We start from the raw sequence: 125,919 nt of genomic DNA on the forward strand, positions 1-125,919 counted from the left end.
ACGTCCAAAAGAGATTTCCAAGTAGAAACATAGCTAGACCACGTCTTTTCTTTAATCAAAATAGTCAGTTTCGCCATCCCGACCAATATCATTAACTTCACCATCCATTCTTTCATTGGAGGTATCTGTAAGTCCTTCCACCTCTGTGCATATAATAGTCTTGCTGCTGTTATCATATATAAGAACAAAGTCCCATGTTTTCTTTCATTCTATTTATCCCTCAAACCTAAAAGGAAAACTTCTGGTTTCAATTGTACATTTATTTTGAGAATTCTCTCCCACATGGTCTTTCCCTGATCGTTGATTGAGGGATTCTTCTTGGGTTGCCTGGGAGCTTCTGAAGATCGAACTACGAAAATGACACCTAGAACAACAGGATGTAATAGGCTGTGAGAATGACCTTGAGGAACAGGAGGAAGAGCCACAACAAGACAATGGTCAGATAAAAGAAATCTGAATCCAAAGCAGAAATGTAATTAGAGAAAATGTCTCAGACTTGACCCTCCCTAGTTCTCTTGCAGATAAAGGCAGGGAGAGGGGAGGCATTTTCAGATTTGCAAGATTCTGTTACTGTAACCCTATAATAAAGGTAGCATTAGTATTCATAACTTTGGATTCCTAGTCTGGTCTACATTGAAGGGCTGACACGGCAGTGAATGACAATGGGTGAATAGGCCTATATCATGGTTAAGGTGGCAAAGTGTTATACTTTTCTGCCCTTATCATGTCTGCATGATGTTGTTTAAGGTTACATGTGTCCTATTTGGGATGCATGGGTTAAAAAAACAAACTTTAGGCCACTGTGATCTTTTTGCTAGGTACAGGTAGTCCTCAGGTTATGACAGCAGTTGGGACCAGGATTGCTGTTGTTAAGCAATGCGGTCATAAAGTGCGATGTCACATGACTATATTGCTTAGCAATGACAATCCTGGCAGTCCTAGTTGTCATTGTAACCCCAAGACTTGTGGGTTGCTAAACAGGAAGTGACGGGAGTCCTAGGTAAGGAGAGCAATGGTGCCTTGGGGGGATGGGGGGCCCCTGGGAGGGCCAGCGTAGGCTGTGAGTGAGTTGGAGGAGGCTGGGGGAGGGCTTGGGAGGGCTGGCACAGGCACATTCACAGGCGCAGCCTAAGTGCAAGTGCAAGCACAAGCACAAGCACAGGAAGGCTAGGGCAACTTGCCAGAGTGACTTGCGACCTTCCCTGCTGGCTTCCCCATTGACTTAGCTTGTGGAAAGCCAGCAGGGAAAGTTGCAAATGGTGATCCTATTTAGGACAGTGATTGCTATTGCAAGCTAGCTCTCTGTGGACTGTTCTGATGGTAGTGGTCACCATGAAAAACTGTGATAGGACTCCATGAAGGATGGGGACAGAATAGGCCCCAATATCTGCTTGCAGTTAAAATGTTCTTTATGCCTGTCCTGTGACGAAAGCTCTAGCGCCAATATAGATATTTTTTTATGTGATTGGCCAGTATGCCAGTTGCTCTATATGGATTTTCAATCATATCAAAAGAGTTTTAGATAATAAACCAATTCATGTCACTTATGAAACAGACCCAGCCTTAGCGCTGTTACATATATAGTTTTTCAACTGCATAGAACAAAGTGTGTGTGTGTGTGTTGGGAGGGTAATACAATAATGTATTCTTATAATTTAATATTATATGGCTTCTTTATTACTCCTAATGATACTATGCTAGAGTAATTCAAGCAGGCATTGTATTGTTCAATTTTCCACTTGGCTAATTCATGTTCTAATTTAAATCCGCATTCTTTACTGTCTAAAAAGTTCAGTCTCCTCCTTCAGGATAGGAGTTGATTTAATTCTTCTGCAGTTTAAGTTTCTCAGTTGATGGGAAGGCACACAGCCCTTTCTTGAAAGATTATTACAGTTTGTAGTTCAAATTATTAAGGCTCATCTTTGATATAAATATATTTATTGAATTTGTACATGAGTATTCCTTTTTTAGTATATCAGTTGCAGATTTTAGAAATATACTTTTTATGAACAGTTTAATGGAACATTTATATTTTAAATAACTTAATCAAACATATTTTAAACCTATTATGGAGAAATGCACAATTCCATGATTCTGGAACACAGAGGAATTGTGGGGAAAATAGGAGGAGGAAGGAGTATTAGGTATGTTCGCCACCTTGAGTTATTTATAAAAATAATAAAGGCGGGATAAAAATTAAATGAAATAAATAAATGAAATAAAATTATATGAGTGCATTCTGTAAAATTTCACAAAGGACAATCAACCAAGAAAATAATACTTAAGCCATTTGTACTTTCAATAGATGAATCACTTTTTCTGTTAGGCTAAATGATAGAAAAATAAAGATAGACAATTTGACTAATAGAAGATACCAGTGATGGGAGAGCACTGGATTACTGTATGATTTTGAAATTCACATGTTATTAAATTTTCTTCCTCAAAAGAGTGTAACTTAAATAATCCAGTCTGTAACTACCCAAATGAGAAGTCAACTTAGTTGGAAGTCAACATTAACAGCTGGAATTTGTCTTTCCAAAATGAAAGATTTACAAATATTTGTCTGTTTCTTCTCCAGCAAACTTTAAAAGAGCCTTACAACAACTGAATACATCTCTGTGCCTGTTAATAACAAGTGTATATGTCTGAAAGCTCCCAATACCTCCATGTAGCAAAGTACTTGGTACAGGCAGAGCTCTAACATCGGCTGCTTTTTTTCCCCTTCCCCTTCCAATATTTTTTAATCCCATGTGCTTAGTGAAGAGTTCTTGAAACTTGCAATGATTTTGTACAACTTTATTTAGCCTAATAAGGACATTGGTTCTGTTTATTTGGATGATTCAAGCTGCATGCTGGCTGGGAAATTCTGGGAGCTGAAGTCCACACATCTTAAAGTTGCCAAGTTTGAAAAACACCAATCTAGATAATTAACCAGATCCAATTTTTTACATTTGCTTCATCAAATATCAAGCAGTGGTTTTATCACTTCTTTGACTAATAATTATGAGCTAATCTTGCTCCTTGTGAGGTATTTGAAAATAAAAATTTCTAGGGAACTTCTGTGGGCTTCCAGTCTGTTGGGAAATGTGCACTTTCCTTTTCTTACTATAATCTCTTGCCACAATCCTGTTTCCAGCTGATGAAGAAGCACCGGATTATGGCTCAGGAGTACGGCAGTCAGGAACAGCCAAAATTTCCTTTGATGATCAGCACTTTGAGAAGGTATGCTATGAAAACCAGGACTATCAGAGAATCATTTCAGTGGGGTTGATTGCATGAAGATAACTGCCTCATGCCTAATCAATTATTAACAAGTTTCTTATATAGATTCTGAATAATTCAAGTGCACAGGACTTCTGAAAAATGGGATGTGTCACAGCCTAATGCTGTTGCCATATGTTCAGCATATGTACTATTAAAACTTCATCACCAGCAGCTAACTGTCTACATTTCTTTACACGTACTGAGATGAAAAACTAAGCAGAGATGCTTCCTTTCTCTGAGTGAACTGAAAACAAAACAAACATTAGCAACATCCAAGTTCTAGATTTCAGTGGTCTGGTGTTTGAGTGGCTGAGTTTATATTTCATTTTATGGATGCTATTCAAAAGCATATGACATTTTTATTGATTCATGTTGACCTCTGTGAACTCCTTTAAAAAGAAGATGGGATATCAATGAAATTAATAATAAATGTAAATGCAAAGGTCTTTGCATATCCTTCTTTTCTTTATTTGCATGTGTCCATTTTCATTTTGAGCTTTGCCATGTATCTTTGTGATGCAATTGTTTAAAAAGGAGAGACAAACTGTTTTACTGTCGGAGAAAATAATATTCATGCTGTTCTTTGTAGTTCCAGTCTGAGTCCTGTCCTACAGTGGGAATGTCTCGCTCTGGAACTTCACAGGAGGAGTTGCGCATAGTAGAAGGACAGGGACAAATTACTGATATAGGGCCATCAGCAGATGAAGTCAACAACAACACTTGTGCAGGTAAAAGCCTTCCTGTTTTGGGGGGGCAGGGGGCAAAACTTGTGAACAGCAATAAAATGACATGAGACCTTGCTGGACCTTTTTATAAGGAAAATAGAAAATGCTACCTTATCAGATATATTTGTATGATGTTGATGCAGTCAAAGGAGTAAGCTGAGAAATGAAACAGGTTTACATACTGTAGAAAAATTCACATATTAAAACGTGTTGGATGGAATACTGCTAAATTAAGACCTAAACATAATGTCCTATGTTTAGATTACTGCAAAGTGCTTTACATGAGACTGCCCATGTAGAATGATCAGAAACTTCAGCCACAACCAGTTGCTTTCTGTTGTGTAGTTTATAGACCATACTATCAGTTATACTGTGCCCTCACCAGGATTTCTGGTATAAAATGGCAAATTGATTGCTAGAACCTCCTTCGCTGAAGCTTTTCTTCAAATATGGATGACTGACTTTCTTGTACTTGTCAGACAAGATATGAAAAGTGGTCAGATAAAATAATGAAACTTTTATACCTGAGAAGAAAGTGTTTACAACTGCTATTATTGTTTTCTCAGCAACTCCAGAAGATCTTCTCCTGGATAGTTCAGAGAAATCCACAGTCGATGGACCTTTTGAGACAGCTCTGGAGCATTTGAAATTGGGCAGCATTTTCACGTTCAGAGTGACTGTTTTGCAGGCCTCCAGCATCTCAGCAGAATATGCGGACATCTTCTGCCAGTTTAAGTGAGATACAACCTCCATTCCGCCATTTGCTATTTATGCAGTTTAGATAAATTTAGAAGACTATGATCACTATTTGTCATTGATTCACTTTTTTCACATGGGAGATCCTAGCTTGATGGAACCAATCAAAATGATTTTAACGTTAAAAAGTATGACGGATGGAGGCTAGAATATAATTGCATTTAAAAGGTCCTTAGAATATGTAGAAGAAGGAAGCTTAATAGCTTGAAGATGTCGATTACTCTTATGAGAGAATGTGGAAACACAGAAGGACCCTGCAAGATGAGAAGAGAAAACCAGAAAGTATTATCTTTCTAATATTTCCATGTATTATCATACTTCTGGTTTTCCAGTTTTTGAAAAACAAAAGAACAGCGCACACCATATACAGTAGGAAGCCTAGTGATAACCAACAGACTGCAACTGAACTTGTGTTTACATTTTGAATTAATGAATGCACCCATGTGCATACATACAAACCATGTATGTGCATGCTTTTGAAATAAATGTATTCAAGCATTGTAATAAAAGCTCTTTTTTCACAGCTTTATCCACCGCCATGATGAAGCCTTCTCTACAGAGCCCTTGAAGAACACTGGACGAGGCCCACCTCTTGGCTTTTATCATGTTCAAAACGTTAGTGTAATTTTCTGCTTCATGTTGTTAATTTTGCACATTATTAATTATTTAAATTTGTATGTTGCTTAAACTTCTAGACTCACCGTGGGTTACAGAAGCCTCAGTTATAATAAAAAGAACATAGTAAGAATAAATCACAGCTACAAATAGCATCCAAACCCAACTCAATTTTGTAAAAATGAAAAATAATAATAAAAATAAACTCAACCTACAGTAAGTAGGGTCTGCACCCAAGACAAATATCCCATGATAAAAAGGCCATAGAGATATGGCAGCGCTTACAGTATTATGAAAGGAAAGTGTTTAGAACTGTCCAGTGAATAACAAGATTAGGAAAAAAAAGCACATGTATTTTGTCTACTGTGGATTAGCCACATTCTCATGTCACAGACAGTTAGTTACTTCCTTTTGTGGGACAGCTCCTCAAGTTGAAAGCACTAGGATAGGGCCTGTGGTGCATGTTATAATTATCTATGTTAACCATCTATGATACCACTTGGATAATGAAAACATAGCAGTGTGGGAAACACACAATCATCTTGGAAATGGCAATCCCAGAAATGGGGCATCCCCCCTAAAGAGCACCTTTTCTGTTCAGCATTGAACTCAGGTGGTGAAAGGACATGGAGAAACTCTCTGAGGAGGCAGATTAATGTAAGAACTCACCTAAACCATATACAAGGACAGCTACACTGTATCTTCCATTTCCTACAATCTACCATTGAATTTCTTGTGGAAAACCCAGCATGAAGACTTTCCCCAAGGTCCCTCCAGCAATTAGTATTTAATGCTGTCATGTTCCACTTAAAGTATTACAGTGAATATGTAGACAAAGGCCTACCTCCTAATGCATAAGAGCAACTGAGGCACTTAATCAGAAGCCTGTCTAGTCCATCATTCTGTTTTTCATTATGTCTTACCCAGAGTTACATAATTAGAACATGGGTGCAGTAAAACCCTCCAGTCATGTTCCCAAATAATTCATATTAGTAGGTGTATTGCCTCCAGTGACTGACTGACTGTGTGCCATTAAGTGTTAGTGACCACATAGTAGTAGTAGTGTATAGGAACTGTAATTAGATGTCACTGAGGGTGTTGCCCTCAATGAATTTATCTAATCTTGCTTAAAAGCTGTTCAAACTGAGAAGAAAACCTGTTTACCTAAGCACTTACCTTCCATTATGCGTTAATTCTCCTTTAAAATTGTCTAAGTCTTTAAAGACTGGCAGAAACGTAAGTCCAGCTATCTGCTTACTAGTAAACACTGGTTTTAATAATTTCTATGTATGTTATAATACTAGAGGTTTAAATTGCTAGTTTTAAGACTACAGTATTTTGTTTCCAATGAAAGAGGTACAGGTGACAATCACCATAAAAGGGGAGAATTAAATTTATTTTGTAGAATTATGTCCTTGACATAATTAGTGATACTTTATGCCTTGTTCTGTTGATTTCATTTCCTGGAAATACCACTGATCAAGGAATAAAGGCCCAGGATGCCAGAAAGTTAATGAAGATAATGACATATATTCCAATTGAAGTTTTAAGTTTTGCTGTTTTTTTAGCTTCAGTGAATGGAAGTTTTAGATCTTCCAGCAAGTTTTATCCATCTTAATAATTTGGTCATTTCAAGTTATATATCTTGTTCTGTAAGGTGAGTATTTTTATCCTTTTCTACCTTGTCTTACAGATTGCAGTTGAGGTCACCAAATCCTTTATTGAATACATTAAGAGCCAGCCAATTGTCTTTGAGGTGTTTGGCCACTATCAGCAGTATCCTTTCCCCCCTCTTTGCAAAGATGTACTCAGGTAACATAATCCATGATCTTTCACTACCTTTGGTTTATCTGTTTCTTTATAAGAAGTGGAACTTACCCTGCAGAGCACTGAGATGTTTGCCTGATTTTGAGCAGGTTCTTGTATGCAGTGGTAACAGTTTAACTTTTGCAAAGCTGCCACAATACAGTTTGTGCCATTATAAAACAACTAAAACATGTCCAATTATGTTATCTAAATTGGGGAATCATGCGAAGAGACACAACACCATTTCATTTATGTAAACCAACTTGGCTAGTCAACTGGGCAAGAGGAGTCCACTACCAGATATAAACACTGAATCTTTATTATTTCAAATTCTTAGACAGATAAAAAGTTGTGATACTTGTTACACTGCACGCACCCATGTTCAAGTCCGAGTATTTGGCCAAGCACAAACTCTTCTTCAAAAGTTTGTAAGACCTGCCCAGTAGGTCTGCCCTGATTGATTACAGTTTATTTTTATAGCATTCACTTTAATTAGTTATGCTTTTCTTTATAGTCCCCTGAGACCATCCCGCCGCCATTTTCCTCGGGTCATGCCATTATCAAAACCAGGTAAGAGAGAAAGTATTCTTTGTCTAACATGAGCATTAATGAAAATTTCAGACTTTTAGAACAGAGAGATGAGCTTTTATAAAACCTATTGTTTAGAAATTATGGGAATTATAAACCAGCATCTCTGGAGATCTCAAAGTTGAAACTGCCTTGACTGGCAGAAAGGCAGTTTGCCTCCCAATATGACAGATGACAATTATCTCACATTTACATGTAGTGAAACAGTAGAAGCAATGTTTGCTTTAGTCTGTCTTGACTATACCAAAGACTTAGCTACGCCAAATCCAGTTGCCCTCTAAATATGATAAACCTTACGATTAAGATTCCTTCCTGTGAAACCAGGATACTGCAAATCCCTCTGACCCTGCCAAGACAATAGTCTGATGATTTCCATTAAGCTCTGTGTATGTGCTCAACTCCAGTTCCATCTGTTAAAGCACCTCTGTATCAAAATCAAATTCCACACTGAATGGTAGCATATTTCTGTATACAGGGGCCACTGTAAAATGCTGTTGTTGCCATGATCTGAATATAAGCTTCCCAGAGACATTTAACTGTCTACACTTGAAAAACCTGAGATGGGTTAGAAAATGACTGGGCAAACTGCATTCCACAAGCCACATATACTGTAGCTCATGGAAGTCTATATTGTGACCCAGTATTGATGACTAACTTCTATAAACCTGCAGCTGTCTCTTAAAACTATTACTCAACTCTTTAGTTAGGAGGAGTGAATAGTGGGGTGGGGGGGGAGAGGATGGGAGGAGGAAGAATATATTCTCTTTACTGTATGTGAATTCCATCATGCTCTTCTCTGATAGATAGATAGATTAACGTAGGTAAAAGATGATAGAGAGACAGACAGACAGACAGATTAACATAAGTAAAAGATAAAGATGAAAAGATAAGGAAAAATTGAGAAATAGAAAAAAGATAAAAGAAAAAGTACAGGAAACAGTACAGATGGAAAAAGAGAAAGATATATAAAGAAGCGGCTTCCAATCTTCTTTACAGCTGCTACAAACTTATTATCCGTCCTCCCTCTTTAAGATTACATTTCATGGTCCCCTTCTTCCCATATTCTGCCCTTTTTAATCAGCAAATCCATAAATCACCAATTCATTTTTTTTCTGTTTTCAGCAAAAAGTCCAGAAGAGGTTTCCAATCTTTTATAAAAGTATTTACTGCTTTATTCCTGTTCAAACTGGTCAATTTTGCCATTTCTGCAAATTCTGCAATCTCCACAATCCACTCCTCCATTACTGGTGTTTCGGTGTTTTTCCATCTTTGTGCATATAGCTTCAGTTACCATATACAAAACCAGTCTTCCTTAAGTATTTTCTAATTGGCTATCCATAAGTCCCAATTAAGAAAAAGTTCTGGTTTCATCTGAATATTAATCTTTAGAATTCTTTGCATCATCATGTCTATTTGTATCCAATAATTTCTTGCTTTTTTGCAAGTCCACCATGCATGGTAAGATGTCCCTTCATGTTTTTCACATTCCATTAGAACTATTTTTATACATCTTAGATAATTCCTCTGGTGTCATATACTAACAGTACATCATTTTATAAAAGTTATCTCTTAAATTATAACACAGTGTGAATGGCAGTCCTTTTAGCCACATTCTCTCCCATTGTTCCATCTGCATGTTATAACCAAAATTCTTAACCCATTTTATCATGCACTCTGTAACTTGTTCTTCTTCCTTTTCAAATCTCAAAAGAAGCTTATACAATTTAGCAATCACACGTTCATCATTTTGTGCATAATTCAGTTTCAAATTCTGTCTTACGTTGTTCAATTCAGGTTGCTTTTTTATCTATATTAAACCTCTCTCTTAACTGTGCATATGAAAACCACTGAAAACTACAGTATATCCTTCTGCAGTCAATAGGTCTCTTGACTTCATCTTAAATTCTCCATGTTACCATACTAACAAATCTTGATATATTAACCATTTCTCTTTGCCTGCTGTTTCTTTTCTGTAAAATGCTTCTTGTGCTGAAACCAATAAAGATATTTTCAGGCACAGCCTGGGTTTATATCTATATCATATTCTTAATATGGCACTTCTAACATAATGGTCCAATCAGCAGTCTCCAGAAGTGTCAGCCAGCCAGCCAGCCTCTAATACTTTATTTCTTGCTGATTCCTTTTCCTTATAGTTTACAAACAGTTAACATGGCTATGTATAGGAAGGCCAGACACAAAAAACGGTTTGTGACTAATAAGTGTTATGGATTTATTTGGAAAAGCTGTCCCAAATATTTGTGAATGTTCGACAGCATTGTGTTGACAAATTTTAATTGGTGATGAATTGAGATATTAGACATCTTGCCCAGATTTTCATACGGAGTTGGTGTAGCAGAGCATTAACTATGTGTCATCTCTGGTTGCCCCTGCCCCAGACCTATGTCTGAATGGTAAAATATCCATTTAAATCAACCTTCAATTTTTAACCAACTTTTCCTCCCTTGAATTGAGCACTTGCTTAGGTAGAAAGGTAGGGTATCAACTGAATAAATAAAAGCATGTCATCGGTGAGGGACATGGAACAATCAGGGTTGTCCTACTTTAACAGTTTTGATTTCTAGAGTATAGATGATCTCCTTGGGATACCTCAATGTTTCCAGAATAATTGGAATAATTTTTAGATGCCCATTACAGAAAAGTTGCTCCAAGTGCTCAATAACTGCTTATTTAGTCATGTCAAGGAAGAACCACAATGCATGATCCTTGTTTGAAACTCTTAATGGCATTGGATTTAAAATGTTTTCCCATCCTTTATATCTGGTTCTTGTGAGGCATTGTGCATGGGCTCACAGCCTCATCTATCTTGCATCTGTGGATTTATGTCCAAAGGCCTTCTAGTCCCAGTCACTTATTTTTGGACTTGGCTTTCATAGCTCTTTATGTGTGATGCAGAAACCCAGCTCCAGTATGAGATAACAGGATTTCTCAACCTTTATATTTGGCCTATTATTCCATTTTATTTTATTTTTTTAACTTTTGCAGTGCCTGCAACAAAACTGAGTGCCATGTCAAGGCCCAGCATTGGCCCATGTCAATGCAAGTATGATCTGATGGTCTTCTTTGAGATCTGTGAGCTGGAAGCCAATGGCGAGTAAGTTGCTTTATTTGCTTATGAACAACTGCATTTTGCTAACTAATTTAGAAGCCACAATTACGAAGTTCACACAGCTGAAATATTTTCATCCTGGTTTAGTGCATTTGCTGGAAAAATATTTGCCAAAGTTTAAGGTGAAATGCAATACGATAAGCATTTTTAGGGCAGATTCAGCCCTTCTGAAACCTGAACTGGATCCGTTCAGTGCATCTGCTAACCACTTTATACTGAGTCAGACCACTGACTCTGTCCATCTCAATATTGTATATAGTGACTCTTTGGCATAGTTTCAGACAGGAGTGAGTAAACACTCCCTACTGAACAGATCCTGGAGATTGAACCTGGGAGACTCTGAATGGAAAACATGTTCTCATCTTGATTCTAATTGTCCACAAAACAAGTTCACAAAGATGGAAAAGTCTAATGAGGCTGAAAAGCTGACGATACATTGTATGTTCCTCAGAGGTAGTGAACTGACTTACACCTGATGGAGGGCAGGGCTCCTGGACTATTAACAGTCATGCAAGTAGATACGTTACTGCAGATGTATAGTCTCCAATTATAGTACTGTAGAAATCTTAGAAGTTGGAGCTCCAAAACTTCCCTTTTCTACATGACTGTTAATCACCTGATGACATTTTCTACCATTGCATTTTGCTAAATTTCTCTAAAAGATTATCAGGGGATAAGAGATCTACATCTATCTCATCTATGAGATAGATGTAGATCTCTTATCTAATTATGAGAATTTGTAATTGCAAATGGAAACAAGTCATATATGTGCAAATTAATGTACAAAGAGTTTGAAATAAGGAACATATATATGAAAACCATGCTGAGGAATTGCTGAGAAAAGATCATACAAATGTTCTTTAATTATGAATAATTCAACCTGGTCTCCTTGTGTCACTTCATGTAATATTTATTTTCTCTGGGATTGGTTTCTATAGAAACAAAATCCCTTTTCTTTTATAGATTTTGGAGGCTGTGAAGAAATTACTGTTTCTCCGTTTAATTAGATTGAATTTTCACCCTGTGTACCTCTCTGCTTCTTAAGCAAATCTGAGCAGTTTCTTGTGTCCCATACCAGAATATAGAACTATGAAATATCTTATGTCTTGATAGCAAAGGGTGGAGCAGTGCAAAGAAGCCTATTTTTGAAGTCATACAGGAAGTATTGTAGTATATGGAGTTATAAACAAATTTGTCTGCAAGATGAGCCCTTTCATGGTGCTATGGCTCAGTGGCAGAGATAACACAGACATTGCTTGTTGGTGCAAAAATAAAGTCCAGTCAATGTGAGCAAATTAATATTGGTATATACTTGGTTAATCTGTGCAACACAGATGGAGTGGATTTCACTTGCATTATTTTTTAAGTTTTACTGTAGTACAATTCATATCACTCTAACCAGTGTGGATACGGATATCTGGCTGGGGTTAGTGTTAGGGAAATCCAAGTCCAAAGCTATCTGGAAGGCACAAGGTTGGAGAAGGCTGCTTTCTATTCTGTCTCAATTAACTTATCTTTTCTAGCTATATCCCAGCCGTTGTGGATCATCGTGGAGGAATGCCTTGCCATGGGACATTCCTATTACATCAGGTATTTCCTGCATTCTTCTTACCAATTCCTGTTGATCCTTAGTGATGTGACATTGCATACCAAACATTTTAATGCAAGAGTTGGGCAGTAAAACTCTCAGAAAATTTCATGTGATTTCTGTTTTTCTTTCTAAAGATAAGGTAACAATACTGTAGTTTACTTCCAGAAAATGTGTTATTAGATGCTGTATAAAAATTGGCCAACTGACATTCTTGAAGAATGTGTGATTCAGAGTATTCAAAAATATTTTAGATGCATTCCCTGCCTCATTGAGTAATCCTTTGTCTGTCTCACCTGAATGGGGAAACATAACTATAGTCTCCAGCAATTACCTATAATCTTTTTGGCTTCTATAATCTATTTCTTATTTTTAAAAATACTTCTTAAGTTTTTATTAGGATCATAAAATGGATTAGCAATCTACTAGAAGATTAGCAATCTACTAGAAGTATAGATGGTAAATTCTTATTAAGGGTTTGATTTTCTTTTTTCTACATTTCTTTTTCACTGGTAATCATTTAGAAATATGTAAAATTATTTCATTATTTCTAATAATTATGTTGCTTTTTTCAATGGTCTGCCCATTACCCATTCATTTCCTATAAAGTTGCAAATTGAATGAAAAAGAATTGGTTTTTTGTATCTTTTTTCCCTTCCTCTAAATACATAATTACATTTTCAAAACTTTTAAAAAAGTAACTCCTAAATCTGTTGAGAATTCTTTTTTTTAATTACATACTGGTTGTGAGCTGCCCAGAATTAGGTACAAGATGGACATCTATATAAATGTTTTAAATAAATAAATAAATAATTTTGGGCAGATTACCTGCCCACTATATAATAAAATTAAAATTTACAAATGCATGTTGAGAAAATTTCCTTCTAATAGCATATCCTGAACTAATTCTAAATGTTGTTTTAGTTCAAACACCACTATTATATTTCAGTCCATAAAATCTTTGAAATTTGCTTTGTGAGACCCTATAGTCATAGGCGTGCCACAGGTGGTCTTTCAGATATTCTGAACTTTAACTCCCAGCAGCTCCAATATCCACATATGCTGGGAGATGCAATTTAGTAACATTTAGAAGACCACTTTTTGCTCTTCTCAATTTCGAATTGCATGTACTGCAGTCTGCATATGAAGTTTTCGATAAGACATTCTTTTTTTTAATCTACCATACTATTTTTAAACTCTATATTTTTCAACCACAGTTATTTTCAATATACATTTATTTCCTCTGGCCCCACTGTTTACCTTTGCCCTGCCCCAGCCAATAGGGGTAGATGTACTTCCGCTTAGGATAATACTTTGTGTGCACTGTAGAGTTGGGCAGATTTTTTTGGATCTGGAGGTTGGCCTTGGGATTACTTTTTCCACATCTGCTCCATCTGGAAATCACAGTTGGCATGGGTGACATCTTGACATCAGTGGAGTGGGCAGACCCACAATTTTCAGGATGCAGTTTTTTATCTTGTTGGGCAGGTTTGCATTTTGTGGTGTTTGAGGGGGATTTAAAGAATAAAAGGGGTACCTTAGGTCAAACAACACAGAAGAGGCCAAACATTTCATCCACACCAAGTGTACAGAAACAGGATCCTGGAGGACCACATGCAGCCTGCAAGCTGTGAGTTCCCATGACCAATATATTGGATGAAATGGACTGTAATCCATAAAAGCTTCTACCACAATAAACATATTCATTCTGAAGGTATCATACGACTCTTTGTGCTGCAACAGTCCAATAGGGCAATCACTTTTTATATCACTTCATGTGCCATGTGAAATCCATCCTGTTCTCTTTTATCTTTAATTTAATTTGTTTTCTTTATTTAGTGGTTTGTAATGGTATTAGAAAATCTCTTAGGAACAGGACTCCAGTAGGGGGGAAAAAAAGAATGATTGATGAAAGCAAGGAGATGAAAGTCTTCTTATATAAGGTTGGAATAGTCAATTATCAGTTTAAAGTGTAAAGATATAATTCTCAGCCATTAAAAAAAAAAGACATCTGAACACTCAGGCTTAGGGTCACCACAACACCCAAGGTTCTGGTAAATCTAAAATTGGCGGTCTAGGTCTTTCTAAGAGAGCCGGTTTGGTGTAGTAGTTAAGGCACTGGGCTAGAAACCAAGAGACTGTAAATTCTAGTCCCGCCTTAGACACAAAGCCAGCTGGGTGACCTTGGGCCGGTCACTCTCTCTCAGCCCTAGGAAGCAGGCAATGGCAAACCACTTCTAAAAAAAACCTTTCCAAGAAAACTGCAGGGACTTGTCCAGGCAGTTGCCAGGAGTCAGCGCTGACTGGAAGGCTGCCCTCACCCAAAGTCTTTCTAAACCAGCTCTCAGTATGCCCAATTAGTAGCCACTAGCCAGAAGAAGGATGCTGAAACACTGTCTTGGCACATCCACATCACATGAGAAGTCCTTTCTTCTCCTGCATTTGGCTTCTCTGGGCCTTCTAAAATTCACAGTGCCAGCCTGTGGTTGAAAAGGGGGAAAACAAGAACTATAATGTCTTTCACACATGTGCCTTGGCATTAGTATTTTTTAATAAAGGAAAAGTTCTTTGCTACTTTGCTTTGTTCAGCTGACCAGCTCTCTTGGGATTTTGAACTGCTAGTTCTGCAATTGAGCAAGGACTAGCAGTTGCAAAGTCGCAGTCTGAGCATAGCAACTGTTAATCTCTTAGCTCCACAATTACCCAACTTTAATTTTAGTTGGAATTGTTTATTTTGTTTCTGTGGTTTGTTCTGTGGTTTATTGTATACTGCCTAGAGTTGCAGTGTTCAAGTTTATATGGCAGCCATATAAATGCCATAAATTCATAAACAAACTTTATCACTAATGGTCTTTTACTGGTTGCTTACTGAGGGCAGAATATTTTCTTAGCATTTTTAACACAGTTCTTATAACCACTAACTGCATTATCTTTCGTACGGTGGATGTCAGGGTATCCAGAGGAGGATTACAGTCACCTTGGTGCATGAGACAGGGAGCCAGATCCGCTGGAAGGAAGTGAGAGAGCTGGTTGTGGGTAAGCAAAATATATCTTGTATATCCCAATCAATGTTGAGGCTATACCTGAACTGAGCAGCCTCCCACTCCAGAACAGTATTGTTGATTTTCAGAAAAGCTTATAGATACAGATGCTATGTAACAAGAGTCAAAACAGAGCTTTCGATGATGTAGCATCTGAGCATTTTTCTTGGTTTGCAGTGACAATTTGCTAGTTGTTCATCTTGGTAAACAAAGCCTATTTTTGGATGTTTTACACTGAACTGTATCTCTTCTGTAGCCCCCAAGAGTCTTTTGGACTGCAATGAGATAGCAGTATGTTTAATAAATAAACAAATCTCCTTTGATACAGTTTGAAGGGCAAGATGGAACTTTGGAAGATTGGATGGTGCATTTGTTTATCTTGGCAAAATTTGAGAGATGGTCAAATTACAGTGATGTGATAGACTCACAGCCTCTTTCTTCTAAGAGGAGCATGGCTCAGTATGTGTGGAAATGTCTCATCACTGTGATTCCTTTTCAGTCCTGTCATGATAAGCGGTGATGAATTTAAGACCTGGAGAATAATCTTTACTTTGTAGACATCCTGTATATGGGCAGCCTGCAAGCTACAGGCCTCATATGACTCTTCAAAATCTTGCATATGGCCAGGACAGATGGCAAGCTGGAGGCTTTTAAAGCATGACTACAATGGAAGTATGGCACATATGGATGAATCTTCCAACATTCTGCCTTCTGCCTTCCATCATGTTGGGATGGAGAGCAGAGAGAGAGTTGTGTATGCATCACTCCTTATCTTCCATTCATATCCTATTTGCAGGTCGGATCCGGAACACTCCAGAAGGAGATGAGTCCCTCATTGACCCCAACATCCTCTCTTTGAACATCCTCTCATCAGGATACATCCGGCCCTCTCAGGATGATCGGTAGGTCTCTCAGAATACTCAGCTAATCGGCATCAATCAAGATATCCCTATACAGTATGTCTGGTACTGTATGTGCCCAATCATGTGGAAAAGCATTTTTCCTGAAAGTCCCAACTCCTTATTCTGGTGCAGCCAGTAGATCAAAAGTTTGACAAGGCTAGCAAAAAAGAATACAGTGACAAAAGTTGCACACAAGAAGCTAGTGGCTTTCCTCAAGTATTTTTCTCATGGATAACAGTTTAAGAGACTACAGCTGTTACTGCAACATAGGAAGCTGCATTGAATCAGTTGGATCTTTTATCTATCTAGTTTAGTATTATTCCTTCTGGCAGAAAGTTTCTTATATCTGTAGCTGAGGTCCATCTTCCCCAGCATCTGTCCATGTGCCCTTTTATTAACTTAAAAATATTGTTTTAGGAATTATTATTTAACAATAATTGGAAATACTAGGAACAACCTAGGACCTCCCAAATAGTTAGCAGTGACTTGCCCTTGGAGGACTGGCATCTCTCCATGTGCAGAATGTTTAAATTTGCTCCTGGATTGTGGTTCACCTGCTTTAGCAACAGTCTGCAAACATTTCTTTGCCATGCATTGTAAGGAACACTTTATCTCACAGCCTAGCAGAAGGAAGCTGATCATATTTTCATGTACTATGAAAAGGAAGTGCTGACTCATGTATCTTTCTGCAAGGGCTCAGTCATTCTCCAGTGCAGCAATGTGTGGCAAAACCATTTGGTGATGTAGAAGTTCTTTCATCTAGAATAGTGACAAACAGTATAGCTTTCAGATTTAGCACTGCAGTTTGAATGGAAGGACCCTTCTCCAATATTTCAACAGTGGTTATAGGGATATATTAGATGTTCTTCTTATTTTGCAAAATAAATTTTTATATATATATATATATATATATAGAGAGAGAGAGAGAGAGAGAGAGAGAGAATTAGAGGTTGGAGCTTGGAGCCCTTTCTTGGTTCCTTCGGTTTGGGTATTACATTATTATGAGAGGTTATCAGAAAAGGGTAACACAGTATGATGACTTATTATTCCTAAGGTGAAAGACTGTGGATGAGTGAGTAATGCTATTCTATTAGGAAAACAGCAGACAGGAGACAATGTGAGATGTGATTCATTCATCTCTTTTTGAAGAGTAGTTTCTCTTTCAGTGCCTCCTGTAGTTGAGACCAAGTTATTGTGACCAAATCATCCTGAGCATGTTCCTCAACACTGATCTCAATTCAGATGCTTAAACATATATGATTTTTACAACCCTCTGAAAGAATATATGGATAAGTTGGGAAATGGTGGTGAGTCAAGAGCAGTGCAAATACTGTAAGTCTCAACAAAACAAGGTGTAAGTATAGCATGGAAAAAGGCAAAGCTGATGAAGGAATGCAGAAAGGAAAAAGAGGTTGATTAAAGTTATTCCAGTGCAGCTTTCTCCAACCTGATGTCCTCCAGATGTCTTAGAACTATAATTTCCAGTCAGCATGGGCATGGTTTGGAGGAAGACCGTCTAGGACAGAGAATAGGCAATATTTGGAGGCCAATAGACACAACTGAAATTGTTGAGGCATATCAAGGGTTGCTATAAGGGAGGATGGCTGCCCCATGGAGTATGCAGCCAGTTGCAAAGTATCTCTCCCCGAGACTGCTCAACTTTCTTTCTTCTCCTTCCTTTTTGGTTGTCCAAGATCCTCTCTATCACCCCAGCTTACTTTGTTCCTTTTTTTCTTGGCAGATGATCACATTCCAATAAAACACTGTGCTGCACCCACCCTCTATGACTGTTTCCCCCAAATGTCAATAAAACATATGTGAAGGGGGCCCACTGATGTAAATAAAGATGACATTAGAGCTGGTTGAACACAGCACACCACTCTCCCATTTAGTTGTTTTTTTAATAAAAAGAATATTTAAACAATTATTTCTGGTGGGGCAGGTTGTCTGGCAGATATTGCATATCCTTGAGTATCAATTCCACATGTTTGGTGGTAGTATAAAAATATACTATTTTGTTCAAAAGGGATATTCCCTTCCAAGCAAGCTAGCAATAAATTAACAGAACAAAAGAAAAACAAAACAAAATAAGAAAATAAAGCCAAACAAAGTACAGCAGTATTGCTTCTTTTGCTGATATCAGTCCTGTATTCTTGATAAGGTGAAGCAGAGGCAATTTATATAAAGATGTTTCCAGATGTCAACTTCTTCAGTGACAATAATAGCAAACCTATAAGCAAAAATAAAAGAAAAAACTTACAGGAAATTTACCTATTATCAAGAATAATGGTAATTATTGGAAGGTGTTGCTCCTAGGTTTGTTCGGTAGTTTTTATTACTCCTACACTAATCTTGCTAGCACACTTGCCAAGCAAACATCTGTTTTGCAGGACCCTGGCTTGTCAACATGCAGTCATCTGTAAGATCCTTGATTAAAACTAGTATCAGGAAGTGCTCCTATTGTAAGCTGGACTTTGCACTTAGAATGAAAGCAGTCTACCCTGGTCATGCAATGATTCTTTAATCTCTGGTTACTGAGCTTTCTAGTTCAGCCTTCCCTGACCTGGTACCCTCCAAAAGTATTGGAGTATAAATCCAGGATTCCTACTCAGCATGCTGGGAACTCCAATTCTACGACTTGTGGAGGATATCAGGTTGAAAAAGGCATCTCTGCTATATATTCTAGAAGTGGAATTTCTTCCTTCTTTTTGTCCAAACTCTGCAGCTCTTGGCAGGAAACCTGAGTATGATTGTTTTCAGTAGACTGTTTCAGGATTGATTTAATGCATGCTGATTTATTTACCATTTGATTTAATTATTTGTAGCATTTATTAGCCACAATACTCTGTGAGATATGGCACCCAAAGCAGCAGCCTTCATTAAATCCAAAATTTTAAATACTAAATTCTTACGAAGAATAGAAAGTCTATCTTTGAGGCTTCTGGGCATTGCCAGAGAAGTAGGAAAGACTAGGAATCATGTGCCTGTAGGTTTGTGCCTGCTTCTTCCTCTTCCTATCTCTTTCTCCTATATGAGCATTATTCTTAGCTGCCTACATGGATGAAAACAGAATTGATGGCTGGCATCTCAAAGCTGTCAGCAAGGATGGTTGGATTTGGCTGAAAGATCAGAATAACAAAGGGTCTATCTACAAGAACAGCCTTTCCCAACCTGATGCATTCCCAATCTGAGACTATAATTGTCATCAGCCCAAGGTAGCATTTTTATCTTGGGATAGTGGGAGTTGTAATCCCAACCCATCTAGATTGTATCTAGTTGCAGAAGGTGGCACTAGAGCAACCATTTTCCAGATTTCCCATCTTTCTTGATTTGCATGAGCTTTAGGAACTTTCTTCAAATCTTGATGGTACTAAACTAAGAAGAACTTGTTGGTCAGAACCCAGCTCACCCACCCACCATGGATACATGTTTCAGCTCCCAGCTTTGCTGTCATGTGTCACCAAGCAACTTTCCCAGAGGGCAGGCAACCATCTCTTTAGGATTCATTCACTATCTCAATATCACTGAATAGTGTGATGCAAGAGCATCTCAAATTGGTTTCATGTGTATAGATGTGAAGAAGCACTGTAAAAGTCCTCCTTGTGGTGCTGGCAAGAAGCTCATGTGGACCCATATGGCAGTATTTACAGTAATTATTACAAAAAGGTGAGGATGTATCAGATTGAACCAAATGACATGAATGACCAAATTCTGTGCCTGAATTAGGCTTTCTAAATACTAAATGATCCGTTTTTTCCTTGGGGCACACAGACATTGACATTCCCAATCCTTCCATTGTCAGATGCAGCTCTTTAATCAGAGATTTAGGTGTACCTTGTCTTCCAGACCTGCTACCATTTTGGATTTGCAGAAAGCAGTCTTTGTTACTAAGACCTGTCATAACTTGAGATTCCAGTTTCCCTAAATGGCGAGTATTTCTGATCTAGATGGTATAGTAAACTCAAATTCCTGGTTAAGAACCACATGCACTGGTGGCAGCAAACACACACTTGTCAACCTGACTTTGTGGCTTCTCATGTTCTGCAAACATAGCCAACGCTCAGCATATTTCACCTTCACAATGCTAAGAGAGCTTACGTTTGTTTCAGGTAGTGATGCGCTGACAGTGAACTTCATGACTGAATTCAGGGCTCTGCAATGCAGGCCCTAAAGCCCATGCAAGGCATTTCAGTGTATCTCATTATTACACCATTCACTGATTCACAATGTGTTTATCAGAGTGCCTTAATGGCTTCGCCTTCTACTTGGGACAGAGAGGTTCTGTTCATAGTGCTTAGGCTTTGGAAGACCTGCATGATAAAACTGCTGCTGCTGCTGCTGCCACCACCACCACCACCACCACTGCCTTTTTAAACTAACCATGTGATTGTTTGTGTTTTTGCAGGCAGTTTCTTGATTCGGATATGCCTAGGTATTATTTGTGAGCCTCCCCGTATATTTTATTTCCTCCCGTGCACCTCCTTCAAATCAGCATTGGGGTAGCAATGCTGTAGACTGAATTTACTTCCACCTACCCAAACACACCAGCTTCTTTCTCTTTTTCTCTTCTGCACCATTGGGCTTTGTTTTGTTCCATTTTGTTCCTTGGTTGTTGCTTTTTGTTAGTTTCCTTTCCTTTCATTTTAAAGGCCAGTGTTTCTCTTATTTCTGTCTCACTCCTATATGCCCTCTTTGGGGGCTGGGGGCTGGGAGCTGGCTTTTTTTTCCCATTTGATTTCCCTGTTGTAACTTTTTTTGTTCTCTGTCTGCCAAAAAGATGCTGGCCTGGCCTGCCCATACTGAAACTCCATCCCCTGCTTCTGGCTTTGGCAGTGACACAGCAGTTGGGCTGATGCAGGTTTCATGAGACGCTGTGCTCTGTGTGACTGGGGGTGGGAGAGGAGATTAGGGGAACCCCAGGATGGTGTGAAAGAGCCAAAGAGAGGGGCTTTTTTAACAGGCCTCCTAGGGAGTTTTCAGTCAGATTTGGGTGGCAAAAGCTGTTCAAAATCCAGTCTGGGGCAGCTGCACAAACTCAAGTATCAAATGGATTGCATGACTTGGATTGTGACAATGATTAGATATTAGAACAGCATCCCAAGGAGACAATAAAATTGCCAACTCTGCATTGCATGCTAGGAATATTGGAATTACTGAATACAATTCTTTAAATATTTAAGAGATCCTGGTGGTCTCACTGGCTGCAGATGATGGTATTCGTCCCACACATTGGGGAGACATCATGTTGAGGAGGAAGACTATGCTAGGTCAGAAGATTTAAGGAAATCTTACATTTTAACAGCAGCAAAGGAGCTAGTTTGTTATATAAAACATAAACAATTCTTCAAACATCTCTCTGTTTCCTCTCCCCAGTATAGTGATCTACTGTACCTCTCTTGTTGAAGAATTTAAAATCAAAGAAGGAAATCTAAAGTGGAAAACGGAAAGAAAAATTATCTGATTGATTAGTTTTCTAATATTTGAATTAGTCCCATTGAGCCCCCTGGAATCTAGGCTTAAAACTTCATTGTGTTTGTTTTAGAGATGTCAGTGATACAAAACACACCAAATGAGAATACAATACTTTATCCACTTTAGTTGCAAGAGAGTGTGCAGTTAACTGTGTTCTTAATTTATGAGGTCACTGTAAGAATTATGGTTTTATTGCAGTGCCTGCTAATTAATCATCCTGATCTAAAAGTTTGGTACAAAAAGTGCCATTAAAGGTAATTTGTCCTGATTACCAGGAAACACACTGAGACAATGACTTGGTCTCTAATATTTATTAGTAGTACTTAACAAGAATCCTAACAAACTGAGGAAGCGTGGGAAAACCCTGCCATATAAACCCCAAAGGTTAAGGCGGTCCCGATCTGTGTCTCTTTGAATGGCTGAACAGTTCCTCAGTGCTACGCATGCTCTTGACAGTCTGGGCGGGAGCCCCCTGCTCGCCATCCTTACTCATGACATAATTGGCTGGAAAATACCATGAATGAATCAGACAAGACAGGTATGGCCACTGTGATTTATGGCTCAATCCATCTAAAGTTAGAAGCATTTCCAGCCTTGGTGTCAGCATTTTAAGAGTTTTGTTCCTTCATCAGCTGTTTTCTGCCAATTTTTAACTGAGTTTCTGTTGCTTATTCTAGTCACCTTGATGGAACTGGTTTCCATTAATGGTTTACTGTATGATGTGGGTTTATACAATAAAGTTTACATCAAACTTTATATGATGGTCATCTGGAAGATGAAGTTGGTATGAGTTTTACATTTGGGGATCAGAAAGGATTATTTCATAATTATTAGAATGAATATTTCTATATAATTTGGGTCACCTTCTTTTTCAGAGCCATTTGGATTTATTTATTGCTGTACTTCTTCTCATCTTGCTGTAGCACTTTTGCATGGAACACCTTGCTTGTTCCTTCTTATTGATTAGGACATACCGTAATTGGTGAAATACACTTTTAAAATTGTTCAGTACTGCTCAATACAGTATCATTGCTTGGTACTGTTCAGAGAAGCTGCATTTTTTTTAGGGAAGTAGACTGAAAGTTTATTTTTCCTGTAAATCTCACCTTGCTGAAATCATTGTAGCACAGCCTCCCCAAATTTCATGCATTCCAGATGTGCTAAGACTACAACTCCAGGCTGCCAAGGAATTCAGGGACTGTAATCCCTACATGTCTTCAAAGCGACAGGTTGGGGGAGACTGAAACCCAGTTCTCACACTGGAAATCACAATCTGTTCAATCATGTCTGATTCTTAGAGACTACCTGGATAAGTCCCTGCAGTTTTCTTGGCAAGATTTTCAGAAGTGGTTTGCCATTGCCTCCTTCCTGGGTGAAAGAGAGCGGCTGGCCCAAGGTTACCCAGCTGGCAGATAATATAGGTGAAAGAAATCTAATTGAATTGACATGACTATTAGTCTTTCACCTAGAAAACAAGAGGGAAGTATTCAACACATGAAGCAACATGCTGGGTTTCCTATTGTGTACCATGTCCTTCTACTAAGAGAGTGAAGAGAGAACAGTATTGTAATTAACTATGGCTGGTCTCTTCAAATCTCCATGCATCCCTGTGTAGCTGCCTCTCTGGGTAGCTTTTCTCAGACACCTATAAACAATGCTTTCTGACATTTTAATTTCTTTGTGTATCTGTACGTGTGTTTGTCTTGGGTTGCCTTCCACTTATAGCATTTCACTTGGAAATGACACTAGGTATTTCTGTCTCACTTTTCTCTCACACCCTTGCTTGACCTCTTACCAGTTTCCCTCCTTTCCTGTTCACCTTTACACTCTTCCTGTCCTAAACTTGTTTCCTTCATTTTGAAATTTGTCTTCCACTTGCTTGTGTCTCAGTGAACTTAGTCTTAGCACTTTCGGTTTTTGCAAGATGCTTCAGATCTCTTAATGTAAAAGTGTGTGATGTTTAGAATTGGATAGTAACTGCGCATCAACCAATACTCAGATCCTCTTTACCAAGAGTCAGCTGTTGTTCTTAGAAATGAATCTATTGTTAATAAATTATCTTCCAACAGGTGGATTGGTGTCTCTTATTATTAAAGAGGCTTCTGACTATGTTGATGCTGAATGTTGGTGAGCTGTGATAGTGGAATGCCAGAAAATGTTTAAAACTTGAGGATGCTCATACAGAAATGAGAGAGAGTCCCAGTTTTTTTATCATGTTTGGAAAATAATTTCTGAAATGGTCTCTGATATATCAAACAATTTAAATTGAGCCAAATATGTTTCACAAGAAAAGAACCTTACATCTGAAAATGCTATTGAAAGTGAATAGATGGAAAATTGGGCATATGTTGCAATTATTGAAGCCCCTATCTCCTTTGAGTGTTCCAGCATGACAACAGCAGCTAGTATGCCATGCACTGTATTCTTTATGGAAATCCTGATTTCTGAAGTGGCATAATATTCCATAGCACTGCAGGGAGCTTATGGACTTTGCCCAAACAAGCTAGCTGTTGGCTTGTCCAAGCAATACAGGCAGGAAAGCCTGGAGTATATTCTGATTGGGCTCCGACTTTCATATACAAATGTGATGGCTTGTACGTATAAGGCTGCTATGAAGAGCAGATATTATTCAAATGTGGAATGAGAAATGAGAGTGACTGTCTCAATCATAATACCCAGAGTTCAGGAATTATGCAAAAATAAGCAAGCTCATCCTTCTTATTAAAAATTAGGGCTTTAAGTTTGATTGTTTTATTTCCAGTGAAAACATTTTTATAACATTGCAAGATTCTATCACTATTTTATGAAATCATTAATTTTATTCATAGGTGGGTCGCACAACTTCATTTATCATTTTAGGGTCATGGCACAGCAAAGTTTGAGAACCTCTGGACTAATATCTATAGAATGTATTTTGTACATTAAGGATTAAAGGAATAATAGTCCACAATTTTGGTAATTGTGGTTATGTGCAAAAAACAAACAGAAAACCATGGTAAATTAGCTGAAAACACTTTTATGAAATAACAAACTTCTGGCCAAGCTAATATTGAAAATGTTTCTAGAGATGTGGAATTGAATGCAACACTGAGCATCCTCACTTTTTCTTTTTTCTGATTATGTGTGCCAAAAATTAGTATCTCCTTCCAATGGAAGAAAGATTATTTATTTTAATATGTTTGACTGAAGAGATGTGGCCTTGGAGTGCTTTAGGCAATATTTTAAGGTGACCAATTATTTCTAGTTCAAGGAAGGATCTTTTTCGATTGCTATCCAAGTGTCTTCTTCTTGCCCACTTTCTCTTTTAGAGGGCATCTTAAATTGCATTTTTGGATTATCGCTGGCAGGAGTGGGGTGGGGGTAGTGTATCCATCCTGGCTTTTCTTGACATCTTGGCAGCTTTTGATACCATCAAAAATCAGCTCAAGGGGTTGGGAGTGGGCAGCACTGTACTGTGTTGGTTCTCTTCCTTCCTTCGGGTCCAATACCAGTCAGTGTTGATTGGGAGTGAGAAGTCCCACCCTCTGCTCCTACTATGTGGGGTGCCTCAGGGTTTGGTGCTTTATCCACTTCTGTTTAACATCTACATGAAACCACTGGGGAAGATCATCCGTTGCCATGGGGTGAGGTATCATCAGTACCTCTCCACCCCGGCATACTAAGCGATGCTGCCATCCTGGTGCCTGGAGGCTGTGGGGGTCTGAATGGGGAACAACAGGCTTCAATTGAACCCTGGCAAGACTGAGTGGTTTCAGGTTTTAGAGACTTCCAAATCTGGGACTTTACCATCTTTGGTACTGGATGGGGTGGCACTGCCCCAAACAGACCTAGTGTGCAACTTGGGGGTTCTTCTGGACTCACAACTCCTGCTTGAGGAGCAAGTGGGAGTCGTGGCCAGGAGGACCTTGCACAACTAGGTGTTCTGTGCCAGTTGTGCCTGTCCCTGGATTGTGAGGCTTTGCTCACAGTTACTCCTGCCTGGTCATCTCCCGAATGGACTAACCCGGTATGTGGAGCTGCCCGTGAAGAGTACCTGTAAGCTTCAGCTGGTGCAAAATGCAGCAGCATGGGCAGTTAAATATACCCCTAGGACACATGTTACACCTCTGCTCCGTGAGCTGCATTGGTTACCAGTTTGCTTCCAGGTCCAATTAAAGGTACTGGTTTTGACCTTTAAAGCCCTACATGGCATGGGGCCGGGTTATTTGAGGGATCACCTCTCCCCTACTACATCTACTCGTCCCATCAGGTCTGGCAGGAGAGGCATATTGCGGGTCTCATCTGCTAAGGAATTCCATCTGATGGGACCTACAAGACAAGTCTTTTCTGCTGCAGCACCCACTTGGAACATCATCCCCCCCGAGGTGAAGTTAGCCCCACCCATTATGGCTTTCCAGAAAGTCCTCAAAACCCGTTTTTTTCATCAGGCCTGGAGATCCCTGACAGCAGGGAGCCTGCACGGTGGCTACATCATGCATAATATTCTGATTTCAACCCCCTTGCAATTTTGGTTTTAATCATTAATTTAATTTTTTAACTGGTTTTATAATATGTGTAAATCTTTGGTTTTATTGTACACTACCCAGAGCCACCTTGTGTGAAATGGGCAGCCAAATAAATTTGATAAATAAAAAAAAATTAAAAATTCCAAGGTAAGAATGAGGCAATAGATCTCACAACCGCTTAGGACTATTTATTCAGAAGTATGGAGCAATGGGTGCTATTTCTATCAATAGAAATCTGATACACCCTCAGCTCCAATCCTCTGTTTATAGTTTAATGCCCCATGTCTATGTAACTCCCTTTTCAAGTGCTGTCTTCCTCTTTCCGTTTTTTTGTCACCCTCTCCTTTTTCATATTTTCTGTGTAGCTGAAATCATCTCTATCCATATGCGACCAAATTTTTTAAAAAAGGATCACAGAATTCATAGCCCTAAGGCCTTCCTTGAGAATTCCCAGTGATGCTTTCACTTTTGCCTTTCAAAACAAGGTACTATTTTTGAGCCAGAGTACTCCAGGATGGCTACATCATTCAGACAGATCTCTGTGTGTGTGTGTGTGTGTGTGTGTCTTTGTGCATGTTTGTGTTTTGTTGCTGTTAACAATGTTTTGGTAATAGTTTGTAGCCTTTTTTTAACCAGGCATCTTGCTTTTTCTCTGCAGAACATTTTACCAGTTTGAAGCAGCGTGGGATAGCTCCATGCATAACTCTTTGCTCCTGAATCGTGTCACCCCTTACAGAGAAAAAATCTACATGACTCTCTCTGCTTATATTGAGGCAAGACCTATCAGTACCTTCATAATACCCTCTGTTCAAATGTCAGATGAACATTGGCATCTGTGGGGCAGTGTGTCAAAATTTGTAAGATGCCAAGCACAGCCTCATGACCCAAGCCCACCCTTTTCCACATGCATGCAACCAGGAATATACGGTAGATCAACTTGAGATAGTGTTCAATACTTTGTTACCAATGATAGCCACCCTTGGCTGATGTTGAGAAAGCTACCTGAGGCTAGATCTGATTAGGAGCTAGATGAGTTTGAAGGATGTGGGCTGGACTCAAAATCCCCCAAAACATCTCAGAGGAAGACAGCAACAGACTTATGTAGGGTTGCAAGAAAATTACACAGACATAGACATGTAATCACCAGTTTAAGCTTGGTTTGAGCAAATTTTTAAAATATTCACTGTATATTAAGAATATGCTCTCATTTCAGATGGAGAACTGCACGCAACCAGCTGTGGTCACCAAAGATTTTTGCATGGTCTTTTACTCCAGAGATGCCAAACTCCCTGCTTCTCGATCAATCCGCAATCTTTTTGGAAGTGGAAGCCTTCGAGCCTCAGAAAGGTAAGAAAGGCCAAAAGTCAAGCATATCTTATTAGGGAAAGAATACACTCCTGATCAACTGACATGGAGACTGTATATATACATCTTAGTAGAAGTTAACTATATTACCTTCACAGTTTTAACTCAGGGCTGTTAGGCTCCATATGAAACTTTAAGCTTAGTATTAAAATACATAAAAATAGAGTTCATTCCCCTCCATCTTGAAAGATGAGGTGGAGTAAAATGATTCCTTGAATGTACCATATGCATAAGAATGGTGTATCTTCTATTAGCTTGATCTGTTTTTCACTCTTTTTGCTACAGTAACCGTGTGACTGGAGTCTATGAGCTCAGCCTTTGCCGAGTTGCTGATGCTGGTAGTCCAGGTAAGGTCTGACATTATGATAGGTCTCCATGAGATGTTGAGCTTATATTTAAAAGGGATAAAGCATTAGAAGGCAAGACTTAATTGTTCTCATAACATATACAGTATAATATTAATGTGTTGCATGTGCTTTATAGATCACAGGTTGTGATGAATGCCTATTCTAAAACACTCTCAGACTCATGAGCAGGAATTCAAAGATATCTGATTTATTAAAGAATAGTATGCAGGATCACAAAGAAAGCTGAGAATGATTAAAGCGCGCCAAATGCAAACTAAAAACCCTCTGTGCAAATGAGATCCCTCCCCCCGTAGAATCTTCCCAAGTTCACAATCCCAGGTGCTCCTAACGGCTTCTGATGGTCTGCGGGAAAAGTCCTTGAACAGAGCCCATAACCCAAACACATTCCGTTGTAATGAACATAGATACAGAGCTTGGTACAAGGTTTCACAGCAGCTCCCTCCTAAACAGAAACACGCGTCAGCGCCATGGCATGTGAAACATTACGATGTACAGTGCACATTGAAACAGTGAACATGACACAGGTATGCTGAATAAAGATTTCTTCTGTAGGTATGCAAAGGAGACGAAGGCGTGTGCTGGACACCTCTGTGGCCTATGTACGAGGAGAAGAGAATTTGGCTGGGTGGCGACCCCGTAGTGACAGTCTCATCTTGGATCATCAGTGGGAACTGGAAAAACTAAGTCTTCTACAGGAAGTAAGACTCTAGCCTGAGGCCCAATAACTCTCAATTTCACATCAATTTAGCCTTGCCCAACTAATGGGGCAGGTGGTGAGGGTGGGTGAATGTAGGGTAAAATACTTAAAACATCTTACCCATTCTGGATGCCCTCTAGATGTATGAATTCTAACTTGCTGAATTCCCCACCCAGCATGGTCATTCCTTATAATGGAAGATGTCTACAGCAAACTAGCCTTCTTTGTTTGTTTCTTCAGCTTATATGTTGCTCCATTTCCAGAGACTCTGAGCAGCTAAACTACTCTTTACATGATTTATAAAAATGAGAAGTGGTCTGTGACACATACAGCCTTTTGTCATGAAGCATAAACAATAGTGTTTGTTACAGATAATGCTAACTATTCAGTGCTATAAAAGCAGACCAAGGAAGGGTTATCCAACCCCCCTTTTTCACATATATCTATTTCAGACTAGGCAGGTTCATTAGCTTCACTGGAGAATGGTTTAGGAGTAATTCCTTTAACACAACAGAAACCACTGCCCATGTAGCAGCCATGTCCTCCTCCGCCTTAAAATCCATTTAGGGAAAGGCTTTGTGTTTTTGCGGCATTCAGAATAATAGAGAAAGCACATGGCATCATGTGATCAGCTATTATGATATACAAAAACAGTTTATTAGACAATTTCATGACATTTTTAGTTCCTTCTCACTCAGTTATATCAGAGGACCTCTTCATATGTCAGTTTCTTAAACAGAGATGAATTAAGAAAAATATTTTTGCCCAATTCCTGTGTTGTGATTTATATGGGGTCTCTTACATAGGGATTATTCTTTGTGTACTCTATGCATTTGTGAGCTAAACCTGTAAGAGGTTTTTTTCTGTAGGTTGAGAAAACGAGACATTATCTGCTCCTGCGTGAGAAGCTAGAGACAACTCAGCGCTTAGGTCTAGATTCCCTGTCCTCAAGCTCCAGTGAAGATTCAGATTCCCGCAGCACATCTTGTGTCTCATCTCCGGTCTCTGCAGATGGTACCCCAGAAGGGAGGCCTTTACCTCTGGATATTCCTAGTGAGAGGCAGAAAGAACTTGCAGTCAAGGTATAAGAAACAGAAGGTGCCAGTCTCCTGGGACTGGGGGGGTGGGGGGTGGGAGGTTGGCTTCCTATTTTCTTTAAGTATAAGATGTGATGGGTGTTGCTGTGCCTGCATTCTGAAGGCATGTGGCTATTGTCTGCAAGTTCCAGTAATATTTTTTTCTGAAAGTAATAGCCATTTCTAAATGAAGAGATAAGCTTTCTTAGCAGGAAAGCTTTTGTAGCAAAGAACACTGCCTTAACTTTCTCTTTCTTAGTTTAGATTTTTCACGTACATAATAGCATCTGTCCCAGAAAGCTAAGAGAACACACTAGATAGGAAACTAAAAAAATAGTTTATTGACAACAAGAATAGGACAACAAAAAACTCCTGACTGAACCTAGATACATTTATATCCAGTGCCACCTAGAGTCTAAACTTTATAATGGTATTATTTACACACCACTTCTATTAGGGCTGGTGACATGGCACAACTACAGTGTTAAAGGCCCATTGAAAATAACGGTAGATTTCTCGATGCAGGTACACAATGGCGATTTTCAGCAGCACTAGTTTTTATCATCAGTTATGAATACCTATTTTGTGCTTTTAGAAAAACTTACCCCTTTCCCCCAGTTCTTCAAAGGGCTGAACATTTGAGTGAAGTCATTACAAATCTTTGCTGCCCTTGGAGAGAGAAAGAGAGAAAGGAGGGAAAGAGATAGATGGACAGGCAGACAAAAAGGCAGGAAGACTGTCTATAGGAACAAAAGTTATCCGACCTTGTTCTACTATAGTTAATTCTGTTCTTATCAGGATCAAACCTCTGTCTTTTTTATTTTTCCTTTTTCTCCCCCCCCCTTTTTGCAGTGCTTGCGCCTTCTTACACACACTTTCAACAGAGAGTATAGCCATAGCCATGTGTGTGTCAGTGCAAGTGAGAGCAAGGTAAAATACATTCTGTGCTTCCATTTTTTTCTACTGTCTACTTATCTTTTTACTGCTGTTATTAGCCCCCATATGTGAACAACTAATCCATTTCAGAATTAACTCCCAGAGTATGAACAGGGCTTACATTTAGCTTGGGCTACATTTGATTTTGGGGCAAAAGAAGAGAGTAACTTATATACAGCAAAGTACCACATTCTGGTAACCATGAAATGATGAAGTCCTACTACATCTGAGAATGTTCTTATCCTGAACTACTACTTTGTGTTGTGGAACAAGCTGCAATTTTCCCTGAACAGAGGGCTTATTCCAACTTCATTCTGATGCCCTGAGCTCATAATACATTTCTCTCATTCTTCATGTACTCCCTTTAAAAGAGTAAGTGACAAATGGACATAATTTTTAGACTTTAGGGTGGCTGTTTTTGAGAAGGTCCTGAACATATGGTAGCAAAGGTGCTGATGCATGCAACCAAAATTTGGAGGTATTTGTTTTCAGGTGAGCAAATTCAGTGATGGACTCTTTTTATACACAGCTGTCTGAAATGTCAGTGACTCTGCTGAGAGACCCTTCCATGTCAGCCCTTGGTAGTGCTACTTTGACCCCCTCCTCAACCTGTCCATCCCTGATTGAAGGCCATTACAATACTACAGAAGCCAGGTAAGAAAGGTGGCAAGCCTAAAAAGGTCAGCCTTCTTTATGTATCAAAGGTGCATAGTTTTACTAGGAAAAACAAAGACCATTGGTCAAAATGTAGTTGAAGTTACGAACCTGCTTTTCCTCTGCAGAACTCTCCAGCTCCCTTCCAGAGTAGAAAGTCCTGAAATTGAGCTCACAATTGAAGGAGAGAAGAAGAAATCCCCTGCTTGTGGGCCCGAGGATGATAAGGAGATCCAGCGCCTGTTGGTTCCTGATATTCAAGAGATTCGGGTCAGGTAAAAAGTATGGGCATGTGGAATGATTAGCAACTTGGTCAAAACTGTGAGTTTTATTCTAATCATTATGATGGTCTGAGCTCATAATACATTTCTCATCTCTATCTCTTCCCTTTAGAAGAATAAGTGACGGGGAAACATACTTTTTTAGACTTTAGGATTATACTGCAATCCTCTGAAGTTAGTAATGAGCAGACTCTACCTTTTTCTCCAATAAATTGAAAATAGTTTGGCTTATCCAGACACCGTTGTGCTTTAGATAAAGATACAGTTAAGAGTGTGATGGATTCCATTCTCTCCCCAATGCCTTTTTTAAAATACTTTTTATCCCACCTTTATTTTTTTTTTATAAATAACTCAAGGCGACAAACATACCTAATACTCCTTCCTCCTCCTATTTTCTTCACAACAACAACCCTGTGAGGTGGGTTGGGCTGAGAGAGAGTGACTGGCCTAAGGTCACCTAGCTGGTCTTTCATGCCTAAAGTGGGACTAGAACTCACAGTCTCCTGGTTTCTAGCCCAGCACCATAACCACTACACCAAACTGGCTGCTTTTATAACCTTTATAACTTTATAAACTGCCTTTATAGGGTAGCTGCTGCTATTTTGACAATGGCAAGGAAGGAGATTAAGAAGAAAAGGTGAGAATGAGAGAGGATAGAAACCTTTCTCTGGAGGTTAGGGCAGCTGCAGCCAGTACTGTGTAGTACAGAACTTAGAGAATGAAGCATTGTGGAAAACTAGTGAAAGAGCATTGTATGGCTATTTGAGTCTTCCTCCTTTCGTGTGTGGAAAGAAAAAGACAAAATAAATAATGAAAAGACATTGTAACATCTAGTTCCCCATAAAGTTCAGTAAGCAAGACAATTTAAGTTTGTTTGAGAGCGCTCTTGGGTTTTTTTGGCTTAAATGAAAACCTGAGCTAGAGATGAAACTGAGAATATTATATTTCATTCTGTTTGGAAGACAACCGTAAACAAGTTTATATTATGAATCCAGGAAATACAGTCTTCAGCAACTGCTGTGGTGTAATATGTTTCAATACCAAAACTAAATGAATGGTGTCACTTACTCTTCTCTCCCATTCCTGTTGTCAGAAGTAGTAGTGAAGGTATTTCTGAAAGAAAATCTGTTATCAGCTCACATAGACAGAATGGGAGCAAGATTATCTGACCTTGAGTAAAAACTAAACTGATCTTGGACTGTCCCTTATCTTCAGGAAATTTATTTAATGTAATATTTAATTACATTTAACTCAGGAGTGCCCAGACTTATATTTTGTTCCAGCCCACTTAGCTTTTGCTTTTAGAGGTCCATAAGAGACAAGAGGTTGCTAAATATGTGTGTGTGTTGGGGAAGGACAAGTGCACATCCTTCATTTCCTATAATTTGAACACTGATTTAAATTCTTCTCCTTTTAAGAAAATCAATCCATAACCATATTCAACTATTGCCTGAAGTAGACATTTTCTCTGGTATAACATTGAAGTGTTTAGCCCAAAATAGTAGAAGCGTTACTTTGCTTGTAACCTTACTGCATAGTAGGGATAGTTGCATGAAGAAGAAACCAAGGGCACTCATAATAAGCCAGTCTTCCAGATGTGCCGGTGACCACAAAGCTGTTCCACACGGTTGATTATTAAGCACACACTGTGCAGTTTGTGTGTAATTACTAAGTAGGATGCCAATGTGTCTCCTCTGCAGCCCCATTGTCTCCAGAAAAGGCTACCTACACTTTCTGGAACCCCATACAAATGGATGGGTGAAGCGCTATGTGGTTGTGAGACGCCCCTATGTCTACATCTACAACAGCGACAAAGATTCTGTGGAGAGAGCAGTCCTCAATCTCTCATCAGCTCAGGTGGAATACAGTGAAGACCAGCAGGCAATGCTAAAAGTAAGAGCAAATTTGGTTAAAATAAGTATGCCCGCAACAAATGCTATGGCCTTTTAAAGATTCTGAGGCAGTATTCACACAGCACATTGGATCATAAACAAGCCAACTAAATTTTAGTTTAGTGTATTGGGTGAATTCAGCCCATCTAGTCAGTTAATGGTTCAATGTATTGTATGAACTCAGAAACTGCTGAGTAAACAACGCTTCACACATGCGTGAGTAAAGGGCATGCGGTGCAAGCACAATGTGAGAATCCTGGGGATAGAATATTCATTTGGGTTCTCTTCTTTTCACTGTAGTGAGTCCATGTAATTTTTTCTCTGTTGTTTTTTATCCATTGAAGTCAGTGGCCCAGTAAATACAGAAATAATTCTTTGGATCATATTTTAACAACAAATTAGTTTTAATGCACTAAACTTGAAATATCAGTCTATCCAATCACCCTAAATATCAAATCATAGTTTGGATAGGGTCCCCCTCCACATGCACAGCCAGTAACAATGAATCCCCTTGCCTTTTCTTTAAAAAAAGATCTTTATCAAAGCCATGGTTGGCTCGCTGGAACAAGTTCTATAAAGAGAAACAGAGACTTCAGTTAAAGGCCAGAATGCAAATCAGAATCATCCTGTCTGTAGGTCCACATCCAGTTTCTGCCTTAAATTTTGTTCCTATTTACATTTAAAATACTCGTAGGCCACGACAGAGGAGGGGCCTGTCATTTTCCTCCCATTTGCAGGTCTTGCTCAGGATGATATATCAGCACGATTGTTTCCGAATAAGTCCTATCTAGCCTATCTGTTAGTTCCCCACTGCTCTGATAATTTCAGGCTCTGCCATTCTATGCACACAGTATTATATTTTGACTCTGTTCTAAGTATGCTTGGAGGCCACATTCAACATACAGTATATAGAAGTGCCACATTTTGCAGTAATGGCACTCTGTGCCAAAGCCAAAAATATATTCTGCTATCAGATCTGACATGTCCTTTGTATAAACTTAAATATGATTGATATGAATCTTCTCCCTCCAAGGCCCATTGGTGCTTGCTTTCTTTTAATAGTAACGTTTTTAAAGATTATAATTACAGCAGTAAAACCTAATACAAACTAAAAAAAGAAAAGAATAAAAAGAAAAAGTAGAAGGTACAGAAAAGAAAAAAAAAGAGAAAAAATAAAGAGAAATAGTAAAGAAAGAAAAAATAATATAGTAAAGAAAAAGAAAAGAAACATATAAAAGTGATTTTCCACCTTCATCACAACAAGTTTAAACAATTTTCGTAACTTATTGCCTTCTCTTAAAATGCAATAAATGATTCCTTCTTCCCATATCCCATCTCTTATCTATAAACAAATCCTTAAAGACTCATCATTTCAGTCCTGATGTTAGCAAAAGTCCATAAGGGTTACCAGAGATAACAACATATCTATTTTACCTTGCTCAAATAAACCAACTTTGCATTCCTTCCTTTTACTTCTAACATCTTTAGTCCCTTCAAATAATGTTGTAGAACTTGATTTCTTTTTATTTTTTTCTTTGTCTCTTCTCACAGAATTCTTCAAAACTTTAACAAGCTCTTTTGTAAATCCAGTATAGGAAAATTACCCAGGTCACTCTCTTAGTTTGTGTATCCCTAAAAGGGATATACAAATATTCTTTGTATATCCCTTTTAAGTATTAAGACATCAGCCAGTTTCTTTTGTATGTCCAGTATAACATCTTTTTGCATGTCATTCTTGTAGCCTGTCATTTTTAAATTCATTTTCAAGTCAGTCTCAATCTTGTCAAGTAGAACTTGCTCCTCTTCCATAACATCTTTTAAACACATTTTATCTATAGAGGCAGACACTTGTAAAATTAACTTCTGGCTCCATTGTTCAAAAATATCCTTCAATATAATATATCCAGCGTTAGAATATTTTGCTTCATTCTGTAATTGTCGGTCAAGTTTGAATGTTCTTCTCCTTTAATTGTAATAGTTAGTTCCCTCTAGTTCCCTCTAATGTCCAATTTTTAAAGTCTTATCTTATTCTTTAAAAAAAATCAAAACAAAAGCATTTTCCCACAGGAAGGATTCTTTATAATTAATTCCAAAATCTTATTTCAAAATTATCTGGACTCTTAGTCCATTTGTAACTTTCTAAAATCAAAGTTTTAACCACCCTTTTGCTGTTTATTTCCCCACCCCCAACATTAAGTTCTTAAACTTGTAGTTAAAACTTCTTTTGCTAAGAATTGAAGGAAACTTACCCAGAGCTATAAAACCTGTTGATCCAGAGGTTCCTAATAGCTGAAAAGCTGTTAACAAATAATTTCCAAAAGTGATTAGAAGTATGAGAACTTAGTGTCTTTCAAAGGTGGTGACCACGGTTTGAGCAAGATGGCTATTCCCTCATCTCCCAGAGCTCTAAACCCACCAGCAACCAGACTGCTCTCTTGTGGTCTTCTTGTGAGGAGCAGCTGTCTGGAGCACTTGTGGGTGATCTCAAGTCCTCTCCCTGTCTGGAGAGGAATTACGAAGAGCTGGTCTACTTACCTGCTCTTCACTCCACCACGGTCATCTGCTTCGTTTTTCGCGGAGCCGTCTTAGGTTCTGCCATTTCTTCCCTGGAAGCTGTCCACTGGTGCTTTATTTACTTCACTTTCCTTTTCTAGGACATACAACAGCAATGCTGTTATGGCATCAGTGTAAATAGGAACCAGATTTAAGGCAGAAAATCAGTGTGGTCAAGATGATTCTTCAGACTGTCAGATAAACATACTGTCAAAGTGATGGTAATAAATAGTTTGATGAATGGAGTTTTGAGGATGAGAACAAAGAACCAAACCCATTCTGGTTAATGTAGGTTGCAAGTCCCATATTAGCGAAATAGCATGTGCAGCAAATATTTCAGAACCAGGACTGTTGCAGTGTGAATTGTTGAGACTGTATGTAAGCAAAACATAGGTTCTGGGATCACAAGACTTGACTCCTGTGATCTGTAGTCATTATAGTTGCAGTCATTATATACTGCAGTCATCCTGTTCTTCTATCAATGAGTCTAACTTGCAACTTCTTACTTGTTTTAGACCCCTAACACTTTTGCAGTGTGCACTGAACATCGTGGAATTCTGCTGCAAGCAAGCAATGATAAGGACATGCATGACTGGCTGTATGCGTTCAACCCTCTCCTGGCTGGATCGATAAGGTATTTGAATCACTAACCCTCTTTAGAATGGCTTTCCAATCTGGTTTCCTTAAGACAGTATTTTTTTCAATCTTGGCGAGTTTAAAATGGGTAGACTTCAACACCTGGCTGGAGAATTCTGAAAGTTGAAGTCCACCCATTTTAAACTCGCCAAGGTTGAGAAACACTGCCTTAAGTTGTCTTGGACAAGCCTCATTAGACCTGTTGGATAGCTGGCTTAAAATTTTGGAAAGAACCAATTGGAAAAGGCTCTTCTAAAAGAAAAGTTCAGGTAGCCCTTGCTTAATGACTGCAACTGAGACTGGAATTTATGTCACTAAGTGATGCAGTCATTAAGCGAATCATGCTCTTTTGGGGGAGATGGGCGGTAATTAAATTTGAATAATAAATAATAAATTAAGCGAATCATGCAGTTCCCTATTGATTTTGCTTATCTGAAGCCAGCCAGGAAGGTTGAAAATGGCAATCACGTGACCACAGTACACTGCAACTGTCATAAATGTGCGATGGTTCCAAGCGCCCGAATCGTGATCATGTGACTGCAGGGACACTGCAACGTCATAAGTGTGAGGAGCAATTATAAGTTGGGTTTTTTTGGTGCTGTCGTAACTCCACAGTTGCTAAATGAATGGTCGTTAAGCGAGGACCACCTATAATGCTGTTTCCTTTAGTACTAGGTACAGTTTCAGATGCATAACCTCTGATTCAGTTGAGTTACCTGTAGTGGCTGGAAGTCTGAAGAGTAGTTCCTCCTTTGCTTGATTATTTTTTCTGAAGCCTTTACATTTTTCCTGTCTTGGCTTCTCCAACAGATCCAAACTGTCTAGACGAAGAACAGCCCAGACAAGAATTTAACTTAAAAGAGCTGCCCACCTCAAAAAACAGAAAAGGGAAATAATGGGTGCTGTTGGAAGATCCCCATCTTAAATTTGGATTTTTCCTGTCATTCATCTCCACAGATGCCTGTGCCACAGAGTGATCCATCATGAGTTACAGCTTCATTGGGCAAACTAATTTCCCTTGTATAATTTTAAAAGGGTGGTATTCCCTGGAATTCTTGCACACGTGATCTTCCACTCTTCTCTTTATTGGGTGGCTTATGACTACTAACCATGCAAGAGCTTTTTTCTTTCCTTCTACGTTTTTTTTTAAATTTTTAAATCAATTGTTTAATTTAAAGAGATAGGAATTTGCAAAAGAGTGAAAGTTAATGCTATTTAAAGAGATAAAAGTGATAGAATTATGCGCTGCTAATTCATAACTTATTGTTGACATTTTACAAATTACTTGATAGAGAAGTAGTATGAGATTATATTTATAAAGTATTTATTTCTATTTACTTCACTGAAAATAATATGCATTCTGTTAATCATGTGTTTTGGGGTCTCCCCTAAGTTATGCATATTCATGATGCTGGATTGCATTTTTGGTAAAGGAAAAGTTGCCCAAGGGAGCCAGAGTGGTGATGCAAGAAGAATCCATCTGCTGCTGTTTGATGTGGCTACCTTTATTTTCTTTTCAACCTGCATTTGTTGTCTGGATATTCCTTTCCATGTTAATTTAATTAACAACATTCTCCCTCCTCACCCCCCTCCTCCAATACACAAACATTTTTTTTTAAACAAATGGTGTGACTGAAGGCAAAGGAACAGCACCAGAACATAGAGGAAGCACAGATTTTTTTTTCCTTCCTGCTGCTTTTTCTTGTAGGGTGGCTTACATTTTTCCCTGCTGGATAAAAAGAAACTAGAAATACCCATAAGAACTGAAGCAGTGCCCTGCTGGATTGGACCCCTAGCCAATCTAGTCCAGCAGGCCGTTCTCTCAGTGGCCAACCAACTGCCCAAGGAAGCCCACTAGTCTCCCAGCAGATGACCTTCAGGGGCTGCCATCAAGGCTAATAGCCACTGATCCCCAGGACTTCCGTGAATTGGTCCAACCCTTTTTTGAAGCCAGCCAAGCTGGTAGCCAGCACCACATATTCTGAGCAGAATAATTTGTGAGTGAAACGTTTAAGCAACCCCTCCCAAGTATTATTTTGCTCCCAGAAGTAGCTTCCACATGTTGCTTTTTATTAATTAAAAAGGCGCCCATGAAGAGGGAAGTAGAGCAAGCACAGACCTTCTGTCTTATATCGATAAGGGTGAGCAGCAGCCACTGAACATGTGCTGTTCCTAAAAAGAAAATGCTCATGAGAGGGCTGCTTAATCCTTTCACTGCTGCCAAATATTCATGGCATGGAACAGTTTTCCCTACCCTTGTGCCCTCTGACTGAATTAGGCCTGTAGGTGCCAGACTTCCCTGTCAGCATGGGCACTGTAACTCTACCTGTCTAGAAGACACCAGATGAAAGGAAGTTAGCAAGACAAGGAGAAGTTGGAATGCTTGTCATTATCGATGTCATAGATTATATTTAATTATGGCCCAATAGAGCTATTTGATATTGGGCATATCAAATATTTCACATCTAAATATTCCCAGTGATGGGGAAAATCCAAGTCCTATGTCTGCACAGTGGAAGCGCAATCTCAAGAGATGGTGTCTAGTCTTCCCACAGCAAAGAAGAAACTACTGTATGTTGGTTGCACTTAAAACATTGTCTGAAAAAGATAGTTTGTTGTTTTCTTTTCTGAGAAAAGTAGATTTAGAATATGCAGTGGGAATGTAGCAAAGATGAAAGGGATCTTTACACAGGAAAGAATATGCCTTTCTTTCTGTCACTGTAGGAAGTGATGCTGTTAAAAATCTCCTTCAAAATATTAAATGTAGTTATCTTTTTTTTTCTTTTTCAAGTGTTAGAATTCCAAGTGGAATGGACCAATTGGAAAATGAAGCTGACCAAAGCATAGACACTGAAAAATAAATAAATCCCTACCACTAAGTAGTTGAAGAAGATATTTTCATTTTTATCAAATTTTTAGAGTAATCTTAAAAGCAAAGGTCTGTGTTTTATCTCAGAGTTCTTGTTTTTAGTGTTTTTTTAAAAAATGGGTATCTATGTAAAGCCAACCTTTGGCAGACCTCTAAAGATCCCCAGCCCTTCTTATATATGTTCCTAGGAATGTGGCATATTTCACTAATAGTGAATCTTGATTTGCACAGCATGGCTACACTTTGGTTTCATTCTTTTCAAATCTCCCACTTTTTTGTTGCATCTATTGGTCCTCTGTGTGATGCCCAGATGAGAGTCTGTTTAGTGATATACTGTTTGAATTTCATGTGCATGTGATGTAAGGAGATGTGTGAATATAAAGGCAAGAATATCAGAATCCCTTCTGCATAGATTCAGTGGATTGGTAAAACTGTCCCAGGTGTACATAAACATCAGGTCTCAGCAGGAATGGTGACCAAAATAACCCTGCTACACTAGAGGAAAACTCCAGAATCCTTTTACAATGCTGTAGTCTTTGGCTGGAAGGTATTAGCTGGGTTCACACAACATACCAAGCCAATTGCTTGTTTTTAGCTTAGATTGTTGTGTGAATCCAGCAAATGTGGATCATTAATCATGTTTTATAATTTAGTATGTTGTATAAAATTAGTTAACTGTGCTTTATCCAGTAAACCATGACTTAACACAGTGTATGAACCCAGTCACTACATTTAATTGTGAGATTTTCTACATATTTCCTTCTGATTAGCTCTCTCAGAATGTCATTTCTTTCCTTCAAGAAACTCAATTCTTAAACATCTAAAGGACAAAGCATAGTAGATCTAATCTCTTACTGGGTTGGGATCAGGAATGAGAATCATGTGGACCCCTCCAGACATTGCTGAACTACAGGTACCAGTAGCCAGAAGCAGCATAGATGATGATGAAAGACACTGGAAGCTGTAGTTCAGCAAACTGATGAGGAATCCAGGTTCCCATCCTTGTCACCTAACAAACTGTATATGCTTGTCTTGCTCTTTTAAGAATTATTCTTAGCATTAGTTTTTAATTTTAATCAGTCAAACACTAATAGGTTGGGGCAAGTGTTTGGCCAGAATGTTTTCAGAATGTGCTACCTTGATTTAAATGCACAAGAAAGGTATTTTTACTCCCCATTCAGTATGAAAATGTAGGAGATTGTTGTGACACTTTTACTTACTTTAATCATTATTTACTGTGTGTTTGCAAAATAGCAAAGAATTATAATCATTTTCTAAAAACAGCCTTGGTAGGCAACTTTATTCATTTCAGCTTTCCAGCCTGAAGCTGCTTCCAGACAATGTGTTTACAGTGAAATTGTGTATGTCTCATTTACTCACATTTAATGAGGAATTAACACCACAAAGTCATCCTCCAGTAACTCCTAGTAGTGCTTCTGCCTTTTTTCTTACTGAAGAAAATCCCACTTTGGGGAAAGGAATCGATAAGCAGTAAGATCTCTTTGAAGCTGTGCTGGCTGGAAAAACTGTCCAAATTAGGACAGTTAGGAAGATTTGTCAATGAGGTAGGAGAATGACATTTGGGAGTGCCTTTCATTTCTGTGTTCCTTGCCATGAATTTCCCACTGCAGGGCCATTTCATGTCTTACAATGCAGTTCCTTTTCCCAAAGAGTTTTGTCATTTAACCCTTGTAAATCATTTAGTTGTTCTTAAAAAAAAAAGAAATCCAAGGCAGATCAATGCCTATGTTTGATTTTAAGCCGTAGTTCCCAAAGTTTTTGTTTACACAAATACTACATTATCAGCAAAGGTTTTGGGGAGCACCACATAAGCTAAAGATTACCACTGTAATGCCCATTGGCACCAGAAGACATGACTGCTATAGCATCCAGAAAACCTCAAAATTAAATATTTTTTAAAAAATAAAAAATGCCTGAAATCATACTGTGAAATTCGGGGCAAATATGCCCAAAATTTGGTAAAATTTGGTGATCTCATGAACTTTTTGTTATTATGTTTGTAGAATTTTTATTTTGGTATCCATGCCAAGTATCACCCTCACAGATCCCTAACATTCCCTAGGCTACAGACTGGGAACCACTGATCAAGAGCAACTCTGCTCCTGGTTATCCAATTCGCAGCTACCTCTTAAAGGAAGCTTTGAGAGCCTTTTTCCCCCTCAAAGCAATTTTCATTAAAATCTACAACACATAGATTAGCTATTAACTAGAAGATTCAGTGTACTTTGTTGTATATTTAAATAGTTGCATCAGAGCATTATTGCAGTGAATAATTGGAATTTTTTAAAATAACCCCATATTCTGATCCAGAGATGTTGTTGTTGATGATGATAGATAAATAAGATAGATAGGTAGACAGATAGATATAGTTATCAGTGGATGGAATACATTAAAGGTAAAGGTAAAGGTTTCCCTTGACGTAAAGTCCAGTCGTGTCCGACTCTAGGGGGCGGTGCTCATCTCCGTTTCAAAGCCTTGGAGCCGGCGTTGTCCATAGGACACTTCTGGGTCATGTGGCCAGCATGACTCATGGAACGCCGTTACCTTCCCGCCGAAGCGGTACCAATTAATCTACTCACATTTGCATGTTTTCGAACTGCTTGGTGTGCAGGAGCTGGGACGAGCAACGGGAGCTCACCCCGCCGCGCGGTTTCGAACCGCCGACCTTCCGATCGACAGCTCAGCGGTTTAACCCGCAGACAGATAGATATAGTTATCAGTGGATGGAATACATTAGGCTCTCATTATAGAAAAATTGGTCATTTCAATATGGAAAGTCCACTGCGCTTCAGCTTATAGCTTACATGAAAAACACTGATCTTTCTGGCACTATAAATCATCCTAGATCTGTATCAAGACTTCCATAAATGGCACCCTCCATGTATGTTGGACCATAGAGCCCTTATTATTCCCAGCCAGCATAGTTCATGAGATGCAAAAAACCCAAAAAGGTTAGAATGATATTCGTATTATTCAGACAAAATCAGATAATTGAAATGTCTTTTAGTTCCTTGTACAAATCTGAAATTTGTCAGATATTTCATTACAACAACAATGAATGAAGAAGCTATGTCAGTATTCTTGCTTGTATACATTTACAGTATCTGTTCAAATTAAGCAATCAATAAATATGTATTACCACCTGCACTGGAAATGAAAAAAAAGAAAAAATGTTTGGGAGGATTGTGGAATGGGATGGGGTAGATTGATAGTGGGACATGCCTTAGGTCAGCCAACCTTAAGAGCATGTCCCTCCATGGTATGATGGTTGGGTTAATGCTTGGTCTCATGCAGTATTTCATGTTTCTGGGGCCAGCAAACCTGCAGACAACATGAGAGTCTTGAGTTAGAGATCAAAGGCTTGACCCAGAGCCCTTAGATCAGCAGAAATATTTTGATCAGAATGTAAAAATAATGAATAGAAATGAGTTGGGAGAATTGTGATCTCAACTAATTGATTGTATGTCCAACAAGATGCAGCTTCCTGCTGGAATGGATATCCTCAAATGATTTCTATTTAAAACTTTAGGGTAGTAGAGACCTAATCCACCAGCACATCATTTTTCTTGGCTCCTGTATTACTGAGGTTGCTGCTTCATTCATTGCTGAAAAATCAAGCTGCTAACAAATACTATCGAAACTTCAGCTGAAATGGATGAATCTCTATTGATTTATTGTAATTCTTTTGACTTTGTTTGAGATGTAAATTTTTAAACTGTTTTTGCAAACTGCTTAGTTTCAGTAACAACAAGGCCTTTGTTGGAGAAAATGCTTTTTCACTTTTCCCCCACTACAATCTTATTTTGGGAGCCTTGTAAACAGGAATCCTCTTGAATTCTGTATGAAATGCAACAGGGTAGACTTTCAACTCTGCTCTTTCTCATACTACCACAGCCTGGATGGCAATCTCAAGAGGGAAGTTAGTTATTATAATATGATGTAATAAAACAAAACTATGGCATCAGACCAACTCACACACTTCCATAAAATATACAGGTTAGAGATCAATGTTTGTTTTTTTACTGGAAGTGGCATGGTTCTTCTGTTTCTTCAGTTTCTCTCTCTCTCTCTCAATTAATGGAGGAATTTATCCCATGCAGATGTTCTTTCTATCACCCTCCAATAGATATTAATCCAGCATGATAAACTTGAATATTACCATAAAGCAACAGAAAAGACATGAAAGGAGCATAATTAGCCAAGAATAGCAAAACTACTGTAAGGAAATTGCATACCTCTGTGGTAACCTGCGGCTATAACACAAGACATTTAACTGTTTAATATGCTATTACTGTCTCTTTTTCTGTCATGTATTCAATTGCATATATGAAGGATTTCTATCGTTCATGAGCTGAGATTCAGAATCAAGATCTTACTGTATAAAAACTGAGGTTATGGTTACTTTTTTTCTTATTATTTTGCCTGTGCTTCCATTATCTAGTTTGTCCACATGAGTTCTTCCTGTGATGTCATCTCCAAATGCTGGGAGACCATTTCTCTTGCTTTGTATATATGTGATTGCTGTGGGCACACCCTTTACCACTGTATAAATAACAATACTGAAGTAATGAGTCTAGTTTTCTTGATGTCTTAAATTATGAGTGTTGGAAATTAGGGTCTTAAACTGTTTGTGTACACTTCAGACACTGTTCAATTAAAGAAATAAATGTGGCATTTATGCAAATACTAGACAGTGTATTCTTGACTGTTTTCTTAATCAAATGTTGTTATACTATAAAGATTATTTGAATGCTAGAAGTAGCTAGAAATAAACAAATATGTGCTGTAAAATAATCCCCTCAATTCATATGGGACAAATTTGTGAGATGGCCAATAATGTGTGTGTTCAAATGGCACAGTAGAACATACTATGGTTTGACTTAATATGCTGTCCAAAGGAATAGTCCAGATTGTGGCTAAGTCTCTCCAAATTGATATAATCTGAATCAATTATTAATTAATTAGACCTCTATATATCATTTGAATTTAGTTTGATGGTTAATTCTTCCTTTCCAGCCCTCACTTCTACGTAGCAGCAGAAGCAACCGCAAACATCCATCCCTGCAGCAGCATTTCTGCAAGCTTTTTCTGTTTCCATCTGCAGCCATGCAGGATTTTTTCCTGTAAAACGATAGGGTTTTACAGGAAAGGTTAGCCTTCTATAATTCAGCAGGAGAATCTATTCCAACTAGGTGCATTGTGCACAGAAAAATGCTGGTTAGCCAGCATGGGCAAAAATGGTTTGGGTATCGGTTTGGTAGGGGTAAAGGTAAAGGTAAAGGTTTCCCTTGACGTAAAGTCCAGTCGAATCCGACTCTAGGGGGCGGTGCTCATCTCCGTTTCTAAGCCTTGGAGCCGGCGTTGTCATAGACACTTCCGGGTCATGTGGCCAGCATGACGACTCGGAACGCCGTTACCTTCCCGCCGAAGCGGTACCTATTGATCTACTCACATTTGCATGTTTTCGAACTGCTAGGTGAGCAGGAGCTGGGATTAACAACGGGAGCTCACCCCGCCGCGCGGTTTCGAACCGCCGACCTTCCGATCGACAGCTCAGCGGTTTAACCCGCAGCGCCACCGCGTCCCTCCTTGGTAGGGGTACAACCAGCAAATTACTTCCTGCAGCAGATGTCATGGCACTTTGATGTAATTAAGTAAAACTCAGCACATGGTGCAAAATTGCCCACAGGCCACACGTGGTGCCTTCCAGATGTGTCAGACTACAATTCCTATCTCCCCAACTAAGAGACAGTGGGTATGCCAACAGGCCCTGCTGTTAAGGAAATACAAGGAAGTCATTTTATCTGTTGTTATATTCAGTCCAGCTGTGCAATTGTCTCACCTTCTAATTATTTTCAAAAGTAATAATACTCTACATTTTAGTATTTATTTCAAAAACAGCTAATAAGCTCTGAAATGCATCACAGTGCAAAGAAAATTAGGAAGCAATTAAGAAGCCTGAAATTTTCACCAAACCAATATTTGTGTTAAAAATGTGATTGTATTATTTGTTAAAAACTTTAGAAACTGTTGTTAGATTGGGGGAGATATATAAATTTTGTGAATGAATGAGTGAATGAATTAATGAAAACTTTTACATGGTGCTTAAAAAACACAACCAAATGCACATTTGGGAAGAATAGTCTGTATTTAGGGAAATATAATAAAAGGACCCTGAGCCTGGAGGATGCAGGGACTGACCCAAGCTTCTTAAAGTGCAAGCATCCAGAGTAGGATTTTAGTTGCTAATTTTGGTATGTGGGCAACCCAGCCTCCTGTTGCCCTAGATTATTTTTCTATTTAACATGTCATTTGTAATCAAATGTACGTGCTGTGTAATTGTAAAAGCCTTATTGTGAACTTGCAGTTGACCAACAATGACCTAGTGGGGCATCTTGCCTCAGAGAGGAGGCAATCTATAGCTTCCCTAAATTTCTCCAAACCATTTTTAGAGTTGCTCATCACTATATCATGGTAGCAAATACTTGTAATTAAAATGCTGAGTGAAAAATATGTGTAAAATTGCATTCCTATCTTAAACCTTATTAAATCTCTGAACTCAAAGACATACCAAGGATGGTGCCAGCAAAAGTCTGCTGTATATTGAGTAACAGTGTTACTCAAATTAGGTCTAAGTAGAGACTTTTAAAAATCTTAGCAGACACAGCTTCCAGCAGAAGCTATATGGTCCTCTTGTTCTTTGAACTTGCTGTTGTCAACCGTCCATGCTTCGTTACCGTCACTTGTTTAAATTATGGCTATCTCACCTCGGCCGCAAAAATCTGGAAGACTACAAGATTACTTTCAGGATTTTTGCAGTCCAAATACGGGCTCTCTGGTTACTGAGTGACGATGCTTGCTCTTTAAACTAAACGGCAACCTTTGCAGGGCGACAGTAAGATACGCTGAGATTGTCCCCTACTGCGATGTCTCTATTACAACCAACCAGCAAGGAGTACCGGGTCTTACTCACTCTGCTCCCCCAAGGAAGCACGGGGTACTCAGGTAGCAGCAGTGGCACTTCCGTGCTCTGAGTTTTTATCGATAATTATAAGATATATAGATATAACGATCATTCTCCTTGGGCCTTAGAGCGGTCGCCTGGGGCTCTCCAGATGTACGAGATGATCAACCCTCCGAGCCAGCCGGACCACGACCGGCTGACTGCAAATGCCGGACACTGCAGTTCCACTCCAGCGGGAGAAGGCCTAACACAAGCACTGACAGGAAACAAATCACAAAGACACCCGGCCCCAGCCCTCCTCGGGTTTTCTTCCAGAGGAAAGCCCTGGAAGCAGACCGCCAAGGAACCGCCCCGGAAGTGGGGAGAGCAGGAAGACAAACACCACCCCAGCCCTCCTCAGGGTTTTCTGACGGAGAACGGCCGGGCCAGCCCCGCCCGCCTTGGAGCCATAGAGATAAGACTTTCAGAGCTGGAAAACGATTCGAAGACATCTTCTGACTCAGGCCCTTCCGACCAGTTTAACGTGCCCTGTGTCTTGTTTTACTCTTGCCTATCTCTACAGCAAGATTGCCGTAACCACGCCCCTTCAAGCGCGACCATCGGATTGAAGACCCGAGCGCGAAGGGCGGTGTTCGAGTCAGCCTGACGCCAATGATTGACAGCTAGGCCGGCCTTTGCGCGAGGAGTGGGAGGGAGGAGGAGGAGGAAGCGGCTCGCGCTGGCCGGTGCCGCCGCAGCCTCGTTAGGGCTGGATGGATCTGTTCGGGGACCTTCCGGAGCCAACTCCTCCGGCAGTGGCAGCTATAGGTGAGCGGCCGGTACCTTTCGGGGCTGGGGCCACTATGTTGGAGGGTGAGTCGGCCTGAGTCTGCAGGGAACAGGAGAGCTGGGTCAGCCTCTCTCTCCCAGGAGCCTTAGGTTTGTCTTGCTGCAGCTTGCACGTGTGCACTCAAGAGGCCTTTACACGCCCCCTTCCCAAGGAAGAAGCAAAGGCTCTGGCGACTATAGGAGGGCTTGCGGTGCTTGAATACTGTAATGCCCAGAATCAACCTCGCTCTGCCAAGCTTGATTCAACGCGCATGCGCTTGTGAACCCATAGGGGAATGCACGCGTCGTGTATTGACACTCGGGGGTGACTTCTGGCGGGCACGGGTAATACATCAGCAGCACGGGTGAGTCGTACTATTGTAGTACTGTACTCATATATCCGGACCGCGAGGAACAGTAATTCCCGCCAGTTTGCAGCTGGAAGGGGGAAGCAATTAATTGATGCTGGAATTGGCTCTGGGATCTTGCCGCCATAATAATAATAATAATAATAATAATTTTGAAGTCTGTAAGAAGTAATGTCTAAAAACTGGACACCCACTGAATGGCAACAAAGCGATGCCAAATCTATTAGATATTTGGTGCCGCCTAATGGTGGTCTGAAATTTTACAGCCCTATCTGGTAGCCCTAGTAATGTCTTTGAATGTTGTACGTTAATAAATTTCTCTGTATTTGGTTTGGTTTTATTTAGAGAAAGAGGGACAGAAAGGATCTTTGCTTTTTGATGATCTTCCTCCAGTCAGCAACACTGATTTGGGTATGGTTGTTGTCTATGTCTTGAGTTTCGCTGAATTCTCTTGCTTTCTCTCTGTCAGCTAGTTGAGTCCTTGTGCAAAGTTCCCCTCAGTGGGCATGGGAATGCAATAGATTCATCTGGCCTGAATGGCCAAGAATCTGCAGACTCCTTCCTCTGGCTGCTAGTAAAAATACAGCAATGGCTCTGTAGGGTTTTCCTGTTGGCTAGTTCCAACTCTTTCACTTGCTTTATTCTGTATGGATTCCTTGTTTGCATCATATTGGTGCAAAGAGGCATTTGGCTCAGTCCTTTTTACCTCTTACATTTCTTTATTACAAGCTTAACTTTACTTTCCAAGTCTCCATTCTGTGAAGTATTTAGATTTGACTGGTTTTTATTTTCCCAGCAGTAGAACTATAAATAATAGGAAGACTTTTGGGTAGTAGAAAAGCAAAAGCTGAATCTTAAATTCTATATTCTCCAATGTGACTAGAACTTCTTTTTGACTCTATATTTGTGCTGTAATTGAACAGCTAACATTGTAGAGAGATGTTGGCCATTAGTATTCCATAGTTATTTAACTCTTTGGAGCTTTTCCTTGAAAGGGAACATTTTTAGATGGAGCATCTTCAGAAATACATCTTATGGGGGGACGGCCATTGGTTGCTGGAATGTTTTGCACAGAGAAGATCCCAGTTTCTTTTCCAGGTGAGGCTGGTACAAATTCCTGCTTAGACAGCTCCTACCAGTCATTATCACCAATACTTGTCTGAGAGTCCCTGTCTGGCTTGATATCAGACAGTTTTCTCCTGAAGCACAAAACTCCTAAACACACTGCCAATTCTTAATTTACTTTTTAAGAAATGCTACTATCACTTAAATTATCAATTCAAACCTCTAGTTATGCCTCTAGTCTATGCCTCTTTTTATAAACCACATTTTAACATGAATAATGGGCATAATCTTTTCCATGTCTGTTGAAAAGCTATTAAAATAAGGTTTACTTCTAGGTAAGTCAGTATAGGATTGCAGTCCTAGTGCTTTCCCCCTCATTTTATGAGCTGGATTTAGCGCCATATCTTGAATGGGTAAAATGTTAAGTAGCTTTTAAGCTTGGCAGAGTAGCATTTTGTAGATGAAACTGTCCAAAAGTCTGCTTACTATGGGATCTGACTTGGGATGTGTATTTCCTTGCTTTTTAGGGGCAGGAGGTTCTTTGCTATTTGATGACCTCCCACCTGCCAGCAGTGACAACTCAGGTGAGCTGTGGCTAGATGTATTTTATCAGCTGTGGCTGATACAATAGAATTATACTTGAGTATAACTCTATTATATCAGTACAATAAATTGAGTTACATATTTAAGTACCCAAGGTTTATACCAAATGCTCACAGGGAAATGTGTCAAATGATACTAGAAGAAAGGGTAAAATATCTCCTGGCACTTTCCTTTTTTGCAGATTAGAGAATATCGGTGCTGTTCATCTTTTTGTTAAAATACTAATCAGGTACTCAAATAGGATGAGATTACTTCTCTGCTGTTGTTTGAGGCCACAGGTATCTACATATGTATACCTGGGATCTATATTTGTGGAAAAATAGTGGTCAGGGAATGGGTTCAGCACATTCCCTGATGCAGTTTGTCCACTCCAAATCCACCTTCTAAAGTGGCTGTTCTTTTATTTTATTGGCCTGCATTTCCATGTAGTGTATAATTAGATCTTCTTACTTCAGTTTTAAATTTCAGAATGTGTGACAGCCTTGTGGCTTTTGATTTCAAAATATTAAAGCCAATCTGAACTAAAGGAGGGAAAAACACAGCATAAATAGGTGACAGAATAATGGTAGTCCAGAATGCAGCAGCATATGCGGTTTTGGGCACATCACAATATGCCCACATAACACTGCTGCTGTGCGAGTTGCACTGGCTCCCAGTAGGCTTCCAAGTGCAGTTCAAGGCACTGGCTCCCACCTTTAAAGCCCTGCATGGCACAGGGCCAGGTTTTTTACAGGACAGCCTGTCTCCAGTGGTTTCTGCCTGTCCCATCAGATCTGGCAGGGTAGGCCAGATACTTCAGGTCCCTTCTGTGAAACAGTGTCATCTACTGGGACCAAGGGAGCATCCTTTGGAACAGCTTCCCCCCTGAGATCCAGATGGCGCTGGCCCTGTTAGCCTTTTGGAAGGCTTGAAGATGTGGTTTTTTCCTTCAGGTGCTGGGACCCAGTTGGCAGCAGAGCCCAGTATATGTGTTTGGTTTGTGCTGTGAACCAGTTTGCAAGGCATCTCATTCATTTCTAATTATGTGTAGCCTTATGGCTTTTACGTTATGTTGTTTTATGAACTGAGTTAGTTGTTAGTTAGTTGACCAGAATTATTTGGCTAAGATGGGTGGCCATATAAATTCTGTAAATGGATAAATAAATAATGACATTTTGTTTTTCAGCTTCTCATCCCACAGAGCAAGTTTCTCTTCCTGTGAGTTATGGGAAGGGAGAGAAGAGGAAGTCCAGTGAAGGAGAGAAGAATGGGAGTGAAGAACTTGTGGAAAAGAAAGTTTGTAAAGGTTTTCAGACACTCTGAAGCCAAATATTTTGTTCTATTATAGTGCTGCTTTAAATAACAACAAAGGTGAAATTGTTTTCCTAAGACAGTGTTGCTTGTAGTGACTCATGGAAATGTGAGGAGATGCTGTACATGGATGAAATCCTTCCTGAGTGTTTCTACCTCAGTGGAGTTTAGGTTTCTCCCTCCTCCAGAGTACAGATGCAAATCCTTTTTCACTTATCAATTATAATCGTGCTGCTATCGTACATTTTGGCTGCATTCCTTCAAAGAACCAAGGACAGTCAACATCAAGTATTACCCATTTTTTCTCACAGCTGCCACATTTAGAGTTCTTATTTTTAAAAAACTAAACTTACAGATTTCTTTTTAACTTGCTTGGATTCTGTTGGCAAAAACAATATAATGCATAATTCAGATTAGGGCAACGGCTTTTCCACATTATCTAACATGATTAGTACAAATTTGAAGGCTATCCCAAATCTCTAATTTTTGTTCACTCTGCCACATATACTTCTTTTTTTGTTGTTGTTGCCAAATACATATTCAGTGCAGCATGACTTAGTTGCCCCTGTATTGTGCACCCCATAATGCCAGCTTACCTAATACATTGTGTTAAGTCATGGTTTTAACCATAGCTTGCTGACTATGTAAATTGTTGACACAACACATGATTTCTAAACTGTGAATGGGTTCAAACATCAAACTTAAATCAAGCCAAATTTTGTAATTATTTATTTCTACACACACACACACACACACATGATGGTTTATGCAGTGTGTGAAGCCTGTCCCTACTTACCCTCCTTAACTCTGTCTTAGTAATGTAGGGAGCGTCATAGCTAACCTGCACCAACTTAGATGAAGAAGCCCAAACATGGTCTCTGAATTTTTCACCTGAATTGTAATGTGATGATGAATAAGCTTTTCTTAGAATCATTTGCATGTGACGTCTTCCCTAGAGTGCGCTATTTTGATATGCTCCCTGATGGTGATATAAATTTAAATAACAAATAAATATGCTCTCTGATGCAGTTGGACTGAATTTCAGCAGTGCAATTCAGCAGTGTGATGATCAATCTATTACTATGGCAAACTTCAGGAATTTAGAATATTTAGTAGAATCTAGCTCCAACAGTTTTGGGGTTCTGCCTGCTTATATGCCTCCAGAGCAAGACAATTCTGTCAGCCTTTTTTATTATTATTATGGTCCTAATTGGGACGCGGTGGCGCTGCAGGTTAAACCGCTGAGCTGTTGATCGGAAGGTCGGCGGTTCGAAACCGCACGGCGGGGTGAGCTCCCGTTGTTAATCCCAGCTCCTGCTCACCTAGCAGTTCGAAAACATGCAAATGTGAGTAGATCAATAGGTACCGCTTCGGCGGGAAGGTAACGGCGTTCCGAGTCGTCATGCTGGCCACATGACCCGGAAGTGTCTATGACAACGCCGGCTCCAAGGCTTAGAAACGGAGATGAGCACCGCCCCCTAGAGTCGGACTCGACTGGACTTTACGTCAAGGGAAACCTTTACCTTTACCTAATTGGTATGTTCTGTTAAAACCGCAGGGACATTCCTAATGTTGCTGTCACAGAAAGCATCTTCAGCCATAGGTGCCATACAGGGACTATTTACAATTTGAAAATAGATTATAATCAAGAGGTTGTCAGAATTCTGCTTCCTTAATTTTGCTAGGTGACTGTAGTGCTTTTATACAGGAAACAAACTGAGGGATTGAATTTGGCGTGCATCTTTGCTCTGTTTTTCTTAGATTCTGCAGGTATTCTTGGTCTGAAGGGTTATGTGGCAGAGAGGAAAGGTGAGCGAGAAGAGATGCAAGATGCCCATGTCATTCTCAACGACATCACAGAAGAGTGCAGCCCCTTGTCCTCTCAAATGTGAGTCTTAAGTTTATATTTACACTTTTTGACTGGATTCTTGTTTTTTCCTCCCACTTAAACCAGGATGGGTTTAATTGCCTTGTCTGGATGGTGATTCAGCTGGTTGATTTTTTTAACCCCCGCGTGACGGGGTGAGCTCCCGTTGCTAGTCCTAGCTCCTGCCAACCTAGCAGTTCGAAAACATGCAAATGTGAGGAGATTAATAGGTACCGTTTCGGCAGGCAGGTAACGGTGTTCTGTTTAGTCATGCCGGCCACAGGATCATGGAAGTGTCTACGGACAAACGCCGGCTCTTCGGCTTTGAAACGGAGATGAGCACCGCCCCCTAGAGTCGGACATGACTGGACTTAATGTTAGGGGAAACCTTTACCTTATGCTATAATCATAAAAAAATATGTTTTGTTTTAAGTGTCACTGATTTTGGAAAGCATGACAGAAAAGAGAATCTGAGACATCCAAAAAAGCACATCAGAAATGTGTGATTCGCTCTGGAAATTTCTCTCTTTTTTTTAAATTCATTTTTTGCAAAATGAAATGATAACAACAAACCTTCTCCCAAATAAATAATTGAGAAGAAAAATAAAACATTCACCCCCTCAAAAAAACTGAAGAAAAGAAAAAAATATTGATAAGTGTATACATTCATGTATATTGCTCTCTCTCTGCACATGTGTGTGTACGTATATACTGTATATATGTCTATATATTCCCGTATATATTCCAGTCTATACTCTTTTTTTAATAAACATTCCAGAATTAGGTACATTTTGAGTTTCCAGCTTATTCCAGACTAGCATTTTTGTTTGATTGTTAAGTTAACGTCTTTACCATGCATGATCTTCTGATACTGTTGAGTCTGTGGGCTGTTTTTCACATTAACCAGGAAAAAAAAAGATTAATACCAGCAAGAAAACAGTACAATAATCAATAATAAAATTTCCAAATACTAGCACAACCGTTATTTAAATCTTTGTTGGATACTGGCAAAAAAGTTCTTCCCACATAAAGGTCTTAAAACAAATATTAAGAGCTTTTTCAACCTTCAAGAGATCAAACTTCAAACCAATTCAGGGGGGTGTCCATGAATATTTGTGTTGAGGATGAGGAGAAAAATTAATCCTGTGGTAGTGAAGTGTAGAATTTCCTTGAACAGGTACTGGAGTCTTTTCATAGCTGTGCTCTTGAGGGAAGTTTTGGAATTGGAAAATGTAAGATGGATGCCTTTTGTTTTGCTGAGGCTAGGAATCTTATTCCCATGTGTAGATTGCAAGAAAGTTTATTTTTTGCTGGACCACATGTTGCATTTTCTGCAGCTCTGCTGATGGATTCAGTATCTTGGCCAATTCCAGAATGAGAACAGTCTGTGTGTGTGTGTGTGTGTGTGTGTGTATTTTACAGAACCCGTGTCTCGTATTTTGCTGTTTTTGATGGCCATGGAGGAGTTAGAGCTTCAACATACGCTGCACAGAATCTGCATCAAAACCTGATCAGAAAGTTTCCTAAAGGTAAGAAAATATGGTAGTATTCTTTGAGTTCTACTCCTGTTAGGATTTGACTTGACTTGGATCTGTTAATGCAGGTATACATATACAATCCTTGGGAAGATATACACTGATATAGGAGTGTGAGGTAATTAAACGGTAGCAAGCAGTACCTGGAGGATAATTTTGGTAAAACTGAACCTGAATCATTAATCTGATGTGTAGACCTTCTTAATCCCACAGTCATGCAGGATTAAGCAAAATAAACGCAAAGGCTGTGTTTTCTGCTTCCACTCTGCCTGAGAGCTGCAAACAACATGGCTGGGGGTTTCATGATAATTCTGGAGTGGGTGGTGCCATTTTTTTCTAATCTATTCTCCATTAACCCCCAGATTAGGTGTCTAATTGTTCTCTTTTGATTTATAAAATAGGAGAGGTGCCCAGTGTGGAGAAAGCAATAAGGAGATGCCTTTTGGACACTTTCAAACACACAGATGAGGAATTCCTCAAGCAGGCTTCCAGCCAGTAAGTACATACTTACCAGGTATACAACATCATGTCTGTGTTAAAGATATTTGAGGCTGAATCACTTTAGAAAGTTGATGGGGATGCATCTTTGAATCCTTTGCTTCTATCAAGTGGTTTCTGCATATGAGAGAGGGAGCCTGAGGAGAAGAATATTAACAGATATTTGTTTGCTATTTTTAGAATGTGCAGAGGAGAGGAAGGTACTCCAACCTGTATTCTGGAGTGTTGCACTTGAAAATGCAAGGAGGGCTGTATTATGTGTGTGTGGTTCCATAAAGCCTAACATTTCCATCTTTGTAATGGGGTACTTGGAATCGTAAGTAGTTTGAGATCCACCTTGAGTAGCTGGGCTCATCATTGTTTTACCCCCAATTTCTGAAACCTGCAGGAAACCTGCTTGGAAAGATGGTTCCACGGCAACCTGTGTGCTGGTGATTGATAATACTCTGTACATTGCCAACCTTGGAGACAGTAGGGTAAGTCACACTGAAAATTGTGGATCCAGCTTGTATGTGTTTTATACATTACACACAGGTAATTGTTTTGCTTCAGTGATAAGATGTTATAGCAGCTATCCTTTACTTCAGTACCTGTTTTGCAGGTTTTTTTTACCAAGTGACCAGTAGGCTGACACAAACTCTTCTTATAGTAAGAATCTTGTAGTGGCTGGGAAATTGGGGGGTGGGGTGGGGTCTTAGTGACCTCTAGGTGATGCTGTATGTTGGATGATGATACCTTGTTTTAAAAACAACTTTTTAATTGAAGATAGGTAAGCACTGGTGCCTTTTGCCATCTAACTAGAGTTCTTGATGTTTCAAAACAGTAGGGGTCGGCAACCTTTCAGACCCCAGCACCACTGCATGATCTCAACTGATATCCCAGATATCTCTAAATAAACATTGCTCAGAATGCTGGCAATCTTGCCCTGAGTTCACATGAGATTTCAGTCTTATTAATTTTTTTGCTTATTTTGCTAAAAATTGTTCCAGCTTCATTTGAGGGGGTTGGTAGTGCTTTTTTGAGGACAACAGGCCCTTTGTCCCCCAGATGTCATTTGTTAAGCACTGCAGTACAATATGCTGTTTAAATCTTGCTAGCAGAACTTACAGTCCTTGTTATTTGCTTACAAGAGTTATTTTGTCAATGCAGGCAATTCTGTGCCGTTACAATGAAGAGACTCAGAAGCACACAGCTTTAAGTCTTAGTAAAGAACATAATCCAACTCAGTATGATGAACGGATGAGGATCCAAAAGGCTGGAGGCAATGTCAGGTAACAAGCAGAGGAAGCAACAAAGGGAAATGATAGGGAGGAATTTTAGAATTGCCAAAAATTCCAGCAACTTCTTGGGGAAGCTAGTATATTACAGAGGTTAAAATGTTGGTCTTGGAAATCCAGGTTGAAGGCCCCACAGAACTCATTGGGTCATTGTAGGACACTTGCTCTCTAAACTCCACTTTCCCTTCTGTTATGGGAATAAAGTTAGGGAAGGCATCTATTTAAGCTTGAGGCCTCAGAAAAAAGGATATGCAATAAGTGTTGGGTACTTAACAATGGGCATTATACATACACACACGCACACACATACAAAGAAACTCCATATGTATTAATTGTGGTGTGGCAAATATATTCTAATTGGCATTTAACATAACATTGAGGTTCTAACAAACTTTGTTAGGAGCCATAACTTCAGACACAGCTTAGTTGTAATGTAGATAAATGTAATAATTTTATTATAAATGCTGGCTATGAAGATGTACTGATGCTATAAAGGAGTATTTTTAGGTATAAAACTGTCTCTTCCATGCATTCAGTTTGCAGAACAAAAAAGCCATTCTTAAATGTTAACCATACTTCAATGAGAGTGATCAAAAACTGCATATCCTTTTTTTCTTGATGGAATACTAGTTTATCAAAAATGTAAAATGGGTTTTCCCAACTAGATCACCATCAATTGTATTGGATTACTAATCCCACCATATCCAGTCAAATTGGGGAAGGCTGTTTGAGACCATGCTGTTATTGTTTTCACTACAAGATAAGTAAGAGTAAACGTGTTATGTAATACAGAGTGCTGCCACCTAATTGTTTAGAAAAACTAATGACTTGAGTGTTGATTTCTGTTTTTAAATGTGGTAAAGAAAATACTTGTATGTTACTTTTATTTACATTCTAAAATTAGAGTTTGAAGTTGCAAAAGGAATTGTATCAGCCATTTGTGAACGCTGTAGACTAAATTGGAAGGTTCTAGATTCTGCTTTCTTTGGCCCACTGGATCTCTAGATAGGATTGGCCCACAGTTGCCATCACTCTGGATTAGTGACTACATTCGGTAGAGATTATGAGTGTTGTAAGACCAGAGCTTCTGTGGATCTACGGTTCAGAACTACAGCCCATATTTTAGGGGTTTAATTTAGTGACATAATTATAAATCCATCACCCTCTTTTCTCTGTTTAGAGAAGGACGTGTTCTGGGTGTCCTGGAGGTCTCCCGCTCCATTGGGGATGGACAGTACAAGCGATTTGGGGTTGTCTCTGTGCCGGATGTCAAACGCTGTCAACTTACACACAATGACAGGTAAAACTGAAACAGGACCCCAGGTAAGGAGAATATGTGTGGTGACTCTTCATAGGTGGCTTCAAAAGTATAAGTATATGCTTTTTTTTCCTTTAAGTATTTTGGGTAAATCTTACTGTCAGTTACTTTTGCAGATTTATCCTATTGGCCTGTGATGGTCTCTTTAAAGTCTTTTCACCAGAAGAAGCTGTGAACTTCATCATGTGTTGTTTGGAGGTGAGAGGAGGAGGGTTGAGTTGAGAAATCAAGAAGAGGATGGTGGAAAAGAAGTTACATGTCATTTATTTTCATTGGTCTTGTTCCTCTTTTCCACTTACTGTTTTGCCACTTCATCACTTTGAACTTTTAATTACTGTTTGCTGAAGGATTACAAAGCTTTTTCTTTATAGCAAACAATGTTTGAGAGGCCGCTCAGTTCTTTTGTTCTTTTCTGTTTGCTGCTGTGCTGGCTGTATCTTTGCTTTCAACTTCAGAGTCCTAGAACAAACTTAGATTATCCCATTAAGGAACAAGACTGATATTGTCCAAGTGTGCACTTTCTCAGATTAGGAATCCAAGATGCCAGTTTATATTGCCACAATAGCACAGGCCTATATTAAACAGGGCAGCAATATTGAGGCTGCTCGATGGGCTTTTTTTTTTCCTGTCTAAATGCAGAAAAGGTGCACAGGGGAGTGCATGCTTGTTATGCGAGGTTTTTGTTTGTAGTGAAATAAAGAGGCCTTCAGCATCTTAAAACTAATATATTTATTATGCTGTAATCTTTTCTGGACTTCAGTCCATTTTTATGTATGTAATATCAGATCCTAGGCAAGGTAATGTTTTCTTGTTTTTTGGTTATCCCTCTTTAAAAACAGAGCATTCTCTTGAAGAGAATTTGCAAACAACTATGTCCAAGCCTGCATTAATACCACTTGGTCTAATGATAAAGATTCAAGACGTCAGAGATGAGACATGACTATATAAAATTATCTCATGGGAGGGAAAGGAAATTGCCCTGACTTAACTGTGTGTTCCACTTTCAACAGGACAAACCTATTCCAGCAAGAGATGCCAAATCAACCATGGATCTGAGGTATGAAGCAGCCTGTAACAGGCTGGCCAACAAAGCAGTTCAGCGAGGATCAGCAGATAATGTCACTGTGGTGGTGGTCCGGATTGAACAATGATAGCAAAATATTTGCAAGGCAGATCCGTAGCAGCATGCAGCGAATTTAATAGAACACATTAGTGTGTTTGTGAAAATGTGCGCGTGTGTAGGATTTTATGGATTTTCCCCCATATGCTTATTTGTAAATAAAGGGTTTTTTTTCTAAGCATTCAGATCAGTTCATTGTTTCATAAGTTGTAAGCAGTTGGGTCTTCTGTTATCCTCCTTGGATTGGCTCCATGCAGTAATCTAACAAAATCTCCTGCAGATGCTCGTATTGACTGCTGTCTTACAAGATGCGCTTCAGGTTCCAGTATCGCAGTTTAAAAACAATACACGCACAAAGGGCATTGGTATATTTAATTGGCAACTTGTTATAACTGAGCATGGGATCTAATCCCTTCTTGATTGCTTCTTGAATATATTTTGGAGACAGGAGCAGTTTTTATAACTGCCATGCAAAGATGATATTCCTCATTCTGTTGCATAGGGTAGAACCAACATATGAAATGACTCAGAAACAGCAATCCTCAAAATTCAGCAAATGAGGTTTTCCAGTTTCCTTGATAAATTAGTTTTTTATCCAATGAAAACAAAAATTGGGATTTTTGTGGTAAATTTGAAGAATGGCAATTTTTAACAATGCCTGACTCTTCATAAAAACTGTAATATAATTTATAATTCATTTTCAAAAATATGCCTATGGCCATCTGAACTTTGGATTCAGGCTGCATGGATACTACCCTGAGTAGTATTTATACAGCTATATGCAAAATAGACTAAATTTCCAGTGAACTTGAACAAGAAAGTGTGGTTAAATTAGATTCTAAATGCATGGAGTAGTCTTTCAATATGGCATAATTACAACTCCTTAGTCTTGGGAGAAATTATATTAAAATTAGTCCACCTTGTGAATAAGATTGGGCTGTTTATCGTATTTAGAGAAAACCAATTGAAATCAGTGGGACTTTTCTGTCTGAATCTAAGCCAAGAAATATGGGTCAGTATTCAAACCCCAGTGCAGCTTGAGAGAACTAGCTAAGATTGAATTATAGTTTATTTTCAGTACTTATTTGATACAAATCTGTGTTTTTATGAAACACAGCTGCACATAAAACATTCAGGAAAAACTTCAAGGTATGAATTTGTATGTGAGGAAGACCTTTGTAAGAGCATTGTCCTCCCTTTTTTGTGAAGTAGCATTCTCTCTTGCAGATACGTAAAAGATGTCTGTCATCTTTAACATGTCAGCTTTTGATGCACCTTCTAAGCACCATTATTCTGATGATTTAATTAATAGGAATAGAATCAGGCTATTATGGGTAAGGTGATACTCAATGGTGACAAGTGTAAGGGAAAACTAGTGGGGAGAAAGATTGGTGGGATTTAGGAATAGAGTGCACCACCAACTGAATATGAGCAAGCAGATGATTAACCAGCCAAAAAGGACAAGTTAATTTTGGGCTGCATTAAATGAAGCTTTGTATCCAGCTCATGGGAAATAATAATTGCAGGTACTCTGTACTTGGGATACAGTGCCAAGTTCTAGACACCCCACTTAAACAGGACATGGAGAAGCCGGGGTGGGTTTAGAGGAAAGCTACCAGGATGATGCATACTGAGTCTCATGAAGAGCAGATAAAGAAACTGGGCATGTTAGAAGTCTAAGGGAGATAGGATAGTGGTCTATAAACAACTAAAGCTCTTGCTAATGTGCAAAAGGGGATGGACCTGTTCCCATTTGAAACAGAGAAGGACAAGAACCAGTGGGCTCAAATGAACGATTCAGGCTGAATATTTAGGAGGAAAATTGGCTAAGCAGTGGAAGACCCCCCTTTCTGGAAGTTTTCAAATAAGGACTAGGTAAGCCACCTATCAGGAAATGTTTAGTGGATTCTTGCACTGAGCAAGGGACTGGTTTAGATGATTTGTATGGTCCTTCCAACTCATAGCTTCTATGTTTCTACAGTAAGTGACATTTGGGTGCAATTTGACAAATAATAGTTTATTCCCCTGGATGCCAGCAGCTAAGGTGGTTAATCAAGTAATAAAGTATTTGCTAATCAGCCCTAACATTCTCAGTTTAATTTTCAATATCTTTTGCAATTATTGCCATGCTGTTAATTATTCATAGGTGTTCGAGGAATGGAATTCAACAAACCAGGAAAGAATATTTGAAAAGTACAGCTTCAGTCAAATCTTTTTCCATTTATGAGCGTTCTGAGCTTACGTTAAGCCTACCTGTTTGACTGGTAAAGAGAAGGAGAATTTCAAAAATACCTGTAAACAATTAGACCTAAAATTGGATTCCCTAATTTAGGACTCTCTGTTGAATTACTAAGGTATCAGGACTAGCTCCATGTTTCTTTTATATTATAAAACTACTAAACAGCCATTTTTTTCTGTGCTTCAGCTTTATTGTTTGGCGTATTCCTTCTGTAAGTAAATAAAACACATTTAAAAGTGGGTGCATGTGTTCATTCACTCATTTTTTAATATAATAAACTAGAGTTGCTGAAAAAAATAGTGTGTATATGCATGCATGTCCCTCCCCCATACATTAGTAAATAAGCATATAAAAGCTGCAATTTGCGTGTGATTGATTGTGCGGCAGGGCAGGGCAGTTCCTAGGCCTTATCAAGCCATTAGCATTTCCAGAATGAGAAGGGTGGGTGCACAACTTACTGAGAATGTGCTTTTCCTAAAATAGAGCTATTATAGTCCTTAGCTTAATCAATTTGGTGCCTAGATCTCCAAATGTTCTGCAGCTGCTTCTGCCCTCTAGTGGTCTTTAAAAGGAGTTGAAGTTTGGCTTTCTCCGATTCTTTTATTCTTTTCAAATTCTGAGCAGACAGGTAGCTTATTAGAAATTCCTCTATATGGAAAAGGAAAAAAAAAACCTTGTAGAAAGTTGGATATCAAGAAGAAGAACTAACTCTTCTGGGCGTCATAGCTGTTTTTACTTTAAGGGTGTTTTTAGGGAAAAGAAGACCCAAAGATGCCATTATTCCTAAGTTTCCTAAATATTTGAGTTGACTTAACTTGAACTAGAACTTGCCCATGCGTGGCTTACTGAAGACCTAGAAACCAACTTGTGTTCAGACTGAGCTGGTACCTGTCTGCTGCTGTAAGTTCCTTTTTTTTCACAATGTATTTTGCTAAAAAAATTCACTGTTTGCTTATAGAAAGCGATTTTGAAAAAAAAAAAGCAGTTACATAAGGGACTCTCAGGCTGAAATAGATAAGGGTGTGTCCTCTGCATTTCTCTGATATATAAAGTAGAGAAATGGCTTAAAAATGTGCCTACGTGACTGTGTTGCTGTAGGACTAGAGGGTGGTGCTGTGCTGTGCTATTTTGGTTTTCTTGGATATCACACCACAGTTCTGGTAGCCACAGAGAAAGTAAAGACCATTACTCCAAAAGGCAAGTTCCCTCACTGTATCAGGCCGTCAATGGATGCCTGAGCACATAACTTTATAAACTTGTCTGATGAAATGAACTAAATTCAAAACGAGCAGCAGCACCTTCCTCCATTAATTGGATTTAGCGCACCAAAACAATGTAATCTGATAGATTTCAGGCAACAGGTTATAGGGTTAGCATTTATAAGCAACCCACTACTACTATAATATCTGTGCCAAATGTGGTTGATAATAATTCACCTAATGTATACAGTGTCATCAGACAAGGGTCAAAGAGTACCATAAAAAACAGGACATTTCACAGGTTGGTAAATGTAGGGCTGTGGTTTAGATACGGGACCAGGGAGATTCAGACTGAAGTCCATCTTCTACTATGAAAGCTCACTAGGTGACTTTAGGCCTGGCATGATCTTTCAGCCCAAAATATAGTGGTGGGGGTGATTATTGGAGGAGAGAGTTTACCATCATGAGCACTTGAGAAGAAAGGTAGGATACCAATGAACAAAAACTTAGACTCTAGAGGATTTCTGTAAGTACATATATGCAGAGTGGGTAGAAGTGTTCGATATCCTTAATGAAAGACTATGAGCTGATAAGATAGTATCTTCAGGAAATAGAAACTTTTGACAACCATTCTGTTGTGGCAGGAACAGCATGTAATGTATATTTTCAGGATTAAATTAGGATTGAGAGCCACCTTAACAGGTAAACTAGGAAACTGAAGGGTCAAATTTCAGATCTTTAGTGCTAGAGGAATGTATAAGTTATCTTCAGTCAAATGTCATTTGTGGTCTTGCTTCCTTTGGATGTTTTGCCACTTGGTGAACTTTTTTACGATCAGATTTTTCACCTTTGGATGCTTAATCAAAGGTTTGTGCTTCCTTCTAGTGATTCCAACTCCACTTGACCAAAAGAGAGAGGCTTAGTTTAATGCTGATTAAAGGCAGGGTTTCAGCTTAAAAATAGGCAGCCGTGGGTCACTCAGATACCCAAGAGGACACCACTGAAGTCTGACCCACTTCGTACAATGAAGGAAGATCCTGTTGCATTATCTATGAAGACTGAAGCATACTGGCCAGCCTACAATAGAGAAGATCAAAGTTAGTGACGAGGCTCACACAATGTGCCAAACCATATGGTCTCTCAATTTGTTAAAGAGGTGAATTGACTGGCTTCATAGAACATGCTAAGCCAAATATGAGCAAGCCATATTATGGTGGGCATGATGTGTGATAACTCCTGACACTGAATTGAACACAAACCTTGGGTTTAGTTGGCCTTACCTAGTTTCTAAAGCAAATTTTGAAGAGAAAAAAACAATGGGTCGACTTTTGCCAGAATTTGGCCTCTACTGTCCTCATGTCACAAAAAGTCTTTTTTTCAAAAGATCATTCCACTTAAAGTTGGATATTCCTGAGATCCTGTTAAGTTTTTAGCACGCTTGTTTGCTGTCTATAAACTCACCTGTAGAAAGAGAATTCCACTGACTGAAACAGTGAAATATTCACTGCTTTTATCCAAACTTCTGACTGTTTCCAGAGAACTGAAAGTAAGATAACAGGATCTTTATCAAAAGCAATGGATGCCAAGACACAAAATGACCCCTTTCTAATTGCCTTGTTTGCTCTAAAAATCACATCCAATCTTACTTCCCACTACATTTCTTTTATAAACTTGTTTAGCTGTAGATAAGAGATTGTGTGGATTAACTACATAGGTAATTAATGATTACCTATATTGGGAGACATAGGCAGGACAAGATGCAGCAAAACTGAAAAACATGCTTTCCCAACAAAAAAACTATTTCTGTCCCAAGCACTCACCTTTTCTGGCGGCAGAGTGACTCAACACAGATCAGCAAGCGCAGGTGATCTCGGCCCCTTGGCTGGTACTTTTTGGGATGGATTTCAGGAACTGCAACAGGTAAGAAAGAATAAGGCTGGACTGCAGAAAGTGCCAGCAACTGGGAAATGGCCACCAAAGCTGGATGTTGCTAAGGGCATTGCTTTAATGTGCTTATTATTCTAGTGCCTATCACCATTGCAGAGCTGAGTCACGTACAAACTAGTCTTTTGTGGTTGTTGCCTGAAGGAACACTAAGATATCTATTTAAACAAACTGATCAGCCCATTCCAACCTTGAATTAGCCAGGGTGCACATTTCTATGACTTTGTTAGTAATCTTTATATTGTCCATTACTGCCAGATTTCTCCCTGGTACTAAATGTCCTTGGGATTTAGTATTACCAATTTTTAAAAATTATGGTTTTGTTTGTTTTTTTAGAAAATTTCTTTGATAAAGAAAAATAATATTGCCAATTCTTGATTGTCTAGAGTTTGTACAATGAAAACACCAGCAGTGTGTTATTTATTTCAACTTACCAACATACAACCTGGCACTGAAAATGTAGTATCCACTGATGGGGGCCATATATTGGCCGTTGTTAAGGTTTAAACCTAGGCCACGATGGAATAGCTCTTCTTTTTTAGTCTAGTACAAAGCAAACAAGAAAGGGTCATTTAGTTAAAATGTATTTGCAAAGATCAAAATATTAAACATATTACAATACTGTTAAATAAAAACAAAGGAAAGGAGAGTGGAAAGCTCAAAGACCATCCAGGCAGAAATAAATCTGCCAGCTGGGATGTCCACAGCCATCTTATGGGAATAAAAATCAAACAAAATTTGGTAACCCTGCCATGAAAATTGCAGCATTCTCCTCATCAGACCAGTCCAAGCTGGAAATTAATAGGGCATGCTTGATAAAACATGCAGTTGTATGCCAGAAATGGTCTTAATTAGTGTTTTTCAAACTTGGCAACTTTAAAATGTGTGGACTTCAACTCTCAGAATTCCCCACCAGCATGCTGGCTGGGGAATTCTGGGAGTTGAAGTCCACACATTTTAAAATTGCCAAGTTTGAGAAACACTGATCTTAATTGTCCCATCTGGTTGTGCCATATTATTTGACCTTCCCTCTAGGATCATCAGTGGCAAGACAATGAGGCTGGCTAATGAAAATTCCCTTCTATGTGACTGGGAAGACAAGATTTTATAACGATAATTAGGTAAGGAGAAAGGTTACCACAAAGACCACTGTAGTGATAAGAAGAAATTTTGCTATCATCTTTTCTGCTTCCTTGTTCTGTATGAGGATATTCAAATAATAAAGAGTGTTGCAGAGAACAGGGCCCAAGTATCAGTTATTGTGAACACACATTTGTTAGTATAATCGTGGTTTGGAATAGCAGGTTGGGCCCAGATATATTTTGAGCACATTCTTAGGAATTAATGGGACTTTAAGTCAGTAATGATTAACATAAATACAAATAATGTGCCAAAGCAGGACAAATGACACGTTTAGTAATCAGAAATCTCTATCAGCAAAGTGAGCTTTTAGGGTTTTGGGTTTTTTCCCACTAGGGACTTCTTTAGTTGCTCTTTTTGATGGAGAGACATAACAACCCATTTACCATGTTTTATGAAGGGCAAAAAACTCAATCACGCTGCCAAACTCAAAGGTGCAATCTTAAGGTGCTAATGGGCTGCCAAAGAAGGGTGGGGGGCCCCATGCAGCCCATGGATTGCCTGTCTTAATGTAGAAGCACTTAGCTAAAACACATCTCCCTTCTTCCCAGGGCTAATAGGGACAAGGCAAGAGTTGGCTGATTGATTTAATCAATTTATATGGCTGCTCAACTCGTAAATTGTGAGTCATGGCAGCTAACAGGATTAAAGCCAAAGCATAAACCAGCAAGATAAAAAACAATACAAAAGAGAACATAGCAATGTTGGATACATCATCCCTGTCCACCAACTTGTTTCTATAGTGGTGCAGAACAGAGGAAGGATCACCTGATGCACTAATTTCCAACTCTATTCTGCTACTCTTCTATACGTAAAAGGTTAAAGCTGGAATAACCAAAAGCTCATTATCCAAAGCGTTGCTTCCAATGGCTCTGGAAAGTTTTGTGCCTTTTGATAAATATAGATAAACGTATAGAAAATGTAAATTCTTTCCTGTTCATGTCTCTCTGTATCCCTAATTTTAACTCCTTTTTATCTCATTTTTGCCAGTTAAGTGCTTTGATACCTGTTAATGTTTAATAAATAAACATCAACTCATACTTTTTGCTAGCTGAACTCTGTGTGTACTTGCTCTGATCTGGATAGGGATTGACTGGGGAGTGTGCTAAGTGTAAACTAAACTAGGTATTATCCACATTAATTTTCAACAAGTATAGCTAAGGCTAACCTACCATCAGTTAATGTTCTAGACATTATGGACAGGCTTATCCAGGAACCTGGCCTAAGGTATTAGGGCTGTATGATAGTCACACAGGTTTGGGACCATCTGAATCTCAGGTATGCTTTCCAAAAGGCAGATGCCATGAAAGAGAACCTCTTAGATCCCACAGGAGAACAATATTTTATAGAAGGGACCTGGAGCATGCTAACCCTGTTGGATATTGTGGAAGGGGCATAGAGATAATTGGAAATAGGTGGTTCCAGATGTAACCCAACCCTATGTTATAAAAGGCTTTGTAGGTGCATTTGAATTACATCTGGAAGTTCACTTATATAGAGTGGGTTGCAATAGGCCAATCAGGAGATGACCAAAGGTGTGAGTGACTGTGAACAGGGCTTCCAAAACCAGGAATGGGAGCAATTGGTACACAAGATGGATTTGTGCAAAGGCCCTCCTCACTATAGCTGCCACCTGCTCTTTCACTCTATAAAAAAATGAAGATACTTTCTTTGTACGGTTGATACTTAACTGCATGCTGATGGATGACCCCATCCAGCAGCTTAATGTAGATGTTAAATAGGGGTGAAGAGAGAGGGGAAAGCCCTGAGTAATCCTACAAAGTAGGGCTCTAGGACTAGAATCTCCTCTCCTAACAAAACCAATTGGAACTGGCCTTGGAGAAATGAGAACACTACAACTTTGTGCCCCCCTCCCAACCGCCAAAGCTAGTCCACAAGGATACCATGATCAGTAGAATCAAAAACTGCTAAGAGATCAAGGAGGGCCATGGAAATTCCCCATCCCAATCCCACTAGATATCATCCACAAATACAATCAATGCCATCTCATTACTGTGCTCAGGTCTGAAACCAGCTAAAAAGGATCCAGATAATCCATTTCTTCTGGGGTCTTCTAACGCTGACCACTTTCTCAACAATTGGAGCCAGGATAAAAATTGGATACAGCAGTTGTTTCTTGAGGAGGGGATGGTCCACCGCCTCTTTAAAAATTGGCAAAACAACTTCCTCTCTCAGGGATATATTTACCACTGCCTGGATCCAACCACCTAACAACCTCCTATGAGGCTTTAACTAGCCAGGAGGGACACAGGAGGACTCACTTAGAGCCCCAATGACTCTCTCTACTTCCTCACAACTAGCAAGCTTGAACATTTTCCAGAAAACTAAGCCAGACCATGCCTTGGTTAACTTAAAGAACACGCACAAAGTACAACTCAGAATGAATCCAAGTAACTTTATCTGACAGATGCCTCAAATAGCCTTCACAGCAGCCTTGCAGGCTTATCTAGGAAGGACCGTTAAGCAGGGCTGCTGGCTGGCTATCTGCAGATGAGATAAAGAGTGGAAAAATAATGACATTTTGCCACTATTATTGCCAGAAAACAATCCTTAATAAGGGCTTTTACCCATGCTTGATTGAATTCCCTTTGTTATCCTCCAGGGGTTCTCTAGTCATCTCTTCTGCCACTTTATCTGCTGGAGTTCCTCTAAAAACCATGAGGCTCTCCAGGTATCCACATGCAGAGAGAGTCCACACTGATGCAATCTGATCTAAGGCTGTTACCACCCTCTCATTCCAGACAGCAAGTAAGGCCTCATTTGAACTGTGCATCAGAAACAGAGCCATCCAACCTCTTTCCTTTTGCTACTCACTATGTAATAAAGTTGAAGTTCTTGAAGAGATCGTCGATCTACTGAAATGTTCTTCCGGGTCTGGCAGTGGAATGCTGCTTCTACTCGTCTTTGCTCCCTGCTTTTTATCAGCGGGATGCTAATCTGGGGAAATAAATTCTCTTCTTTTCCATCCCTATCTTCTCCATGCTGGCAGTTTTTGCTGGTGCTTTTCACATTGATCCTTTCTTGCTCCCTGATTATTCCTGAGCAGTCAAAAATACAAAGATTTATGACAGATATGGGCCCCATTATATCTTCCTCACAAAATATGGTTCATTTGTTTTTTGTTTGTTTGTTTTTTAATTTTCAGGGTTCAATTGAATGTGTTTATCTGTTTCTGAGGCAAAAGCTGATGGAAGCCCTCTTCAGGCAATACCTCCCCTGCAAAGTTCAGCACACAAGAGAGGTAAACAGCCATTCCGCTCTCCAAATCAAGCTGGTTACCTCACTGAAAAGTCAATCTCTACAGTGTGACCATCTGCAGCAAAGCATCTTTGTATACAGGGCTGGGCATCTGAAGAGTTCCATGCAATCCAATCCAAACCCTGTACTATCAGCATTCCAGCTCATGTGGGATGGATGGATGGATGGATGGAGATGTATGTATGTATAGTACGTATTCATGCAAAGGCTCCTCTTATGCAAAATGCAGGCAATTGCACTATATTCACGGAAACTGGCTCTTTGGTGATGTCACCAACACATTTTGGAAAGAGGAGGGGCTGCTCACTGCTCCTTGCATGTTGAATTCTACATGGGAGGGTATTGCCTGAACAGGGTTCTGGGTCTCTGATACCTTGGGCTACAAGATTCTTCAGAGATATAGCTACTTCATTTATTATGCTCTATAGTCTTTATCAATCTGGTTGCTTCTAGGCATGCTGGAATTACAATAGCCATAGTATTTCCTAACAAGAGAGTTGCAGTTCCCCAACATCTGGAGAGATCAAATTAAAGATAAAACATCACTCCCAGAATAGGCTGGTATGTCATGTATTAGGAATGATAGGAGGAAAGTACACAGAATTCTGTGCAGGCAAATAAGCAGAGGCTGAGAAGAGAAGAATGGAAGGCTAACTAAGCAAACTCCTAGATGAGGGACAACACCCCCACACCCCCCGCCCATATCCAGTACAGAAAAATAGCTCACCAGCCAGCTTCAAGGGGGCTGATTTACAAATTGTAAGCTTATTCAGAATATGGTCTTCAGAGATTCCCCAGTGTGTTTTACCTCTTTTTATTCTACTTGGTAGTGGCAGAGAAAGAGAAAATCTGAACATGATCATGCTATATCACCATCTACATTTTAAAGACCAGCTAGGAAGTTGGCAAATGCTAAGCATTCTTAGTTATGCAAAGTTCTGAAGCAGATATTAAGTATACTCTTTTGAAAGCTACTTCTAAATTAATTCTACTTTCCTAGCTCTACTTTGATCTGCAGTAAAAGAAAATAGAATAAACCAATGCCAATTGCATTTTGATGTTTAATACAAATTTATATAAATAGCATGAGCTTGAATAGACTTTAAGCATGACATATGGGAGGGTCAATCAAACCTACATATTAAAGGCCCTCTTTGTGCAATCTACTCAGAAACATGTCCTGATCAAAGCTCACAATTTAAGAATCAGGGCAGTAGCGTCTTATTTGAGCTCTAAAATTCCTAAGGATTCATAGCACAGTCTCCTTGCAACTGACCAATCACATTACTCTTTATAAAGTGTGAATGAGTCTCCAAAAGCCTGAATGATAAGTAAGTCTTTCTTACCCCAACTTCCATCTACTCTAGCCATTCCATAGTATCATTTGTCCTTGTAAAAGGAATTTAAAATCCCCAGAAGTACTATTAAGACAACCATACTATCAACACATAAAATCAACTCATTCACATTCGTTCTTTATATTTGGATTTAGTTGCACCACAGTATACTTGCTTGGAGTATAGTAATTTTTTTCCATACCTTTAAGAAGCAGCCGGAATTCCCTCAGCAACTTCTCCCGAGTAATAGTATCTTGAGGAGGTTGTGGTGGCTCTGCAGGCTCTAACAGGCCTGGAATGCCAAACTAGAACCCAAATTTACCACAATAGTTATATTCTGCTCCTTTAGGTCCAAACACCAAAACTTTTATCTCCTATTGCCCATATTTATAGCCCCCATTTAAGTAATTCCTGTTTGTCCCTCCCTCAATTAATCAGCTTCAAAACATTTTATAATCCCCGTTTTACAAATTGTACACAATATCAACTGTAGTATCTGAACTACTCTTCCTGTACCCTTCACCCATGTATGAATTAACTAGTGTGAATCCTAAACAGTTTCACAGATTGTCCTGGTAAAATCCAATGAGATGAGACCACTGAAAAGCAGATATGCTTAATTATGGTTCAGAGCATATATAAGCTAGTCAGAGCCCCCAGGGGATGGACATTTGATGCAGACCTAACTGGTAAGGTGCTACATGTTTGCTGGCTTTGGAAGGGTCTGTCCGCCATCATCTCTCTGGGGTTCCCTGACTGGCAGAAGGGCTCAAAGGTCTTTCTTTGTCTAATTGTATTCTTGAATATTTTAATTCAATTTAATATTTTAATATTCTTTGATTGCTGTCTTAGGTTATGTTACATTCTTCAGTATTCCTATATATTCTTTGATTGCTGTCTCATGTTATGTGATTATGTTACTTCCTTATACTGCCTTGGAATAAAGCCTTATGTATTCATACTGGTGTGGTCATTGCTTCTGAATCCAAAAGAATCTGTGACTCAACCCTGCTGGGCTTGGGACAGAGCAATATAGTCATGCGCATAGTTAACTAATTCTACCTAGTCTTGTTGTCAGAATACCTAAAAGCTGTCAATTGTCTAATTTCACATAGTAAGTTAAAAAAATTGACCCAGGACTCACTGACAAACTTGGCCAACACAGAACACATCCTCCAAACACTGATTAGCTATAGTGGCCAAGCCACACCTACTTCTGCTTGTCTGGCCAATGGAGAAGGGACCAGTGTAGCCCTGAGGTATTCTTGTGGTTCAAATGCTCATGGCAATTCTAGGAAAAAAGGATCAGGACTCTATATTTTCAAAATGATGACTTTTGACTGTATGTTACCAGAACTAGTAAGGAGATTTGACTGGGTTAATGGCTGAGTTTGTGGGAACAAGACTTTGAACCAACTTCAAAGATAGGCCTTATCAAAACATGGGCAGCACGGTTAAAATTGCTTACCTTAATCTTTTTGGACTTGTTTTTATTCATTTTTTTGCTCCTCACCTCATTGTTCACAAGGAGCTTCCAGGCATTCCGGGAATCAGAGCTATGAATTTTTCCTGCAGTATTTTCCTTTGCGTAATGAGAAGAAAGTTAAAACAAGAAAAAATTTAACAAAGAAGCTGTATAGGTTGATGACAAAATGTAGGCGACCTGGGAAGACAACAGTACTTCAAAAAAACCGTTTGAGGATTATCAACATCTTTGTAACCTGCTGTTCCAGATATGAGTCAGAATATTCTTTGCCATCTGGACTAGTTTTCCTAACTTACTGCTGTCCATGTTTGTTGGAATATAATTCTTCAACCTTTCCAACCAGTTGGCCATGCTGGCCGAAAATTGTGGAAACTGTAATTGAGCAAACCTATAAGTTGCTAAACTGGGGAAGACTGATCTGCACTATCTGTTTAGATTCGTGTCCCCCATTATCCAAAAGAGAATTTGCAAGTTCTTTTCATAAGGATTATTGATCACATTGGGGTCTGCATTGTTTTCTCTTGCAAAACATACATGCAACTGTCATCTTTGAAGAGAGACTTTCCATCTAAATTTTTAACTTAGAGAATGTTTTGCTCTCTACTATTTTCTTGTTAATAGGTAGATTAAAACATTGCTAATGAACATATCAGATAAATACAGAGACTCAGAGAGGTTTTTTATACTGTTGTCTTTTATCATTTTCAAAATGACTTAGTACTGATACAAAGCTCTCTCTCTTTATTTCCTTTCTCTTCAAATAAACATGTTTACATTTCCTGTTCCATACATTCTAAGTGTCCTAGACAGGAAAGACTAGTATTTCAAAGTGACCCCCATTTCCTCATAGCCAGAAATAATTACATTGAGTAACTTCTGTATTTCTTCATACAAAGAAACTAAGTCCATAGCCATACTATAGCCACTAGTCAGAACAGTGGTAGTTTAACCTAAGGACAGTAAATGCTCCTTTGAGTTGAGGTCTGATTTCAGGTTACTGCCACAAAGTTTTTTCTTGGCAACAACATGAAATTGGTGCTAGATGAGAGAGAGAGAGAGATGATAGATAGATGATCGATATAGACGATAGATTGATGATAATCTTTTCAGTCTAGTCTACAATTCCATACAAGTACTAACAAAAGTGACCCTTTGTAACTCCTGAGCCTAAACAAGACCAGCCAGGTGCAAAACTAAAATGCCTTTTTTCCAATAATTTTCATTGCACTCTATGAAGGTTTAGTAAGAAAGTCCGATCACTTTCAATGGAACTTATTTCCAAATAAACATATACAAATTCCCATAAGAATCAATTACGACTCTGACAAGATAGATTGAAAAACAAACTTTTGGAGGCAAGTTGCTCATCACACAACAACTAGAAGCAAAATCCACTTTGACAGTTGAGCACTTTTTTGTTTTCTCTAATGTCTATCCCAATGTTATTTCCATTTAGGGCTAACATCAAGGGAGAATTTTCAATTTTTACCAAGAGATGAGGTGGAAGAAGCCTTCAGTTAGTAAGCAGGGAGTAGCATATGAAATGTTCTTACTGAATCCTGGGAAGATGACAAGGGAAGACTGCTTGTTTCATTCCACTGGGATGTCTTTTCCTGGTTCCTTCTGTTTTCATATTTCTCATTTTCCACAGTGCTAGCACAAAAAAACATTGCTAGTAGACCCATGGCCAGTAATTGAAGTGGGAAACCAGAAAGGAAGGGCCTAGCCATATTCTGGTACATAACTGCACACTTGGTTTATACAAAGAACTAGAATTAGATATGACTGGGAATTTCTCAGGAGCCAAAAGACCAAGTTAATCTGCAGTTCTAGTGGCCTGTATACCTGTGAAAATTCCACAAAGGAATATTAACTGCAAGAAGTAGTTATCCAATGTATCTTCAATTTATTTTTCCACAGCAGGCTTTCCAAGAATATCAAACCTTTTCTTTAAAAAAAACTTGTAAAAAAGTAAGGCTTAAAAAAACTTAACTGAGTATACACACACTGCACCAGATCAATTGTACCAGATCAGTGGATCAGAAAGAGGATTGCAATTTCTTCTTTCAGGGTCAAAGATGGGTAAGTGGTTATCAGAGGACCACCTCAGAAGCAACTCTCTAAATAGCAGAAATCAGGAGTTTCAGGCTGTCCTTAGACAAATGAGTTCATTCAGATGGTGCAGAAGCTGTTGGTCTCTTTTTCCTGGATCCTCAGTCAGAGCATAGATAAAATTGTATCAAAACCACAGAAGTCCCATGATGGCTCCATTCACAGCTTTGGCTGCCTGGGAGTGCTTGTCCCAACCTCTTTTCAGTGCTCTCTCTTTTTCAAACCAGGGACTTGTATGCTTGCCTGATTACATCCCTACTGCCACCCTGCTCCTGTCTGAATATCTTTGTCCAGCTTCCCTTCCTTTAATAAGCTTGAATTCCCCGCCTCACCGGAATGGTCCCTTGTCTTAGAGAGCCACCTCTTGGCATCAGGAGCAAATTACAAAAGCAGAGGCCACGCAGAAGCTCATCAGCATCTGGTGGCAGGAGAACAAGGAGGTAGGTATGCACTGAAAGTGGCTCTGTGAAATTTCAGTGGCTTGTACGTTAACATGAAATGCAGATGGTTGTATCGGCTTTGTTTCTACCTTACAGAGAGTCTGCTTAGGTTGGGGCTGAGAGAAAGGGGGCTTGATGTGGGAGACCTGGTGGCTGAAGGGATTCTAGGGCATGACACATCCCATATTGCATTCCTTTGGATACATTCTAATGCTGTTTTGTTTTTAGTCTAAAATCTATGTTTGTGTCATGTGTAGTATATAGTTATAATTAAAATAATTATGTCCCATTTCTTAACCTTCATTCCAGTCTTTCATTTCTCAATCCTAACTCATGTAGCATGTAGTCCATTCAAGAAAATGAAGAAAATGGAACCAATCAATAAGAAACAAAACTGCATGTAAAAACTAAAGCAAAAGCAGTAATAACAAAATAACAGAAATAAAATAAAAGCCATTGCATACAAGAGAAGCTTCTAATATATATTTTTTCTGTTCTTCCTGTTGTTTCAGAAATATTACAATTTTGCATTTTAAACCTCAAGTTTAGTTTACCTAAGGAACTGAATGGAAGAAAAGTTTCCCACTCCCACATCTGACCTGTGCAAACCTTTGAATAGATTTAGTAAAATGACTGAAGATGCAGTTGAATGAGATAGAATGGAGACTGCCAAGGGAGGAATTTGCCAAAGTCTTGTGGGCCTTTGCGTAACTGCAGGAAATGCTTTCTTCCCAATACTTCATCTTACATTGTTCAAGTGTATCCTTTGAGGCTTTTCTAAGGACTACAGTGGGAAAGAGAAAGGGGGAAAATGCAGTCATAGCCATATGGTTCCTTTTGGGGGGTCAAAATAAAAGTGGCAAAAAGGATTTCGAATTCTCCAGAATTCTAATGGTCTCTAAGCATACATGCTAGTAGCCATGTTATGTTTGAGCACTCATGTTCCGAGGACAAAGAAAATTCAACCTCAGAGGCCTGATGCAACCACAGAAGCCCCTTTCTTCCACCACAGAAACTTCTTTGGCTCTTGCCTCTCAGTCCAGTCAGAATTCCATCCTTACTAAATGTAATAGAAGTTATGGTTAGGGTCTGTCAAAGGAGGATTAGAATATATACAGCCTCCCCATTCCTCAGGATCCAGAGGGCCCCTCCACATGTGGCTTTGGTGCTGATTTGATACATCTTTCTCCATGGGAAGCTGTTTGAGCACAGCCGGACAGCCACATTAAAGGGCTCATCTTCATCTCCAACCATGGTACAACCATGTCCTGATAAACCATTTTTATATGACAACTCCTCACATTGTTGCCTTCATCTAATTCCCCACTCACAGCTAAGGTACCTTAGTCACCTTTAGCTGTTCAAGTTTTCCCTCTTCTCCCAACACAGTTTATACTGTGGGCACAATCTAAAACACTTCATCAACAATGTGGTCAGAGGCTGTCTAGTTCCTATTGGCCACTTCAGGCTGCTAGGAGCATGTTTCCTCTCCTCCAGCCATTGCCCTTCCTGGCCATGTTGGCTTAGGCTGCCAGAGAGATTGGACTAGCTAAATGTGGAGTTCTCTAGTGGATACAGGAGGCTATATCAGCAAATAATCAGGAGGAATCTGAAAATAACACATTTTAGTGATCTAATCTGATGAAATGAAATTTAGTGATCCAAATCTGATGAAGTGAGCTGCAGCTCACAAAAGCTTATATCTTTTAATAAAACCTATTAGATGGAAAAGGTGCTACTAGACTCCTCCTGATTTTTTTTGGTGGGGGTGGGAGGCACCAAAGACTAACACAGCTCTCCTCCTACAATACCAGCAAATGTGATCTTAATGCTGCTGGTCACTTTCTACTCAGTTTTACAATTGCAGTAAAAATGGGGGGTGGGGTGGGGGGACACCTTGATTTTCCCTGGTCATACTAATAGCTTGCCCTGGATTCTTGTCTCTCAGTGCCTCATGATAGCCCAGCCTCTGAGCTTAATTGAGCCATCTCTCTCTTTCTCCCACATACTCACACGTACATATACTCATTTCCTCATACACAGAGATTCCACACTGCAACTCACAACCTTGATTGCAGCTGTTGGGAAAAGCTGCAAACTACAGTATTGCTTCATCATTACAGCTTTAAAAGGGAATTCATATGCAGGGATAATGAAGTCTTGATTACATAGCAGCTTTATCCTCATACCAGCAGTTTAGATTTTTTCACATAGCGTGAACTGAAAACCTGGGGGAAGGGGAATGTATTTTGATTACTCGAGGAGTTACCATAACTCAGGGGTGAAGTACCAATTGAATAACAGGGTTTTTTCATTCTTCTCTTGCCTCAATGGAGGAAGCACCAATTGGCTCATGGTGATCCCTTTTCTCATCATTCTGAGATCAGCAGAAATGAGAATGATCCTACAGCTGCCTTCAAAATGCTCTGGATCAACTGAAGAATGAAAGTCTTACTGTGTGGTGTTCATTTGCTTTCTATTCTTACAGCAGCTACCCAGAATTACAGAAATGTGCGTTAGCTCCTGGGGTGGTATACATGATTTCATTCACATTACACTGAATAGAAGGAAAATAGTTAAAAGGCAGAAAACATTTGAAAGGGATTAATAGAAAGAAATCTACACTTTTCTTCTTGTAGTACTCTTACAATACTAGCAGCCAGCACTTTTGGATGCATTTTTTTTCCCTGCTGCATATTAAACATGAACATTGTTGGTTTGATTCTCAGTAGTCAGAAATGTGAAACTGCTTATTCCACCCACCAGGTAATTCCCACCAGTCTTCAGGGCCTCAATAAAGGCCTTTCCTGCTTCCCAAAGCTCCTCCTGTTCATCTGTAGTAAAGAAGGAAAACATAGTCTTTTGTGTAAAACTGGAAGGAGCCATAGAGCTCTTATGCATGGCAGCCATAAACTGCTTGTTTCCTGTGCTGAAACTGGCTGGAAATGAAGTCAGATTAAGAAATTGCTGTTTGAATTTCAATCCATTCCCGAGCTTTGGCAACAATGCTGGCTGGGGGTTCTGTCCAGACCACAGTTACTGTGGCTCTTGATTAATAGACTTTCCTGCTCCTTGCTGGGAAAATAAGTACAAATTGCTCTCCTTTCTGTGGGAGGGTCTGTGAGGACATGTGGCTTCCACTGATGGATCTTTGGTATGAGCCCTCCCTCTATCAGCTCCCGTTCCCATCCAGTGGACTGGTGGGGAACCCCTTCCCCAGTTTCACCATTGTTGTAGTCACTTAGACTAGAAAGGGAAACCAACAGAACTCTTCTCAATTTCAGCCTGTAAAAAAAACAAAGTGCATTTCACTGGTAAACTTGTGGGGGGGGGGGGAAACTCCAGCCTTTTAGCAATCCACCAGTGAACCTGTAAATCAAGAAAGAGGGCCCAACCTTTCAACAGTCCACCATGGGAAGGTCCTTCAGAAGGAGGCAGGCAGCCCAGTAGCTTGGAATGAAATATTTATTTATTTGTTTGTTTGTCATATGTCTTTACTGCCCATCTCATAACGACGACTGTCTATATGTGCAGAAATGTCTGTGGAGGGCAGTGACTAGAAACTGGAGGGGAGGGGGACTTTCTGCCACAGCACATAGGGGGACATTGGAGCAGAAACAGTGTCTACAACAAACCAAAATGCAGCAGGCAGATCACACAGCACTACATATGCTGAAAACACCTTTGGTGTTAGGTTCCTTTATAGTGGGCTGGGACAGGTTGAGGATGACATGGTGCATTCCTGTTCTCAAGAAACAGTTAATGAGATATTCTGCATAAGGCTGAGCAGAACATGTGGATGTGCCTATAATTATGGGTATTATACCTGAACTACCTGGGAATACAGTTGTGCTTTCCCATATCTCCCCTGAATTATTCAGCCATCCTGTATTTTCCTTCATAATTCTGAATAATTGGATCAAGTCTACCAAAAGCACATTCAGAGAAAGGAAGAAAGAAAAAGAAGATACAAAAAGGGTTTGCACAGAAATTCCTGTGTTGGTTTTCCTCATTCTGGGGCCCTCTTGATGTGTTTGGATTAGAGTTATAAGACTTTCCACCTATGTTGGCTGGATATTCTGAAAATTGTAGTCCAAGCTTATTTGAAGGAAACCAGATTGAAAAAAAAACCTACACTAGTACTTGCATTCTGAGAACAAAGTATACCTCTGTGAGAAATTATCAAAAATTACAATCTCTTTCTTGCTCTTATTTTCTTCACACAATCCTCATTAATATATGCAGTATACATGCCATATGGCCAAAGCAGAGACCCAGGAATCAAAGAAGGATAAAGAGATCCACAGAAGCTAACACAGACCAGGCCTTGGGCAAGAGAGGAGGCATACTTGAAGTATTTACTAGTCCCAAATTGATCTAGGTCTCCCCAGTCTGAATTCAACACCCTGTAATATCAGCTACATCACATTATCCTATAAATGTTCTGCAAAATAGAATATGCAAACTGTCTTGCCTGGTGCCTTCTTACCTTCAGGGTCAGATACTGGTAACATCTCAGAAATCCTATGAAAGACTATATGTGCAGAGCTATAACAAAGGCCTGGCTCTCCCTCTCTCTTTTCCTTCATGCTTAAATGAAATCTTAAGTTCCATTCTTCAGCTCTCACGTCATTGCCTTGGCCTACTGTTCCCAGCAAAGTGAGGTAACCAAGCTGTTCCCTCTCCCCTTCTCCTTCTATTTTCTTTGACCATGCCAATGATGTCATGGGAATGAAAACTCCATTTAGTCCCCAAAACAAAAGTCAGTGCATATTAGAGCATGCAATACTTTCAATTCAGTTCCCCAAAGGTGCTTCTGAGGAGCTCATTAAAGCAGCTACTGTGCGATCCTGCAAACAGATGCAGCTGACTTCATGAATTGCAGTCACATGCTGTGTTTGTGCCTCCCTGCATGCTAAAGGAATGTTTTGGAATCAAATACAAAGCATTGTACATCCCCTGTGTACCTTCCTTGGCGACTATAATATTCATTATACGGCAATTAGGTTAAAGTGCATAACCAGTCTTGCTCAGCTTGATGTTATACAGGCAATGTAGGATGATAGATTAACATTTCAGGAATTTCAACTGAAGTAATGGTCATACAGAGATTGATTATTGTAGAGATAAATTTCATAAAAGTAATATAGTAACTGGACAAAGAGAACATAAAATATTAAAATAAAAAGTGAACAAAAAAACCCAGTCACACTGAGGTTGGATTCATTTTTTATTTATATTTAAAAGAATTCTGAGATATAATACCATTCTGAGAAGTTCACAATAGTATAAGAAATTACAGAAAACTGCTTAAGGTACATTATTAATGGACTAGCTAGATATTAAAAAAAAACTACCTCGATTATTTTCCAGGCTGAATGAATAGAAATAAATGTTTCTTTTCTGAAAGTTACCATTAACATTTCACCATAATCTTGCAAAATCAAATAATCAGACTGCCCATCAGTCTGCCCTTTACAATTGTTAGTAAAGGTGATATCTAAGTGTAAACATAAATTCTGTGGCAAAATAAGCATGTGATATATACTAATGTAGCATCACTTCTCAGAAACATGTTTATGTCTAGTAAAAAAATTCCAGAAATATAGCAAGAAATTAAGATGGTGAGTGGTTTTACTTTACCAATAAATAAATATGAAAACTTTATTCGTAAACTAAAGTTTACAGCGTAAGACTCCTAATCGCCTAGGAGTCAGTTGCACCTAATTTCCACTGAAATCAGTAGGGCTTCACTTAGTCACAATTATCATCTTACTTTATTGGCTTATTACTGAATTTTGTCCATGGTGCTTAAAATCATTGCAACAATAAGCCGTGGTCATTGTAATGCTCTTGAATATCTTTTGCTACTTGGTGCCCTCCAGATGTGTTGGACAAGTCAAGATGATTGTCGGAGCCATAGAAGGAAAGCCCCACCACTTTATGTATGTATCAATATCACATGCATGTGCAAACGGCAGGGCTTTGATCACTTGCTTATGAGTAAAACCCAGTTAGGGCTTTTTGCTATGTGAATAATTTTGGAACTGAGCTCCTTATGTGTATGCAGTTATATTTAATTTAACAACTGCCCATGATGAATTTGCTGATCTATAAAACCTATAAAGTTTCCACTGTTTCATCACTGAACAGAATTTTTCCATTCTTAGCTATAATGACCAGGGTTGCTGGAACTTGTACTTTGATGGCTTTCAGAAAGCCATAGGTTTTTCACTTTCACATTAATATTTAAAACATTCAATGTCAGGCTAGCACGAATCATTAGAAATAATTAGTCTAAAATTATCCTTTAAAAAAGAATCACTTTCTTGTAGCTGATGCTCTCTCTTTTCCCCACCCTTAAGTATGTGATACTTTCTAAGACTAAAAGCTTTACTAGGAATAAAAGTAATCTCTCTGCGTATGTTGAGGTGGGCATAGGAATATTACTTAGATACATATATACCAAGCATATAAAATAGGAAGCTAAAATCCAAGAACATCTGCAAGACAAAAAGATTCTTCTCCTCCCCCACCCCAAATATATTCTTAGTGTGAAAGGAGGCACAAAGTTCAATATACAGGATTGACTGCCTAAAATAAACTTTGAATAATAAGCACCAGTGACAATAAAAAAAGAAATATATATTAAAATGACAAATGAGACTGTTTTTATCATAATGGCCAGTTGGAGAGCGATCAACATGAAGAAATGTATCTCCTTTTCACAGCTGGAATTAATAAAAATATGTAGGATAATTAAATTGAGCAAGCTTGTGCTTCATTAGGTACAGAACTAGTCCTAGGACAGCCTTCTTCAATTTGGCATTCCCCTGCTATATTCAACTACAACTTCCATAATCCTAGGCATGACTGAGCTGGCTAGGGATCATGGGAATTGAAATCCTATACAACTGAATGACAATGGGATTGGAGAAGGCTGCTCCACAGTGACAAAAACAGATATACAAGTAAAATTCCTAGATTATTTTGAGAAACATGTCTCCCAAAGACATTTTGATTCTTAAGTCACCCATCAACATTAGCCACTCTGACCTCAAATTAGTATTGAGCAGTTCCAGTTTGCAAAGGATCATTACCTTGTCGTGGTGCTGGAGCTTGAGCACCTCAATGATGCCATGAGCTAAACCGTGAAGGGCCACCCAAGACAGGAAGGTCATGACAGAGAGGTCAGACTAAATGCGATCCCTGGGGAAGGTAATGGCAACCCGCCCCAGTATTCTTGCCGTGAAAACTAAATGGATCAGTACAACCAGAGATATGTCGGTATACCATCGGAAGATGAGACCCCCAGGTCAGAAGATGTCAAAATGCTACTGGGGAGGAACAGAGGATGAGTTCAACTAGCCCCAGACATGATGACGCAGCTAGCTCAAAGCTGAAAGGATGGCTAGCGGCTGACGGTGCTGGTGCTGAACGGCGAATCCGATGTTCTAAGGATCAACACACCATTGGAACCTGGAATGTAAGATCTATGAGCCAGGGCAAATTGGATGTGGTTATTGGTGAGATGTCAAGATTAAAGATAGACATTTTGGGCATCAGTGAACTGCAATGGACTGGAATGGGCCACTTCACATCAAATGACCACCAGATCTACTACTGTGGACAAGAGGACCACAGAAGAAATGGAGTAGCCTTCATAATTAATAGTAAAGTGGCTAAAGCAGTGCTTGGATACAATCCAAAAAACGATAGAATGATCTCAATTCGAATTCAGGGCAAGCCATCTAACATCACAGTGATCCAAATATACGCCCCAACCACAGATGCTGAAGAAGCTGAAGTAGAGCAGTTCTATGAGGATCTGCAGCACCTACTGGACAATACGCCTAAAAGAGGTGTTATTTTCATCACAGGAGACTGGATTGCTAAGGTGGGCAGTCAAATGACACTTGGAATTACAGGTAAGCATGGCCTGGGAGAACAAAACAAAGCAGGACATAGGCTGATAGAATTTTGCCAAGACAACTCACTCTGCATAACAAACACTCTCTTCCAACAACCTAAGAGACGGCTTTATACATGGACTTCACCAGATGAACAACACCGAAACCAGATTGACTACATCCTTTGCAGCCAAAGGTGGTGGACATCTATACAGTCAGTAAAAACAAGACCTGGAGCTGACTGTAGTTCAGATCACGAACTTCTTCTTGCACAATTTAGGATCAGACTAAAGAGAAGACCCACAGATCAGCTAGATATGAGCTCACTAATATTCCTAAGGAATATGCAGTGGAGGTGAAGAATAGATTTAAGGGACTGGACTTAGTAGATAGGGTCCCGGAAGAACTATGGACAGAAGTTCACAACATTGTTCAGGAGGCGGCAACAAAATACATCCCAAAGAAAGAGAAAACCAAGAAGGCAAAATGGCTGTCTGCTGAGACACTAGAAGTAGCCCAAGAAAGAAGGAAAGCAAAAGGCAACAGTGATAGGGGGAGATATGCCCAATTAAATGCAAAATTCCAGAGGTTAGCCAGAAGAGATAAGGAATTATTTTTAAACAAGCAATGCGCGGAAGTGGAAGAAGACAATAGAATAGGAAGGACAAGAGACCTCTTCCAGAAAATTAGAAACATTGGAGGTAAATTCCAGGCAAAAATGGGCATGATCAAAAACAAAGATGGCAAGGACCTAACAGAAGAAGAAAAGATCAAGAAAAGGTGGCAAGAATATACAGAAGACCTGTATAGGAAGGATAACAATATTGGGGATAGCTTTGACAGTGTGGTCAGTGAGCTAGAGCCAGACATCCTGAAGAGTGAGGTTGAATGGGCCTTAAGAAGCATTGCTAATAAGAAGGCAGCAGGAGATGACGGCATCCCAGCTGAACTGTTCAAAATCTTGCAAGATGATGCTGTCAAGGTAATGCATGCTATACGCCAGCAAATTTGGAAAATTTGGGAGTTTCAGAAAAACATCTATTTCTGTTTTATTGACTATTCTAAAGCCTTTGACTGTGTGGACCATAACAAATTGTGGCAAGTTCTTGGTGGTATGGGGATACCAAGTCATCTTGTATGCCTCCTGAAGAATCTGTATATAATAACAGTAAGAACAGACCATGGAACAACGGACTGGTTTAAGATTGGGAAAGGAGTACGGCAGGGCTGTATCCTCTCACCCTACCTATTCAACTTGTACGCAGAACACATCACACTGACAACAAAGGTCTGCATAGTTAAAGCAATGGTGTTCCCCGTAGTAACGTATGGCTGCGAGAGCTGGACCATAAGGAAGGCTGAGAGAAGGAAGATAGATGCTTTTGAACTGTGGTGTTGGAGGAAAGTTCTGAGAGTGCCTTGGACTGCAAGAAGATCAAACCAGTCCATCCTCCAGGATATAAAGCCAGACTGCTCACTTGAGGGCATGATATTAAAGGCAAAACTGAAATACTTTGGCCACATAATGAGAAGACAGGACACCCTGGAGAAGATGCTGATGCTACGGAGAGTGGAGGGCAAAAGGAAGAGGGGCCGACCAAGGGCAAGGTGGATGGATGATATTCTAGAGGTGACGGACTCGTCCCTGGGGAAGCTGGGGGTGTTGATGACCAACAGGAAGCTCTGGCGTGGGCTGGTCCATGAAGTCACGAAGAATCGGAAGCGACTAAACAAATAAACAACAACAGTTCCAGTTTAGAATTAGCTCACATTATTTTTGGTCCCTTTCAGATACTGGCTTCAATCCAATCCATGAAGTAAGTACCAAAGATTTAAACTTGCCTAACCCTGGAGAGAGCCATTTTCCTCAAGCATACGATGCATAGTGTATTTGGCACTGGGATCTCATGAAAGTGTCAGCTAATTTTAAAAGATTGCAGAAGTTTTCTAAGTTCCTGGTTCATACCTTACATTGGTTGGTTGGAATCAGATGCTGGAATTTTGACTTAGTTTATTGAATCTGTGTATTCTAATAATACTTATAGCAAAACAACTGTTACGCTTATTCTAGAATTTTTACAATTAAGGCTTTAATGCTATTGCTGTGAACAAAGAAATTCAGCCTAAACTGTTCAGCCCAACAGAGGCTATAATGTCAAAGTTTTAATTCATATGAAGTCAGAACTAGGAGACACCAAAGGGCATATAAAACTGTAGTATAATAGTAATGATTATTCCTTTTCCAGACCTTCAGTCAGAGCAGCAGAGCTGTGAGACTTCATACCAAACTCTGAGATCACAACTGGAAAGGTTCCCTCCACTTTGAAGTATCCATGAAGATAGAAGAAGATGCATGGTAGAGCCATAAACAGGGAAGTGACCCTTCTCTTGTCCAAACATCTTTGGCACAATCATACATTTCCATCTCTACTTGATAGTCACCATCCATACCTTTCCAGTAGCCGCCTGTGACAAGGAGCTTACCACCAAGAGGTACCATTCCACCATTTTCATGCAAGGTATGAAGCTGTTGTACCTGCAAGGTTTACATTAGTCACATGTTGGTATATTTAAGAGGATATCTTAATTTATACATAGAGCATCAGTAAATGAAGAAGCAGACCAGAACTTATAATTTTATTATATTTGGTAGTTTTTAAAACTGTTTTAGTCTATATTTTATACAGGAATTTTATTGTATAGTTATTGTTTTATGCTGCAAACTGCCCAGAGTCCCTCCGTTCTGAGGAGATGGGCAGTGACAAATCTGATAAATAAATAAAATAAAATATCTAGTGTGGAGGGGGAGACATTCATGTGCTGGCAGGAAAAAACAGAAGCTATCACATGCATGAAAACATACCCCAAATTAATATCTTTAAGCCTCATTGATCCTATCATTTGCAGGATTACTAAACTGTTGAGGATTAATTACACAAGAGATAAAAACTGGATTTGATACATACATCCTCTTATTTTATTTATATACATATTTTAAGAGTTTTTTAAATGCCTTAAAACAGGTTGGTGCACTAAACTGGAAATAAACTATTTACCTAAATATATAAATACAATACATAAAACTGGAAATATAGTAACTGCTTATAATGACTGTTTGCATTAAGTATAGCAGATAAAAAAATATCAAAACACGCCAAAACAAGCCAAGCCCAACAACAGTTCCTCTAAAATGCCTGACAACTAAATCAGTTTTAAGCTGGCACCAGAAATACTGCATTTTTAGGCAATGTTCTTGAAATGACTATTCCAGAGTCATAGTGTCCCCAAGAAAATGCCTTTCCTCAGTAAATGCAAAACAACTCTGGAAATGATGGTACTCAGAGGAGGACCAAAACAGACCTTCAGAGATCAGTGGACTGGCATGGGAAGACACACTTATCAGCTATTTGAATCACAATTACAAAATACTTAATTTCAAGCATCAGATCATAAGACTTCGAAGTTAATGAATAGTCAGCATAATTATTTCTGTATAAATGTAAGGAGAACAGTTCTGGCTGAATTTGTCAAAATGGCCATGCTCATTTTAAAAATGCAAATCACCCTACATTCATTATTTAATACATAGAATTTCTGTGATGCAGGTTTTTAAAATACTGTAAAAATTCTTCCAATCTAACTTAAAAAAAAAAAGTTCTATGCTATTTTCTAGGTCTTTCCCCCCCCCCCAATGTGTTTTATTATGTTATTGCAGATTTGAGGGGAGGGGGAATAAGCAAAGTTTTTGCTTTGTGTTAGTGTTTGTAACATTAAAAGCAGAAGACCCAAATTCTCTCTCAATAGAATTTGTAACATAATCCTTTATATATCACTACTTGAACCTAGGTTAAAACTAATCCAGATTATCTAATCCCAAACACCTAGAATTGTATGTTTCTTAAAGAAAGATGTTTAGCAGGAAAACTCTTCTAACCAAATTTTAAGCAAGAGATGCAAAATTTTTCATAACAGTAGTTAATAATAAACCAATAATAAACTATGATTAGGTGGAGAGATGTATGAATGTCTGGTAATGCCCACTAGAAGAATACTGTCATATTTTGGAGCTAATTCATAACATATATTTATTAGTGGCATAGCCCCAAGAATCATAAAGGTCCTTCTTTTTCTCTCTACCTACCTATCAAGCAAGGATATATGCTGCTATATTGGGCTGTGTTATATGTACTCATTTTAACTCCTGACTACCCATCTGGAAAACACTGAAAACTTAACAAGAGATGAGGCTGTTCCTAAACAGTCCTTTAATAGAATCAAGTAGAAAATTTGGAGAGGAATTGCTTGATGATAAATTGTTACAATAAAATTTTTAAGGGGCACTGGCAAAAGCAGAACCAATGGACAGGCTGAAAAAGACAGTGTTAACTATTTATTCATAAATTAAAGGAGATGGGGAATCTGGCAGGCTATCTTCTGCACCTGTCCTGTGGATTGGAGTCATCTGAGCGATTACACCATGTGAACAGCTGCAGATAGATTTCAGCATGACACTGTAAACCAACCTTCCAATAACATTACATGTATTTTCACTGAAGCCAAGCAGGCAGCAGAATAGGACCAACTTTGTTGTTGCCTGACATACCATCATTTGAGGAACAGACCTTGTTTTTCTGAAACATGAATACTAGCTTATACATTAAAGACCCACAAAGTCTGTTTTGCTGTCCAGAGATAAAAATAATAAAGGCGGGATAAAAATAAAATAATAAAATAAAATAAATAATTCTACTAAGGCAACCTGAAGCTCTGCTGTTGTAATTTGGACTACAACTAGATGTGAAATTCTGGAAGCTGAGTCCCAATTCATTTAGAAAGTGCAAGGCTGGGGAAGGCTACATTAAAACACTGTTCATTACTTTTTAATCAAATATGTAAGAGATAGGCATGAACATTCATATCTACAAACATTTTCATGTGGTTTCAAATTTTAATATTTTAAAATGTTCATAGTATTTTTATTTTGCCTTCGCCCAAGGAATAAGAACTGCCCATACATTGTCCATCTTCTGTTTTATCACTGTTTTCATTGTCTTGTGTTCAACATTAGTTTTCCTTTTAGCTTTTGGTATATTAATATCTCTGTATTAGTTTTATTAAGACAACTTGACCTTAGAAAAATCAGGATAAAAATAAACACATCCATTCTTTGTAATTCCGCAAGATAGGTTAGACTGAAAGGTTGTGAGTGATTCAGTGTTATACAGTGATTGGTGAAGATTTTAAGATGTCCCCAGTCCAAGAATAACTATAAATAAAATAATATAGTTATTATCACTCCCCGTTTACCCACCTTCTGCCAGATGTTAGCATCTGGATTATACACATAGACTTTCTTTGTATTATCACCAATAAGGTAAATGACTCCATGCAAGGAGGCACAACGAGGAGCAGAGAGGTACTTGGGGAGAAAGGGAGATGCAATTATACTCCAGACATCTATTAAAAAAATAATAATCATCATCATTTTCATGAAAAGCTTCATTACCACTGAATAAAAATAACATTTTAATATGTTTAAAAGACTGTTTATTAAAATTACAGGCTAATCTCTGTGATGGGGAAATTTAGAAATTCTGCTTAAATATGTAAACCAAATAAAGCAATAAAAGCTAAACCCTGATAGATTCAGATCATCCCATTTCTATGATTGCCTTCAAGCTAGAAAGCAACAAATAAAATCACCATACATATACATAAAACATGGTTACAAATGTTCTTGATAAAGAAAAAGTATAATAGAAGTGGACAATCTTTTTTGGCCCAAGTGTCAGAACCTTCTTGGAGCTACATGCCACAGATGGATGTGACACTCTAAGAAAGTGGATGTCATCAGTGCTGAAAGGGGCCTCCCACACAGTCTTTCATAGCCCATCATCATCATCATCATCATCATCATCCTACTTTGGTAGTAGTCTCCCTCCTGAATGAGTGGTGAACATTAATATATGGAACATACTGTACATATCCATACACTCACACAAACGCATTTTCACACGTAATATACATATTACACACATATCCTCTTTCTTATATTGCAATTAGGCTTAGAAAAAAATCTGACTGAAACAGGGGGACAATTTTCAAGGAAGGTAACAGTACAGGTGAGAAGAAGGTTAGTACTTCTCAACAGCAAATCCTTCCTGTCCATAATCTTCCCCTATGGAATCACACCATTAGAAGGGGTCAGTTAGACCAATGAGAGAAAACTGGTGGTCTGTGCACTGATCCAGATAAAAACATAACTGATGGATGGCTATTTAGACCTTGCTTGTATGCATTCATTTCTTGAGGAAACTCAAGAAATCCCAAAGCTGATCACCATTTTGAATGTAACAAAACAAGATGAGATGGTGGACAACTGATAAAACATTTGATAAACACCATTGTCTCTATCTAGCATTACATGGGTGGCAAATGGAGGATATTGAAATTTATTGTAAGGCAGATTACAATATCATGATTATCATCTAATGTCTCCTGGGCAAACTAAGCTTGACTCACATAGCGTAATGTTTATTACAACTAGCAAGTTGATGTTAGCTGAGAGAATTTCTAAGAGCCATGACAAACAAATAGCTTGAAAGTGTCCTCACTGCACATGTTCATGATGTGGAAGTCATGTGTAAGCTAGTCATTTGAATAAATTGGACTATGAGCAACTGTCTGATTTAAAATAAAAATGTTGTAGGAAGTGTATTAAACAGAAAAAGGCCAAGTATTGCTGGCACTATCCAGGTGATATAGGATATGTGACTGCAAGAAGTCATACATCATACATTTCTTCTCCCCCTCATCCATACGCTTTTGTTTCTTAAATAATTAAAAATAATAGGAACAGACTAGGGTTCAACATGCCAGATAGTTCAAAGGAAACATTCCCATAGACATTTCTGAGTTCTCAATATCTCACAATTGTTTGTAATGTACTGTGATGGGTGTTACCAAGGGCTGGAAGCAAATTTAGCCTCCACTTCAACATGGACCAAAGCATATACCTTTTTCTTTATATGGAGAAAGTATAGATATCATTTATTTATAAAAGAAAAAGCAAAACACTGCTTTTGAAGGACATTGTTGTAATGACAGCACCTGTCCTAGCAGACTATACAGATCCTATGGGAGGGAAAGAAATAGGAATGTGTCCTACACACACAAATCGTGCCCATTATGATGACCAGCACATTTGCATAATACTTGGGTAACATATTGGAGGGAATAATGGCTTCCTGTTCAGTATTAATTGTGACAAGTTTTATAAGGAGTTTAGAATCAGATCAGAGAGCCTCTTTCAAAGATTATAAAATAAAAAAGATCTTGCCCCAAAACTACCACCAGCTGCTTCCTTCAGAAGTATTTTCTATTCCTTCTTACCAATAGCAGGGTTGTAACACTGGAGAGTCAGTGCATTGTATTTGATAGCACAAGAACCAATGAGGTACAACTTCCCAAGACATCCAGCTACAGCAAAATTACTGACGTACTTCAAGGCAGGACTGACAAAGCACCAGCTGTCATTGTAAGGATCATAGCATTCTACCTCCACAATGTCCATAGTGGTGCCTATGAAATACATAAAAAAAGGAGAAAGGTTTGTAGCATAAGCTTACACCAATTCAGGCAAAGAGCAAGATTCAGGCCTAAGAATCTCACAGGTCTGTTTGGTCATATGAGCTTGGCTTACTTACTTCAAAAAGGAGTTTCTATGTATTTTTCAGCCTTACGATAGAGCCTGGTTCTTCTGCTCAAATTACATGCAGCCAATGACTCATAAAAAGTTATCCACCCATATAAGAAATCTAAAATGGTTTAAGGGCACACCATGCTGTAAAATAGTTCAATTACTCAAGATTCATCCATGTTAGTGCCTGGATACATGTTGGAGTCCCAAACATTTTTCTATACATTTTCTAGAAGAAAAAAAAAGCCTGAATTGTGGCTCTCTTACAATATGTCACTTTTTCAGCTCTGATAGCTGCTCTATCAGTTCTGCCTCATCCTTGTCCTCATCCTCATCCCTTGTAGAAAAACAAGTCTAGATAGAAAATGTGGAAGAATATGTTTGGGGCTCAAACATGTATCCAGCCACATATAACAGGAGGCACCTCATGAATCGTTAAACTTTTCTAATTTAGCATCTAACAGAATGCTCCTCTGACTTTCCCTGGCAATCCACCATACCTCTAGCTTCTTCCAAGATGTAGAAAAAGTTATTCCTGGTAGTTCAACTGTTACATTTTTGTGCAGGTTGGGTACTAGTTCTATTTCTTTCCCTCAGGCCTCTGCTGTCCTGTGCCTTTAGAGTAGCTTTCCCCAACCAGCCGTCCTCCAGAGAAGTGTAACCAGAATTCCCTTCATCCTAGCCATCAGTTAGACTGGAAGGCACCTGGCTATAGAAGGCTCCTGTACAATGAAGCTTTCTTTCATTACATATCTCATTTCCTACCACCAACAGCATAGATTTCTCCATTGAGAACAGCACTGGCATGGTTTGTTCGGGGCTTCAGCATTGGAGCAATGGACTTCCAGACACCCTTTTTAAGGCAGAAACACCAGGACTGAGTTGTAGACCATGTGTCATTCTGTGAGCCCCTGGAGCCTCCTGAAAGCAGAAATAATTATCATACTCATTGTGAAAGTAATCTTTTATTATTTTCAGTGTTGAAATTCGTTCACTCTTTTTGTTTCTGAATAATCTGCAAGCCTTCTATAATTGCAGAATTTGTAGACAAAATATGTCTGATAAAATGATGGAATATTATTAAATTTGCCTTTCATCACTTGTCTGTGAGATCTGTGTACTGTATCATAATTCATTTTTTCTGTTATGGATCAGGTAAACAGAACAAATCCATCCAAACTTATGAGGAAACACATAAAATGTTCTACAGTTTTGGTAACATCATAAAGTCAGAAAGTATACTATCCTTACCTGTAATGTAAATGTTGTTGTTTACAGCAATCATAGAAAAGCCCCATTTATTGTAATCTGGAAAATCAGGCAAGGCAACCCATATTCCTGAAATGGAAAAACCAAATATATAAATAGTTAAATTCTTAAATTTTCCTGAACATTTTGCCTTGCATAATAAGGATGGTTCTGCACAGAAGTTTCCATTTTTAGGATAGGAGCAACAATAAATATGTTTGGGCAAAACTCCAACATCTTCTGATTTTCCATCCCTATCTCTACTTTCTCTTTGCATTATTGAGCAGGAGACATGTCCTACATACAACTTTCCATCTTGTATTATGTCTTTAATCAGTACCAAAGGTTAGAGGTTACGATTCTCCCAAACCCAATGTTTTTTCTTTCCCATAACCTGACTTTAATTCCTAGCCAAGTAGTTGGCTTTTTATAATGCATGTGCTATTAAACTTCACAAATAAATGGTTTTTTACCCAGTTGCAATGATGTACTTTGTGCCTTCAAGTATGCTGGCCTTTTGTGAGATGCTAAAGGCCTGGTTGTTTCCTCAGGCATTTGGGCTGGGTGTTTGGTGAGCTCTGTTGGTTGGTTTGTCTGTTGTGGTTTGTTCATTATTGATCATAAATGGGAAGGATGTATTTGGAGCTCTAACACATGATATATTGCTTGTTGTTGTGATTTATTTTTTTAATTAATTTAAATTGTTTTGCTGTTTTTTGGTTTTCATTATTAATTGCCCAGAGACTGAAGTAGTGAAATGGGAGGCCTTATAAATTGTTTAAACAAATAATTAAATGAAATATCATAGGAAAATACTGAGAAGTCCATATCACCAAGGAGCTTAGAGTCTGTAATAGAAAATGAGCAAAGCAACACAAGGAAAGGAAATGGGCAGAAGGGCTGACAGAGCGGAAGACAGCAGCAATTTTCCCATGAACTTCAAACTTAGCTACAAATGGCAGTGCAGTAAATTGAAGAGTGAAATGAAACACAACATCAGGAAAAATGGGTTTTCATGATGAATTTGAAGACAGGAAGATGCCACTATGCATTGTTCAAACAGAAAACCCCTATATATAGGAAAGTTAAAGAGAACGTGTTGTCATAAAGAATAACAGACCTTTAGGTGGTCAGTATTATGTTAACAGAGGGAATGAGCAGAATTATAATGAGGAATAGAGGATAAAAAATAAGGTCAGGCAAGGTTATATAATTTTTAAGGTAAGGATAAAGATTTTCTGCTGGTTATAGAAGATTGTGGAGCCTTAAAAATATCTGATTTTGACTGCTGTTTTGGATAAAAGTCAGAAGACTGGCCTATGAAAAAGAAAGGTCAGAGAGGAACAATAGCTTGAAGAAGTCAAAGCAAGAAATTATTGGGGATGAATCATACGTTTAGCCAAGGAGAAAGCAAAGAATGGGTCCCATTTTGTAAGGTTGTACATGAAGAGGCTCCATAAATTGGCAATGAATTGAACATGGGGCAATAGGGAGAGAGCAAAAAAGACATCCCTGGTCTCTGGGTTTGCAGTGGTGTTATCAATGGTGTTGAGAAGACTGAAGAAAGGGAAAGGAAACTTGGAAGGAAAATGATATGATTTAACCTTAGATGATGAACTGTCTAACTGAATATATCACATTTCCTAGATGATGATGATGATGATGATGATGATGATGATGATGATGATGATGATAATAATAATAATAATATAATAGTAATATGCTGGAGATACTATTCTGGTAGACATCTGAAATAAAAAGATACTGCTAGCTATCATCAACCTAAAGGTGGCACTTGATGAGGTCATTCAAGAAAAAAGGAGAGACAGAGAGACAGAGAGAAATAATTCCTGAAGAATTAGAATGGGGGCATTCTCTAGCTGCTATTTTTTTACCACTTCTTTCCGCCCCAGTCAGCATGGCCAATAATCAGGAACAGTACAAACTGTAAGCATCACCATCTGACAACCCCAACCACACCACAGTATTACATTCAATCAGTCTTTACTGACAACTGTGTAGATGGACTAAATGCTTGGCCCCTTTGCTGAAAGGATTGGCCAAACACTTCTCTAAAAAGAAAAACGTAGCACTGATTTATTGGAACTGTTACATATATTACCCAGATATGTTTGGCAGTAATTATGTATGGTCATTATTTGTTTCTATGTTCATAATATTGTCAACATGCCCTATAATTACATCATCTTTTCCAGATTACACCAAGGATCCAAAATTTAGAGTCCTAACCTCTAAATTAGTTCCTCTTCCAACTTCAGTGAATTTGTAGGCCAGCCTGACAGGTTTCATTGTCAATGTGAGCCTGGGAGGAATGCAGTTGCTTCACAATAACAAACAGCTCAAGAAACCCAGAACATTACATCATCTGGAAACCTAATTTGCTTGTGGCAACATAATTCTACATTAAACACAAAGGCATGAATGTTTCTGCCCACACTAGTATATCTTTTATTCAAAATGGGTCTAGAGAAGTGTTCTTTGATATGGCAGATTGCTTGGTAGTTATATACATATTTTTCCCCACCTTCCCTTTCATTTACTGAATGAGGCACAAGATAAAAAAAGGTCTTATAATTGGGCAATCAACACATATAAAACAATAGTTAACAAATATGACCCAGCTATGTAGATACTGAGAGTTTTTGCTGTTAATTCCAATGAAATTCCACAAAGGAAAAGAAAGCAAAGAACTGTGAAGAGAAAAACATATGGAGTGCATTCAACAGAGCTATAACCAGATCCCAATAAACTTTCTGAATGTTCCATCCCCCACTTCATCCCTGGAAAGATATTCTAGCCATAGCATAGTGTAGCATAAGCATGATGATGTCAAAATGCCAAAATGTATGTCATGCCTTTTCAGATTTGTGTTACAACATTTTATCACTTGAACATCCCCCACCCATTCCCAGCAAATGCTTATGATTCTAGCCTTTTTTTTACTTTTAGAGATATAAGAAAAATAGTAAAGTCAATATTACACCCAATTCTGACCACTGAATACAAATATATTTGGATGTTACACATTAGACCAGGTTTACTAGCTTGGTGCTTGCTAGCTATGATGATCTGTAATTTCCAGATCTTTATCATTTGGAAGTTGTCAAGCTGGGCAACCCTTCTCTAGAATCTCACATTTAAAGGTAATGTTTTCAGCCAATTGCATTATACTCTTGTTTGCAAATATTCCCTGATCCATTGACCTCTTCCACCACTGCAATATTTTTGACAACAGATTATACAAGAAAGAAGGTTTAGGCTAGATATCGGAAGGAACTTCTTAACTATACAAGTGTAAGTCAGTGAAGTGGTCGCCAGAAAAAGTGGTGAGTTCTCCTTTCCTAGAGGTCTTCAAACAGAGGCTGGATGGTCATCCACCAGGGATGCTTTAATGGTTGTGCACTGAGCCAGGGATTAGATTAGATGACCTGTGAGGTCCTTTCCAAATCTATGATTGTCATTCTCATTATTATGGGTTCCCTCTGTTTCTGAAGGATTCAGACCTCACCTCTTCTCTCCACCATAAATTCGAGCACTTCATATTTTCCATACATTATATACTGGCATTTCCTGTAGGATCTGCCATGTAAAAGTAAACTTATCTAGATGGTGTCTTTAAGATTCTGGTGCAGATAGCATTCATATTTCTCAGTTCCACAACACTACTGTTGTTATTGCACTGCAGTGCTCAGTAGCATAACCTGGTTACTCTATAAAATATTCTTGAAATAAGCTGTTCTGGTGTTGTGTATCAGGAAGAATTTCAGACACTTACTTGTGTTAGTGTTATAAAAGGCAAAATTTCTGGAGAAGTGTGGTGGCTGTTCATCTTCATCATTGTCTTCCAGAGCTCTGCCTCCCACAACTACCAGCACCTCTTCCAGCTTTTGTGGAAGGGCCTTCAGTCTCTGCTGGACAAAGGGCCTGTTCTCTGCCTTGGAGAAGGAAAAAGAAGTATGTCACAAAATGGAAAGCTTCTAATTTTTGCACCGCTCCTCTGTTGTTTTTTTCAACAATCTGTACGTTGTATGTTTAAAGTTGTATGATGGCATTCAGTAAAGCAAAAATTCCCAGTTATTCCTGTAATGAATCAGTATACTTTCTAGCTGAAGCAAGGCAGGAAGTTCAGTCTACCCTTACGTGGATGAACAGTCCCTTGATTTCTTCCCATATGCCTTCCCGCATATTTTGCAGTTTGAACACACTTGGGCCGCGTACTATTTTTTCTCTTAAAATAAAAAAAAATAATAGAATGATGCATTTTAAAATGGATTTTCTCTGATATTTCAATCAGTTAGTGTTTTGGGGCATATATCTCTCTATTACAATTCAGTTACACTTGGTAAACACAGAACAATAATTCATCTACAGTTCATCATTTCAGTGGGGCTTTTAAAAATCTACCTTCCTTATCTCTCAGATTGCTTTCTATCCTGCAGAGAGATCCTGATGATGATGATGATGATGATAATGATAATGATAATTTTAACACTTAAAAATTTATTCTGAAGAATACTTTGATTAGCATTAAATAATCCAAGTTTAAGCATGTTGACCCAATAATTAATCTGTAAACTGAATAGTGCATTCTACCAGATACAATCAGCTCGCCCTGTATCTACCAGTCCAGCCATAGACCAACAAGTCCAGAAGTTTTTCTAGGTAGCAACTGTTTCCTGGATTCTGAATCATTAATACTCCTTACCAGAGAGGATAGGCTATTAAAAAGAAAAAAAGAAATCCCACCCTTTTTCCTAGAATATGAATCTTCTCCAGCTTAACCAAATTTTGGATAAAAGCTGGGAAATCTGTAAGTTCAGATGTGTATAGCAAGAAAAACAATCACTGGTCCAGAAACTCCCTAGTCTATTTTCTAGTCTTCAGACTGAACTTAGAGTTTGATCAAAAAATGCAAAGTGCCTTCAAACACTGACCGTGCTCCGATGTCTAGCAATGATAGCCTTGCAAGCTTCTGATTCCTGAATCAGTGGTTCGGATGACAACATATTTTGCAGATACTGATCTGGCAATGAAACCAAATGCACTAGGTCAAGGAGCTCTGGGAGGTGCACAACTCTGGCTGATTCTTCATACTTGACCCACCTGAGCACAGCTTCAACTAGGCTGTGTTCTTTTTGTACTTGCAGTAGGTTGTTGGACAAATAAATAATTAGCCTCTCTTTTGATAGTTGAAGAAACTCTTCTTGTTGAGATACAAGTTCAAAATTTTCTTGCAAAAATGACCAAGCCTCAGATGAAACCTCTGAACAGCCATGCATCTCTCCAAACTCACAAATGCCTAAACAGTTGCTTGCATCCATCTGCTGTCTCAAGTACCGACTGCAGACTTTCCGGATGATGGGGAAGTGGAGTTGGCTGGATGTCCTAATCAAGGCCTCCACATTCCCCTGATTGATGGTCACCTTTCCTGTGTAAGCAAAATTAATCAAGGACTCCATAATGACAGGATCCACCTCTTTGATCTCTACACGTGCTGAAAAGCTTTCCATGAAGTCACCAGTAAACATAGCATTGAAGTACTGACTACAGAGGACCAGGATACTGCGATGGCAAGGGAATTCATGTCCCCCAACAATCAAAGTGACATCTGAGAGTTTGGGGTTGGAACGCAGGGTCTGCAGTCCTTCCAGAACAGATTGCGGATGGGATGGAAGGCAAAAATCGAAGTCATCAATGTTCCTCACCATGATAGTGTTCTGCAAAAACCTGTAATCCTGTCGTTGGATATGATTTTAGATGCTCCCAATAGAAATATTTTTTTCCCAGTCCTGTTCAGAGGATAAAGGGAATAAAGTCAACATTCCTGATATTTCTGAATCAACTGGGTTTCTTTAAAGAATTCCATGTTTATGCAATCCAATATTTATTTTTATTTATTTACAACATTTCAGCTCTGAAATATACAAATAAAATTTAACATGCTACATATGTGCCTATTCCTTTAAGCACAAAAAAATAAACAAAATTAATTAGTGCCAATTGTGATTGTCCTGATCTTACAATCAAAATAAATCTGTATGAGTATAGAACACTAACAGAACACTGGGGTGACTTCTCCCACATAACTGTCAGGACCAGAGCTCCGCCAGGCTGTGAACAAAATGAAATATTGAAGAGGCTTGATGATCTCAGAGATACACTGTTAGTAACCCATGCAACAGCTACACCACCATTTAGTTGCCTTACACACACGCACACACACACACCCATTGGCCACAAAAACTGCAATACCCAGAGCTCCTCATTTTGATTTACTAGGTGCAAAGAGCAGAATGGGAAGCCAAAAAGAAGCGTGCAGTCAACAATAAAAACTGAAAAGGACCAGAGTATAAGAGCAGGTGTTGATTATTCTGGGTCTACTCCTGAGATTCCTGTCAGAATTGCAATAACATCAGACAAGGAGAGGGAGATCAGAGGATCTGAAGCTAAAGAGACATTTGATTATTCCATAAAATTAGAACCAATAAGGATTTAATTCATCTGACAACAGAAAAGATTGCTTGTGGAATGCCTCAGGAGGACAGTACTGCACTACCATTAACTTATTTTAGGAGGTCCTCTAGAAGATCCTGAAGAACAACATACAGGATGAAGTTTCAATCCCACCCCAGGTGATATTTCTCTGCCCCCTATCTATTAAAAGCCATTTCTTGGAATATGGCTGGTTGAAAGCAAAACTTAATGATTCCACTTTTATTAAGTATATTATGAAACATGATAATATTTATTTATTTATTTGTCCGATTTGTCCCCACCCATCTCCTCCCATTGGGGGACTCTGGGCGGTTTACAACAATCAATTAAAACAACGATCATAAAATATACAGTATAAAATTACAATAATAAATAATATAAATAAGAGTAAAGATAAAAAGTCCAAGTGGCAAAAGAATCTAAAAACAGTCCAAGTGTGGGAGGAGTGGTCTATAACAGCCATCCCCATGTAGATCTATTCCCCTCTCCACCCCAAGCAAGGCGGCAGAACCAGGTCTTCAGGCTCCTCCGAAAGGCCAGGAGTGATGGGGCCAATCTCACCTCCGGGGGCAGCATGTTCCACAGGGTGGGAGCTACTGCAGAGAAGGCCCATTTCCTGGACCCCGCCAAATGGAGTTGTCTTAAAGAAGGGGTCCGCAGCATGCCCACTCTGCATAATATCTGTTTAAAGAGTCCCCCATTGGGGGAGATGGGCAGTGACATAAATTTAATAAATAAATAAATATCTTTTTACAGGAAACTTGGCTTGCCAGTGATCCAATAATTGATAGCTATAAATCTTTTTCAGTAGGGGGATGAGGAAGAGTGGGATGAGAAAGACTTTGCAGTGGTCTAAACTTATTAATCTCTGTTGTCTAAAATTTGAAATCTTAGATCTGAGTTCCTTTGAACATTACATTCTGGCTATTATTCCTAAGTCTAACCATTTCCTTTTCTTGCTTATTAATGTATACATTCCCAACCGCGACCACACTCTTTCATAAAACACATCTGGAATAGTTTGGAGCTATATGTTGGTAATTTGTAAACCAAATCAGTCATCCATGATAGTGGCAGGTGATATTAATGCAAAGATAGGCACTTAATGCAAGGATAGGCACTGATGATAAGTCCCTCTGCGGTAAATATCTCTACCCACCTACCATAGAGATAGTTACCCCACTTCTTATGCATCAGTCAAAAGATATGGTGGGAAACTTCTGTGGGCTATGTTTGTTTCAAGTTTTCTACAAACTGAATCTCAACCTGTTAAATGGCTTATAAATACCCCATGCAACCCAACTGTGGCCTTGTGGCACAGGTGCTGTAGAATCTACTGCTCAAGTTTTATTATACTGCAGCTTCTCCCAGGATTTCAAAACTCGTTTCCTTTACCCTCATACAGCAAAATACCTGGGGCATACAGACTCTTTTTACATGCAGACCCTCCTCTCAGGCCAGTCAGGCTGTACTTCCTTGGATGTTGCTAAATTCTGCCATACAGCTATTAAAATTAAGCATGAGCTGACATCTTCTGGGTATAAAGTTTTCCAGACTCCTGTCATTTAGCTTTGGTTACAGACAAAGTTTTAAATAATACCATGATGTTACTCTCAGTTTTTAGGTTATCCTTAGCTCAGTTCTAGGTCCTTTTAGTTTAGTATTGACAATAGTATGTTATTTCCATACATAGAAAGTAATCAAAATTGACATTTTCTGTATGATGCTGTTGTTTTGCTTTGTTTTGGTTCTTGTTTTGATGCTGGTCCTTGACTGAAATAAAGAATTTATTGATTGATACCTTTGTTCATTTACTGGTATCTTTTGTAGAATGAGGAACAGTGGCAGACCCTGACTCTCTCTGTTTAAAATAAAAAACCTGTTTCAAACCTGAGAAAGGTGGGCTGTTTGGTCATTAAAAGGCTCTATACCCTCAAGGGCCTTTTTCCTATGGCAGAGGTGGGGTGGTGCTCCTCTTTATCACAGGGTGCACAGCATAAGGTCCTTAGGATGATTTCACAAGGCTTGAGATCCTTACATTAGAGATGATGATGATGATGATGATGATGATGATGATGATGATGATGATGATGGTGATGATGATTTATTAGATGTCTTAGGGTCACCCCGCTCCAAAAGACTCTGGGTGGCTTACAACATCCACTATACAATTAAAAACAATTAAAAGCATAGCCTAACAGCCTAGAGAAAACAGTAACCCACACATACATCAGGGGCTCCACTGACGCCTTAACTCCAGAACTGGGATTTCATATCTCCATCTGATCCTTCCATACCAGTGGTTCTTAAACTGTTTGAATGGATTGCCTCTTTTTCCAGTCTCAAATAATATCATTACCTCACCCCCCCCAAAAAAACCCCCAGACTTTGTTGTTTTACAGAAGTGTCTCAGCAGCACCAGTCCCAAACTGGATTCTTGACTTACAAATTGCTCCATTATCCCCAGGATATGCCCAAGTTACCCCCTTGGGTACAGGTAGTTCTCGTTTAACTATCTCGTTGTAATGAATGCCTATTCTAAAACACTCTCAGACTCATGAGCAGGAATTCAAAGATATCTGATTTATTAAAGAATAGTATGCAGGATCACAAAGAAAGCTGAGAATGATAAAAGCGCGCCAAATGCAAACTAAAAACCCTTGGTGCAAATGAGATCCCTCCCCCCATAGAATCTTCCCAAGTTCACAATCCCAGGTGCTCCTAACGGCTTCTGGCGGTCTGCGGGAAAAGTCCTTGAACAGAGCACATAACCCAAACACATTCCATTGTAATGAACATAGATACAGAGCTTGGTACAAGCTTGGTTTCACAGCAGCTCCCTCCCAAACAGAAACGCGTGTCAGCGCCATGGCATGTGAAACGTTACGATGTACAGTGCACATTGAAACAGTGAACATGACACTCGTTTAATGAACACAACTGGGACTGGAATTTTGGTTGCTAAGTGAAGCAGTCATTAAGCGAATCCAACCCAATTTTACGATCGTTTGTGGTGGTCATTAAGTGAGCCACATGGTTGTTAAGTGAATCATGTGGTTCCCTATTGATTTTGCTTGCCAGAAGCTGGCTGGGGAAGGTTGAAAATGGTGACTGTGGGACTCTGCAATGGTCGTCAATGCGAACCAGTTGCCAAATACCCAGATCATGATCACATGACTGCAGGAATGCTGCAACGGTTGTTAAGTGGGAGGACTGGTAGTAAGTCAGTTTTTTCAGCACCATTGTAAGTCCAAACCATCACTAAATGAATGGTTGTTAAGCAAAGACAACCTGTAATTACCCACCAGTTTAAAAATCACTGTTTTATACTGCCTGCTGCATAGGAAAGACAAACATTTTATTCTACTTTATTTTATTTTGCTAAACTAATCCACCATAAAAATTAAGATCATATGACATTAGAGAATAAAAACAATCTCAAAATTAATAAGTATATCAATAAAAGGGAAAGACTTGGAAATTATAAATAAAACAACTAAAAACATTTGGACTTTGAAAGTCTTCTTCCTCACCCTTTGTTGAAAAAATACTAATCCAAAGGGTGGTAAACGACACATCGACAATCTACAATTTTTGATAACTTGATGGATTCCAAATACTAAGAAAACCAAGAAAATCATGTGCTTTTTTATGGAGCAATTGGTCCAGAAATATATTAAAAGCCAGCTCAGACTGCGTAAATAATAGGGCAAGACTTGTCTATGGCTATGTTCTCATTCATGACTTTCAACATCTTCATAGCATCACCAAGCCATAGTTGAAGGGATGTAGAATCTGTCATTATTACTGTTATTTTGGCATGACTGTGATTAGATAATTCTAGAAAATGCTATAACTTGCTAGCGGGGAAATGTCCTATATGAGTTACTGTTCCAGTTTTTGTGTTATACCATCAACTCTACTGTTGAATATACTCTACACCTTATTGAATATATTGTGGGGTGGTCAAGATACATAAAACAAATTATTTTGTTGTATTAACCTCACTTGAAAATCATAGGAAACTAATTTTCCATTCTGCGGTGCGGAATTGCCCATAAACTAAGAGACAGATTCCCATTAGCAGATAGTGAGCTTTCCTGGAACATACAATGTCATACTATAAAGTTTGCAAAAACCATATAAAATATTGTTTGTCTGATAGTAGCTAGATAGTAGCTTTTTTATTTTATTTTATTTAGCTAGCATACCACACACTTGTCCTTAAACCACAAAAAATTTCTCTGAATAATCTCTTACCAGATCTATACTGACTAATCTGATATTATTCTTTGCTGAAAAAACCCTGAAAATTACATCCTAACAAATAAAGATTTAGAATGTTGGTGCCTTTTCTTCCTCATATTTATTTTGTGCCTTCAAGCCAGTGTTGACTCTTGGCAACTGCCTGGACAAGTCCCTGCAGTTTCCTTCGCAAGATTTTGGAAGTGATTTGCCTTTGCCTCCTTCCTAGGGCTTGGAGAGAGTGAGTGGCCCAAGGTCACCCAGTGGCTTCATGCCTAAGGCAGGGCCATTGCTCAGTCTCCTGGTTTCTACCCTGGTGCCTTAGCCACTACACCGAACTGGGTCTCTTGTTAATATAATAGTATTCCCTCTCCATTATCCTGACAGGAATCACCACCCACCAGCTTCTTGATCTTACCTTGTTAACTTCTTTTACATCCAGGCAACAAGTCTGATCTGGGAGAAAGTTTGGGAAAGAGCTTGCCTTGACCCTTGGCAGTGACAGTTATTAGGTTGGGTTTTTTTTTTCAGCAGTTGTAGACTATATATATATACACACACACACACACATATATATTTAGACTGGCTCTTACAGCCAGCGCAGAGGAGGGTGGAGAAATGCTTTGACAGTTATTCTCTCCAGACCACCTGCTCTTAAAGCAATACCCCAGTAAGAAAATAGGAGGAGAGCTTAGATAGAAGATATGCAGCAGGTTTCGTTATTTCAATAAGGTTTTGATTAGGATTTATATACAGTATAAGCTTTTAGCACTCCATCAAAACTTGATGATATTTATGGGCAAGTGTGTTGAATAAACACAGACTCTGTGTGTATGGATATACACACAAACTTACACACACACACACACACACAATCTGTGTTCATTCAACATAGTTGCCCATAAGTACTTTAACTAGGGTTAACTCATCCCAGTTTTCTGGATTTTCAGTAATCACCTTGGCTGGGTTAACACTGCATGCTAAGTTAAATTGTGGCTGGCTGGTTTGCACTTCATGTGTTGTGTGAATACAACCATTGAGTTCTAGATGTGATTGATCTGTTCACTGTTCACTGATCAAAGTCAAGTGATTAGATTTGATTTCTGCATTGGCTGTTCACCAAATACAGGGTAGTTCCAGCTTTGAGGAGGGCCTGGACCAAATGCTGTTTTCAGGGAACTCTCCTCTCCTGGGAGAATCTTGCGGGGTAGGTCATCTGAAAGAAAACAACAATTAAAAAGGCTGAGCCTAATGTACAATTTGACTCCCTATAATGCTCCTGATGCAGCATTGCCATAGGACCATTCTGCCCCCTCATAAGGCTGTTGTGGAGCTAAATGGAAAATTTTTTCAGAAAAAAAGTAGGAGGGGGAAGATGCCTCTGGCCAATCAAGTACATGCACGGAGGATGGAGAATCACATACGGAAGTCGCATAGGTGCATGCAAATACTGTAGTTTATAAACTATCTGCAGGGTTTTAGTGTCGCTTAATTACGGTATACTGAAAATGCTTATCTCTCTGTTTCAGTGTCTGTCATTATGCCAACCTTTCTATAAGTACCTACTACAATAGCAGTGCAAAGTTTATTGTTTTTGAGAGGGTTGCCACAACTTCTGCAAGAAGAAGTCCTGCCAAATTTCAGAAGGGCACAGTTTATGTTTTGATTTTTTTTTTCATAAAGATCTCCTTTACAAATTTGAGAGATGGGTGTTAAAAATAAGATTCATTCATTCATCCTACTGAGCAATATTAATGAAAAACGTGACACTGTGATAGAGTCCTGTGATAAGAAACCTACAATTAGCAAAGAATATGCCTTTATCTATTTTGGAAAATAATTAAATATTATTTGTTGAGAAGACCATTTCTTAAAGAAGTATTTTGATCTGTGGAAGTTTAGAAAAAATGTAAAACAACTGACAAGTATCTGCATGTACAGATCGTTCCAAAAATCTTGCAATTATGTGTTATGGCCTTTTGGAAGAAAACTGTGCATTGGTATTAAGTGCTGTTCTTTTACTATGTTCTCATTTATTATAAGTAGCAGTTCAAAATATCAAACCACTTATAAAGGCTTCTCCTTCAATTTTAATAATTTCTTAGGGATCCTAAACACGCTTTGCTTTGTACAGCTGCAGTTTTATTCTGAAGCATCCCAGTTCAGCTCAGGATTTGGAACTAGGGCTGAATCTAATATAACCCCTTAAAAGTTAATGCAAACTAAATTTCGCTGGCTACTTTCAAATAATAGTTTCTCGTTATAGTTTTGTAGCATTGAGGAAGCATGTATGGATTGGACATAGTAAGCTACAGTATAGGTATGTTTGGTACAATGAATGAATGATCCAAAGAGTAAAGTCCTATAGGAAAAATGGGAGGGGAGGGGGGTGGGGGCTTAGGAGCCTTGGGATACCAAAAATGGATTCAGCAGAATCTCTGTTCCTTTATTTTACAAATTTTACAAACACAAATCTCCCTTATTCCATTCATTCAGTAAAGATAATTTAATCACACCTTTTATTTCTTGTAAATTTGTCTCAGTCACCTACTTTTGTTTGCTAAGATTAGTTCAATGAACAACTTAGCTCAGAACTTGCCTTTGGGATCCCTGTGTAACATTTCTTTCTTTCCCCAGGAATAAACCAGAGAGTCACCAAGAGGTTGAAAGAGTAATATTCTCACCTACAGCAAAAAATAGGATATTATTACAGTTCTTCAAGTCATGTCATGATCCTCTCAGTGACACTTAAGAGTACACAGATGAGTTCCACTTCTATAAATAAAGTTCTCAGTGTGGTTCTGGGCAGGCAAAAGGAATTCAGCTTTCACATGCTTGAATTCAGTTCTATTTAGTCATACCCAGCATGCATATTCATTTGTTTGTTTATTACATAATTCCTGTACTGCCGCAATCTCATGACTCTGGGTGGTTTATCTGAATCTCAGCAAGCAATTTTAAAAAATATTAACCATGCAAATATAAATCTAAGTAAAATCTAACTAAACAGATAGCCATCCTCCTTCCCCACTAGCTGTGTGGAGCATCGAAGGCCCATTTGAAAAGGAAGGCTTTAAGAAGCTTCCCAAAAGCCAGCAGCCAAGGGGCTAAGTGTTTCATACAGTCAGCAACATTAGCCTGCTGGCCTACACACCTTCACTTTGTTGTGATTTGAAGGGCAGGGAGTTAACACCCTAAGCAGTTTATCTCTAACAGTCCTACTAGGATGGGCAGATTCATTATTCATTTTGGGTAAGGCAGTCCCTATGGAATCAGATTGTGTTTTAGCCTCTTCAGTATGTATCTTACCATGTGATGTGATGACTAATGAAGCAATGCTTCATAAAATATATACTGTCATTGATACGTTGATGAATGTAGGCAAACATCTGTAATAGGCATTTTTTTTTAAAAAAAAATCCAAGTTCAGTGGGTAGTTCATTGTGGCCTGCCCTGAACAACTCACTTTGATGATTTTTTCTCTTTTTGCTATATCAAGGATAACATGAATTACAAGCCTCTGAAAATGTGTTTTGATTAAGAAAAGATGTTGGCTTATTTAAATCAGGGGGACACTAAGTTCTCAACCCTGCCTGTGCCTCTCCCCATCCTTGACTCAACCCTTTCAAAAGTTGCTAGCAAATTTTAATTTTCATTGTGATTGAAGCATGCAGTTATTAAAGACGTGGGGAGTAATCATGATATCTATTTCATTTTTTGTTAATTTTTGTCCTGGCCCACCCATTTCTTGGAATAGGTAACGCTCTTGCCATTCAAGGGCCAAGGGATCTCAAAGCAGATTGCATACTCCAAATATAAATCATATAGTTTATAAACCATCTGGGCTACAACAATAAAGAGGACATTCATACTGCAAACCACAACTTTACAGAAGTTGGCAAAAGAAAGCAATAGACAATTCAGAATTTTTTCAATGTAAAATTTTATTTTCATTTGCTAGAAAGCTCACTGAGATCCAGCAGATATGGATAAAACTGGTCCAGAAAGCAGTACTGTTGGTTGATATAAGGAAGAACTGACACTGTATTTTGAGTGTTCTTTGTGATGCTGAAAGCAATCCCAGTGGGAAAATCCAATGCAACCATGATACTCCTTTTGAAATATCCTGGTAAGAGACACTTTTGTTTTACATTTCAGAGTAAAAGATCTCCAACAAAATACTGGATTTTATCTGATAACTAGACAACCCATGACCCATGGGTCATCCTTTCAGATATTTCCTTACCTACACGCTTCCTGGACCCCGCCAGATGAAATTCTTTTACAGATGGGGTCCGTAGCATGCCCCCTCTGCATGATCGGGTGGGATGGGTTGATGTAATGGGGAAGAGGCGGTCCCTCAGGTAACCTGGTCCCATGCCATGTACGGCTTTAAAGGTAATAACCAACACCTTGAATTGGACCCAGAAGCAAACTGGTACCCGATGCAGCTTGCACAGCAGTGGTGTTACATGTGCCCTTCTGGGGGCACCAAAAACAGCTCGCGCAGCTGCATTCTGGACCAGCTGAAGCTTCCGGATACTTTTCAAGGGTAGCTCCATGTAGAGTGCATTGCAATAGTCTATCTGAGAGATAACAAGGGCCTGAGTGATTGTTCAAAGGGCCTCCTGGTCCAGGAAGGGGCGTAACTGGTGCACAGCATGTAGCTGCACAAAGGCTCTCCTGGCCACTCCTGGCTGCTCTTTGAGCAGGAGCCATGAGTCCAGGAGGAACCCCAAGTTACGCACCGGGTCTGTCTGGGGCAGTGCAACCCCATCCAGAACCAGAGAGGTTAATGTCCCGGATACAGAAGAACCATTAACCCACAGCCACTTGGTCTTACCAGGGTTCAGTTGAAGCCTGTTGTTCCCCATCCAGGCCCCCACAGCCCCCAGACACTTAGAGAGGGTGGTCACGGCATCACTTATTTCACCTGGGATGGAGATATACAATTGAGTATCATCAGCATACTGATGATACCTCATCCCATGGTGATGGATGATCTCACCCAGCGGTTTCATGTAGATGTTAAAAAGGAGAGGGGAGAGTACTGATCCCTGTGGCACCCCACAAAGAAGGGGCCGCAGGGCTGATCTCTCCTCCCCTATCAACACCGACTGGGATTGGCCCTGGAGGAAGGAGGTGAACCAGCGTAAGACTACGCCGCCCACCCCCAACTCCCTGAGCCGCCCCAAAAGGATACCATGATCGATGGTATCGAAAGCTGCTGAGAGATCAAGGAGAGCGAGGATGGATGCACTGCCTCCATCCCGCTCCGGCCAGAGATCATCCATAAGTGTGACCAATGCCATTTCTGTCCCATAAACAGGCCTGAAACCTGACTGAAAGGGGTCTAGATAATCTGTTTCCTCCAGGACCCTCTGGAGCTGCAAAGCTACCACTTTCTCAACCACCTTCCCCAAAAAGGGGAGGTGAGAGACTGGATGAAAATTGTCCAGAACAGTAGGGTCCAGTGATGGCTTCTTGAGGACGGGGTGTACCAACGCCTCTTTAAAGGCCACCAGAAACACCCCCTCTCCCAAGGATGTATTAACCATCGCATGGACCCAACCACATGTGACCTCCCGGCCTGCTTTTACTAGCCAGGAGGGACACAGGTCTAGATGGCATGTGGTGGCATTTACTGTCCGTAGGATCCTGTCCACTTCCTCAGGTCCAACAGGATCAAACTGCTCCCAGATAACTGGGTAAGCCTGTTCCCCTGGTATCTCTCCAGACCATGCCTCACGCCTGGAGTCCAACTTGGAGCGGATCCGAGTGATTTTGTCCTGCAGATGCTCAGCAAATTCCTCTGCACGGCCCTGTAGGTGGGTCGCTGAACCCACCTTCCCCAAAAGGGATCGAGTGATCTTAAACAGGGCCGTCAGGTGGCATTCTGCAGACGCAATAAGAGCGGAGAAATATTGACGTTTTGCCACTTTTATCGCCACACGGTAGGCCTTAATGGCTGCTTTTACCTGTGTTCGGTCAAATTCAGTCTTTGTCTTCCTCTAGTGGCACTCTAGGCATCTCTTAACCCTCTTCAGCACCCTCAGCTCCTCCGTAAACCACGGGGAATGCCGGGTTCGATGAGACAAGAGAGGCCACACAGGCGCAATCCTGTCCAAGGCCCCGGCCACCTCCCTATTCCAGGCTGCAGCTAGGGCCTCCGCTGGACCGTGCAGCAGATCACCGGGTATAACCCCCAGCTCCCTCTGAAACCCTACCGGGTCCATCAGTCGCTGGGGGCGGACCAATCAAATGGGTCCTACCTCCCTGCGGAGGGGGGTGGCATAAGAGAATCTCAGGGCCACCAGGGTATGGTCTGACCATGACAATGGGGACAGATCTATCTCTCCCCTCAGATCACATCGCCACTGCTCTGACAAGAAAACCAAGTCTGGGGTGTGACCACTGTCTTGAGTCGGGTCCCGAATTGTCTAGGACAGGCCCATGGCTACCATGGTAGCCATGAACTACCGAGCTGCCTCTGAGGCTCGCCCCAGGGATAGCAGATTGAAGTCCCCCAGAACCATAAGCCTGGGGAACTCCACCGCCATCCCCAAGACGGCCTCAAGCAGCTCAGGCAGGGAGGTTGCCATGCAGCAGGGAGGTTGGTACAGCAGCAACACTCCCAACTGTTCTCGGGAACCCAACTTGAAGAACAGGGTCTCACAACCAGCCACTTGTGGAGCAGGGCCCCTGAAGGCCACAAGAGACTCTCGGATGACAACAGCCACCCCTCCTCCCCTGCCCTGGGATCTCGGCTGGTGCCATATCGTAAACCCAGCTGGGCACATTTCCAAAAGGGGCACCCCCCCTTCCGCCCCCAGCCAGGTCTCGGTAATACATGCCAGGTCTGCCCCCTCCTCAGTGATCAAGTCACATATGAGGGGGGCCTTGTTATTAACTGACCTGGCATTAAGAAGCAGCAGCTGGAAACCAGGGCCCCTATGGATCTGCTGACCAGGGCTTGGGTCTGAGCGCAGAGGGCCGGAACACGCCACTGGTAACAAACACCGGGGGCGTCTTCCCCGAAGACGGCCCACCCTCCGGCTCCCGCCATAACATCCCCTACCCATCACCACCTCAATAATGAGCCCCGCCATGTTGCCCCCAGTGACTCCTGATCCATTAGCCCCCACTCCTGGACCTTGGGAGTCTCTGGCTCTAAGTAGGGCTCCCTCCTTCCATTCATACATCCTTACTCACAGTCAATCTCCCACAGGGTGATGGTAGGCCCTCCAGCGCACCAGCTTCCACTCTCGGCGCCGTCAGAGCCCAACCCTCACCCCTTCATTCACTATGCCCCCCCTTGAACTCTCTCACTGCTCAACAGCGGGCACTCATTCATTCTTCACCCACCCCTGTCTCTCACTCAGGGGGTGAGTGCCCTTTCACACAAACACACTCCCAGACTCCCCCTCTCATCTCTCACCCTGGGGGAGAGTCTCTCATTCACTCTGGAGGGCCCTCACAGCTCCCATCCGCCTCAGGGGTGGTTGGAGGGGATGGGTAACTTTTTTTTTTTTTTAACTCCCCACTCCTCACCCACACGGTCTGCTACCCCAAGGCCAACAACCGGTCACTTCTTCTCCAGTGCAGCCCAAAGTCCACTACTGCACCGTAGGCCCAGTTTGCTGCTGGCCCGATCCACCACCACGTCGCTGACCCAGTCTGCCACTGTGCCACCAGCCTGGTCTGCCGCTGCAGTGTTGCAGTATTGCAGTGCCAGCCCAGTCTTCTGCTGCGCTGCCAGCCCGGTCTGCTTCAAAATACATAACCAAGAGTACAGATGACAGTTCATAAGCTACAAAGTGCACATCCAATGCCATGTGAAAACATGAGGGTTGAGAATATGTGTCAACAAAAATAATATGGAGAGACTGTCTAAATCCTTAAGCATCTTGTTAATCCACACTTAAAGACAAAGGACACCATATCATAATGCAATAGGACTGTGCAGATCTTTGACGAGGCGCTCTGCTTAGTCAGATGTCCATGTGAAGCACCCTTTTGAAACTCTTTTGTGAAGAAGTGCCTGGTTTTATTTGGCAGAGTAGTTGCTTCACTCAACAACAGTGACTTCTGTAGTGCAGACAGAAATGCCACTGTTTGTGAAGTAGATTGGTCCTACCTTGTATGCAAGTGAAATGAAGGTTACAAAGTCCAGGGGAGATAAAATCTGATGGATAGAGGAAGTTTTATCAAGAAAAGGGGATGGAATTGGCAAAAAAGGTAAAACATTCCCCTCCTTTCCCTTCCAACCCCTTTTATTCGATGGTTCTTTACAACAAAAACCTAGCTGGGGCTTTGTCCCCTGAAGTTGCTTTGTCACTTTGTTGTTGTTGTTCAGATCACATGAATCTTGCAGACTTTTTTTAGTAATTCACAAAGAGAAGAGTTTATGTTTGTTAATTCCACAGTATCCATGAAATAATGAATCATACAGCCAGCAGGTCTCTTTGTGTACTCTTCACCTCCATCTTACTTACAACAGAGGCTACTAATATAAAGGCTTTGATCCTTCAAAGCTAAAGATCTCTGCTTCTTTTTCTTTCCAGAAAGCAAAACTCCTATCAATGTAACTGCAAATATCATCACTGCTACAGCTACCTAGTTCAAAATATTTCCCTGGGACTTGCTCTTCAGGCTCAAGAACACTGTCTGATATCCTTGTTTTGGTTATTGTTTTTGGATTTGTTTCCATTGACAGACTTTGGAATTCTGTGTTTTTAGTCTTGTCCTTATTATTACCAAAAAAATGTTCCTTAATATCTTCAAAACTATCTTTCCAGTTTCTTTTGCCTGCTGCAATTTCATCAATCACTGCTTTGTGAAAGGCACGCACTGTTTCCCATTGATGTCTACTCAGGTGATTGAAAACTTCAAAGCAAAGGAGATGTCTTGCTTTACGTTCTTCAGGTGATAGATCCAGCTCCAGGATATGGAAGTAGCCAAGCATAAATAGATCAAGACTCAAGCTATTATAGTCAGTAGGCTTACCCTTGACATAGGGCAGGAATTGTTCTGGAGAATAGATCGTATGCTCATCACTGTGACATCTGACCTGCTGAGATGACAGCAGAGAAATGACATCCTTCCAATGACTGATTAACTTCTTGATAGTATACCTCTGATGAACTAACTGGACAAATCTCTTCATTTCTTTCAAAGGCTTCTGCAGAGGAGCCTGCTGTTTTCTGAATTCTGCTATAACCTCTACAAGACCTGATTTTCCAGGCTGCTGAGAATCTAGAGTCTTCCTAGTCAGCAGTTTCAAGGAAGGAGCATATGCAGATTTCTTCCAGTGACTTAGAAAAAGCAGCACAATTCGTTCTTTTCGGAGGATGGCAGATTGTGTTATTGAAACACAACCCCTACATACTTTAGAGGAAAGTTTCTTACAACTGATATTGGAATCACGGGCATTTTCCAGATTTCCAAGCTTCTGTTCTCTACCACTTAATTGCCTCTTGGTCTTACAGGTGCTGAATAATGTTTGAAGTGTTGACTCCTTGTTTGCCTCATGTTGCAAAGGCATGTCCTTCAAACCTTGGGGTTCAAAAGGTTTGTAGTAACTCAAAAGATTCTGTTTTTCAAAATTGTCTCTCAGATTCCGTACAGAAACACTACTTTCTAGGATCTCCTTATTGGTTGAGCCTCTTAAAACAAAACCTTCCTTGCCTGACTTAGGAAGTAACTTCTTATTAGTCTCCTCTTTCTTGTTTCCATTGATATTGTTGAGAAGTAGGGACATATTTTTTACTACTCCAGGCACATGACTGCACCAGGCTGGGAGCTCTTGGGTGTCATCCTGGGAGAAAGGTTGAAGAAACTGTGGGTTGACTGTGATACTGATAATGGGAGATGGAAGAACACTCTGTAGCTCTTCTGTTAGACGTCCCAGCTCATGCCTGAACTCCTGGTATTTCTTCTTCATCTGCAGCTTTTCAACCTGGTTCTCTAAGTACAGCAAATCATCATTTGTTAGTAGTTCCCCATAAGGGCCAAGGATGGCATTGTGAGCCTGTGAGTATTGCCAGACATCAGTATCTAGCACACAGCTTCCCTTGTTCTGGACAGGGCAAAAAAGAAAGCAAGAAGAAACTATATCAGGTCATGCTCATTCAAAGGCATCACTTCTCTGCCTGCCGTGAATGAATATTCAAGGAGATTATTAGTTGAGTTATAGCATCTTAGATACATTCAACTACAACTGACATTCTGAGGCATCAAACCCAACTGATGGACTCCATAAGTATGCAACTGGAAGATTATTTTAAGATATCCTGCTGCCTCAACAAGAAATGAAGCTATTTTACTAGATGTTTTCCTAATCTACATTAAAACTATACTGTGCTCATAAATATAAACCAATATAGTTTTTTAAGACAACTTAAAATAAAGGGACAACACCCTCTACCAAAAAAGCAGAGGATGTAACCTCAACCACCAACCACCCACTATAAATTTAATGATTTCTGTAGTCTGTAGTTCTTAAGGAACCTTACTTGAATTTGGGGAAAAGAAGAATTTTTCATCATGGTGAGACACAAAATGAAATATTCAACTGGAATTGTAAATAAATAAATAAATAAGTTCTACAATAAATATGAGCTAGAAAAGAAACAAAGAGGCACTTTTGTTCTAATAGCTCAGTACAGTACCTTCCTGTCCACCTCTTCTTCAGATACTAGTTCAGCCTGCAATTTTCTGACCATCACTTGCCGTTTCCATTCTGGGATACAGCAACCTTGCTCATCATGGGTAGGCACCAGCGCATCAATATCCAGTGTTCCCAGGTTGTCTAGGTTTGATACGGTATTTCGTGTCTTTGTTTTTCCACCCTATATAGGGACAACTTTTTCAAAGTTTAAGAACACCTTACAACTTCTCCTCAAATAGTTATACTAACATTTTCTCAAAGAACTGAGATTAATTAAAGGGATTGAGTAGAAAACTGAAATGTCCTCTTGTGTAGATTACCTTGATCCTTTCTAAAAATCTATGTTTGGTCAGCCAAATGGCATGGCCTTGCAGGGCAAAAATAATCAGATGCAATCTAGAAATTTAGCTGGAAGAATTCACCAAGAGAGATTATAGGAATGCCAAAGGGATACAAAAGATATGAGACAGATTTGAAGACAGTCAATCAATGCACAGAATTTGAGAACAGTACTGTACTGTGATCTTTGCCTACTTTCGAGATTTATTTATCTTCAGCTCTGCTATTAATGATTTAATGGACTCAGAAAAACTTATCAGGCAGAAAACCTACTAATAAAAATACAATCTTAATAATATTCAAGTATTATTTATTGGACCATTGAGAAATAAATAAAATAAGAAACTGGAAAAAATTAAGAGAATGTAGTAAAAGGAAGGAAGGAATTGAGGCAGTCAAACATTCTGCTCAGGAACATGTTAAAAGTCTTTTAAAAGGCCCTGGGTAAAAGCCTTACTAGCCTATGTTAAATTTCTGAGTAAAATACTCAGAATTCAGGATTAAATTTAGCCAATCCAATAACTGGCACATGGCTAATAAGTATTCTTTCTCTTTTTTTAGGTCATGAAGTTTGCAGTTAAAAAAGATGTTGGCTTTTCAGACATGATACATCAAAAGGTTTTATGTTAACAATATGAAAACCCTGGGGAAAAAGTGGTATTCCAAATGGGTTGTGGATGCCATTATACTGGGGACATCTTCACAAGTGTTTTATTCTGGCATTGGTAATTTCACTACCACTTCCACTTCCCAATCCCTCAAAAGCTTGAAGACAGTATCTTCCACTGATTGCACAATACTGAGAACAAAAAGAATCACTGTCATGTCCCAAGATGGGCAGCTCCTGGAGAAACAGAAATAAGGGAAATAAAGGGTAATAAAACAAATTGCTTGCACATGCAGTCCACTGATCCATGTCATTGTATTGTAGCAGTTAAGACAGTTTGCCTGGGCCAGGGAGATTTGGTTTCAAATCCTCCTTCAGCTACAGAACCCAGCAGGGTTTGTTGGGAGAGTCAGTCTCTCCAAGTACAACTTACTTCACAGAATTGTTGAGGGGAATAAAATTAGAGAAAAATACTTTGAACTCCCAGAACAAAGGGAGGAAATGAATTAAATAAATAAAATACAACAAATGACTATGATAAATAAATGTGTGTTGTGTACAGTTGTCTGGTCATGTACAAAAAAATCTGAGCTCTAAAACTTTTAAGATACTTTTTCCCTTGAAAAACATGCTAAGGCAGCTGAAGCCTAAAGGCTCAGAGGCCTGGTAACATAAGAATTCCTATAAATGAAGAAATTGATTTCTCATAAGCTCCTCAAAGCTGCAGCATTCCAAAGAAAAGGCTTCTTTTAGTATTGCTTCAAATACACCATCACTGAGCCAGAAAAGAATCAACTCAGTTTTCAAAAACATCAATGTCTTGGGTTCCTAAAGGTTCAGAACTGGCTTTAAACCAGCAGAGTTGTTGTGTGGAAATGCCCTGTGACAGCTGGCTTATTCACAGTCATACAACAAACTTAACAACCAGTCCTCTTAGTGCTATTTTTACTCAGTATGAACAATTGATATGGAATGAAAATAAATCAGTCTGCAGTTGCTTAATTTGGACTTTCTTCTCATTACATTCACCTCACATTAGCTCCTTTTCAGGTGCTCAGTGAACATACACTGAAAAAGAGAACTAAGTTTGCACTTTCTGTTTCATTCCCAACTTGTAAATGACCCTATTATGACTTTGGATAAAATGTTTAGAGATGAAAGGGGGAACAATGAGCAATCTTATTTATTATGGGGTTGGTGGGAATTGGGATTATATCCATTGTTCTCCCTGTCATTTATCTCTTTACTACATTTTTAAAGGATTTGCTGAGCATTGCCACACTACCAATTGGCTGCCTATTCCCAAAAGAGAGTCAACTTGGTATGCCAATCATATGTACAGCAGTGGTGTGGTGGAGTGGTTTTGAGTTGTGTCCCCACTCACAGAGCAATGGAGAGGACACAAATATGAGTATGTGTACTCTTTCTGCAGCAGAGACATAGCATAGGAAAAACTTCCTTCCTGGAGGTCTCTAAGAAGATAATTCCGCTGCTTGTACTGTAATATGTTATCCCCAGGTACACATGATTCCCTGAGAGTCTGTAGGTTGTCATGGCAACTGGATTTCTTTCTTGTCACTTATTCTTCCTTGTCGCTAACAAGCCATTCAGGTGTAGGGACAATGCAGCCACCCTGGAAGACATATATGGGGTCCCTTTACCAACCTTTGCCCAGACTGAAGAAGATGCTCGGACAAGCAGCGAAATGTTTCTACCAAAAAGGAAGAAATCCAGTTGCCATGACTCAAGCTACAGACAATTCCACCTGGATGACTGACATACTTCATCAACATACTCCCTAAGAGTCCTTGACATACATCCAGGAGCAGAGACAGGATTTTGCCTGCATGTCTTTCTGGCATGTTTATCAATTATATTTGATGGCAATTTAGCTTAATAGAAAAGCTAACTGTGTAACTTTAGTCACTGGGTGATTGTTGAAGAGTGTGGTAAACTTTCTGAATGACTGATGCATAGCTTATACTTGACTGACAAGATCTCATTGCCTATTCTATCTGAACATAGAATAGGTGTACACATTTCACTTTTGAAAAATAAAAGCAGCTTCTTGATTCTCTATGACAAACCATAGAGCTGAATTGGAAGTTGGGACTTAGATTTCAATCAGTTCCACTTAGTGCAGCGAATAATGGTAAGGGAACGAGAGAATTATAATCCAATACATCTGGAGACACCAAGATTCTTTTCTGTACCACAGAGACATGCACTCATGCACAAACAGCAACTCTCCAGCATCTCTAAAGCAGTTTGGCGCTGGACCAAAAGCAAAACTTCCAGGCCTTACTTCCCTCTGTACCACAAATACCTTGTTGGATGAAGCACTGTGTCTAATCTTGCTTGAGAGATAGACAGTGTTAACAATCTACACACATACACACACATAGAAACCTCATAAACAATATAATAGTGAGATAAAGTAGTGAAAGGCATCCCAGAATAAGCTTATGAGATCCAAAACCCACCAGTATAGCTATTACCTGGCTATTCTCCATAATTGTTGTATCGCCACTCAAAATCTGCAGATAATCTATCTTGGTATTTAATCAATATTGGTTTTCCTATACTTCAATGCTTTGGTTTTGGCTAATTGAGCCACTTCTCTGTCAGAACAGCACTGTTCATTGGCCCGGTGAGTCAAAGAGACAAACACGTATCCTTTTTCTTCTTATTGCCGAGTTCAGAAAAATGCTGTTTTATATTCTATGAGAAATCAGAAGTCAGTCACAAAGACACCTTTCAACAATTAAAAAGTACAATCAAACAAACATTCCTTTTTATGGGTTTTTAGTGCATGAACAGTCTCAAAAGTAAACCTAAATAGCCAATTCTTCTCCTTGTTTTTAGAATCCTGTGTGATGAGTTTTAACCTCTTACTATATGTACTATGAAGGATATGTATGTATGTATGTATGTATGTATGTATGTATAAAAACAATAGCAGCAGCCCTCTAGAAAGCCATTCCATAACAGAGTTCATGCTAAGCCATAATGTAATTATAATCTGTGGTTCACAGGTTGAGATCTCCAATGAATGTTCTTGGACCTTTCCTTTGTTATCCTTCCAAATTCATCTTCCTGTGATATTTTCAGTACAAACAAATGTGCCTTCATTTCCTAGACTCTAGCAACTGATTAAAGAATTGCCTGTGGCATTTTCAGGCCCAGCAGTGGAAATGTATCATCTGACACTGAGAGACCCCAGCAGAGGAACAAAACAAAATGACTCAGCAGAACTGACCTCATGACGTTTATGTATTCTGAGACAGGCGTGCATTTCCTGGATCTGTGGTAGATCACAGAGCAGAGATCTACCTCCCCCCACAAATAGTGATGGCATTTGTGCTCCAACAGGCAGAAAAGATGGCACAAATTATGGAATCTTCTCAAACTTGTGGCCTTTCCCCACTACTGAGTTAAAGTGCCATCCACTCATGGCAGAAAGCAATACCAGCATAAAATTGGCTGTCCCCATTGCTGGTCCCTATACTGTGTCTTTTGATTCTTTTTCAAGTCGCTGCCAGTCATCTGCCTTCCCCTAATGATAATGAATGAAAGCTTAGCAGATTTCGTCCACTTATTGTTGAATGATGACAGAATAAGGAGGAAAATACTACTATAGTAACCAGTGCAATTCTCAATGATTTAAGGCTATCTTTCTCTTAGGCTGGGGACAAAATGAAAGCAACAACATGGGTGCAAGAGCAAACAAATGTTGCCAGGGCATGTCACAGCTAGGTAGAATTGGAGACATGGCCAAAGAGTTACATACCTGTCATGTGCTGCTGGTCGTTTATGGAGTCCATTGGGGAGAGAAGAAAGAAGTTGAGACAATATTGTTTTCTCTGGCTAGATGCAATTTTCAGGAAGATCAGAAATTCAGAACAAACCATTGAATATCATTCAGAAGGAGGCAAAGCTAGAGAACCCATTCTTCCTGGAGGTAGTCAGAAATTGTACTCTGTACCAGCTGCAGGAGAAAGGGTGGAGGTCAGGAAGTCACAATTAGCATTGCATTAATATTTGAAGTCTGGGCATCAGATGGCTGAGTGACACAAGGGGGTTAGAACATTAGCAGTGTGAAGGTGCATGTTGGCTGGCTGACTTGGCTTTTCAAACAACCTTTGACTTTTTTGCATATTTCTTAAAATATAGAGACTTTATAAAGAAAGAGAATGGTCACTTAAGATACCCAACAGCAAAGAACACTTGTTTGGCTGATAGTGCTCAGGTCTCCAACTTCAGGAATGGAACTAGGTTGAGCAAATCCCAAGGCCCAAATGTTGGCTGGTTGCTTCTAGTTTCTCTGTGCACCTATGTGCAAAATCACTCTTTGAACTTATTTTTATTTTATATTATTTTATTTCTTTGTGGTATCTCTGTACTGCTGTGCTCCAGATAACTCCCAGCAGTTCACAATAAAACCATAAACAAAGCAAACAATTAACACTATTCAGCAGAACATCAATTAAAATATTCACTGGCACCTGATCTCACTGGCACTTAGTGGGCTTCAAAAGCTCTGCAAAACAGCATTGGTTAAATGGCCTTCTGCTGGGGGAAGGGGTAGGTGCTGGGAGGCTATTCTAGACTAACTGGGCTGCAGTGGTCAAATGCTGCCTCCACCTGTCCCAAGTTTTCAAATAAAGGGAACCTTGAATATCTTTTCACAGGACAAGTGAACAGATTCTTTTGCAAAGCCATAAAGCCACATGTAATGTGTATTTCAATTTTAATTTATTAATTAAATTTAATAATATATTAATATACTGTATATTTTTATTTATTTAAAAAATAAGCAGCTACAGGTACCTCCAGTTTTAAGCTGAAAAGCAGCACGGGGGGGGGGGGGGGGCAGGGGAATGTTTGATCTTTTTTCCTGCCTCCATTCTATTGCCATTTTCCAGAACTAAATCATTTCACTCTGCAACTATTGTCAACTGTAAGTTGAAAAAGAACTCAGGTTCCCTTTATCATGCCTGTATTTAACATGAGATTATAGTAAAATCCAGAATAGCAATATCAAAGGAAAAGCAGTATATCCTTTCCTCACTGTTACTGTTCTAATCAAAACTGGAGCCTCCTTCTCCATCTTTTTAAAAAATAAACAAAATATTGCAGCTGGGGAATATTCACATCATATCTATGGCCTTAAATATATAATTTCTCTCATTAGGGTATTTGAGGGACCATCTCTTTCTGATTACATGTGCCCATCCCATCAGGTCCAGCCGAAGGGGTATGTTATGGGTCCCGTCTGCTAGGAGACAAGCCTATTCTGCCATGGTGCCCACCCTGTGGAACATCATTCCCTCCAAGGTGAGATTGACCCCATCTCTGCCAACCTTCTGGAAGTCCGTTAAAATGTGGCTGTCAATATCAAGATGCTCTCTCCTAGTCTTTTTAATTAATATTAATATTAATATTTTTATTATTTTTATAATTATTTTTATTATGGTATAATTTTTAATGTTTGTTTTTTATGGTTTGATTGTACACCTCCTAGAGACACATATGTGAGATGGGCAGCTATATAAATGTGATGAATAAATAAATAAATTAGAGCATTGTCTGTACATTATATACAGATATAATGAATTAATAAGTATGGATTCCAAAGTTGTAATTCAATTAAGAGGTGAGAATAAAACAATGAACCATAAGAAGAATGAATTCAGAAGAATTAGCTGGCAGAGATAATCACTGCTTTTGAATTTGCTAGCAACTTTCAAAGGAAGCATGTTTTCAAATATTATTCAGCTCCACTTCTATCTATTAATTTGATGTTATTGCTAGCACAAGTCCATCAAAACCCTTGAGCTACTGTATATATACAGTATAAAACAATACAATAGAGGGTCACATTAAAGCAGTAATGTACATTCAAACAATAGAGCATCTGATTTCTCTTCTTCAGCCTCTCCATGTACACTCCAAATCTCCTTAGAGGGCTCCCTGTGACTCTTCAGGGTAGATTGGGGAAGGGTGGCATGAAAAGGGAAGCAAGATTCTGTTCCACTGGTGGATACTTTCCTATTGAAAGAACAGCTCAGTTAGATACTGTACAGCCCAGAGAATTTCCCAACACAACATTCTACCTATTTTTCCAGCTCCACTGCCCAAAATGCTATGTTCCTAAAATATAATCCATTTTGACCATCAGTGAATCTTTGTGATATTAAACCATACCTATGGCTTGGTTTCTTCATGTGGCTCTTTAATGGTATCCTGAATCTTCATAAAACACTGTCAGTTAATCTTATATTTGATTTCTGTCATAAAATACAAATTCAGAATTGGATTTTTGAAATTGTTGCAAATCTCTGTGAGACATTATTAAAAATCCTACACTAGTGTTCTTTTTTCTTGGATGGGAAGGTACTATTACCCTGTTTGTGAAGACATCACACAGCTGAAGAATTAAATGATTTGTGAGGAAACAAAGACTATGCTTATGAGGAGAAAACAGGATCAAATCTTCTGGGTGCTGAGTAGAACATGAAATTTTATTTGGTGTTTAGGAATAAATCCTGTCTGTTCCATCAGTTGTACAGCGAAGTAAATAACAGCATGAGAACATTTGCAGATATCAGTGAAGAATCAATGCCATCTCAGGCAGGAAAAGCTTTATATTTGCAGTTGGTTAGAAAATGCAGGTTTTTTTCATGATCCTCTAAGCATGTTCTGTGACTTTTCACAAAAAAGAAAGAACAACAACTGGAAATAAGTAACTGATAAAGAAAATATGAAACCTATTCCAGACTGGAACAGGAACATTTTTCTGATCCCTGCATCATACTGAACCTAGTGGTTTCTATTAAATCATCCATTACCATTGGAATGCCCATATTTCAGGTTCATGCTTCAGGACTTTGGTATCACAGTTTTCCTGGGTTTCATGATCTATAAAAGGATGAATGCAATCTTCTTTCTCGTCCATTCTAAGGAATCTTGCAACAGTGAATATGTAATGCATGCTCATGACTGAATCGTGGAAAGTGAGTTTTTATACAGACACAAATCTCTTCAGGTTATCATGGGAATGAAATTGACAATTATTGGCTCAGCAAGCTATTTTGATCTTATTTGCCTGTAGGAAAAAAAAGACTGTATTTATAATGTTCCTTTAACATGCAATGCTGAAATATCTACTAAAGCAGCTGGAGAATCTTAGCTAGCATACCATCTCTGTGTACAAATATAATATAAACATTTTGATTTATTATATTCCCTCTGAGACCAGAAAATAAGAAAAAGGATATTTGAAGATTCAGCAGAAATTATAGGAGAAAGGCAGGCACATTTGTCTTGAAAAAAATCAAGCACTTGCAAACTTAACTATATAACCATTTACCAACAATTTTCAGTTGTGATTTGGGGGCAACCTACCAGGTCATTGCTGTAGCATTGGAAGTCTATGTGGTCCTCTAAGCTAAAATAACCTAGATCAGCTTTCCCCAAACTGGCATTTCTAGATGTATAGGAATTAGAATTTTAGCCAATAAGACAATGGGAAGATTAACCAAGATCATATGATATGTTAGATCACCCAGGGGTGCTTTAAGAAACATCATATTCCAAATGTGATTATTTCAATAAGATCCTTATGTATCATCCTAAGTGGTTTTTAGCTATGTAAATTTTGGCTGAAATAACCATGCTGTACCCAGTTTTTAGGCTGTCAGTGAGTCCTACTTTGTTATATGTAAGGGCAAGCTGTGCTATGTCAGATAAGATAAGGTTGGTGTTGCTTCATAAAATATTGATGAATTCTGTAGTCACAGACAGGATACATGGCCCTCTTGAAGGTATCAGCATGTCTCAGTTAACCAAACCAATGTAGAAGTAATACCTGGATAATATGGAAGGGATATTTATTTATTATCACAATATGATGAAAAATTAGGGCTGAGTGCTGGTAAAACTGGAATGGATTGGATATTGTCTGATGTATACATCCCTGCCTTTGGCAAAATGTTATTACTTGGGCTGGTTCCCAACTATGCTCACATCCTTGATGCTGACACTGAAATCAGTGTTCTCTCCTGGTAGGCCCAGGCTCAACTCAAAGAGGGCCCAATAAATGGAAGCCATTGCTGCTTCTCCTTGTTGCTGTAACTGCTTGCCTACTCACAGAATGCAGGTAAAAAACAGAAAGTGCAAGGAGAGCAAGCAGCAGAAAACTTCAAGCAGAAAACTCCAAGGGTAGGCTACAGGCCCTCTGGAGGTCTTCTTGCACAATGCCAACCAGGACACTGCCCTGGCAGAGGCATTATGTCCTTATGCACTGAGGCAAGTTCACCAGGATGCCTCTGCTACTGCCCCATTAGCTAAGCAAGAGAAGGGGACTTTCCACTGCTCAGCCAGGGTGGTGGTGCCAGTGTCAAATAACATATTCCTGATCAACTCCAACAATATATTGCTGAGAGACAGGCCAAATTAAGTTGCCAGTAGAAGGCTGTCGTCTGTCACCAAGACAGCTTATCCCACTCTACCCCCTACTTTCTGCCTGACAGGTGTTTTCATCACACAATTAAATGGTTAGAACAAAATGACAGAGGACAGTAGTTACTGAAAATGCATCCTCCTCCTCTTAATTTGGAGAGATCATGTCTCTGCATCTTCTTGAGATGCAGCTGATCTACATTAGCAGCCAAATCACATGGTAAAATTTGTCCTGGACTAGATTATATAACCCTGCAATGCAGGGACTACACTGTCTGAGTATTTTCTGACAGTGAGTTTAAAATGCACACATTCTTTTTTTTTTTAATAAGAACTTTATTCGATTTCAAAATATATAGTTAAAATACAATATTCCAGACCTCCTTGCATTTGGAAAATTTAGACAGCAAGAACACTTAGTGATGCTTGTGATGGAAGCAGTCTCATTTTGGATGAAATTATTGCTCACAGTCTAGAGATTAGTGCTTATGAAAGAGTTTCCAGTTCAGTCATGACAGGTGGGTCAATCCTCCTTTGGACACAGAGGGTTAATTATGGTTTTTAACATAATGCTCACAAACCTTGGCTCATACACTCCCCTAGCCCTTCTACTCTTTTGGTACAGTTGCAAGAAGGAAATCAAGTTTTTAGATAACAGTCATTTAGCATTATGTATGACTCCTTAACTGTTACTGATCTTAACTATGGTTTATTGAAAAATATCACCTTCAAAATCTGTGGTCGAAGTGGGCATGTCTTAGTAAGTTTAAAGCTTAACAGTTTGCCTAGTTATGGATGTAATGTAAACCAGAGTTAATTAAGCCACATCAAAGGAGGAAAAGGTAGAGAAGAGCTAATAAACCTAAGGTTAATTTATGTCTCGTAGTGATCTGCAACTGGTAATCACAAGGCATCTTGCCATCCTCAAAGGTCTGCTCTGGTGTCTATTATACTATAGAGTTTTTTAATGCATGTCTTCTTGGCCTTTTGCTTTTGTTTGGTTATTCCCTGCACAGGACTATTTTTTTTCTGATTGATCAGCAGGTTTGGGGGTTGGTTGGAGGAAAGAGAAACTGCAGTAGTAGCTAAGGCATGCCTCTGACATGGATTGGAGGAAGAAACATAGATGATTCCAAATGGGTCCTCTTTAATTTCTGCAATTGGAAAAATGAGAACAGCTTTAGAATTTACAGTATTTAAATTTCACAGCAACAAAATGGTGATGGCTATTTTTTTCCTGTTTAGATCCATCCCCTAATAATGCCTTTTTCAATTTGGTGTCCTCCAGCTGTGTTGGACCTTAACTTTAGTCATGCTGGTTGGGATATTATGACAATGCATAAGACATCTGGAGAGCATCAATTTGGGGCTGGCTGTCCTAATACTGGATATGCTCTAGGGCTGCAGGGAAGAAGCTGCAAGACTCAGGGAGGCAGAAGTGGTATGTGTTGGGATTATCAGGCGACAACTCAGCATTGTCTCATAAGCATAGGGGGGTCTTTCTAGTAAACACATCTCTATTGTGCTTGTGGGATGTCACATGGGTCACCTGATTTCCACTTCCTCCTTCTTCTTGGGTTTGGGGATTAACAATCTCCATTTTAGCTCTTGGGCACACCTGCAAGCAGGAGGTGCTGCAGAATGCAGCTCTCGTCCTTTCATCTTGCTTGCACACAGACATTTCCATTTCCATAGAAAATGTCTACAAAGAACCAGTGATGAATAAGTGCTTTCTACTATGAAGCTACTTGTATCCAGATCTACTGAATAAATGTAAGCTACCTTTTTTTTTCTCTTCATCTAACTACTGTGTGAAGACTGAATTCTTTTCTGAGTGTAATTAAGCTTAATGTACAAGTTTCTTTTTGGTTCATGCTTCTACTTTCCAAGATTGTTGTTAGCTGCTTGGAGTTCTTTTATTAACCTTTAAAAACTCCATCAGTATGCACTGTTTCAGTATTTAGTCTGATACATTACCAAATTTGTAAACCACAATTATAGCATCCCCCATCACAAGAGTGGAAGCCTATTAAGATTTATGCAGAAGCCCAGTGTCCTTGTATCCAGCTTCGCATGTGGGGCAGCAGTTATTCTCATGAAACAATCTGGTGTTTTTTTCCCCCCTATTAATATTTTACTGGGAACCTGAGTGATGACAGAGGCTCTGGTTTCAAAAAGCCCCATGCCATATCTCAGGCTATGGCAAGGATTTTCTATGCTTTGTTCAATGAAACCTAAGAGCTTGATTAGGACTGCAGAGCTAATAAGTCAAGTTAACCACAGTGGCCATTTCAATGCTTTGCTGAGCTTCCCTACTTGCGACAGAAGAGCACCAGCAACAGAAACATACAGAATGTGAGGTCCTTGCCTGAAGCTTCTATCCAAGAGAGGAACATAAACTCCTCCCCAGGGCCCTTCAGATTTTGCCAGGGGCAAGAGCTAACAGCAGGCCCTGAACATGCTGGCCCAGTCATTACCCTCAGCCAGGGATGCACATAGCTAAAATGTTCCCACTCTGATTTCCAAGTTAAAAATAGTTGCAAAGGCACAAGGGACATAGATAGGTTTATTTTGGAGCTGCAGCAGAAAGTGTTTAGCTACTGTTGGAAAATTTATTTATTTATTTATTCATTCATTCATCCAATTTATATAGCAGAATGGTAGATTGGGAAACATTATATTTTATATTTGTATTTATTGATTATTGATATTATGATTTATTGAATTTTAAACTGTTTTTATTGTGAACCACCCAGGGTCCCCCATGTGGGGGAGTTGGGCAGTGATAAAAATATGATAAATAAATAAATAAACAAAATAAATAAACAAAATAGCCGCCTATCTCACATTCATGACTCTGGGAGGCTTACAATAAAAACATAAACAGTACCAAAAAAAATCAAAAAATAAAACAGCCATACAAACAATACAAATATTAAAAACAATCAAACAATTAAAAGCCATACAGTACAGTCACTGGGAGACCACAGCCATTCAGGAACAGTACAGCCATTTTATGGGCTTCACACCACCCTCTGATCCCCAGGCCAGATGGCATCATGCAAAACCCAGAGCATCTCTTGCAGTCTTCCCTGATATGATTCTTTCCAGAAGAGTGGGAATTGCGACTCCCGGAATGAAGGCCAGGGTGGTTGGGAACCCTGGGTTTTGATCACAACCCAGCTTGAGCAGAATGGTAGATTGGGAAACAAGTACTGTACAGCTAATACAGAGCTCTCACCCCCCTCGTCTTCATCCCCTTAGTTTTCTTTTCTTCCTTTCAAGTGATGAGGCTCAGGCCTCATTGGGGTTTTTTCCTCCATTCATTTTTGACATCTTACTTTTTGTTTTATTTCTGCAAATCTTGGAACTTCCTATTTATTCCCCTTTCTTGTTTGCAGTATTCTTATTCTGGATATGCAGCCATCTTAACCTAGCATCTTTGTTTGCTAATAACTGTAAGAGATTGTGAGGGGGCTGAGAAAGAAATGGGAGGAACTCTGGACATAAACACCAACAGATAGCAGAATCTGTTAATGGCTTATCTAACAAACAGCAGCTCAGTCCAGAGTACGGAAAGACCCCAAAGAGATTCAAAACTTTCAAAGACATTCCACTTTAATGAACTTAAATTACTACTGTAATAAAAGAGGGCTGGAGGTTCCTATTGCTATTTCCTAGATACTCTACCATAGTCCTAATTCTTGCATTAAAACCTCTTATTGAAATCAGGGTGATTCTTGCTTCCTTGTTCATGCTCTTTGCATGGGATTTGACATTGCTTTGGATATGCAAAATTTATTTCTGCTGCACACAATGAAGTTCATCAACCTGTGCTCCAGAGAGAGTCCCCAAAGCCTGCAGAGCCTTCCCATTTGAGCCCATACGGCTTTAAGCAAGACTCCCCCTCAGAAACTTTAGTACTTCCGTTTTCCCATATGAGTGGCTACTTTTAAATGTCTTTAAGTAGAAGGCAGATAGCCTTTCTCTGTGTAGAGGAAGGGTCTGGGCATGATTGCTCCTTTTCTTCCACTATGTGAAGAAAAGAACTGACTTGCTCCATTCAAACTGAGCTTGGGAATATGGCAAGGTGGGATGCCCTCATTAAGACAAAGTTGTAAAATGATCTCAAGGTTAAAGCATGCAACATGTCACATAGACACATCCCTCATTTTATGAAACTTGCTTCTCCCAAATCAGACATAGGCAACAAGTTGCTAAGCTTTCTATGAGGAAAGAACTGAAAATATAAACACTTTGCTGCTCAAAGTTATATATGTTTAATTTCATTGAATGCAGTAGCACCTACTGTTACATTAAGTATGCCCAGAACTGTGACAATGCATTTTTACTCTATACATGTATATGTACTGGAGGGCTCAATAATATTCAGTTAAGTTTACTTTCAAATAAATGTGTTAAAGATCGCAGCATACAGCCTAATGCTATGTTTGCTTATTTGGAATTGGATATTTAGTCCACAGCACACAATGTAAATGGTTAAATCTGTCCATTAATGAAGGATGGATGGGATATAATTTAGCAAATGAATGACCGGGAGACAACATTTTGCACCATTCTAGTGATCTCCTAGTATT

The 125,919-nt window shown here is 39.3% G+C and overlaps 5 protein-coding genes across 6 annotated transcripts in view; 2 read left to right on the top strand and 3 right to left on the bottom strand.

The window, feature by feature from the left end:
- Nucleotides 1-37,718, top strand: part of KIF1A (kinesin family member 1A) — a 115,264-nt gene extending 77,546 nt beyond the window's left edge. Inside the window, exons 29-49 of the mRNA XM_063306893.1 lie at nt 3,137-3,222; nt 3,854-3,992; nt 4,556-4,724; nt 5,270-5,360; nt 7,054-7,172; nt 7,681-7,736; nt 10,758-10,866; nt 12,405-12,471; nt 15,421-15,505; nt 16,307-16,412; nt 27,048-27,162; nt 27,603-27,736; nt 28,040-28,101; nt 28,675-28,820; nt 29,689-29,901; nt 30,748-30,825; nt 31,361-31,485; nt 31,614-31,760; nt 33,467-33,659; nt 36,727-36,845; nt 37,658-37,718. Of these exons, the coding sequence (XP_063162963.1) occupies nt 3,137-3,222; nt 3,854-3,992; nt 4,556-4,724; nt 5,270-5,360; nt 7,054-7,172; nt 7,681-7,736; nt 10,758-10,866; nt 12,405-12,471; nt 15,421-15,505; nt 16,307-16,412; nt 27,048-27,162; nt 27,603-27,736; nt 28,040-28,101; nt 28,675-28,820; nt 29,689-29,901; nt 30,748-30,825; nt 31,361-31,485; nt 31,614-31,760; nt 33,467-33,659; nt 36,727-36,845; nt 37,658-37,700 (2,402 nt within the window). The 3' untranslated portion in view covers nt 37,701-37,718. The remainder of the gene's footprint in view (nt 1-3,136; nt 3,223-3,853; nt 3,993-4,555; nt 4,725-5,269; nt 5,361-7,053; nt 7,173-7,680; nt 7,737-10,757; nt 10,867-12,404; nt 12,472-15,420; nt 15,506-16,306; nt 16,413-27,047; nt 27,163-27,602; nt 27,737-28,039; nt 28,102-28,674; nt 28,821-29,688; nt 29,902-30,747; nt 30,826-31,360; nt 31,486-31,613; nt 31,761-33,466; nt 33,660-36,726; nt 36,846-37,657) is intronic.
- Nucleotides 37,719-47,363: 9,645 nt separating this feature from the next.
- ILKAP (ILK associated serine/threonine phosphatase) lies at nt 47,364-58,630 on the top strand. Of its 2 annotated transcripts, XM_063306874.1 has the most exons (13): nt 47,373-47,508; nt 48,222-48,287; nt 48,872-48,974; nt 49,469-49,525; nt 50,710-50,829; nt 52,596-52,722; nt 54,124-54,230; nt 54,638-54,731; nt 55,123-55,210; nt 55,884-56,005; nt 57,192-57,311; nt 57,446-57,527; nt 58,340-58,630. In XM_063306874.1, the coding sequence occupies exons 2-13, from the start codon at nt 48,255-48,257 to the stop codon at nt 58,478-58,480; spliced, it is 1,194 nt and encodes a 397-aa protein (XP_063162944.1). In that variant the 5' UTR covers nt 47,373-47,508; nt 48,222-48,254; the 3' UTR covers nt 58,481-58,630. The 2 variants fall into 2 exon arrangements, with proteins under 2 accessions (XP_063162945.1, XP_063162944.1); XM_063306875.1 differs by lacking the exon at nt 48,872-48,974 and having other exon boundaries at nt 47,364-47,508.
- A 3,478-nt stretch (nt 58,631-62,108) lies between these two features.
- ERFE (erythroferrone) lies at nt 62,109-72,987 on the bottom strand. Its single transcript, XM_063306876.1, has 8 exons — nt 72,627-72,987; nt 71,056-71,169; nt 69,790-69,892; nt 67,807-68,030; nt 64,266-64,374; nt 63,708-63,798; nt 63,349-63,427; nt 62,109-62,964 (listed from the first exon to the last, which is right to left on the bottom strand). The coding sequence occupies exons 1-8, from the start codon at nt 72,813-72,815 to the stop codon at nt 62,866-62,868; spliced, it is 1,008 nt and encodes a 335-aa protein (XP_063162946.1). The 5' UTR covers nt 72,816-72,987; the 3' UTR covers nt 62,109-62,865.
- A 10,421-nt stretch (nt 72,988-83,408) lies between these two features.
- On the bottom strand, nt 83,409-101,768 carry KLHL30 (kelch like family member 30). The gene is made up of 8 exons (XM_063306127.1): nt 101,662-101,768; nt 95,438-96,292; nt 94,279-94,438; nt 90,486-90,572; nt 90,000-90,155; nt 88,928-89,116; nt 86,847-86,992; nt 83,409-84,071 (listed from the first exon to the last, which is right to left on the bottom strand). Exons 2-8 carry the CDS (start codon nt 96,209-96,211, stop codon nt 83,832-83,834), a joined length of 1,752 nt encoding a protein of 583 aa, XP_063162197.1. The 5' UTR covers nt 96,212-96,292; nt 101,662-101,768; the 3' UTR covers nt 83,409-83,831.
- A 7,981-nt stretch (nt 101,769-109,749) lies between these two features.
- Nucleotides 109,750-113,076, bottom strand: ESPNL (espin like). The gene is given in 4 exon segments (XM_063307791.1): nt 109,750-111,321; nt 111,914-112,093; nt 112,431-112,520; nt 112,990-113,076. Coding segments are annotated over 4 exon segments (1,929 nt in total).
- Nucleotides 113,077-125,919: the final 12,843 nt, after the last annotated feature.

Source organism: Candoia aspera, chromosome 6 (genome assembly GCF_035149785.1).
Source record: "Candoia aspera isolate rCanAsp1 chromosome 6, rCanAsp1.hap2, whole genome shotgun sequence".
In the NCBI taxonomy this organism is placed as follows: domain Eukaryota; kingdom Metazoa; phylum Chordata; class Lepidosauria; order Squamata; family Boidae; genus Candoia; species Candoia aspera.

What these genes read in the sequence shown, in the direction of transcription:
- KLHL30 (XM_063306127.1), bottom strand. Translation starts at nt 96,211, where the DNA reads ATGGTGAGGAACATTGATGACTTCGATTTTTGCCTTCCATCCCATCCG. An exon ending in CTTTTATAACACTAACACAA is followed by an intron (nt 90,573 to 94,278) that starts GTAAGTGTCTGA and finishes TTTCCATTTCAG; the next exon opens with GAATATGGGTTGCCTTGCCT. An exon ending in ATGCTAACATCTGGCAGAAG is followed by an intron (nt 84,072 to 86,846) that starts GTGGGTAAACGG and finishes TAAACCTTGCAG; the next exon opens with GTACAACAGCTTCATACCTT.
- ERFE (XM_063306876.1), bottom strand. Translation starts at nt 72,815, where the DNA reads ATGTACCAGAATATGGCTAGGCCCTTCCTTTCTGGTTTCCCACTTCAA. An exon ending in ACAAGTCCAAAAAGATTAAG is followed by an intron (nt 69,893 to 71,055) that starts GTAAGCAATTTT and finishes TTTGGGTTCTAG; the next exon opens with TTTGGCATTCCAGGCCTGTT. An exon ending in ATTCCGGCTGCTTCTTAAAG is followed by an intron (nt 68,031 to 69,789) that starts GTATGGAAAAAA and finishes TTGACTGCTCAG; the next exon opens with GAATAATCAGGGAGCAAGAA.
- ILKAP (XM_063306874.1), top strand. Translation starts at nt 48,255, where the DNA reads ATGATCTTCCTCCAGTCAGCAACACTGATTTGG. An exon ending in GATCAGAAAGTTTCCTAAAG is followed by an intron (nt 54,231 to 54,637) that starts GTAAGAAAATAT and finishes TTTATAAAATAG; the next exon opens with GAGAGGTGCCCAGTGTGGAG. An exon ending in CCAACCTTGGAGACAGTAGG is followed by an intron (nt 55,211 to 55,883) that starts GTAAGTCACACT and finishes TTGTCAATGCAG; the next exon opens with GCAATTCTGTGCCGTTACAA.